The 138,198-nt window shown below is 49.5% G+C and overlaps 4 protein-coding genes and 3 long non-coding RNA genes across 13 annotated transcripts, besides 28 other annotated features; 3 read left to right on the top strand and 4 right to left on the bottom strand.

Annotated features, from left to right (window-relative positions):
- The first annotated feature begins 55,117 nt into the window (after window positions 1-55,117).
- Ccnd1 (cyclin D1) lies at window positions 55,118-65,018 on the top strand. 2 transcript variants are annotated; one of them, NM_007631.3, is made up of 5 exons: window positions 55,118-55,453; window positions 56,847-57,062; window positions 57,496-57,655; window positions 60,785-60,933; window positions 62,178-65,018. In NM_007631.3, the coding sequence occupies exons 1-5, from the start codon at window positions 55,256-55,258 to the stop codon at window positions 62,340-62,342; spliced, it is 888 nt and encodes a 295-aa protein (NP_031657.1). In that variant the 5' UTR covers window positions 55,118-55,255; the 3' UTR covers window positions 62,343-65,018. The 2 variants fall into 2 exon arrangements, with proteins under 2 accessions (NP_031657.1, NP_001366177.1); NM_001379248.1 differs by having other exon boundaries at window positions 62,112-65,018.
- LTO1 (ABCE maturation factor) lies at window positions 64,201-79,849 on the bottom strand. Of its 6 annotated transcripts, none has more exons than NM_001347536.1 (5): window positions 79,620-79,849; window positions 78,416-78,521; window positions 77,269-77,339; window positions 75,608-75,725; window positions 64,201-66,024 (listed from the first exon to the last, which is right to left on the bottom strand). In NM_001347536.1, the coding sequence occupies exons 1-5, from the start codon at window positions 79,709-79,711 to the stop codon at window positions 65,926-65,928; spliced, it is 486 nt and encodes a 161-aa protein (NP_001334465.1). In that variant the 5' UTR covers window positions 79,712-79,849; the 3' UTR covers window positions 64,201-65,925. The 6 variants fall into 6 exon arrangements, with proteins under 6 accessions (NP_001334465.1, NP_001344797.1, NP_001334466.1 ...); NM_001357868.1 differs by having other exon boundaries at window positions 75,608-75,722; NM_028184.4 differs by lacking the exon at window positions 64,201-66,024 and adding an exon at window positions 73,812-75,339.
- Window positions 79,850-80,325: 476 nt separating this feature from the next.
- Window positions 80,326-80,479, bottom strand: Bc1 (brain cytoplasmic RNA 1). Its single transcript, NR_038088.1, has one exon. It is a non-coding gene; the product is annotated as a brain cytoplasmic RNA 1 (long non-coding RNA).
- Window positions 80,480-84,411: 3,932 nt separating this feature from the next.
- On the top strand, window positions 84,412-90,415 carry Gm39119. The gene is made up of 3 exons (XR_870078.2): window positions 84,412-85,307; window positions 87,691-87,835; window positions 90,001-90,415. It is a non-coding gene; the product is annotated as a predicted gene, 39119 (long non-coding RNA).
- Window positions 90,416-93,995: 3,580 nt separating this feature from the next.
- Fgf15 (fibroblast growth factor 15) lies at window positions 93,996-98,417 on the bottom strand. Its single transcript, NM_008003.2, has 3 exons — window positions 98,018-98,417; window positions 97,730-97,833; window positions 93,996-95,300 (listed from the first exon to the last, which is right to left on the bottom strand). Exons 1-3 carry the CDS (start codon window positions 98,268-98,270, stop codon window positions 95,001-95,003), a joined length of 657 nt encoding a protein of 218 aa, NP_032029.1. The 5' UTR covers window positions 98,271-98,417; the 3' UTR covers window positions 93,996-95,000.
- Gm26793 lies at window positions 95,261-100,828 on the top strand. The gene is made up of 2 exons (XR_003946907.1): window positions 95,261-97,873; window positions 98,044-100,828. It is a non-coding gene; the product is annotated as a predicted gene, 26793 (long non-coding RNA).
- Window positions 98,332-101,992: a promoter, noted in NCBI's record as "3.6 kb enhancer/promoter fragment". NCBI's record gives its function as "drives expression in diencephalon, midbrain, ventral midline" and the evidence as "EXISTENCE:transgenic organism evidence [ECO:0001131][PMID:15614767]".
- Window positions 98,495-98,517: a protein binding site, noted in NCBI's record as "PRS". NCBI's record gives the evidence for it as "EXISTENCE:protein binding evidence [ECO:0000024][PMID:9310317]".
- Window positions 98,551-98,565: a transcriptional cis regulatory region, noted in NCBI's record as "DR3". NCBI's record gives its function as "mediates induction by vitamin D" and the evidence as "EXISTENCE:site-directed mutagenesis evidence [ECO:0005528][PMID:20233723]".
- Window positions 99,268-99,810: an enhancer, noted in NCBI's record as "SphI/EcoR1 fragment". NCBI's record gives its function as "enhancer in optic vesicle, hindbrain, spinal cord" and the evidence as "EXISTENCE:transgenic organism evidence [ECO:0001131][PMID:16930954]".
- Window positions 99,406-99,438: a protein binding site, noted in NCBI's record as "GliBS". NCBI's record gives its function as "positive regulation of transcription" and the evidence as "EXISTENCE:protein binding evidence [ECO:0000024][PMID:15614767]".
- Window positions 99,406-99,438: an enhancer, noted in NCBI's record as "GliBS". NCBI's record gives its function as "functions as an enhancer when multimerized" and the evidence as "EXISTENCE:reporter gene assay evidence [ECO:0000049][PMID:18279667]".
- Window positions 99,459-99,810: an enhancer, noted in NCBI's record as "SphI/BglII fragment". NCBI's record gives its function as "enhancer in hindbrain, spinal cord" and the evidence as "EXISTENCE:transgenic organism evidence [ECO:0001131][PMID:16930954]".
- Window positions 99,785-99,831: an enhancer, noted in NCBI's record as "GliRE". NCBI's record gives its function as "functions as an enhancer when multimerized" and the evidence as "EXISTENCE:reporter gene assay evidence [ECO:0000049][PMID:18279667]".
- Window positions 104,920-106,342: an enhancer, noted in NCBI's record as "HindIII/EcoR1 fragment". NCBI's record gives its function as "enhancer in posterior midbrain/rhombomere 1, pharyngeal epithelia" and the evidence as "EXISTENCE:transgenic organism evidence [ECO:0001131][PMID:16930954]".
- Window positions 105,570-106,268: an enhancer, noted in NCBI's record as "RC14". NCBI's record gives its function as "enhancer in posterior midbrain/rhombomere 1, pharyngeal epithelia" and the evidence as "EXISTENCE:transgenic organism evidence [ECO:0001131][PMID:16930954]".
- Fgf4 (fibroblast growth factor 4) lies at window positions 129,704-133,563 on the bottom strand. Its single transcript, NM_010202.6, has 3 exons — window positions 133,117-133,563; window positions 132,614-132,717; window positions 129,704-132,184 (listed from the first exon to the last, which is right to left on the bottom strand). The coding sequence occupies exons 1-3, from the start codon at window positions 133,442-133,444 to the stop codon at window positions 132,008-132,010; spliced, it is 609 nt and encodes a 202-aa protein (NP_034332.2). The 5' UTR covers window positions 133,445-133,563; the 3' UTR covers window positions 129,704-132,007.
- Window positions 130,262-131,090: an enhancer, noted in NCBI's record as "DpnI/EcoRI fragment; 0.8ED". NCBI's record gives the evidence for it as "EXISTENCE:reporter gene assay evidence [ECO:0000049][PMID:2188089]".
- Window positions 130,403-130,677: an enhancer, noted in NCBI's record as "HinfI/DraI fragment". NCBI's record gives the evidence for it as "EXISTENCE:reporter gene assay evidence [ECO:0000049][PMID:7969117]".
- Window positions 130,480-130,496: a protein binding site, noted in NCBI's record as "Sp1ENH". NCBI's record gives its function as "promotes enhancer activity" and the evidence as "EXISTENCE:protein binding evidence [ECO:0000024][PMID:8844688]".
- Window positions 130,526-130,562: a protein binding site, noted in NCBI's record as "octsox element". NCBI's record gives the evidence for it as "EXISTENCE:protein binding evidence [ECO:0000024][PMID:7969117]".
- Window positions 130,526-130,562: a protein binding site, noted in NCBI's record as "octsox element". NCBI's record gives its function as "synergizes with Pou5f1 to promote enhancer activity" and the evidence as "EXISTENCE:protein binding evidence [ECO:0000024][PMID:7590241]".
- Window positions 130,526-130,562: a protein binding site, noted in NCBI's record as "octsox element". NCBI's record gives its function as "promotes enhancer activity" and the evidence as "EXISTENCE:protein binding evidence [ECO:0000024][PMID:7969117]".
- Window positions 130,527-130,562: a protein binding site, noted in NCBI's record as "octsox element". NCBI's record gives its function as "interacts with Sox2 to promote enhancer activity" and the evidence as "EXISTENCE:protein binding evidence [ECO:0000024][PMID:19531481]".
- Window positions 130,536-130,557: an enhancer, noted in NCBI's record as "octsox element". NCBI's record gives the evidence for it as "EXISTENCE:reporter gene assay evidence [ECO:0000049][PMID:7590241]".
- Window positions 130,665-131,014: an enhancer, noted in NCBI's record as "3a fragment; 6251 to 6600". NCBI's record gives its function as "enhancer in myotomes, limb bud, and apical ectodermal ridge (AER)" and the evidence as "EXISTENCE:knockout evidence [ECO:0001091][PMID:15183731]".
- Window positions 130,722-131,014: a conserved region, noted in NCBI's record as "conserved_region; Hom3a". NCBI's record gives the evidence for it as "COORDINATES:sequence alignment evidence [ECO:0000200][PMID:15183731]".
- Window positions 130,894-130,919: a protein binding site, noted in NCBI's record as "E-box 2". NCBI's record gives the evidence for it as "EXISTENCE:protein binding evidence [ECO:0000024][PMID:10985858]".
- Window positions 130,894-130,919: a protein binding site, noted in NCBI's record as "E-box 2". NCBI's record gives the evidence for it as "EXISTENCE:protein binding evidence [ECO:0000024][PMID:10985858]".
- Window positions 130,904-130,909: an enhancer, noted in NCBI's record as "E-box 2". NCBI's record gives its function as "functions as an enhancer when multimerized in a reporter construct" and the evidence as "EXISTENCE:reporter gene assay evidence [ECO:0000049][PMID:10985858]".
- Window positions 130,954-130,979: a protein binding site, noted in NCBI's record as "GATA-b probe". NCBI's record gives its function as "synergizes with Myf5/Myod to promote enhancer activity" and the evidence as "EXISTENCE:protein binding evidence [ECO:0000024][PMID:15183731]".
- Window positions 133,560-133,997: a promoter, noted in NCBI's record as "BstXI/BssHIIl fragment for -427 promoter". NCBI's record gives the evidence for it as "EXISTENCE:reporter gene assay evidence [ECO:0000049][PMID:7952517]".
- Window positions 133,560-135,682: a promoter, noted in NCBI's record as "XbaI/BssHII fragment; -2112 to +3". NCBI's record gives the evidence for it as "EXISTENCE:reporter gene assay evidence [ECO:0000049][PMID:1426633]".
- Window positions 133,658-133,686: a protein binding site, noted in NCBI's record as "CCAAT box". NCBI's record gives its function as "may positively or negatively regulate promoter activity depending on presence of Fgf4 3' enhancer" and the evidence as "EXISTENCE:protein binding evidence [ECO:0000024][PMID:8606002, PMID:9322240]".
- Window positions 133,737-133,759: a protein binding site, noted in NCBI's record as "Sp1 PRO site; Dn-Sp1". NCBI's record gives the evidence for it as "EXISTENCE:protein binding evidence [ECO:0000024][PMID:8606002, PMID:8844688]".

Below are 138,198 nucleotides of genomic sequence, written 5' to 3'. Positions count from 1 at the left end.
TAAGAGTTCTACATACCCCTAACGCTAGGAGGGGGCACTCGGTTCTGGCTCTATCTGTGCCAGATGGCTTGGGCCCATCTGAGTGGCAGCCACCTGGGCTTGCATTCTCTCTGATGGAGTCCTATGTGTGACAAACTTCCTGAGCTCCACAGGACATTACACTCTGCAGTCAGAGTCCCTTGGTCTTGGGAAGATGGCAGAGAACAGCAGGTGACTTGCATTTGTCTGGTGTTTCTGTCTGTCCCTCATGTGTGGCCTCGGCTGGACACCAGGATCTGCCATCATCAGTCCCCTCTGTGTCAGGATCCAGCACAAAGCCCTGGACCAGGGTTTTATAGAGAGAGGCCTATGAGACTCAGCCTGAGGTCGCCCCTGTATGGCTCTCTGCACAGTGCTCAGGAGTTCTTACTGAGCCTGGGGCAATTCAGCATCCCAGAACCGGCACAGGAAGAGCCACCCAGCCGAGCATGAGTCACTGTGGTCCTTGCTCATTGACACTAATCCAACCAACAGGATATAATATGTGGGCCTTGCATTATACCTGTGGCAGGGCATTGTGCAACCTCTCTGGGCTCCCAGGACACAGCACTTCATACTGGGTGACTATCATTCCCTGGGGTACATGACAGGACTATTGATAGCTCTGGATGGCAAAAGCTGAAACATGCCCACACACTGTCCGGAGCCCAGGACAGTCCTATAGCTCTAAATGCTCAAGCTTTGACTTTACCATAGCAGCATGTACATGCAAAGGTTGGGAAGCAGAGGGACCTTCCTGTGCAGCTCAGTGGCCCTGGCCAAGCTGAGGCCAAGATCTTTGAAAAAAAATAAAATGTGCTGTACAGGAGCCCTCCTGACTCTGCTTCCATAGTGAGGCTTAGGGAGACGATCTACTTGGCCTGGTAGGGTAGCATCTCTGTCCAACCAATCATGATGTCAGGCAGCCATCAGGGAGCTAATGGCCTGAGTTTTCTTCACATCCCCTTGACTCTTGCCACCACCATCATCAAGCCCAGTCCAGATTCCTATGAATGTGACAGCCCAGTGACCAGCGGTGGCACTCTCTGCCTTCCAAGACCCCACTCTAGGCAGTTGCCCAACAGTCTCAGGATGCACATTCACACATGGGACCATTTTTTGAATTCTTTGGGAGTGAGAGCAGCCAGGCATCAACAGAGCCCTGTTCACAGGCCAGGCTGGCAACGAGAGAGGGAAGCTATTGTGCAGGCCCCACTACACACTGTAGAACAGTGCCAGCCAACCAGACTGCGGGGCAGAGCTTCAGAGGAGGGCCATCCCATAGATGACGAGGATCCCAACTCCAGAGGCTAGACCCTGCCTCTAGATAGCAACTGTCCCAGAAGGGAGACCATGGGGCAGCCATCTTTCCCCACAGAACAATGAGGTTGGAACAGCTTCATAACAGGCAGGCTGCTTTGACTGGGCAGAGGCAATTGAGGCCCCAGGCCAAATGAAACTCCCCATGCAGGCTTGGAGTCTCAGTCCCAAGATGCCATCTAGGTGGTACTAATGCAGACATAGCTAGAGGAGGCCCAGGCCCACTCTGTTCCATCTGGGCAGCAGCCTATGGTTCCCCTCGCCTCTGAGTCACACCTTCATCAAAACCTAGAAATCCCACACGCCCTAGCCAGAAGAGCAGCATGCACACTGTGAGCCCTTGAGTAGTGAGTGAAAGGGTGACTGAAAGAATAAAGATAAGCAAGAGGAAATGGATGGAGAAGGAGGGCATTGAGCTGGGGAGGGGCTTAGTTGGTAATTGATTCCTACACAAGCATGAGGTCCCGAATTTGGATGCCCAACACCCACATGAAAGGCAGGCAGAGCAATGTGCACCTGCTATCCCATTGCTGGGGAGTCGGAGGTAAGTGGGTTCCTGGGGCTCACTGTGCAGAGAGTCAAACTGAATAGGTGAGACCTAGGATCCGAGAGAGACCTGGTCTCAGAAAATGAGGAAGACACCCGAGACTGACCTCTGACTATGCATGCACAGGTATAAACATACATACAAAGATACACACAGGCAAGGAGGAGTGTATAGTTATAAGCATTAGGTGCATGCATTAGATTTGAGGGGTGTGGAAGACCCTAGGCCCTACTTGAGTCATGTCCTCAACCAAATAAATAAGGGGATTCCTGATCACCCAGCAAAGCCAGGGCTCCAGGATCTTCCTCTATGTGCAAGAGAGGTACAGATTGGTACACATATCCATTGACCCAAAGAACACTCAACCCTGGCTGCTGGACATGGTATTGAGCCAAGATGGGCCTGATTCCCGTGCATTCCAAAATCCCCTACGAATTTGGAAAGCACCGGAACCCGGGGACTTTTCCAGAGTGTAGTTCATTCTGCCAATGAGAAAGACTACCATTACATCTGAGTGGTCCGAGAACTGCCAAAGCATGATGACCCACCCAGCAGAGAGGCTCTCCCGCTGTCCATGTAGCCACTGCCTCCTAGGCCTGGCCCAGCATCCCCAAGTGCAGCAGCACACACAAACAGGGTTCCACTTTATAACCTGAAATATCACTTGCCATCCAAGTAGCCCTTACAGGTGCCCCCCCCCCGCATGTTGGCAGCTGCAGCTGCTGGAGAGGGGATACCCACTTGTACCTACTGGGGGAAGGAGCCAGGGTCACATACATGGCCATGAAAACCTCTGCACTTGTCACTAATTAGAAAACTTAGCTGACAGAATTAGTTGCTTTTCTATTGCTATACAAAAACCACTACTAAAGCAACTCATGGAAAGAAGAGTTTACTTGGGCTTATGGTTTCAGGGTTTGGGGCCCATAATAATGACACAGCATGGCAGCAGGTGGCAGTCATGACAGATGGAACAGCTGAGCTCACTTGTCAAACTGTGAGAAGAAAGTAGAAAGAGAGAGTGAAAGTAGAGAGAGAGTGTGAACTGGGAATGGTGACTGACTGAAACCTCAAAGTCTGCCCCTAGTGACACACTTCCCCCAGTGACACACTTCCCTCAGTGACACACTGCCCCTAGTGACACACTACCCCCAGTGACACACTTCTTCCTGTAAGTCCACACCTCTCAAGCCTCTCCAAAAAGCTGCCAACCAGGGACCAGGTATTCAAATGTCAGAGCCTTTGGTGGGCATTGATCATTCTAAACACCATACGACATCATTCACAGGTAAACTCCCTGGGGCCGTCTAAAAGACTGGAGTTTAGAGATCAAACCCAGGAGACTTAAGCAATATCTACATCTGAGTAGCTTCTGCCATCTGCCCTCACCTCCTAATAAAGCAGTCAGATTAGAACTCAGCACGGGTGAAGATAAACCCTCAGACACAGTAAGAGATGTACCCACTTGTCCATGCCCACTGTATCCTAAGCTATCTCAGTCCTATCAAGCCGTCCATCAAGATTACTAACATCCTGTGTGATCACAACCCTGCATTTTCAACTCTGCCGTGGTCTTCCTCCCCTGTGCCTGCATTCTGTTTGTTCATCTAACCTTCTTGCACACTCTGTAGGAGGCACTAAAACAAGTGACCATGTCTTCTGCTCCTTTGCTTCTGGATTCTGGGGAAATCCTTCAACTGTAAACTGTGGCTTGGAGCCCTAGGTTTCATCTCTGTCTGTTAGAATTAACCCAGACAATGCCTCTGGGATGTCATGAGAATAGATCTGTGTGCACATATGAATGCATGTGCATGTGTGTGTGGGCTTGCAGGCATGTGTATGCATGTGTGTTTGTATACACACCGTGGTTAGTTTTAAAAGCCTATTTGCCACAACCTAAAATAATCTGGGAAGAAAATCTCAATGAGGGATTATCTAGATCAAGTTGGCCTATAGGCATTTCTATGAGAAACTATTTTGACTGTTGGTTGATATGAGAAAAATTAGCCCACTTGCGGTGGCTCCATTCCTTAGGCAGAGTTCCAAACTGTACAGAGCATGAGGAAGGTAGAGGGAAGTAGGTAACATGGAGGTGTTCCTTCAGCTCTTGGCTATAGGTATCATGTGACCAGATGTCTCAAGCTCCTGCCTCAGTGACTTCACTTCCATAATGGGACTGTAACCTAGAATTGTGTGAGCAACAGCCCCTTCATGCCTTGAGTTGCTTTTTCCAGGGTATTTTGTCACAGTAACAGAAATGAAACTAGGAGATGGTATATGGTTTGCTTGTTTCAAATCCTCTTTCTTTTGCTAACTTCATTTCCATAGGAGTTCACTTCTTCTGTACCTGCTGTCTTCACTGTCTGGGATCCTTGGTGCCCAGTCAGCATGGGGCTGAGATAGACTGTCCCTCATGCTTCAGGTCACCAAGTCCCCTGTTGTGGGGCTGGGCAGGGAGCTGGGCCAGTCGTTCTCCCTGCTGTGCCTCTCCTCCCAGGCCCCACTCTCTGACTTGATGGACAAAATGTTCTGTTGGTTGATCCTGGGGACATCCTTCAGCTATGTCCCTCCAGTGGGAAGGTCTGAGAGGCACAGTGGTCTCTCTATTCACAAGGACTTCCAAGCTATAGTCACCCCTCTTTAAATTGGGTTCCAAAAGTCATAGTAGAGTCTACTCCACTCTACTCTATTATGGGGGATCAACAACCCCAGATAGAGGCCTGTTGATCTCCCATGAGAAGATGCCTATGATCTATAAGGACTCCATGGTTGGCATAACTCACAGTCCTGATTCTAGAACATTCTAGTCTACCCTCCATGCCTCACTGCCTCCTTGGAATCAAAGGTCTACTTATACCCAGACCAGCTGGAGTCCTGGCAACTGGTCTGACTCACCTGGCTTCATTGTGCCTCAGCTTCCTGAGCCTCAAAGGAGTCCTGGTCCACCCTAGGAGCCTGCTATGAGAACAGAGGACCTGTCATTCAGCCCTTGTTCCAGAGATGAGCTATGATTTGGTGGAAGCCAGTTATGATAAAATCTCTCATGGTGGTCAACCAGCAATGAGGTTCAAGTCTTCAGTTAAGAGCTCCTTTCTCTGGCTGGTGAGCTGTGTGGAGTGTGATGCAATGCCTGGAACTCCTGCAGTCGCTTTGTTTCCACGAGGCCATTCATCCCAGTGACAGTGCCAACACAAAGGGGCCAGAAGTATAAGAAAGCTGGTAGATTTCAAGCCAGAGCCTTGTAGACCATCTACCTCAGGCTGTCCAGCTGAGAGCCACTCAGAGTCAGTGTTTCTGTCTCTGGTAACTGATGAGCAGTCACTCCCACACCACAAGATCTGCTTTCCAGTCCTCTTCTTGGCCCCAGAGTTGGCTTGGTGCCATACAGTGAGACCTTCACCCACTGCCTCCAGCTCTGACCTTCTCAGCATCCCCATCACTGGCTCCCAGGTGTCTTTCTGAGACTGCTGCTGAGCTTAGCGAGGGCCAGGACTTGTTTGAACTTACCCTGTGTGATAGTTAATGTGTACTGTGAACCTGACAGAGTCTAGAAACTACTGGGCATGTCTGTGAGGATGAATCTAGGTTAACTGAAGTAGAAACACCTCACCCCATGTGGCCGGCACCATGCCATGAGGCAGAATCCCAGCTGGAATAAAAAAGAGAGAGCAAGCCGAGCACCCATGCTCATCTCTCTCAGCTTCCTGACTGTGGATGGGAAGGGACCAACCGCCTCAGCCTCCTGCCTTTCTGCCTTCCCACTGTGATGGATTACCCTTAGACTGAACCAAGATAAATCCTTCCTTTCTCGAGTTGCCTTTGCCCAGTGTTTTGTTAAAGCAGCAAGAAAAGCAATTAACATATACAGCTTGCTAGCACCAAGGCCGGGACTCGAACCTAGAACATCATGATTGTAGGTCCAGGAAACATTCCTGAGCAGCCCACTCAGCAGCCACCAGTCAGCCAGGCAAACCCAACAAGCTGTTAAATTGATACTTTGCAAACTGCACATGTTTCCAATTTCAGAGTGGGGCTGGAACTTTGAAGCCCAGGCAGTCTTCTCCTGATGTGGTGAGGATGAGGTGGCTGTGCTGGGAAGGGATAGGATCTTTGAAAATGCTCTGCACAGACCCAGAGGCACCCACAGGCTGGAAGCAGATCAGAAAGCAGCCTCTCCTGAGGCCACAGCAACCAGGAGCCCACTTGAAAGAACCTCATATCAGATTCACTTGTTTTTCTGTTTTCCTCTGGGTGCCTCCCTAATGGGATGATGTTGGAGTTGAAAATAAATAAACAAGAGACAAGGTAAGCAAAGACAGCTGGCTGTCATGGCACACAGTCTGGCATCTCAGATGTGGAGAAGTGGAGGCAGGAGGTTCAGAAACTAAGGCCAGCCTGGGCTACATGAGATCCTGACTCCAAAACAAACAAGCAAATAAACCAACAAGCAAAAGGAGGTCTTTCTCTCACTAGCAGGGCTGGAGCCGGAGAGCTGCTCCCTGCAGGCCAGAAGGCTGATGAGAAGCCTCCATCTGCCTCCATTGCTTTCCAGATAACTAGCAGTTACCATCGTGGACTCTGCTCACACATCCCCTGCCCTCTTTCTCTCCCATAGGTGGATATCACTCCTGGCATCATTATGGCAACAGAAATAAAAAGCAAAAACACAGCAAAGTCACATCTGGCCAGAGACAGAACCCAGCCCATAAGTCAAGTCTGATTGAGCGCAAAGGTGGACAGGGCAAGGGTCCCTGACCCCAAGGAGCTTATAATCCCTCGAGGCCAGTGGTCTGAAATGGCACCAGAAATTCCAGATGGCGAATTTTCGTTCTGAGGAGGTGTGAACAGGGTCCCAGGGTCATGGGAGAAGGAATGTCTCTGGAACCATCGACCAGCCAGACAAAATGCAGGCAAGGACCAGCTTTTACCTAAGCCATGGGAAGGTCACAGGGAGGGCTGGGATGGGGACAGAAGCTGTTCATCTTGGGCTGGAGAATGCAGGCAGGACAGAGAGACAGCGAGAGAGCTGGGGCTGGGCAAACAGGAAAACCAAAAGAAGTTTCAGAAGTGAAGTGTGTTTGAGCAGCTGGGCACAAAAGGATGCTGCAAGGCATCATGGGAGAACTAGGATCCTGCCTGGAGGGCCCCTGAGTCAAGAGAAGGATCCACCATTTGGGGCTTAGGGACAGGCTTGGGGAGCTGAGGGCAGAGCAAAGTCCTGGTGGTCAATGGTCAGTCCCATTCTTCTCCAGGCAAGTCCAAACTCAAATTCCAGAAAAGGTGTCCCCAAGGGCACTGATGGGACTCAAGGTCACAGGAAGGGGTCACATGGTCACATGGTCACATAGAGGGCTGAGGTGTTAGGATAAGGGAGTGAAGAAGTCGGAGCTCTGGAACCAAGGCCACCCCTTGAGATGTGAGAGCAGGACAAGAGTCACAGTGAGGCAGGGACAGAGATTCCCAGCTTGGGGCTCCTCAAAAGGGGTGTCCTAAGAGCAGGAGAGAACCCCAGGACAGAATCCAAGGGGTTATAGAAAGTTCAAAGCCAGGGGTTCTGGTAGGAAAGAAGTAGAATGTTTTGGAAGAAGGAAGTTCAAGGAGGGCCCTTTCTGCCTGCAGTCCTCAACCATGGGCTCCTGGAGCTGTGTGGGTGACTGACCTACCCCTCACTGTCAGGGATCATGACTGCAGTGTGTCCACATATACGCCCAGGAGTTCCTCAGGTCACCCATCCCCAACGCTTATGATATGGGCTTCTTTCTCCTGTTGTGTGGAGGGATGCTAGGGACCAGTTCTCCTACATTACTTACCCCCACCCACCCAGTCCCGATCTTAGTCTGGAAAGAGCTCAAACCAAGCCTGTGGGTGAGGCTGGCACTTGCACTTCCATGATGGGAAGGACACATGTGGGTAGAGAGGTCAGAAAGGGAAGGCTGGAGCTTAGGGGAATCTGAACTCCCTCAGAACAGGAGTGACCTGCCAGGGAAACGAGGCCCAGTGTTTCAAACTGTGGTCCTTTTCCAATACTTTCTTTCATAGCTAAACACAATCTGGCTCTGTCACTCAGCCCAGCAATGCCACTCCATGGTATCAGCCATAGGGGCTGAAAGCTCACATGGGAACTGAGGCCTGCACAGCATCCGCATTTGAGTGGAAGCCATACAGTGTTCTTCAAAAGGACAAAAGTGTGGAGAATGTCATCCCAGCAGACAATGCAAGTATGAAGAATGATCTTGCACTTCTGACTCTCCTGCCTTCACCTCCCCAGTGCTACAATCACACCAGCCTAGTTATGCAAAGCTGGGGGTTGAACCCAGAACCTCATGATGCTAATTCAAGCACCCTTCCAACAGAGCCACATGCCCAGCCTTCTATTTAATTTTTTTTTTTAGTTAAAATCATTTGCAAAGCCAGGCATAGTGGTGCACACCTTTAATCCTAACGCTTAGGAGGCAGAGGCAGGCAGCTGTCTGTGAGTTTGAGACCAGCCTGGTCTACATAGTGAGTTCTTGGACAGATCCTGTCTCAAAAACAAAACTATTTATTGAAAGGAGGAGGCTAGGCTGGCAGAAACAAGAGAGGAAGAGAGGAGCTGAGGGAAGGATCCAGTTGTAACACACTTTACTTGAAAACACCACTAAAATGCATAATATTTTGCATAGTGATTTTAAAAATAAAATGAATGTTTTTCCAGAAGTAAAGTCTATTCATTTTATTTTATTTTTAAACATTTATTTGGTTTTTGTTGTTACTGTTTGTTTTGTTTTTGTTTTGAGACAGTCTGTCCATGTAGCCCTGTTTGGTCTGGAACTTGCTATGTAGAACAGGCTGGCCCCAAACTTACAGATATCCACCTGACTCTGCCTCTCAAGTACTGAAATTAAAGGTGTGCATTATCATGCCTAGCTAAGTCTATTAATTAAAAAAAAAAGAGCCAAAGAACAGCCAACATAAAATTAGGTTCATAGAGTCCACACTAATAGCAACCAGGCCTCCCAGATCCTTGGATCCTTGGATCCTCTGTGTTCCCCTTTGCCCTTTCCCCAGAGCCTTTGTGGCTCAGAGACCAAGGCTGAGAATGTGGGACAGCCAGGCCTGCTTGCACCTTGCCAGGCACCCCATGGCAGGGCAGGGGGATTGGTGACAGATGTTATCCTGGTTTTGGCCACCCTCCGACATGTGGCTACTGCCCCATTTCAGATTCCCAGATGGAATCTGCCAGAAGGGAGCCCAGCTCATCAATGCACAGAGACACTGAAGCCATGGTGTGATATGAACCTCCACTCTAGCAGGTACACGGATACCATGGAACAGCCCCGTGGCACATGGCCTGCACAGGCTCTCTGTGGGCTGCACTGGAAAGGGTATAAAATCTCCCTTTCATGAGCGCCTGGGATGGAATCATTCCCCTGCGGCCTGAGGCCACTGCCTTGGTTCTGATGTTCAAAGGCAAGTTGTCAGAGACCTGACCCAAGGGACATGCAGATCATTTATGGGCCAGTGGCCTGGCTTTGTGCATGCTTATCAGAGAATTGGGTTACCTGTGGGGAGCAAGGCACCGTCGGGCTAACAACAGGCTCTATTCTGCCCATTTCCCCTACTGTTGACCTATTGGCCTGCCTCTCTGTTTCCTGTGGAGCTGGGTTTCAATGATGGAGGCCTGGAGACCACCAGGAGGCAGGTGTGAGTGGGAGAAGGTTCCCACCCCAGTTCCCTTCGTAACTGTTGTATGTGGAAACCCTATAGGGCTCTTTGAAAATGACCCCTGTTACATGGAAAGGGGAAGTAAGGAAGGATTGAGGACTCCAGGCTGAGTGACATAAACCAGGCATAAGGAGACACAGGCTGAGGGCTTCCACACAGGAGGCCCTGAGGGTCATCAGACCCACAGAGACAGACATCAGGATTCAGGGACAGGGTCTGTCAGGAACTGGAAGTCAATGCTTCATAGGGACAGAATTTCAGTCTTGGAAGATGAGAGATTTTGGAGGGAGGATGGTGGGCATAGCTACTAGTGGTTCACACCACCCAGCTGGGTAGAAATGGGCAAGATGGGAAGGTTTTGGTATAACAAAGAACATAAGACAGTGGACTAGGGAAATGGCTCAGTCAGATAAAGAGCTTGCCACACCAGCATGAGGATGAGAGTTCTGGCCCCAGCACCCACACAAAAAGCTGGAGACACACAGGTGGGGCAGAGACAGAAGGATCCTAGATAATCAATGGGCATCCAGCCTGACCAATCACTGAGCTCTAGGTTCAATGAGATGGCCATCCTTCTCACTTAGGTAAGAATTTATCCAATCACTTGAAAATATACAATGAAAATGAACCCATCTCAGAACAACTCCAGAATGGAAGTTGCTTCGTTGGGTCGTCCTCCACAGCAGATATCAAAAGTCCCATTTAGTGACAGATCTGCCCCTGGCTGTTCCTCAGTCCTATGACACCCGAAACACAAGTCTGCCCTCTTCTGTGGCATTTGGGGCCACTGTCTGAGCCTTAACCCCATGCTCTGCAGTGTCCCCCAACTCTGGAGTCCAAAGTACTCATCTCATGGCCAGTGTGATCTCTTCAGTGAAGGTTCAGGCTCTCATGGGCCCCCTTCCAGCCAGTCTCTGCCAGGTGAGTCCAGTCTCCACCTGTAGCTGCCAGCCACACCCAAGTCTACCAACTGCTTCCAGGAACTTGGAGAAGCTAATTCAAGCCCTGCCCTGGCTCACTTCAGACCCCCTGACATAGGCTATGTTACCCACCCAACCATTCATTTGTCATCCTAAGCCCTAATGTGACAGATTTTTAAAGACAGGAAATTGGGGTTAGGGGAGGTCCTGGGGTTACAGCCAACAGATGAAATGTGGAGGAATATCTCCATGTCTCTTTCTTTCCCATAAAGACACAGAGCAAAGGTACCATTTGCAAGATGGAACTCCAGGCAGCTGACTCTCCACACAGGACTCACAGCCACTAGAGCTGCATTTAAATATCTAGGTTTGATTTTTAAAATAATAAAAATAAAAAATATAATAAAAAATAATAAAGTGTTACATCACACTTTTCCTGGGAAGACACAATACAAATGTCTGTTCACCCCAGACAAGTACAGATACTACCAAAGTCTACTTTTGGCTTACTTAGGAATATGGGTGAGGGGTTACCTATAAGAGCAGAAATGACTCAAAGACAGTTTCATCACTGAATCCCATCCCAGCATGGGTGACAGTTTACAAAAGCTGGAAACCTGGAGCTCACTGAACAGCCTACAGGCAGCTCAACAGACTGAAGAATATCTTTTCCATGTGGCTCAATTGATTGAAGCATTTTCGAGGCAGCAAGGGTGGTCTTTACTTCTTCCAGGTAGTTCAGCTAATCTGAGAGTGTCTCTCACAGTCCTTACTGCTTATGTATACTTGAGGAGGGATGGACCTAGTGAATCTGGTCAATATCAGGGACTTCCTGAAGCTTTTGAATTGTTTACTTCCTTAGCTTAAGAAGTTTCTCTGTAGGATGGAATGCCCCATTCCCCCTTAGAACATCCTGTCTCTTACTGAGTTTCCCTCCAAGATAGATGGTTTATCTCTGAGGAATTGCCATAGAACATCTATGCAGGGCAAGGAAGAGGAAGGGGAGAAGAAAAGGGGTGGATATTGAAGAGAAATGAAGGGAGGATTATTGAATCAATGTTTCAGTTCTTTGTATAATTCTTAAACGTTTTATTTTAACATGTATTTATTGTGTGCATGCACACATGTGCAAATGCCATGGCCTGTAGCACACACCAAGGTCAGAGGACTACTTGGGTAAATGAGTTCTCTCCTTCTATCATGTGGGCCCCTGGGTTGAACCCCAATGGTCAGGCTTGATTACATGTACCTATAACCTGGGGTGTTTCTGTTCTCAAGTGTACCTGAGTTGTCTTTTCCTCTTGTGATCCAGAACCAGCAGAAGGGCTGGAGCAGACAGGGAAGGATTGTCCTGCAGGACACAGGGCCTCTCAACTCTTTCTCTGAGGGACAAGAAGAGCCTGGCAGGGAAGGTAGGCGGAGTGGACAGGAGGGTTTGGGAGTCAGCCTCAAGCAGGAAATTCCAACAGATCAAATGCCAGCCCCTGGGTGAGGCTTTGGGTGGGGACCCATTGGCTTCTAGTCAGAAGGGGGCCTGGAACTGGGGCTGGACTTTCACTTTTACCAGCAAACTAAAGAAAGCCAAGTCTCACCGCCCTTGACTCACAGGCCACCTGCTGAGACTGACTGAGGTGGGGACCAAAGCCAGGCCCAGGAAAACAAGGGTGCCTCTGGCTCCATCTGTCTCAAGATACACTAGTCCAGCAGAAACCAGGTCAGACCACCTATGTCCCCAGAAGCTACAAACTCAAGGGTCCTTGGGCAATGTTATAGCCGAGGCACCATGTCTATGGGTAAAACAGCCCGGCTGACAAAGGAGTAAAGGATGTTTGGGGTGGGAGGGCTATGTCCACAGCCTCAGTGGGAGGAGGAACTAGTGTAGTCACATGGGTGGGAAGGTCTTCATGGGCTGTGACTTAATTTCTATTGAGATGACAGCACTTGGGAGATGGAAGCAGGGGGATCAGATTTTCAAGACCAGCCTCATCTATATAGTGAATGTGAGGCCAACCTGGGCTACATGAGAACCTGACTAAATGAACGAACAAACGAAAGAAAGAAAGACAGAAAGAGAGAGAGAGAGAGAGAGAGAGAGAGAGAGAGAGGGAGGAAGGAAGGAAGGAAAGAAGGAGGGAAGGAAGGAAGGAAGGAAGGAAGGAAGGAAGGAAGGAAGCAAGAGAAAGAGATCTTGCTATATAAACTGTCCAAGTTGATCCCAAAGCAATCCTCCTGCCTCAGATTACTAAGTGACCAAGATGACAGGTGTGCAACCAATAAACCCTTTATCTACTCAATACATTCAAACTTACTCATCTGCAAAACTTAATCCTGAAGTCCTGAAGTCTTGTCTGACCAGGCAGCTGCAACTGAGCATGTGCGCTGTGTCTCCAGGAGCCACCTCCCAGCTAGCTTCCTATTGAAAATGGACTCCCCCAGGGTAGCACCCTCTGATGATCTCCTACAGTGGGCAAACCTCTCACTGCAGAGGAAAGACGCCCCAGAGGGCATCTACAGAGAAGCCAAGAGCAGCCCCGTGTAAAACAGGAAATGGGCTAGGAAGAGGGAACTGAGAGATATTCAGTAGCCAGTCTCCCATTCACTTTCTTGCCCTTCACAGCAGCTCACCCATGCTGCCAGCCCAGGGAAGCATAGGAAGGCAGGCGCTGGGACTCTCTGCTGGCCTTGGCCAAGCAGAAAAGCCTGATGCCCACTGGCCAGCTCTCCTGGGCAACAACATGGGAATTCCCTAGGGGCTGAGCTCTGTCAGGAAGTGTTGCTGGGTCCCGGGTAGGCGCCGCTTATTCCCATAGACTTTCCCTACAGATGACCCAGGCAGGCTCCTGGTCAAGTCCACTTGGCCTGTGTGAAGGAAAAAATACCACTCCTATGAGGCAATGCTTTGCAGAGACCCAAGAGAGGGGGGCCGGCCACACCCTGACTTTTCATCCTCTCCCTCTCTTCCTTAGACCCATTCAACACCACACACACACACACACACACACACACACACACACACACACACACACACATACACACACTGTGCAACTTCTCTATTGTGTTCTCTGTGCTACTGCACACTCTGCTATGGGCCCGAGAGGCTTAGCAAAGGGCACTGGCCTTGGAAACTTTTATGCCACCAAAGGCTGTAGACACAGTCCCAAAGCCTCTACAGGGGGAATAGCTGCAGGGGACTCACAGACTGGACCTGAGGTGGCTTGACTGGAAAGAGACCCGCCACAGCAACCCCTGCTTCAGCTCTTGCCCTGCTGACATTCTGAGACAAGGAAATCTGAGGAGATGATTCAGATGCTAAATGCTCTCTGGGCAAGCATGAAGACCTGAATTTAATACCAAGAATGCATGTGGAAAAGCCAGATTTGGTCAGTGTTCTTGTAACCTTAGCTTTGGAGGGGGACTAAGGCATAGATCCCAGGGACTCTCTGGTCAGCCAGCATGGCCTAATTAATAGCCAAGTTCCAGGCCAGTGAGAGAGGTCTCAAAAAACAAACAAACAAAAAAACCTACCAATGATGGTAGCGCATGCCTTTAATCCCAACACCCAGAGTCAGAGACAGGCAAACTCGAAGAGTTGGAGGCTAGCCTGGTCTACATAGCAAATTCCAGGCCAGCCAGGACTACATAGTGAGACCTCCTAGTTTCAAATCAAAAACAAGGTGGACAACACCTGAGGGAGTAACTCCCAAGGTTGACCTCTGGCTTCGATATGGATAGTCATGGATGTGTCCCTGCACAGGAACATATGTGCACATGCATGCATGAGTGTGGGTGCACACACACACACACACACACACACACACACACACATTCTCTCCCTCTCCCTCTCCCTCTCCCTCTCTCTGTCTCCCTCCCTCTCTATCACCAGGGTGAAGAATAGATCCTAGAACTTCATAATTCATCAAAGACAGAAAGACAGTGGCCAGGACCCGTGGTCTGACCACCCTCTTTGTCTCATGCATGGAACAGTCACTTTCACCCCAGAGACCATAGGAGCAGATGCTTCATGCTTCAGGCAAGGACACAGAGACCCATGGGGGTGACATAATCCGCAGTAGGCTACCACAATCCAACTCTGTGCACAGAGTCCAAAAAAAGAGACAACGTCCAGACACACAGAGAGGTGGAAGCAACCCAGATACCTGCTCATCTCTTTGACCAGACACTGGGAGAAGTCAAATTTTGCACACAATTCTATGTCAGCTCATGACCCCCAAGAGCACAAACACTCCAGATGACACTGAACTACCAAGTAGGGCACACACCTGCCTGGGAGCTCCCTGCCAGGTCTGCTGCTGTCTCCGGCTTTCCCTTCCAATTGTCACCAATCACGAAAGCAGGAAAGAGGATGTTTGGACCCCCTAAGAGGACTCTTGAAACTCTCCGTGGCCAAGTTCACTCAGTGCTGGCAGAAGTCAGCTTCCTGTTTATAATGGGGCAGAGCGGGGGTTGAGGAGAGGCCTGGGCCACCTAGACACCAGCTGAGCACCCCAAAGCTAGTGTGGGCGCTGTAGGAAACACCCAAGTTTAATAGTGAAAAGAAAAAGAACTTGGCAGACAGAGACTGAGTTTAGTTGCAACTCAAACATATTAAAGATTTTGGATTCATCTATGCTTGGGTGGGGTGCTTAGAAGCCGGTGCACAGGACTGAACAACTGGCTACCATGTGCTTGCAGCCTACAAACCCTGTTCCTTCCCTGCCCCCAAAACACAGGCTCTCTCTGTGAAGGCCACACTAGCATAGAATTGCCTATGTAGGTGGTCCTGGCCAGCCTTGAACCTCCAACCCCCCTCTCTGCTTCCTGGGTGCTTGGACTACCGACTTATATACATACCTACTTCATCAAATAGAGTTTTCCTCAGTTTCAAAGAAGTTGAAGGATCACCAGAGATTGTTTCAACCTACCAACTTTTGCATTTTAGTTTTCAAAATAAGAACCTAGGGCTAGAGTGAGGCTCAACAGTTAAGAGCGAGCACTGGCTGCTCTTGCAGACCCAGGTTCTTATTCACCTGATGTAATTGTCATGTCAGAGGCTTACCACTGAATAAGCTCATCCTTTCTAGTTCTTTCTGAACTCAGGCTGGTTCAACTCAGCTGTTCTGGCTCAAACGCCTCTCCAAGCTGACTGATTCAACCTTGCTTCTCTCAGCTTCTCACTGAATTTCTCTGCTTGGCCTCCAACTAACTCTGGCAATTTGTTTCAATCTTCTGGTTCCTTCTTAGTATCTTTCTTCAACGCGACCTGCACTGAACTGCAGAAACTCACAAATGAACTCAGCTCCACAGCACTGCACTGCCCCCCAGCTGACTGAGCTCAGCTCCACTGCACTGCACTGCACTGCCCCCCAGCTGACTGAGTGAGCTCAGCTCCACTGCACTGCACTGTACTGACCCCCAGCTGACTGAGTGAGCTCAGCTCCACTGCACTGCACTGTACTGACCCCCAGCTGACTGAGTGAGCTCAGCTCCACTGCACTGCACTGTACTGCCCCCCAGCTGACTGAGTGTGCTCAGCTCCACTGCACTGCACTGCACTGCACTGACCCCCAGCTGACTGAGTGAGCTCAGCTCCACTGCACTCACTGCACTGACCCCCAGCTGACTGAGTGAGCTCAGTTCCACTGCACTGCACTGCACTGACCCCCAGCTGACTGAGTGAGCTCAGCTCCACTGTACTGAACTGACAGAACTGAGTTTTTTCTTCCTGAACTGCTCATAAATAGCTTTCCTTTCCTGTGCTGTTCTCAGAGTTGGGCATATCCTATCTCTGACTCCTGTCAAATCTTTCTCTGATTCATCACTTTGCCCCCCAACTAGATATCATTTTCAAACATGGCTGCTTTCTTCTACCAACTAATTTTACCTTCAAGATGTGTACTAAGGGCATATCTGTATTCCAGCCAGAGCAGCCATGTTGCTGGATTAAAATTCTTTCACATGGAACTTAATCCATGGGGTTGGGGGATGACTCCTGTGGAGTGTGTGTGTGTGTGTGTGTGTGTGTGTGTGTGTGTGTGTGTGTGTGTGTCTGGTTCATTCCTCAGTGTCCTGTTTTTTTTAGAGACAGAGTCTTTTACAGGCTTGAAAGAGTAAGTTAGATTGTCTGGTCAGAGAGCTGTAGGGATCTGTCTGTCTCTGCCTTCCTGGTGCTAGGATTACATGTAGAGAGAATATCTTATACATTGTATGGGTGCATCACCTGTCAATTAAAAAAAAAAAAAACCTTTGGTCTGGGCTGGTGAGATGGCTCAGTGAGTAAGAGCACCGACTGCTCTTCCGAAGGTCCTGAGTTCAAATCCCAGCAACCACATGGTGGCTCACAAGCATCCGTAATGAGATCTGACGCCCTCTTCTGGTGTGTCTGAAGACAGTTACAGCAGTGTACTTACATATAATAAATGAGTAAAGCTTAAAAAAAAAAAACTATGGCCTATAGGAAAGGATAGAATAGAAGGTAGGACATCCAAGAGGCAAAAAGGATTCTGGGATAGAGCGAGATATGGAAGATTCACCCAGGAAGATGTGACAAGATGGACACACGGTAACTGAACATAGGTAACCAGCCACATGGCAGTATGTAGGTTAAATTAAGCAGGGTATTTTAAGATATTATCTAGCTAAAGAACAGCCTAGCTGTACGGCCAAGGTATTTGTAAATAGATTTTGAGTCTGAGTCTCATTTCTGGGGCCATGTGGCTAAGAGGAAGGACCAGCCCTAACTTCTACAACTACAAGCAAATGCCATTATGTTTGAGAATCAAACCCGAGCCCTCAGGCTTGTACATCACTTTGTTGCCTGAGCTATCTCCACAGCCCTCCTGAGAGACTTTTGAGGAAATATTCCGGGCAGCTCTGCCACTCCCAAGACTATATGGCCTTTTGATTTTGAGTAACAACACCTCCACCCAACCCCTCCTAGGGCTACCATCCCATGACAACCTGCTTCCCATTGTCCCAAGTTCCAAGAAGGCCTGAGAACTATCACAGTAACTTCCAGGAAACTCCTGCAGAGGGACCAAAGCTGGCCCATCCACTTTTTCTGGGGCAAAGGCGACTCCACACTGGAAGCTGTACAGCAACTTGCTGTGTACCAGGCTGGAAGCTCTCTCCCCAGCCTCGCCCTTGTCCTTCCCACTGCAGCTGCCCAGGAAGCCTGGGATGGTCTGACCCAATTCCCAGGCTCTCTTCTGAGCTCTAGGCCAGACTTACACAATGCTTTTGTGAAGCAGGTCTTAATTTCCAGCCCTGCACACCCAGATTCCAGTAGGCAGATGTGTGTCACAGGACTACTGTATGTACCAGATATCCCAATAACCTGGGTAACTCATGGGCTGGGGATGGGGGTAGCCTGTACAGCCCCATGAACCTCTGCAGGAAGTCAAAGGGCTGTGTGGTGTCCCACACCTGGTTGTATCCTAACCAATGTGTTTGTACGGAGGGGCATGTGAAATGGCTGGGGCCATGATCAATGTAGATTTCTCACTGACCTAGAACTTGCCAGGGAGGCTAGACTATCTGTCCAGAGAACTACCAAAAGCTGTCCGCAGTCATCTTTGGGGGTGAAGATGAGAGCTGCAGGGGACACAGAGACCCATCTTGGGTTGCATGACTTCTCATGCCAAGCCCTGCTCTGTATACCACCTTATAATATCTGGAGGCTGAGTAGAGCTGACAAAATGCTCGCTGGGCTGGCTTGAGGACCTGATTCAGGTACTCCTAGCCACAGTCTGGGTGGCTTAAACAGCAGGCATGCATCCCTTCCTTGCCCTCACTTCTGGAGTGAGGGAATCCAGGCTCTGGGTACAGCAAAGCCCTGCTTGCTCCTGGGACCTAGGAACGTTTTCTTCCTGTCTCATCCAGCTCTTGGTCTTGCCAAGAACCGTTGCCTGTGGCCACATCAATCTGGTGTCTATATCCATTGTCACCAGGGCTTCCTCCTGTGTATCTGTGATCAATGTCTTCTTGTAAGGACATCATTCTGAACTAGGGACCCATCCCCAGTTACAGTCACATTCCGAGGCTCAGGATTGAATTTTTTGAGGAGATTTTTGTGAGATCACTCCCTAACCCACTGCTGTAATTAGGGTTTCATTGCTGTGAAGAAACAACCATGACCATGGTGACTCTTAAAAAAGGAAAATATTTAACTGGGGATGGCTTACAGTTTAAAGGTTTAGTCTACTATTATCATGACAGGAGGTATGGCAGTATGCAGGCAGACATGGTGCTAGAGGAGCTGAGAGTTCTACATCTGATCCACAGACAGCAGGAAAAGAACTTAGATATTCTTCCTCCAACAAGGTCACATCTCCTAATAGTGTCACTGCCTATCACCTTATGGGGGCTATTTTCTTTCAAAGGACCACTCTCCTTTAAGAATATTCTAGACCAGGCAGTGTTGGAGCATACCTTTAATCCCAGCACTTGGGGGGCAGAGGCAGGCAGATCTCTGTAAGTTCAAGGCCAGCCTAGTCTACAGGGCAACTTCCAGGACAGCCAAAGCTATACAGAGAAACCCTGTCTCAAAAACAAACAAAAGTTCTATAAGCCAACATGAGCTGTCCTCACCCTGTTTCTGTGTCTTCTCTTTGTAATCAAGGTCCCGTCTTTGCATATCTGGAAAGGCAGATTACTTTTAAAATAAATAAATAAACACACACTGAGATGGTCCAGATGAGACCAGTGGTAAGCATTCACTGGCTGCTGGGAGGAGGTGAGGGGACTATGAGCCAAATACATATTTTAGTTTAAATTTTGTTTTTGTTTTCTGAGATGGGGTCTGTGGTGGCTCCCATAGACTCATATATTTGACTCATATATTTAGTTGTCAAGGAACGGCACTACTTGAGAAGAATTAGGAGGCGTGCCCTTGTTAGAGTGGCATGGCCTTGTTGGAGGAAGTGTGTCACTGGAGGTGGGCTTTGGGGTTTCAAAAACCCAAGCCAGGGCCAATAGCATTCTCTTCCTGCTGCCTGTGGATCTAGTTGTAAAACTCTCAGCTACTTTGCCAGCACCATGTCTGCCTGTGTGCTGCCATGCTTCCCACCATGACAATGGGCTAACCTTCTCAAACTGGAAGCCAGCCCCAATTAATGCTAAGAGGTGGCTCTCTGAAGCAATAGAACAATGACTAAGATAGGGTCTCACAAATAGGCTGGTCTTGAACTCACTATGTAGCTAAGGCTAGCCTTGAACTCCTGATCCTTCTGCCTCTACCTCCTGGGTGCTGGGGTGACAGTATGCACTTAACACACCTGACTTTTATTAAATTATGTTAGGCATTTATTCCCAGTGATAAACAGACAACAAGCACAAATAGAAATAACCGGCCTTTGCCTGGGTGGATGGACAAGTGTCAGTAAGTCCTGGCCAGGGGCCAGTCAGTGGCAAACAGGAAGGGCTCACAGAGTATTTAATAACTCAAAGTTATTTATGTTGGGAAAGGTAAGGAGTCTGGAAAGTTCCATGCTCTATATCACAGCCTGGTGGGGGGGGGGTACACAGTTAAGCCCAGTATCTGGAAGACAGAGGCCAACAGGGTCTATATATCAGGTTCTAGGATAGCCAGGGATACAGAGAAACCCTGTCTCAAAAACAAAACAAAACAACGACGATGACAACAACAACAAACCTTCTGTATCACTAAGAACTCTCAGGTTAGGAAGGGATGCTGAAACCTGACAGTACATACCAACTCTAAATCCCCCAGTAAACTCTTTATTTGAAGAAATAAAGAATTCCTGTTGTGACAAAAAACAAACATTTCAGTATAACATCAAACAAGTGTTTTGGCCTTTGCAATAAGATATGACAAAGAAATGGAAAAGAAGAAAGATGCTCTCTAAAGAGAAGGGAACTGTGGATACATAAAACCCAAGTCTTTGGAAAACCCAGTGCTGAGTTGGAGCTGAGCTGGCACAGAACTAAAGAACTCTAGAAGGCTGTGACAGTTAGAAAACATGTGCCTGAAAGATGCTGCTCGCAGCCCAGACACTGGGGAAGCAGTTGTCATGCAAGCATGAGGGTCCCCATCTCCTATGCAAAATCACCATGTGGCCTGGAAGCTGGTCATAGGAATCCCCAGAGCAGGATGACTGATGAAACTGGCCATATCAGTGAGCTCTGGGTTTGATTGAGCATCACTGCCTCGGTGAACAAGATGAAAGAGTGAAGCACCAACCTTGGGTCTACAGGGTTATTTACATACTGGGTACACACACATGTTCACAGACGTGTGACCAAGTAAACTTACACACATGAAAATGGGAGAAAAGGATAGTGTTTACAATAAAAACAGAGGGTATGTATATGTGTGCATGTGTGGTGTGTATGTATGTAGTGTGTGTGTGTGTGTGTGTGTGTGTGTGTGTGTATGTATAAGACTACCCTAAGAATCTAGATAAAAGTTTCAATAATATAAGTTCTCCTCAAAATTTGTAGAGTCAGCATAGCTCCAACACACACACACACACACACACACACACACACACACACAAGTACACATACATGCATACTCGTGCATCTACATGTACACATGCATGTAAATATGACACATATACATACTTCACTTCTATCAGTTCGCCCTCATTGGGTAACCCTTCCCTGGCACAGCCATCTTAGATGACACAAGTTTCCTTAGCTGAGACTGAGATGGGAAGCTGGCTCGCTGATGGACTCCCAGCACTGGCGTCCTGAGCTCTCTGGGGCCCTGGAGGCTGAGGCACACTTGTTATTTCTGGGCTGCTTGTCCTGGAGGCACTGAAAACAATGAGCCAGGCCGGGTGTATCTGAGACTCCACCCAACAAGCTTGGCATATACCAGAGAGGAAGATGAAAGGCAAATCCGACACGTCCCAAGTGTTATGTAACTGCTGTAAATAGCTTCTAGCCGGTTGAACAAACATGGAAAATATTCAGTACACGGTAAGTGGGAAAATGGCATCTATTCTCTAATTACAGATGGCACATGTGGGATCCAGGGTGTGTCACCTGGATTTTCAATTTCACCCCCAAGAGATTTTTTTTGTGGCCTGAGTTTTAATTGTTGGCTAACACTTAAAAATCTGGAGAATCCGTGTAAGCACTCAGGTTCTTGAGTTTTGCAGATATGAAGGTGAGCCTCAATTTACCCAAGGTCCCCTGCAGGAGCTGCACTGGATGGAGCAGCCCCTTAGCGAGGGCCTGAGGCTCTCCTGATGACCTGTCCCCATGTCTCACTCCCCTCCTCCCGAGAACAAGCAATGTAAGGTTTACAACAGGCCTCATTGCCTCTGAGTCTTTCTCATGCTGTTCCTCTGTGACATCCCTTGCCTGTCTCATCACCTGCCAATTTCAACAGTTCTTGCAGTCTCTGTGTAAGACTCATTTCTCCCAAGAAGCTCAGGTGGCTCCATGGGGTGTGTTCCCCACAGCCTAGCCAACACCAGAAACCTGGAACCCATGTTCTTTCAACCATTTATCCTCTGCCGTGGACCAAACTACCACTTTCCCTTGGAACTGCACTATACATACATACATACATACATACATACATACATACATACATACATACATACATACATACACACATAAGACTCTGTGATGTCAGGCCAGGCTCCCACCTGAAAAGGCCTGAACTAGGATCACAGGTGACAGAGATACCAACTGTGGGGGCTAAGGGCCCCACACACTACACAACCTCAGAGGGTCAGTGTAGAAGCCACCCCTTTTTTAGGATCTGGGCCTCAGACAGCCCAGGTTAAAAAGGCCATCAGCCCGTGCCTGCCTCCTCTTATTCCCTAAAGGAAGGCCCTGGAGTTTCCTGGATTGAGGACCGATAGCGCTGGCAGTACCCAGGCCAGGGGCAGAACTCAGTAAGACAAGTGAGTCCAGGAACCTTGGGGCCCAACACCCTGCAGGGTCCTGGGAGTGTCACTGGATTCTGGTCTGTCTCACTGTGGCAGGGTTCCTTCCCCCCAACCATCTCCTAGCCTGAGGCCAGGCCAGTCCTCCCAGCACTCTTCTCTGATGGCCTCCTTTCTAGAGCTGAGGCTTCCGGCATACACAGTTTCTCCCCACAGAGGAGAAGAGTCCAAAACTGGACCGCATTCATCTTGTTTACTACTGTGTTCCCAGCATTCATGTCCACCGGTGTTTGCTGAATGAATGAATGAATGAATGAATGAATGAATGAATGAATGAATGAATGAGAGTACAGCAACCAGGAGTGCTGGCAATACAGAAAGTCAGGCCATAGAACCCACCCTAGAGCAAGGCAAGGTGCTGGCTCTAGGGTGTTCCCAGGCTGCATCATAACCAGAACCATCAGGAAGCTGGCCAATTCCAGCTGCCCAAGGCTGGACCCTCCAGGGCCATTCAGCACCCAGGTTGTCTTACCTCTGATTCTGACCTTGTGCCAAGTCCCTCAATGCCAGGCCAAAGCCCTGGCTGTGAAGCCACACAGCCCCAAACCACTCCCTTACCTTTAAGCTCCACCCCCTGACAGCTCAGCTCCTCCAGATAGCCCCGCCCTCACAAAGCCATGCCCCTGTAGCTCCGCCCACCCCTATCCCCACCCCCACCCCCACCCCCACCCCCAACTTGCAGAAGCTCTCCTTGCTACCTGGGCTCAGGGCCCAATCCTTTGAAGGTGCCAGGTCTTTGATGGCACCTACCAGTGTCTCATAGACAAGAGACAGTAGCCCAGGAGGTCAGCTTCAGGGCCAACTCAGAGTATCAGGAAATTTCCAGTCCTACACTGCAAGGGCACCTCGAGCAGTGAGGTTCTGTTATTGACAGAACTGGGGGCAAAGCCAATAGTGACTCACCCATACGGCACCCAGATTCACGGGTGGGTCTCACCCTGACCATGATTTGACGTGGGCATGAGAGGGGCATGCCCTGGCAGAGTGAAGCATGTCCTTTCCAGGCAGATAGCAGTGGCTGACGTAGGCACATGCCGGTTGCATGCTCTGCCTATGCCTTTCAATGAACAGGAGTGGGTGAGCTGCCATTCAGTGTGGAGCAGGCAGGGCATGCTGGGGTGCTGGTGGAGGAGTGGCACCCAGAACGTAGCTCCTCCTCCATCACCTTAGGGCACTGTGTTCTGGCTATCTATCACCTCTACTGCAGACAGAAGCAGAGAAGCAAGACAACTGCCTGGCCTGGCAGGGAGGGGGTGGCCAGGCTGAGCAGGTGCCAGGAACCACACCAGTCTCTATCTACATACCCTGTCCTTGGCTTCCTCTTTCCCAGTGCCTCAACCTCTTCTGCTTCTGCCTGCCCTCCCTAGGAACCCTGCCATAGATCACAGCCACCCTGGAGGGTGTGGAGTAGAACTGCACATACTTTTGCTCTGTGTGTACCAGGCACATAGAGGTGCCATCCTGGCCCTTCAAAGGCAAGCAGGGGCCACGTGTCTCTTGACAAACAAGCTCTGCTGAAGTGCTGGAGAGAGCGGTAGCATGGCAGGCAGAGAGAGCAGGGGAGGGGAAGTGCTGAAGCTTTTTCTGTAAGCATCATTTAGAACTGTCTGCCTCCCACAAGACAGAGTTGATATGAACCTAATGTGGTGTCTCTCCAAATCCACGTGTGGATCTCAAGTCCCTGAGGGTGGCATTTGGGAGACAGGGCCATTGGGAAGTGATTGATGAGTCAGGGGACTGGTCACACTGCAAGTTCTCCCTTCCTTCCTAATGTGCGAGGGCATAGTGAGAAGACCATCCCTGTAACCAGGCCCCTGAGCTCAGCTTCCTGGACTGAGAAAGGAGTCTGGATGGAACACCATCTTCTGGGGGGCCATTCCCTCAGGATTATTCAGTGTCTGTGTGCATGTGTGTGAGAGGGGTTGCCTATAGAAGCCATAGGACACCCTCATCATTTCTCAGATGTCCTGTTTTGGTTTGGTTTTGAGACCCAGTCTTGCACTGGCCTGGGACTCGCTTATTAGGTTTGACTGTTATCTGGCCAACAAAGACCAGGAGATGGGGTGACAGGTGGTTGTGAGCCCTCTGAAATGGGCATTGGGACCTGAACCTGGGTCCTCTGTAAGAGACATGTATAACCCCCTAATCACAGACCCATCTCTCCAATGAAGCTCTTGTTTAATGGTGTCTGTGGAGGTCAGAGGGGGAACTTGCAGGGGTCAATGTCTCCTTCCCCCATGTGGGTACCAGAGATCATACTTGAGGCATCAGGCTTATCAGCGATACTCACCAAGTCATCTTGCCAGTCCCGTGCCCAGCTTTTAACGTGGGTTCTGGGCATCAGACTCAGATTCTCAGGCTTGTGCAAAGAGCACTTTATCCATTCAGCCACCTCTCCAGCTCCAGTGGCTCTGTGGATGGCTCCTCTCATCCTATAAGACCATTCCTGTTTCTCAGGCTTCTCAGAAGAGCCTCACTCCTAGAGCACAAGGACCACCATGATTCTGAGCTTCACAGCCTCCTGCAGCCGAGCGAGCTGCCCCCTGCTCTCTGATCTCATCCTCCTTCCTTCAGAACAAGAACATTAGACTCAGACAGAAAGCAGCGTCACCATACCCAGAAATTTAGAAGCTATGATTTCAGTCTTTTCTTCTGCTTTGACCTAATTTAGAAAAGGGCTGTTAGACACCCCTGCTCAGGTTATAAATTTTTGCTTTTATTGCATTATAATCACAGAGTGTGATTTATGGAAACATAAAAGTGCAATATAAGAGCCAGAAAGATGTCAGTTCTCAGTGTGTGCATAGAGATACACCACACACACCACATACATACATATCACATACACATATACACACATAGACCACACACATTCTCACACTCTCACACACTCACACACATCCATGCCCACTCAGATGTTAGTTATGTCATAAGTCAAAGCCTTAAAAATGTTAAATATTTTTTTGTGACAGGATCTCACTGTAGCCCTGGCTGGCCTGAAACTCTCTTCTGTGGCTGCCCTCATCCTCAGAGCCATCCTGCTGCCTCTCCTCCAGGGTTATGGATCTCACACATGCACCACCATACCAAGCAAAGGTTTCTTTATGACAGGCTCATAAACACTTATCCAAATGCACTGGGCAAACTCAATTTCAACACTTAGGAGTGTCTAGTATTCTAAGAAGGTACTACAGTGTGTTTTACATACAAGGTTAGAGTTGGGACCCCATCTCAGACCCTGGGATGTTTCTTATTGACACATACGAAGCCCACACTGACACGAGATGGCAAGGAGCTCCAGAGGCAGATAGGGACAATGCTCCCACCTTTCAGATCATGAAAAAAAGTCTCTGCCTTCTTACATTTAGGGGAAACCAAGAGGCATCAGGACAAGGTGAGTTTCTGTCTATTTCTCCTTGTGTTCCCAACATCTTTGAGTGACAAATGGAGAGGCTTCATCATCTCCTACATCAGCCCTGCTCAGCCTGACCTCACTGTGGAACCCAGAATGACTTTCTTCATTCTATGCATGTACTTGCTGGTGAGTTTTGCTTGGACCAGAATCTGTACTGCTCCCTCACCTTCTTTTGACTACATTTAGTTAGTGTGCATTGGCTACATGTTTTTTCCCATTGATCAGATGGGCTTTAGGGGTTCTGATTGAAAATAGTGTACTAGTGTCCAGCTTAAATCCAACTTTGAGTCCCCTTAATAAGAGAATCTGTACCACTTACATTTATTATTATTGTGTTGCCTTTAAGGATTTACTAATAATTTTTAGTAGAGGTTGTGTATAGACACACAGAGGTCTAAAGAAAGCATCAGACCTCCTGCAGCTGAATTTTCAAGCAGTTGTGAGCTGCTGATAGGGGTAATGGGAACTAAACCCAGGTCCTCTGCAAGAGCAACCAGTGCTCTTAACCACTGAGCCTTTTCTCTGGCAAGATCAGACTCTGTAGCCCAGGACATCCTGAAATGCAATATGAAACCCACACCCACCTGGAACTTACAGCAATCCTCCTGCCTCAGCCACTGAGTGTTATGATTTCAGTCATGCAAGACTAAATCTGGCTATACTTATTTCATAATCAAGATCCACACTCCAGTTTTTGTCTCCTTTGTGTGTGTGTGTGTGTGTGTGTGTGTGTGTGTGTGTGTGTGTGGTTTGTTTTCTGTTGAATATATATTAAGTTGAACTTTGTGAAATTTCTAATTTATTGATTTGGGGTTTGATCTAAGACTGAACCTTGCTCTATAGGCCTGGCTGGCCTTGAACTCACTTCACTCAGTAGTTTCAGACTTACAGAAGTGGTCCTTCCCTGAGGCTCCACTACTTCCTCCATCTCACCATGCCACACCTAGGTTCTGCATTGGATTTTTCTCTCTCTGGGCTTCTCTCTCTCTCTCTCTCTCTCTCTAAGATTTTTCTTCTGTTTTACCACATATCCATGGATTTTTCCTTTCTGTACAGTTTCAGTTTGTTTTTGCTTTTTTATCTCTTACCATAATGAGTGGTGTGGGATCTTGGTATAAATCACCTTTTAAACAAACATTTCTTCTGCTCTGGCCCCTTCTCAGACCCTGAACAAGATGAGGGGAGAGACTGTCTCATCCCATCCATTCAGCACATTGTCACCATCTTTACCTCACACAGTCTGCTCTGAGTAGTTTAGGGGAGTCTTTCCTCGCTGTGGACATGAAGCTGTCTTGGTGCTGTGTGGTTCCCCACATTCTCTTTCGGGTGACCCTGTGAGCACCTGATGAAAGCTGAAGAGGGGTGACCTCGGTGTGTTATCAGCAGAGCCCCCAACACCCCTGCTGCCCACCGCACCCCTGCTGCCCACGACACCCTGGACCACTTACAGCGGAGTTCTTCCTACTGTGCTTTTGAAGTTTCAGCACAAATATGGACTGATGAATGTGAAGAAGGGAGGAAGAACCATTAACGTGAGGCAGATGACCTCACACAAATGTTAGGATCTGCTGCCTGCACCCCAGCACCTGCTGTTCCCTCTAAGACTGAAGGAACTCATATCAAAAGTATCCAGACACAGCTTTGGGGCTGGGTCTTGGGCAGAGTGTTTGTCTGGCATGTCTGAAGTCCTGGGTTGCATCTCTGTGCCCCATAAACCAAGTGTGGTGGTGCAGCAGGGGGAACAGGAACCCAAGGTCATCCACTGCAACATAGAGAAGTCAAGGCCAGCTACAGAAGACCTTGACTTTAAAAAAATATATTCAGATTTAAAACCAGCAACTGTACAGGTTACAGAAATCTCCTTCTCTTTTATTCTGCGATGACTCAGTGGAGTCACATCAGTTGCTTGGTATGGTGGAGTTCAGGATAGCCAGGGTCACATAGCGAGACCAAAAAGAAAAAAAAAATGTTATTCAGAAATGACTTATAATAAGCTTGCACACTAGGTATTTGGTTTTCTGGTGGTGGTGGTATGGTGGTGTCTAAGAACTCACCTCCTATGGACACCATGGGAGGAGCAGCCCCTAAGAGAGAAAAGATGTTGGGTTTTTTTGTTTGTTTGTTTTTTGCTTTTTTTTTTTAAATTTTCAACATATCAGAGTGAGATAGCCAGCAAACACTCCATCAGCAAGGCATTGTTTCCAGTCTTAAGAATAATATTCTTGCCTGGGATAGCTCACTTGCTCAAAAAGGCCCTAGGGTCCATCACCAGCACTCCAGTGATGATGATGATGAAGATGACTGTATTAGCCAGGATTCTCTAAAGTAACAGAACTTATAGAATGAACATAGATAGGTAGATAGGCAGATAGATAAATAGATAGATGATAGATAGATAGATAGATAGATAGATAGATAGATAGATAGATAGATAGATAATCTATTCAAATGACTTACAGGCAATGGTCCAGCTAATCCAGCAATGGCTGTCTACGAACAGGAAGTCCAGGAATCTAACAGTTGCTGAGTCCATGATGCTGGATGCCTCTATTGGTCTGCAGTATAAGCTGGAATCCCAAAGAAGTGTCTGTAATGAACTGAAGGAATGGACTTGCAAGCAAGGGACGGGCAAGCAAGCAAACAAAGAGCAAAAGCTTCCTTCTTTCATCTCCTTATATAGGCTCTCAGCAGAAGCTGTGGCCCAGATTAGAAGTGCATTAAAGATCTGAATTAAAGATGTGCCTTCCCACCTCAAAGATCCAGATCAGAAGTGAATCTTCCTACTTCAAATTAAGCAGAAATCCCTTGCAGTGTGCCCTCCATTTTGGAGTTTAAGTTAATTCCAGATGTAGTCAAGTTGACAACCAAGAATAGCCATGATGATGACGACAAAGCTGGGAATGTAGTTCAATTAGTAGAGTTCTTTCCAGGCATTCACGAAGACCTCAGCATTGTCACACCCCAGTGCCCCAGTCCATGTGTGTGTGCTGGAAATGTCCACTCCAGCTTCCTCCCCACCCCACGTTTACAGCCTGAAGACTGTTCCTCCCAAGATAAGCTAAAGCAGCCTTCTTGTTCACCTGTATAGAATAACCTTGCCTTCTCGTTCTTCTGTATGTGATAACCCCACCTTCTCCTTCAACCGTACAAAATAAATGCACTGAGCTTCCAGGTGCCCCAGCCTCCTCATCTGAGAGCCCTGACCAAGGGCTCCCAGGTCCCTGTGTTTGTTCTCTCTTCATACCCCTTGGTGCCTAGTGTCAGTCCCCGGGGCTATGCAAGACATGGCAGTGCCTCCCAGCACTAGGAGAGTAGAGCAAGGAGAGTTGGAAGTTCAAAGTCATCCTTGGATACATAAAAAGTTTGAAGCCAGCCTGGGGTATATGAGATCCTGTGCCATAATACTCATATAATAAGATAATGTACACAGAGTCAAAGTTCAACATCATTGAGCAGACAGGCATGTGCCAGTTCCTGGATTCAATTCCCCCAATAGAACACACATGAACTCTAGAATGGAGCGGAGACAGGGTCCTGTGCTTCTATGAGAGGAAGTCAAATACTGTAACTGATGGTGGCCATTTGTCATCTCTGGGTGGACACTCAATCACACACTCACATGACACACACCTCCACCACTCCATTCCCTGATGTCAACCCCCAGCACATGCTACACAAGGTAGATCATGATACAGCCCTGGCTTGCATGGGAGAAGCCTGGCCTGCGGCCTGGATGGGGGTTGGGGCACTGTCTGGAGAGTTCCCAACCCCTGCTGCCCATCACTAGGGGTTCCCAAACCTCACTCTCTGCTTAGGAGTCAAAGCGTTTTCTCGCTGCAGTGTGAGTCCTTTCCCCGGCCTGAAGAGTCTCACCGCCACCACAGAGAGCCCCTGGCTTCCATCCTGGACATCGGCCCTGTGCCCTGTCCCTGGATGTCATAGACCCTGTTCGACGTCCAGTCCTCTCAGCGCACCTTCTCCTTCCCACTGGGATCCTGTGCTATTTCCCTGACCCCCCAGCAGGCTGGTTCACATGCCCTCTGTGTCCCTCAGTGCCTGACCCCCAGGGAGCCCTCTGAATCATTATCTTATATCCTTGGTGGCTTCCTCACAGCTCATACTGGTCACCATGGGGGTGGCAGTGGCTGTCTGGATATTACCAGGGCTTTGGGCTGAGATTTCCCAGACTCCCTTCTTTCTGTGACCTCCTGACACAGCTATCTCTACTGCTGTGGTTCCCCCCTAGCCTCCTCCTCAGCCCCACAAGAGCATTTCCTAGCAGGCTTCAGGCCATGACACAAGGAAGGTCCATTTTAATGGCACCTACACAGGCCTGCCATCTTTGTCTTCTCGGAATAGACTTTCAGTGATGGGAGGCAGGGCCTGCCAACCCCTCTCATCCTCCGAGACACCACCAGGCTCTATTTTATGGGTCTGAAACCTTTGGCCTGATAGTTTGCTTTGTTTCAAAAAACTGCTTGCCAAACTATGTATGGGTGATTCCACATGAGAGGACCCGCCTTGCCCCTCCCTGTGGCTATCAGGCTGGGTTGGCACAAGGCCCTCCGAGACCTGGCCTCACCCAGGGTTGGGAGCTAACAGAAGTCTTACAAAAAGGCTTGATCTCCAGATGACAAGTTCACAGTTTCCTCCCAGGGCCCCTCAAAGTGGCAAAACCACAGCTGGATAGGAAAGGGATCCTGAGACTCAAAACAGTGCAGACATCTCCCTCCCTTCGTGGAGGGACCAACCAACCCTTCATGGAGGAACCCAACCAACAATGGTGCAAGGCCCAAACAACCTGAGAAAGACTCTGGCTTCCCCAGCAGCTGCTCAGGAAATGAATTTTAACCTGCAGGGTTCCTTGTGTCTCTAGTAAGTTTTCAGCTGATAGGAGTTCTCACAGTCCCAGCCTCTTTTCCCCCTCATTTCCTATGAAGAGCTTGTTGAAACTGGAACACTGAAGAGCTGAGTCAAATTCTCAAGTTAGCTCTGGATATTCAAAGGGCATGTTCAAGTTCTTCGCATGACCCAAGACTGAATCATCCTCACTTTGGCCTCTGCCCAGTACAGTAAACTTGCATACTGTGAAATTTAAAAAAAAAAATTCTGTAACAAGTTCTACATGCTAGAGAGATTTTAGCTGACCAGTGAGATATTTAAGGATCTGTAATATATAAAGAGCTCTTGAAAAGCATGACAAAAGGTTATGTTATAACAATATATTATGTAATAATATATTGAAAAATAATATATTAACTTATACACACACTCACACATACACACACACACACACACACATATATGGAGAGAGAGAGCAACTTCAGCACTAATTAAAGAACACAAATTGAAATGTCCCAAGGACTTTTGCTTTTGGTTTTGATTTATCTATCAGATTGGCAAAGACATAAAAAGTTGGCATCATTGGTATCACTGATGGCTAGCAAGAACTTATATGGGCTCAGCAGGAGGGGTGGAGACCAGGTGGATAGGCTGATCAGAGTCTAAATCTCAGACCCTCTGTGATAACAGTTACTTACAAAGAGATAAGCTCATAAAAAAACAAAATGAACAAGGGCGTAAAGGAAGAAAGGATGGGTATTTATCCCCACACTCTTCCTAACAGTAAAGTTTAAAGCTGGGTGTGGTGGCACACACCTGCAGTCCCAGCCATTGGTAGATTGAGGAAGGGGAATCAGGGGTTCAAAGCCAGCCTCTGCTACAGAGTTCAAAGAAGATTTGGAGTGTGTCTGTGTGTGTGTTTGTGTGTGTGTCTGTGTGTGTGTGTGTGTATGTGTGTGTGTGTGTGTGTGTGAGAGAGAGAGAGAGAGAGAGAGAGAGAGAGAGAGAAAGAGAGAGAATGTGAGGGGATTAAAAACACCTTCGTTGCCCTCCAAGCCCAGAGGGATCCACAGACACTGCTTTAAATAGTTCTCATTTCCCGTTCAAAGCTCTTTCAGGCATAGATGAGACAAAAGAATATTTTTTTATTTTATTTATGGGGAGGGGGTTGGACCATGTGCTGTGATGTGTGGCGGTCAGAGGGCAAGTTGTGTGGGCTGATTCTCTCCTTCCACCATGTGGATTCCAGGGATAGAATGTGGGGTCTTAGGTTAGGTGGCAAACACCTTTACCAGTTGAGCCATCTCCCCTATCCTGGCAAAAAAGTAAGATAATTTTATAAACAAAGTGCAACATTGATCTCCAAACTTGACAAAAACTTTAGATAAATTGTTCAATGATTTATCTTATTTGTGATTGTGTATACGAGTGTATGGGTGTGTGCACATGAGCAGAGGTGCCCTCAGAGACCAGAGTGTGGGATCCCCTGGAGCTGGTGTTTCAGGCAATTGTGAGTGGCCAGAATTGTACGTCAGAACCCAACTCCCGTCCTTTGGAAGAACAGCAAGCACTCTTAAATACTGCTGACTTATCTGCAGCCCAAGACATATCTCTTTTTTCTGAATCTCAAAAGAGAAATTCAAATAAAATATAAGCAGGTTGAATTAAGATGCCCAGGAAAACTGAGCAGGCTTCAAAGCACCAAGGAGCTTGTGACTCGAGTGCACCAAAGGTTTGCTCCAGGATGGTCAAAGTTTCGATAATGGGGATAGCATTTCGCAGAATCCCTGGGAGACCAATGAAGAGACAGAGATGACTCTGAGGTAACCACCCAGCCTCATGCATACTATGTTAAAGGTTGAAATGTTGGCCGGGCGTGGTGGCGCATGCCTTTAATCCCAGCACTCGGGAGGCAGAGGCAGGCGGATTTCTGAGTTCGAGGCCGGCCTGGTCTACAAAGTGAGGTCCAGGACAGCCAGGGCTATACAGAGAAACCCTATCTTGAAAAACCAAAAAAAAAAAAAAAGGTTGAAATGTCAAAGGTGCCACCCCTGAAGTAGCAACAAGCCTTGACACCACTGTCATCCACCTCCATTAGAGGTGGTAGCAAATGCAATCAGACAAGACCAAGAAAGAAGATAAGACCTGGTGTGTGGGGCCATGTAGTGATGGCTCTGTAAGAGTTCTGGCTGCTCTTACAGAGGATCCAGGTTCGTTCAGTTCCCAGCACCCACATGGTAGCTCACATCTGCCTGTAGCTCCAGCCCTCAGGGAACTGACGCCCTCTTCTGACCTTTGAGGCACTGTGTTCAAGTGCACAAGGCCTCACACACAGACTCACCATTTTAAAAATTTAAAAGATTAGTACCATGGGACTGTCTCTGACCTGCCAGCTCCTGAATAATGAATGGCACAGAGACTTATATTTATTCAGGTAGCTCCAGCCTTAGCTCCAGCCATTTCCTTGACTTGCTCATATAATCTAATTAACCCGTTTATTGTAATCTAAACTCTGCCATGTGCGTCGCTTGCCATGTGTGTTGCTTTCCTCTGTCTCTGGCTGGGGAATCTCCCGTCTCTGACTCTTTCCCCAGAGTTTCTCTCTCTGTCTGGATGTCTCACCTTTCCTCTCCTACCCTGCCATAGGCCATTCTGTTCTTTATTAAAGCAATCAGAAGGTGATGAGAAGAATGTTTACAAAACACTGAGACAGGAGGTCTTCATAAAAATAACAATACCAAAGTCTGTAGTCATCTTTCTTCAGGTACAGAAATCAGCACTTTATACAGGGCACAGGAGATTATATCAACCAACTGGGGCTGGTGAGATGGTTTACAGGGTAAAGACATCTGCCACTAAGCCTGATGAAATCTCTAGGATCTCATGGTAAAGGGAAAAAATCAATTCCAGCAAGTTGTCTGCAGACCTCTACAAGTGTGGCTCACCACACCAGGGCAGGCAGTAGCAGTAGACCCCTCTAACCCCAGCACTGGGAAGGCAGAGGAGGCAGACCCCTGTGAGTCTGAGGTCATCCTGGGCTACAGAGTGAGCTTCAGGCCAGCCAGAGTGACATAGTGAGCCTTTATCTGAAAGTAAGTCAATGGAATGGAAGTCTGGGAGGAGGACAGGGGATGGGGATGAAATAATTGTCTACAAGTGACAGGACACCCCAGCAGCCTGTGGGAAATCTAGGAGAAGCCTGCATTACAAAATCAATAGTGTTCATACCCTCGCACAGGTCCGCATGAATATGCACCATCAGAAGCGAGATTGGAAAATCGCACCCTGATACTTAATTTGTTTCAAAACTAGATAAAATACTAAGAATAAGGATAAAGGGAGTATAAAGGTTCTTTTTTCATTTTGTGCACACACACACACATGCCTATGTGCATGTGGAGGCCAGAGGTTGACATCAGGTACTTCCTCAATAATCTGCCACCTTATTTCTCAACAGCTTCTCTAGTGGCCCCTGGAGCTCACTGGTTTGGCTAGATGACCTGACCAGTGAGCTCTTGACATCCTCCTGTCTCCACCTCCCTAGAGATCTCGAATCGCCTATCTCCACCACCGGCAGAAAGAGCAGCCGCCGGCCGGTCAGAGAGTCCTCACCGGCCACCAACCCCACTAGGGTTTTAATCAGGACTTCCTGCCGCCAGAATGTGCCACAATACATTTCTGTTATTTAAGCTGCCTAACCTAAGGTGCTTCGAACAGTAGCCTGAGCTGACTGCTACATGGCACCACTGTGCCGGTCTCACAGAACAGTGAGTGGATGAGCAGGAAGACCCCGCCCTGTCTTCATCCTCCTAGCGCCTCACTCCTTACTCAGGCTTCACCTCCTCAGCTAGAAAAATCCAGATTTTCTTCTGCCAGCAGCTGCTTTGGGTTAACTGATAGACTTGTTATATGCTTGTGAGAGGCTGTTGAGATTTTAGAGCTACTGCGCACAGGGTGTCCTAAGGGGGCCCATCCACTGACACCCATAGGGTTGTGTCCGCCACACATCTAGCCTGCAACTGACTCTGGAGATGAGAGGTGAGCTCACTAGGAAGACCAAGATGCAGTCTGACCATGGGTCAGGACATAGCCCCACAGAGCTTACTAATGTGAGGCCAGGGAGAAGATGCAATCTGTAAGCCAAGAACTGAACTATTTGGAGGAGCCTGCTAGGCAGCACCTTGATTTGGAATTCTTAGCCTCCAGGGCATGATACACTAAGATCTGAACTTGAGCTGACTGGCTGGACTGTTAGCCACGCATGTCTCAAATGGCCTGTCTCACAGGGGATGAACAACTATTGTGGCCAACTGTAGCCTCTTGTTTTGGTATGGATATGGTGTGAGTATCCCTAAGGTAGTCTCCTTGTTGAAAATTATAACCACAAAAATTTCAGATAAGTGCTGTTTATATGCACCACAAATAGGATGATTAGGGCAGAAAAGGCTGTCATGAATACACATGGATACACACGATGCAATCTTGTTGGATTCCCAAGTTCAAAAAGAGGTGCAAAGTGATAGTGCACACCTGTAATCCCAGCACTTTTGAAGCTAGAGACAGGAGGGTCAGAAGTTCAAGGTCATCCTCAGCTGCCTACAAGTTGGAAGAGGGCAGCCTGGGCTCCAAGAAACCCTGCCTCAAAAGTCATCATCTATGTTCAGGAGGAAGGCATCTGCCACCAAGCCTTGAAGACGACCTGAATTCAATGCCGAAGACCCACACGGTGGAAGGAGATAACCCACTCTTACAAGCTGTTCCTGACTTCCATCAATGCTATGGCATGCCTATGTCCTCTACCAAGAATAAATAATGTAATAATGTAAAATAAAATGAAATGTAAAACAAACAAACAAACAAACACCACCACCCAGGCTTAGTAGCTCAAACATTTAATTCCAGCACTTGGAAGTCAAGGAAAGAGTTGGGCGGCACCTTCCATGCCTTGCCTCACTCCCTGGGTGATGTCCTGACTATTATCTGCTATCAAATGACAGCTGGGGGAGAGTAGACCACAGGGGTTCGGAGGTGGAGGATGGAGACAGCACATCCCACACTGTGCCTGGCAAGAGGGGACAGGGAGCAGGTGAAGGCGTAGTGGTACCATAATGGAGAAGCAGAGAACTGCCACGTGCATGGTGAAGTCTGCCTTTGCGGTGGTGATCTGGGTAGTGTGAGCCCTGTGCCCTTGGCTGCAATGGATACCTCCCTCTGAGTTCCCAGTAGTCCCCTCTCTAGGCCTCAGGGAAACCAGATCCCATAAGACGGCTAAGCCCTCGAATGCCTGCGATTCCTAGGCTGCTGTTTGGCTTAATTAAGACTTGAACTTTAATGGAGTTCTCACGATTACCTTAAGGCACTGCAGGTCTGTAAGTTGATATTTCCTGGTTGCAGGATCTCAGGATGGAATCTCAAGTCACCTCTTGGGCACAGGAAGTCGAGGCTACCTGGGGCAGCTAGGGGCCCTGCTGCACAATCAGCCTGCTGTTCCCGGAGTTATTTAAGAGTCCAGGGCCTCCACGTTTCCCAGGGGTTGGTTGTGGGTGGGGAAGGATCAGTTCTGCAGAGAGACATTCTCACTATTTGCTTGGCTTTGATGCAAAGGAGAAGTGAGCTGTGCTTCTGAACTTGCCTTATCTCTCCCAGACTTCTGACAAGCAGCTGCTGGAGTTAAATAGCAGTCTCCCTCCTCAGCCTGCCTTCCTGCCCTTCAGCTAAAATAGCAAACATGGTGCTTTTATAAAATGAGAGAATCCTAGTGTTTGCTGTTCAACAAGTCACATGTTTCTCCTTTTGGGTCTCTGTTTTGAGTCTTTTTTTTTAATCAGAATTTTATTATATGTATTTAGAGTGTGTGTGTTTGTGTGTACATCACTGCAAGCCTATGGAAAGGAAAGGATAACCCACAAAAGTTGGTTCTCTCCCTCCACCATGTGGATACTAGTCCAGGTTCTTTAGAGGAACATAACATATAGAATGAATGTCAGATCTCATAGTTCCAGGCCAGCCTTGTTTACAGAGTTCCAGGGCAGCCTGGTCTACAGAGTGAGTTCCAGGACAGCCAGGGCTGCACAGAGAAACTCTGTTGTGGGGGTGGGTGGGCGCGGGGGGAGGGTGGAGATTCCCACTTTAGTAAGTTCCAGATGTCAAACTGACAGTCGAGAACAGCACAATGTGCACCCCAAGAACTGAACTCGGGCAGTCAGTCTTGGCACAAGTACCTCTACTGCTGAGCCACTTCACCAAACTGTTTTGGGTTTTGTTGTCTGCTTTGTTTTAAGGTTTTTCTTCTTATCCACATGCATGTGTGTCTTGTGTGGGTATGTGCACCTGAAGGCAGGAACCTGCAGAGGCCAGAGGCATCAGACACCCTGGAGCTGGAGTTACAGGCAGTTGGGGGCCACCTCATGTGGATGTTGGGAACCTGATTCAGGTGCTCTGCAAGAGTAACATATGCTCTTAACTGAGAAGCCATTCTCCAGGGCTGTTTTGGCTTTTTAAGTCAAGGTTTTACTCAGCAAGTCACCCTGGCTATAAAATGGAAGCAATCTTATGTCGGGTTTCAATTGGGCTTGCAAGCATGAGCTGCCACACCCAGGTCCACTATCCCATTTCTAAGAACAGTTCTTTCTTGCTAGCATGAGGTGGGCTAAGCTCCCCCCTGGAAAAGATCTCACCCTCTTTCTGTCCTTAAAATAAAATTCGAGAACAAGACAGGTTTAAACCATCCCAGACTGCCCTGGGAACCCAGGTGAGGAGGCTTTGCTGGGATCTTCCAGTCTATTCAGGGTCTGAGCAATGTTCCCACCCTCACCCACTCCTCCACCTCCAAGCCTGGGTTGGGTTCAGTGGGACCCATGGGCTAAGTGGTCATCAGCCAACAAGCCATTCAGTATCCTGAGCCAAGGTCGGTACCTGAGGCACAAGAACTGTAGCAACTCCAAAGCCTGCATGCCGCCTACATGGAGTACAATGACTTGAATTGAAGGCTCCCCTCTTTCTTCTCCAGACCCAGCAACACATTCAGAAGCCCTGTAATCTGGTGTATGTGGTGGTGTGATAGTTAATGTTGATATAAACTTGACAGAATTCAGAATCACAAGAGATACACCTCTGATTGTGTCTATAGGAGTTTCTAGATTGGGTTATCTGGAGAAGGAAGACCCACACTGAATATGGACGGCACCATCCCATGGGCTGGGGACCTGGGCCAAATAAAAAGGAGAAAGTGAGCTGAGCACCAGTGTTCTCTCCGATTCCTCGCTGTGGATGCAATGTGAGCAGCTGCCTCATGTTCCGGCCACCATGCCTTCCCACCATGATGGACTGTGTCCTCAAACTGGGAGCCAGAATAAAACCCACTTCCTTTAGTGGTTCCTTGTGTGGTATTTGTCCCAACAAAGAGACAAGGACCAAGCACACTTGAGGAACGGTGAGCTGCGATGCTGAGGTGACTCTAGGGACGGTATCTTCAGTACCATGTATGTAGCCAGAGTAATTCACCTTCCAGGCCCTGGTGAAGAAGGCATGCAGTCCCGACTCCCTGCTCCAAAGGCCTTTAGCTCTGCATCACAAGTATTCCCATCTCTGCCCTTCTCACAGACAGCAACCATGCATCTTCCATAGGAATAGCCCATGTTTGATACTTACTATCTACCATAGGGCTATGGGTGTCCACTTGGTGAGTTGTGGTCTCCACCCAGCCTGCCTGATGCTATCAACATCCCTTTTACTGACTAACTGTGAGACCCCTGGAGGCAAGAACTCAGGGGAAAGACTATAGACAGTTCTGTCTCCTGCTCAGCTCAAAGATGGCAGAGGAAGCCCTGAAGGTAGGGATCTGTTTTCCCCATGCAGCCCAGAGTTGGTCTAGAAGCAAGAGAGTCCAGTATGGGTTAGAGCAAGCTGACTTTCGGTGCAGACTCCTGACTTGGTGTTTGAGGCTCTGGAGACAGCTCTTTCCCCAGCACCACTGCCCTTACCCAGCCATCGCAAGGCCCAAGGTTCACCAAGTACTTTTTCCAAGTTCTCAGTGAGCATCCAGCCTCTTGTGTTGGCAGCCACCCCCTTGAATTGCCACCAACTCCACAGAAGCCAACTGACCCAGAACACCACATGAGACTTCAGGATGGGAGAGCCACAGAGTGACAGCCTGTCCTAAAGTAAGAAAGACCTCACAGTGGGACCAGTTATGTGGTACAAGCCACACTCCATAACTCTCCCATGAGGTCAGTTAAGCCCAGTCTCTGGTACTTACTGAACCCAGGCCCTGGCACAGGTGGTCAAGCACAGAGCTGTGTTTCCAAGCCCTCAATAAATGACATGGAAGACCTAAACCTTCATCTCAGGTTCTTCATCCTGAAACACCTAAGGGTCCCATGACACCCCCAGGACAGACTGTTAAAGTCTCTGAGACAGGAGTTGATGGCACCTGTTGTTATAGCCCCCCTCATGACATCCCAAACGAGTTGGTACACCCCTCTACCATGAAGAATGTGTGCACCCTCCATGGTCCAGATGGACTGGCACCTACCATGTAGTGTTTTCTGGCCACTCCAAAGCAGGATCAATCACATTTCTAAAACACTCCTTATAGATTTTTCTGGAACAGTCTTCTACTGTTCCCATAGATTCACACCATCCCTACTTGCTTCCTGTTTGGGGCAGTACTGAGCTGCCATCAGGGCCTCGTGGTCTAATTTATCCACCACTGCATTCCACATCAGAGAGGTCAACTGTCAGTCCAGGCACAGTAGAATTCTTTGACTCTCAGGCAAGCTACCTTCTTCTCCCGGGTATTTGTTGGCAGCTCAGATGGAACCCTGAACGGACCTAGTTCAGATAAGAGTCACCCTGGTGTCTCCAACACCGACCACACTTAAATGGCTTTAAGGACAGAGCACAAGAATTTGAATTTTTTTCTCCCCTCACATCCTCAGAAACATTGATGGAACCCTCCTCAAAAAGGATTACCGATGAAACCAAGTTGTGAGATTCCCCCTTTACCTCATCTGGCTCCTGAATGCCTTAAACAGCCTCCCTAAGGACCCCTCAGAGACACAGCTGCCTGCCTGAGCTATCAGCCCTTTATCCAGGACTCCTATGACCAAGCTGAACCTGAGTCTGTTTAACAGTGTGTGAGTATCTGAACTGGCCAGTATCACCCAAGATGCTGGGTTTGTTTGTTGTTGCTGTTTTTTGTTGTTTTTTTTTTTCTTTTTCAATGAAATAGACCTTTTGTGAATTAGTCAAGAAGAAAGAATGTGAGGGGTGGGACACTCGGTGGGCCATTAGAACAGGGGTGTGGGCTTATCAAGGGCTTCCTATGGCTTCTGTAACCACTCAGGCAAACAAAGCACAGGTGCTGTTTGAGGAAGACAGAAAGTTTTGTGTTGGTATCTGCAGGATATAGCTAATGTGCCGAGCTCGGTCTCCACCCTCCTCTGCAGACCAGGACAGCTTTGCATAAGCTGTGGGGACAGTCTCTATGGACTGTCACAAGATGTATGGTGAGCGCAGGGCCCATCCTGAGATTCCCTGAAGCCAGGTTGCAAGGACAAAGGCAGTTTTGTGTAGGCTTCTCTCTCCTAGGACTTAGAAGTCTCTCCGAAGACATCAAAAAGTATTCTGTGCACACACAATAGAAGCTCCCTCCTCCCGGGATGACTGCCTCAGAATATGTCTCCTGATTAAAGTTTCCTGTTTAGCGTGAGATGAAAGACAAGTTATGGACCTCTGGGAAAGTTGCAGCTCACCTGCGGCTCTTTTGCTCCCTGGATGGTGTGAATGGCTGACCATGAGGAAGGAGCATTTTGTACTTTATGAGAACAACCCCCTACTTTTCAGAATTTCCATACAATGGCTTTTCATAAAGCCATGTTAATATATGTATATACACACACACACATATGTATACACACACACACACACACACACACACACACATATATATATATACACACACACACATATATCCTGAGGCTGAAGAGCTGGCTCAGTGGATAAGAGTGCTCAATGCACAAGTATGAAGTCCCAAGTTCAAATCCCCAACACCCACACAAAAAGCCAGATGTAACCTTCTGAGTAAAATCCCAGAGGTATTGAGGGCAGAGGAAGGAGGATGGCAGGGACTTGCTGGCTGCCAGGCTAGCTCTAAGTTCAATGAGACATGCTTTCTCTAAGTGTAAGGTGGACAGTGATATCGCAGGACAATTGGTGGCTTCTTCTGGCTTCTACATTTACTGCAGAGGAAGACAGGCACATAATGTGCACACATCTCACACACACACACACACACACACACACACACACACACACACACACACACACACACGCTAGTTGGTGCTGATAAAAGACCATGATCCAACAGTGGTCTCGGATTGCCCAAGACTTCTCTATGTCACAGGGTTTCCAAGTAAGTTCCTTGAAATGTTTGGGTCTCTCTCTGGCCCAAAGATGCTAAAACAGACTGGATCAGGACCAGTGTGATGGCTCAGTGGGTAAAAAGTGCTTTCTGCCAGGCCTGATGAACTGAATTCAAACCCAGGAACCCAGATGGTAGAAAAAGAATCATTCTACAAGTTGTCTTCCAGCCTCCACATGGACAATGCACACACAAATAAATGAAAAAAAAATAAAAATAAATGAAAAGAGACTGAGCCAGTTGGAGCTGTTCACAGCAAAGCTAGAATCTAAGGACCTGGGTAGTTGTTGGTTTTAATGGACCTCAAACAAACTCGACCTGGATCCGATTAGACTCACTGCAGGGGGCCTCTACAAAGTATAATTATGTGATGTTTTCAGATCCTCAGATGAAAGGAGACCATAAACACAGAATGTTCCAGAATTTCATCAGTCGTCTGCCTCTCTATAATAAATGCTGCGGGCCATATCAGAACTGTCCTCTCCACAGCAGACGACTCTGAGGCCAGGGTCCTCTCTACTTGCTCTCACGCCTCTAGGGTCCCTTGCATGCCTGTGCATTTTACCTTGTTCAAAAGCAATTTATAATCCAGGTTAAGTCTATCATTGTGGGGAAGTCAAGGCAGGAACTTCAAACAGCTAGTCACTTCACATCCACAGTGGAGAGCTTAGAGAAGTGAATGCAGACATAGTCCCTTGCTTGCTTGTACTCAGGTCTATTTCTCCATTCTTATGTAGTCCAGGAGCTTCTGCCTAGGGAATGGTGCTGCCCATAGTGGGCTTTGCCTTCCCATATCTGCTAATGTAATCAGGACAATCCCCCAACTGGGTGGTAGTGGCTCATTCCTTTAATCCCAGTACTTAGTAGGCAGCGACAGAGGAGTATATTTTGAGTTTGAGGCCTGCCTGGTCAAGCTCCAGAACAGACAAGGCTACACAGTAAGATGTTGTCTCAAAAGTTAAAAAAAAAAAAAAAACCAACATATATATACATATATATATATATATATATATATATATATATATATATATATCACCTACACATGCATGTTATGGTGCATTTGTAGTGCTCAGAAGAAAACCCTTGGGATCTGTCCTCTCCTTCCACCGCATGAGTTCCTGGGATCCATTCAGGTCATGAAGCTTGAGTGATAGATACTCTTTTATCTACTGAGCCACTTCACCAACCTTCAGTAAAGCCTTTCTTTCTTTTAATTTTTTTTTTAGTTGTTTTGTTTTGGTTTTGTTGTTTTTTTGAGTCAGTTTCTCTGTGTAGCTTTAGCTGTCCTGAAACTCGATTTGTAGACCAGGCTGGCCTGGACCTCACAGGATCTGCCCGTCTCTGCATCCCAAGTACTAGGATTAAGGTGTGTATCGCCAAGCTAGTAATGTCTTTCTTAATGAAAAGCCAGGAAGGGGCTCAGCTTTCTGCCTTTGACAATAAGTTTGGTCTCTTATAAAGGGTCCTGGGACTCATGAAAATTTGCCCCTTCTTCCTTTCCTGTTCGTTTGTGACAGAGTCTCATAGAGCCCAAACTAACCTCAGGAAAATAGAATTGCACTTTTCTGTTCTTGTAGAGGAAGTGGATACCAACTACACAAACAGAATTGTGGGGACAAATGGACTTGAACATGTAAAAAATGATTTAAAATTCTTACATACTCCAATGCTTCATAAAAAGCCCAGGGAGAGACCGACGGGGGTGGTGGGTGGGAGACGACAAGATTCATGTGTATAAAGAAACAGCAGGTGAAGTACACACATGAAGGTTCACCATCTCCTCCGGAAGCTTTGGCACTGGAGAGATGGCTCAGTGGCTTAAAACGCTGGCTGCTCTTGCAGAGGATACAGGTTCAAGTCTCAGCACCTAGCCTGGCAGTTCACAGCCATCCATAAACCCAGTTCCAGCTGGGCGTGGTGGTACACGCCTTTAATCCCAGCACTCGGGAGGCAGAGGCAGGCGTATTTCTGAGTTTGAGGCCAGCCTGGTCTACTAAGTGAGTTCCAGGACACCAGGGCTATACAGAGAAACCGTGTCTCAAAAAACCAAACCAAAACAACAACAATAACAAAAACAGTTCCAGGGGATCCAGTGACCTTTTCTGGCCTTTGAGGGCACTACACACGTGGCACACACACACAGACAAGCAGGCAAACACTCATACACATGAAATAAAAATAAGTACATCTTTTCTTTAAAAAAAAAAAACAATTTACAGGTCAGAAAACTCAGATAACAAACTATTCATAGGAAAACACAAACTACCTGAAAATTAGAGAAACTGAACTCAGAACAGTACAAACACTCTTAGGGGCTGGATATATGTATGGCTTGGTGGGGAGTCCTGATTGAACACAATGGAACAAAACCCTGGATTGGATTCCCCACACTACAGAGCCCAGGCTTTGGTGATATGCACCCACAAATCCATTGAGCCCAAAAGGTGGAGGCAGCATAGTCAGGAGTTCAAGCACCTTTGGCCACATAGCAAGTTCAAGAACAGCCTGGGCTACGTGAGACCCTGTCTCAAAAGCAAACAATACAAACATCCTTAGACACCTGTTAAGCAGCTCCAGGGAGTAAATGAGGACACTCTGGGTTGTGGGACCATGAGGAGAGGATGTATTTCTCTCGATGGTGCCAGACAGAGTCTGGTTTTGTTTCTGTGGCATATCCCAGAAGTCTTTGTCTTTACTGTGGTCCTTGTTGAGGGCAAAGGGCAGGCTAGTTGACATACTCTTCTGCCTACATCCTTTTGTTTTAAGATTTGTCCCCAGGACACTTAGGTCTAAACACTTAGTGTTTCTGCAGCACATTTGTTGGGTGTCAAAGGGAACACAAAGAGGAACCTAATGGCAAGCAGGTACACTTCTCTACTGTGTGTGTGGGGGGGGGGGCTTCTCGAAGCTTTGTAACTGCACTGTGAATACCCAATGCAGCAGTGCCCCTCCCCCACTCACTTGTCCTCAGAATCCATTTTGAGAGTCCTTTAGCCTCCTGGCCATTCGGTTGTAAATAAGAAAAGTATCTTGGGGGCTGGCAACATGGTTTAGTGGGTAAAGGTGCCTGCAGCCAAGGCTGAAGTTCTGAGTTCCATCCCTGGAACCTACCTGGTAGATGAAAGAACTGTCTCCTGTAAGTGTCCTCTGACTCCTGGGAGCATCCACCCCCTACATATTGACCTTAGATGTGGTGATGCATAAGGTACTCCCAAATAGTCAAGAAGCTGAGGCAGGAGGATCCCCACTTCCAGGTCAGCCTTGAACACTTAGTGAGACCCCATCTTAAAACAACAGTGAAAAACATTGTCTTAAGCCCCTCTAGCGTTGGTGCCTTCTCTGTTCCAGTTAGATGGGCTAGGGTTGTTTTGTTTTGGTTTGGTTTTTGTAGGCTTCCTGACATGGTGCAGTAACTAACAGTTGAAAGGAAGAGTAGCCCTGTGGCTGGTCAGGAGAGACCTGCTTCCTTGGCAGCATTGACCTGGATCTCTATTTTGTTAGCAAAACCCACTGGGCTCTGTTCTCATGTAGTACTGAGATGTGATCAGAAATCACACACAAAAAGGAAACAATTAAGGCTTGAGGAAGCCAGGCCAGAAAAGGGGGGACCCTCAGGTCTGCTTCTCTGTCCCTGAAGCCATCTCAGCCTGCTGACCTTGATTAAATCTTAGGGTGGGGACCAGACACCTACACTGGAAGGACATTCACATGCAATGTGTTTTGATAGCTATTGGCCTCAGGGTCCTAGGACATAGCCTTGTTGAAGACTTCACTAGGCTCTGCAAGATTGTGTTGACACCAATGTGTTACCGAGAATCACAGGACAAGGGACAGCCCCAGGCCCTCAGGACTGTGCAGTACTGAAAGAGTGGGGACTCTCAGCTTTGACAGTAACCGTGCCCTAGCCCATCTCCTTCTGTCCCCATCCCTCAGTCTCTCTCCCAAGAGGAGAAGGAAGAAGAGAAGGAGAGAGGCCTCAGATAAGATGTAGTCCCCATGACCACATTCCAGTGATGACCTCCTCCACTTCTAGGTGTTTCCACCCCCTCTTAGGAAAGCCATCAGATTATGAGCCTAGTGATGACACCAGCAACTCACAATCATCGACAGGCAACTGCATCACCAGGTGGGGACCAAGCCTCCGAGGCATGGCACTACCAATCCAAACAATAAGTCCTACAGGTCACATATGCTCCTGTTTTATTTTATACCAAGACATTCCTGGCCATGGGACAAACACACTATCTAGGATAACCTTAATCTTTAAATTCAAGAATTTAAGTTTGCAAGGTCTCAGGACAGGACATCGAAACTTTGGTGTTGTAGGACTCAGACAACAGCAAATAATGAGGCCAGGCAAAATGAAACCTAAGAGCCAGCAAGATGGCTCAGCAGGCAAATGGACTTGCTGCCAAGGCTGAAGACCTGAGTTCAATCCCTGGAACCCACACGGCATAAGGAGAGAACTGATTCCATGAGTTTTCCTCTGACCGCCACGCACATGCCATGGCGTGTATGAGACCACACAGAGACACAAAATACATAAATAAAAATATAATTTTAAAATGAGATTCTGGGCTGGAAAGATGGCTGTTATGAGTGCTTGCTGCTCTTACAGAGGACCCAAGTTCTGTTCCCAGCTGACACACAGGAAGGCTCACACCTGTTCGTATCTCCAGCTCCTAGAGAATCCTGTGCTGCCTTCTAGCCTCTATGGGCAGCTATAGTCACATGCACATAGCCACAAACAGCCACATAATTAAAACTAAGATTTCACACACACACATTCTCTTAGGGGAGAGAGAGAGAGACTCAAGGGGGGTATACATTTGCAACTCAAAGCAAAGTAAATAGGCCCCATGGATGTTCTTGTAAAATTCCAAGTTTGGCCAAGAAGGGCCACTGAGGTCTCAGAAAGAGAGTTCACTGGTTGCTTTGATGGCAGCTGGCAGAGATAAGGTTTACAAGATTATTGCATTAACTGTGCCTGCTCCCTTGAGTCTAAATTGTAGACCAAAGCCACAAAATTACCCCCACCCCATGAGAGGCCTTCTGCTGAACAACCCACAAACCCTCATGGGCCTTGATCAGAGCTGTGTCCTCCTCACAGAGCTGCAAGGGCTCTGCCAGCCCTGCAGAGTCCCCTGGCCTCTCTCTAATTTTCTTTTAAATGCACCTCTGAGGAGGTCTGTGGACAGCAGGTCAGGATTCCATGGTAAAGGGATCGGGGCAACAAAACGGCAAAAAACAGTACTACACAGTGTGACTCTGTCTCAAAAGACTTAGACAAAAGTGGCAGGGGCAGGGGGCATGGTAGTATTCACCTTTTATATCCGAACTGGGGAAGCAGAGGAGGTGGATCTCTGTGAGTTTGAAGCCAGTCTGGTCTACACACAGAGTTCCAGGACAGCTAAATCTACAAAGAAAAACCCTGTCTCAGAAAACAATAACATATAGCAAGCTAGATGTGGGTGGTGGTAGCTGCCAGTAATCACTGTGGAGACAGGAGGAACCCTTGGGGCATGCTGGTCAGCCAGCCTAGGCAAACTCATGAGCTCCAGCCAATAAGAACCCCGATCTCAAAAAACCAAAGTGGACAGGTTGCTCTTGCAGAGGACCTAGGCTTGTTTCTAAGCACTCAAATAGCTGCTGACAACCATCTATAACCTCAGTTCCACGGGATCCAAAACCCTCTCCTGACTTCTGCAAGCGCTGCACACACATGGTACATAGACATGCACACGCACGTGCGTAAACATGCTGGCTTTCTGATCCTACGGCTTCTAATTTAGCACTAACACTTAGACTTTTTATTCCCTGTTGCTGCCATGACTGACCCCAGACCCTGCCTTTCAGGCTTCTCCTTGCTTTTCAGACATGGGACAGTTCTGGGGTCTCTTTTGCAAATTGAGACCAGTGCTCACCTAGCACACATGTGGCCTTGGGTTCCATCCCCAGAACTGAGTGAATGAGGCATGGTGGCTCACCCTGTGATTCCAATATTCAGAATGTGGAGACAGTAGAATGAAGAGTTCCAGTTTCAGGTACACCAAACCTTGTACCAGAAAGAAGAGGGGGAAGAGAAGGAAGAGGAGGGAGAAATCTAGCAAAAGATGGAGGAAGCATACAGTGACTTTGAAGATGTGTTAACTTTCCCTTGCTGTAAGGAAATACCTGCGGTAATTAACTTATAAAGAACAGAGGTTATGTGAACTCACAGTTTGGGGATTTTAGTCCAGAACAGGACTCTATTCTACTTCGAGTCTCTAATGCAGATGATGAGAGCGAAATGCTGAGTAAACAGAACTGAACTGCCCTGTACTACATGGCAAATCAGAGGAAGAGTAGTCCCATCGTCCTCTCTGAGGCCACCTTCAGTAACCTAAGGACTGCCAGGCTGTGCTGTTTGTTTGTTCTCTGTCTCTAGGGTGTTTGTTTTCGGGTTTGTTTTGGTTTTGTTGGTGGTAGGTTTTGTTCATTTGCTTGTTTGTTTTTGATATAGAATCATGCTATGCAGCCCAGGCTGTTCTCAAACTTGTAATCCTCCTGTCTTCGCCCCCTGACTACTAGGATCACAGTATGCGCCACCACACCTGGCTCTAGAATCCATCTCTTGGAAGTTCTACCACCTCCCAATAAAGCCACCCTGAGAATGAAGCCTTGGACAACCAGAGAATATTGCTGAGCCAAACTACAGCAAGAAGGCTGACCAGAAGGCTCTGCCAAATTCACAAGCCACTGGCCCATCTGCAATAGATGCCATCTGTAAAGGAGTCACTTCTCCCCAGGGTGACAGATTCAATGCAACCTCAATCAAAACCCTAGCTGTAGTGGGTTTGTGTGTGTGTGTGTCTGTGTGTGTTTATGTGTGTGTCTCTCTATGCATATCTGTGTGTGTGTTGGGGGTGCTAACCTGTGTCTGTGCATGCATGCACAGTGTCTGAGAAAGAGGGTCCAAGATGCCGGCCACTGTAGGCCATGTTACTGTTCGCATGGGACAGGCCTTAAAGAAGAGCTGCAAAAGAGCCTTGTACCCACCTCCTCCAATGAGACCCACCCCAGTCTGCTTTCTCAGTTAATCTCTTCCTCTCTCACCTTGAAGCCTGTCTGGGAATTTGCTGTTGAGTAGATTATAGGCTTGGCCTCAGCTGGTCCACTAAAAGCAGGAGGTGAGGGCCCAGGCCTGAGGAAGCATTGGGGAGGCAGATCCCAGGCCTAAGTTTGTTGGAGACACATTCTCCAGGACCACAAATAGCTGACATGCTGTTACCAGATTGTCATCCCAGTACCTGCAAAGTGGGAGAACCAGAATCAGGTGTTCAAGGCCAGCCTCTCAAAAAACAAAACTGAAGTAAGTACATCAACTCTACTCTGCCTTTTAAGAGTTAAAAAGGGGCCTGGAGAGATGACTCAGCAGTTAAGAGCACTGGCTGTTCATCCAGAAGAACCTAGGCTCAATTCCCAGCACCCATACGGCAGCTCACAACTGTCCATGACTTCAGTTCCATAATTCCAGGGGATTTGTCATGTTCACACAAACATACATGCAGGCAAAACAGCAATGCACATAAAAAATAAATAAATCATAAAACAAACAACAAAGAGTTAAAAGGACAGGAGAAGAGGAACAAGAGAAGGTTCATGTGGCCAGGTTTTCTTTTCCCCAATTTAAAAGTTTCTTCTGAGGTTTACATCTCACACCCATAAAGAGCTCAGAAGTCAACAAAGCGAGGAGGCTTGATTCATCATGAAGTCATTTCAAAATTTCTCTTTCTGAATATAAACCAAAATATTTAATTAATTCCACATACCACAGGAAGTACATTACAGCCTTCAAATTCACTCTGCTTAACAGCAAACTCGTGAACGAATGCACAGAACAGACCCCAGTCACCCACCAGCACTATGCTAAATGTCCTATGCACATTACCTGAATTACTTCTGGCCATGGCCTGGCAGAGGAAATCATCCCACTGCCCAGCAGAGATGGGGGCATCTTTGCCCACAGCCTCTCCAATGCCAGAGAGCACAGCTCTGTACGTTGCCTCCTGTAGTTACAGAAATGTTTTCCAACTTCCTGGCATCCTGAAAAGAAGTGGCTTGCCTTAAAGTGACTTTTCTTTTTCCTTTTCACAAACAGTGCAGGATGGCCTCCTGTGCCAATGACAGGTATGTGCTACCTCATCTAGTTCTGGTAGTACGTGGATTTTCTCTCTCTCTCTCTCTCTCTCTCTCTCTCTCTCTCTCTCTCTCTCTCTCTCTCTCTCTGTGTGTGTGTGTGTGTGTGTGTGTGTGTGAGAGAGAGAGAGAGAGAGAGAGAGAGAGAGAGAGAGAGAGAGTGAGAGAGAGAGTGTTTGTGTACCTGTTCTTTCTTGTGTGCACATATGTGTACCTGTTCTTTCCTCTGTGTGTATGTATCAGCTCTTTCTTGGGGGGGGGGGTGTATGTCCCCCTGCTTCTGCCTTACAAGGGCTAGTATCTCAAGCAATGAGTTGGTGGAGTTACAGATGCCTGTGTCCAGCTCTCTATGGATTGTTAAGCTGCTAACCTCAGCACACTGGTTTTCTGCCCTGTCAAATGCCTGCGATGACAGCATCCACCTGGTAAGCTGGAAGGTGGGGGCCTGCTCCTCCATCCCACCTGAGAGGGAATGATTTCCTTAGATAGGCTGCGGCTGGAACTCACCTGATCTAGAAGTACACTGGGGGCACACAGGAGCCATGGAGCCCCTAAGGCCCACCAGCAGCTTCTGTCCTATCCCTTCTGGCAAAGGGGCCATCTGTCAAAGGAGGGGTTGAAAGATGGCCCAGAAGAGGTCTCCTCAAATCTCTGACCCTTACAGGACTCTGATGATAAATGATACAGTCTCAGTAGGCCTGTCCTGGCTTCATTTCTTCTGCTGTGATAAAATGTCATTGGGGGAAAAAAAAAAAAAAGCAGCTTAGGGAGAAAGGGCTTATTCTGGCTCGGAACTCCAGGTTTCCAGTCCATTACTACATGAAAGGCAGTGTGGCAGGAACTTGAAGCACATGGTCACATCATATCCTCCCAGAGCAGTGAGATATGAATCCAGGGGTGGGGACTGGAATGATGGCTCAGGGGTTAAGAGCATCGGCTACTCTTCCAGAGGATGCCGATTAAAACTGTCTGTAACTCCAGTTCCAGGGGATCTGACACCCTCACGCAGACATACTTCAAATAGACATACACGTGGGCAAACACCAATGTACTTAAAATAAAAATAAATAAATTATAATAAATAAATAGGTGCTTAGTTACTTTTCCCACCTTTAATCAGTCCAAGACCCAAGCCTAGGGAATGTGTCACCCACTCCCACACTGGGTCCTCTCACATCAGCTAAGATAGCCAAGACACTACCCACAGCCGTACCCATAGGGCTTCTTGAGACTCTCTAGCAACATGAATCGAGGTTGTGTCAAGTTGACAATTGAAACTATTATGGTGCTTAACTGCTCCCTGATGAACAGGATGTGGCAGAGACAGGCATCCCATTGGTTAATGTCAGAAGTGTCATCCCTCCGTGGACTGAATTTTTGCCTTTAACTTATATTTATTTGCTTGTTTGTTTATTAGTGTTTGTATCTATGTGCATGTGTGAGTGCGGCTTCCCTCAGAGTCCAGAAGAATGTGTAGAATCCCTCTAGAGCCGGAGTAGGGGGCTGCCGGGTATGGGTGCTGGAAATCAAACCCGGTCCTCTGGAAAAATCAGCAAGCACTCTGACCTGTTAAATCATCTACCTAACCTCATCCTTGCTCATGTTTTAAAAATAGTTATAGTGGCCAGGTGGTGGTGGCGCTCGCCTTTAATCCCAGCACTTGGGAGGCATTGGCAGGAGGATTTCTGAGTTCGAGGTCAGCCAAAGTGAGTTCCAAGACAGCCAGCAGGGCTATACAGAGAAACCCTGTCTCAAAGAACCAAAAATAAATGAAATAATTATAGTGGGTTTTTGGACATTCTCTGTATGCTAAGCACCTTCCAGATGGGCTTCCTGACAAGAGATCCGTGGCCTGACCCACACTGATTTGAAATAATGATGAAAATTCAACTTTCAGAAGCAAAGGCTGTAGTTCCTCTCTGGCTTCTACCACAGTCAGTAACCAGTCCAGTTCCTTAGAGAGTCAGTCACCTTAGTACACATTCCAGCGGAGCCAAGACAGTATAGTGCTCCTTATAAACATGGAAGGGCAGTTCCTACCCAGCGAGTCACTGCGGGCTTGGTGCCTCTACTGAAGCGCAGGCTCAACCACCGTTCACCGCGGGGAGCGTCCTCAGGCTCTCGCGAGCCACTGCTGCGCGTCGCGTCCAAGGTTTACGGTAAGCGCGGCGCTCAGGACGACCACGTGGCGGCGAAACACCGGCCGGCGGGAATGCGCGGAATGCGCGGTGCGGCCTCGCGCGCTCCCCAAGCCGTGACCCCGGAGTTCCGGGCGCGCGTTTGTGGGACCGCGGAGGCTAGTGCCATGGGTCCGCCCGCGCGTCCAAGCCACCAAGCACCACAGGGAGCAGGGGCCCCATGGAGGGCTCAGCACGTGAGGCTAGACAACCTTTTCCAAAACCTGGGGCTAGGTTTGCCCTCCCTGTTTGGGCTCCATCACAGATCTGGAACCCGCTTAGTCCCCATTCTAAAGCCCCCACTGATCTGGATTAAGAATGGAGATGCCTGGTTTTGCAGGGAAGCAGGTCAAAGGGCTCTGCGCCCTGACCGCCCTTCGGAGTGCTGAGGGACCAGTGCCAGGGGCTGAAAGACCCCAGTTCCAGCAGCTGCGCCCTGGGATCGCATGAGGGTTCGCTCACCACGATTGAGCCACGTGGTCCTGCCTGGCCACGGGTGGCTCACCTTGGCCCGAGTGCCCGCTCCCCACCATTTAGTCTGGGAAGGGCCGAGGGCCAAAGCCCAAAAGGACCCTAGGGTTCTTCAGAGCACCTGTGATTCGTTCAGAGAGCTGGAGACCGAGCAGACATCCCTCCTTCAAATTGCATCTCTACCCTTGGGGGTCCCTGGAGCCAGGCTTGCCGCTCCAGAGCTCATTGCACGGCGCGCGTCTATTCGCTCTGGGTGGTGGGAATTAGGGACTGAAACTTATTTGGTAAGGCACGCTTGGGAAGATAGGATGCGACGGTCCCAGGTGTGCACAGGGGATGAGCTGAGCATACACACCTTAGCCGAAGGGTGCCTGAAATCCGCTCAGGGTAACCTAGGCGGAGCAGCCGTGTAGCACGTGGGCTGCCACGCGCGCCCCAAAACGCCTTCTGGGTGAGGAGAGGGAAGCCGTAATGCCTCCGGAACCTTGGGGTCCATATTCGGAAGTGTTTTCTCTGGGCGACTTGAAGGCTAAATTAACAATGGCTAGCTGGAGCAGAAACAGCCAAGTCCTTTCAAGTTGCCGCCAGGTATGCGGCTGCAGGTGACCCCACCTAGGTGCGTCCGCTCTTCTCCAGGAGGGGCTAGAGCCAGAGGCTCAGTATTGCCGCCCAGCCCCGCACCCCTAACCCGAGCCCCGCGCTTAGTCGCGAGGGTTCCTCAATGAACGCGCTCCCTCCCACCTCTCAATGAAGTTCCCACAGCCAGGGATAGTGGCAAACGCAAGACTAAATCTCCGCTCTCTTTGGAACCTTGGCTCCAGTCAGGTGGGGGTAGGGGTAGGGTTCGAGGAGGCAGGAAATCCGAAAGGGGATTAAAGTTACTTTGAGATTTTCTTTCCAAATAACGTGGTTCCCTCTCGGCTGGGCAAGTGGCCTTTTGTCTCCAAAAGGTCACTGACAAATAAGCGCAGAACACTTTAAGCCCAGAGCGGACAGTTCCTGCCACGAGATTTTTTTAAAGCCAATGTAAAGTTAAAATTGCAAAAGAAAGTGGGTGTTTGTGTTTAAGTTACTATTTCTCTGGAAAATAAAAATCCAAGTTCTTTCTCTGAGATTCCTAAAGCAGTTGTCCCGGAAAGAACTCTGAATTGCAGCCCACCTCCTGGGCTCGGGATTCGGACAAGCAGGGTTTCCAGGATGGAGGAAGGGCGCTCCCCGCCGGGTCCCAAATTCCTGCGCCTCCCCCACGGGTTCCTGGACGGCTCTACACGCCCGCCAACCGGACTTGCACTTTTGCTCCTCTCCCTGAGCGCAGAGCTCAACGAAGTTCCTCGTGGAGATCTGCCCGGTCCGCCTAGTAACAGCACTGAGTCCGGATTGGCTCATGCAAATTTCAGTTTCCTGGTCTTTCCCGCGGTGGCGGTGGTGGGGGGTGGCTGCGGGTCGCTAGCCCGTGCTGCAGGGTGGGCGAGCCCCTTTATGCCCCGCTGCCCTTGGTGGCGCACCCTGGCTAGGCTAGCCTGCTCAGTTCGCAGGCACTCAGCCGCGGGTGATAGCGCGCAGCCCCATAAATCATGCTTACTGCCGCCCGGTAGGGATTTTATGAATGAAAAGGCAGCCTGGCCGCCCTCGTGCTTAGGCTAAGGCTCCCAGGCTTGGCGGGGCCTGTGGCCAGAGCAAGCGTGGGCACTCTGCCCGGGCCACCCACCACCTTCGGAGCTACAGTGGAATCACTGTCCCGAAGGGTCCGGACTTTAGGGACCCCAATGTCGGGGGAGGGGGAGCGGAAGGCATGAGCTCGGAAGGTGAGGGGTTTGCGTCTTGTGTGCCGCCTGGACGCTGTGCGCTCCTTTACCAGTTTCTTCTGGGACACGAAAGTATTCCGTGGGAAATGTGTGTGAATAGTTCGCCTAGCTTGAAGTCGGGTATTGTGAAAACGTTTCCAAAACTAGGGAACTAAATAATGGACGAAGGTGGTGGAACCGCTTTATTCTAAAAATATTTTATTTGAATCTATAAATTATAAACTTAGGAGTCCATTCAGTTAACCACGACCATCTATAGATTCTCTTTAAATATCACCTTATCGGCTCACAAGTTTATCTTGATTCTCACCAGCCGCCCCCCCCCTCCCCCAACTCAAGACTGCAATTCTAAAGGTGGAGAAACACCACCACCCTCAACGAAGCCAATCAAGAAGCTTCCGGTGGTCTGGTTCCTGGAAGGGCGACTAATAACTTGCAGCGATTTACTTTTCTTAATTAAAAAATAAATTAGGAAGGAGCCTATCGTGTCTCAACCTTTTCTTCAACGGTTTATTTTTCTTGGGCAAACCGCCTGCAGTGGAGGAGGGGGATACTGGGGGACCCTGGCCAGGATAAACCGGTCACTGTATGAAGACAAATCTCAGATCCCACCCCACCCCCCCAGCGAGGAGGAATAGATGAAATAATGGCCACCATCTTGAGCTGTTGCTGGAATTTTCGGGGTTTTATTTTATTTTTGAGCGAGCGCATGCTAGGCTGGGGATCCTTTAAAGTTCAGATACCCCTCTGGCCCTTTGCAACCACCCCAGTGCGCCAGGATGGAGCCTGCACGAGAGCTTAGGGCTCGTCTGGCATCTTCGGGTGTTACACAGTTCCTGAATTTTACACGTGTTGATGAAATTGAAAGAAGACAGGGACGCTGGGATTTCTAAGCAATGGGTCCGCCTGTGGGTGCCTCGTGGCGTACTCGGAAACGCACCCATTCTCCCGGTTTAAGAACAGGGTGTCCTTGCACCCCCAGGCTCCCCTTCCATACATTCTTCCTTGGCTTGCGTGTGGCCTGGCCTCCCTCCTAGCTGTCCTCCTGTCCAGAGCCGCCACTACCCCACCTCCACAGGTCTCGGAGGACCCTCTTAGGGAAAGAAGCCCCCCTCCCCCTTGCCCCGCTCTTTCCCAGTTTGGAGAGAAGCAGTCCGAGCGATTTGCATATCTACGAAGGCTGAGGGGGAAGGGTTTGGGCTTGCCCCCCCCCCGCCGCCCCCCCCCCTCACTGCTCCCGAGCCCCCTCCCCCTGCACCCGCCTCGGCCCTCCCCCTCCCCCTTTTCTCTGCCCGGCTTTGATCTCTGCTTAACAACAGTAACGTCACACGGACTACAGGGGAGTTTTGTTGAAGTTGCAAAGTCCTGCAGCCTCCAGAGGGCTGTCGGCGCAGTAGCAGAGAGCTACAGACTCCGCGCGCTCCGGAGACCGGCAGTACAGCGCGAGGCAGCGCGCGTCAGCAGCCGCCACCGGAGCCCAACCGAGACCACAGCCCTCCCCAGACGGCCGCGCCATGGAACACCAGCTCCTGTGCTGCGAAGTGGAGACCATCCGCCGCGCGTACCCTGACACCAATCTCCTCAACGACCGGGTGCTGCGAGCCATGCTCAAGACGGAGGAGACCTGTGCGCCCTCCGTATCTTACTTCAAGTGCGTGCAGAAGGAGATTGTGCCATCCATGCGGAAAATCGTGGCCACCTGGATGCTGGAGGTAAGAGACTTTACAGGCTGCTAGCTTGGGACCCCCTGGCAACTTGTTGCTATCACCAACATCTTCCTCCCTTCTCTTCCCTTCCGTCACGGAGTTTTCCGGGTGCGTTGCTAGGACTCGGTATTCACAAAATAAATAGATTGGGTCCTTTTGAACGAGGAAGGTTTGGGAGTTGGGAAGATGGGAATTCCTTTTCCTGGTGGAGGGCAGTCGGGGAGGGGTGCCTTCGAGGGAGGACGGTGTCAGCGACACCACAGAGGGTGCAGGCTGAGCTTCTGTGGCCCCCGCTTGTGCCCCATTCCTGCAGCGCCTCGGCGGGGGCCGCCCCTGCGCGTTTCGCCAGCTCAAGGGGGGAGGGGGCATAAATTTGATTTTTAAATTAATATCCATGGACACGTATGCAAGGGCCGCTCGTGCCAATATTATGCGCCATCTTTGCTCCTTTATTGCAAAGCAAAAAGTGTTTATTAATAATTGGGGGCAGGGCAGGGAGCGGCAGTAGGGGCGCTGGGACAGGCACGAGGGGCCTCGTGGCGGCCGGGAATCACTAAATAAGACAGTGTGAGGAATATTTGGGGTGGGGGATTCTTTGTTCAAACAGCGGACCTGGGTACCCCGCACACGCTGCCTGGCCCAGAGAAAACGCCAGGCTGCAAGGTCGCGTGGCCCCCTAGTCAATGAGACTGACTGTTGTGCGTGCGGTTCTGGATTTGGAGGAACCTGTCTAGGTCAAACTGGGGGCGGAGGGGGACAAAAGCACATTTTCAGATGTTCAGCAGGAGACTCAGGGGTCCCAAAATATTTTAAAATAATTTTTAAAGTGAGGCATAATGCCCTTGTAGAGGCAAACAGCGCCCGCACCCTGCAAAAGGGGGGCCCCCGGAGTTTGAGTTGCTGGAGCTCACCCCCCGATGTCCACTGAGCTCCTGACCCTCGGCTTGGATCAAGGGTCGTCCGATGGTTATTTTCAGGTCGTTTTTAGGCACCTAGTTATTTTTTAAATATTTTTAAATATTTTTTGAAAAGATGACGTCTGGGAAATGCAGCGCGGCGGCCTGGGACGCCACCATTGTGTCTCGCGTGCGCTCGAGCGGCGCCCAGCCCCCGGCGCCCCGCCAGCCCCGCGGTGGGGTTCTCTGGCTTGTGGCTTCCTAATTTCAACAGGGGACCGGGGTCTCCGTGGCCACCATTGCTTCGACCGGCCCCGCCAGCTGCCCAAAGACTTTCCCTTTCAGTTTCAGGGTGGGTGGGCACTGGGAACCCTCGGAGCAGGAGCGCATCCCAGGGAGTTGGCCACCGGAATCCCTCTCTGTGCAATCTAGGAGAAGGGAATGGGGTCGTATCGAGCGACGCCCCCCTCCCACGTTGACGGTCAGGGTCCGGATCCCCGCAGGTCTGTGAGGAGCAGAAGTGCGAAGAGGAGGTCTTCCCGCTGGCCATGAACTACCTGGACCGCTTCCTGTCCCTGGAGCCCTTGAAGAAGAGCCGCCTGCAGCTGCTGGGGGCCACCTGCATGTTCGTGGCCTCTAAGATGAAGGAGACCATTCCCTTGACTGCCGAGAAGTTGTGCATCTACACTGACAACTCTATCCGGCCCGAGGAGCTGCTGGTAACCACGTAACCCACCACCGACAATCCCTCTTTATGCTGGGTGGTGGGAGCTGCAAATGGCAGGAGATCCAGCCATCCATGGACAGATCTCCTGCCCCACGAAAGGCACCCGCACCGCACCGCACGACACCGAAATGGCAGTGAGCAGAATGCCAACCCATTCTACCTCTGTGCCCGCCCTCTTTCCGTACTGGACTCCCCACCATGTCTGTGGTGAAACCACTCTGAAATGTGGGCGGTGTGCGCCCCCTAGCGACGTGCAGGCCACGGCGCTGGCGGTGGGAGATTCTTTTTGTCCGCAGTCTGTCCCCTTAGTATTTCTACAGGCACATTTTGTTGTTTACCTGTATGGGGTCCCGGGTTGACCCAACTCTTTAGACCTTCTCGAATCAGCCTGCCTTCCTTTTGACCGTGTTCCTCATTCTCTGCAGCAAATGGAACTGCTTCTGGTGAACAAGCTCAAGTGGAACCTGGCCGCCATGACTCCCCACGATTTCATCGAACACTTCCTCTCCAAAATGCCAGAGGCGGATGAGAACAAGCAGACCATCCGCAAGCATGCACAGACCTTTGTGGCCCTCTGTGCCACAGGTAAGGCTCCACCCCCATTCTTCCCAGGAAGAGCGGGCTCCTTGCCACTCCCCCTGGGGTTAAGGCCTCTTTCCTTGCTATCTATTCTGAGCCCAGGGTGCAGATAGTTTGTTGGAGAGATAGATGATACTGGGTGGCACATTCTCTTGGCTAGTATCTTGGAGACCTAACAGAATGACACAGCTTCCCTGTGCCAACCTTTCCACTGCCAGGAAGTGGTACGGCCACAGCATGCTTTCTGAAGAGGTTTTTGCCTCTTTTCCTAGGCTTCCTGCCTTGCCTCTGTTCTTAAGGAGCTCGAGCTATAGAGCACACACACACACACACACCAGCTTCTCCCAGGCTGAGCCACCTGCTAGGGGTTCCTACATGGATGGGACAAATGGTCCAGCCTCAGCCCCACGAGCTACATACAGTACAGTCCCAGAGCAGGAACTTAGAGGCCCCACCAGGGGTACTGCAGGCCAGTACTTTTTGGCTGAGTCCTGGGAGGGTTGGCTGGAAACAGAGAAACTAGAACCTCCCTATGACTCCTCCAAGGGACCCTCCCTGGCCCCAGACCCCAGGTAGATTAGGCTGACATAAGTCATGGTAGACAGCCATGCAGGAACCCACACACATAGACAACCCTGCTACTTCTGAGTGGTTTCAGTACTACTTCTGACAGCTGCTCCTCACCTCTAACTGAGAACCCTACCCAGGAGGCTTAGCAATATTGAGGGGGTGTGGTGTTCTCCCACCTGTTGAGGACCCCCTTCCTCTGTGGCCCTGATCAGACCTCAGTTGCTATAGCTGTTTGGCCTGTGATGTCAGAAGGGCCGGTAGAGTATCTCCCCCCACCCCCAACCTCCACCTCACCCCCGCTGTCTCAGTGACATCTTCTTATGTCTGACAGCCCCATAGCCAGTGTTTCTAAGCTGCTGGTGTGAGAATTTGGAAATTCTAGCTTGCCAACTACCTGCCGAGAGTGCTGAGCCCGCCCCAAGGGTACCAAACAAGGGGGTGGCAGATGGGAGTAGCAAGGCCATCAGTAGGCTGGAAGGATCTAAGGGGTGGGGGTGGCCCTGCTGGCAGTCAGGGAGGCAGCTGGCTGGGGTTTCTCTGAGGAGAGCGGAGCCTTTGGAAGCTCCAGGCAGCCTTTTATGGAGCTGAAAGTGCCTTCAGAGAGGCAGCAGAGTTTCCCAGAGATAACTTGGGGATGGAGAGGCACAACCTCCCCCAGGATAGTTCTGGCAGTAGTGTGCCCCTCCCGGGACCCCTAGATGCCAGCAGAGTAACCAGTAAGCGCTATATCTGGGTACAGCTGGACTCAGCTCTTCCAGCTCTCCTTACTGCCTTTGTCTGTGCCCCTGGAATACAGGTGGGGGTAAAGGACAGCTTGGTGACCTGCGGTAGGCCAGTGTTCTGTGGTCTGGAGCATTTGTTTCTCTGTAGGAGCAACCAGCTCCTTTGTCACACAGGAACCACTTTGGGAAAAGGCCAGTGTGACATCACCGTGAATGGAAAGATGCTGACATCAAGGCCAGGAGATCTGTCGTCTGTGTGACAGGGGTTCCCCCTATAGGAGATGGGAAGGCATAACTTCCCTTCTGCAAACCGCCCCCCCAACCTGGATTCCTGACTGCAGTTGAACAATGTGCTAGCTAGGGTTGGGGTTGTTAACACAGGTGGCCAGAGCGCTATGTGGATGGATACAGACAGTGGGAAACTGAACTTAATGAAGTATGTAGGTGTCAGACATGCCACTGAGCCAGGGTACACCTATGTCATCAGCAACCAGTGTGAAGACACAGATGTTAGTAGCTAGGGATCCTTATAGGACATAACAGATCTTGCTACTGCCCGTGGGAGGGAGAAAAACAGGCTCTGGAAGGGGCTGGGGACTCCTGGTCCTGCTGGCTGGAGTCTCACTCCCTGTAAAAGGGCTGTTTGTGATTTGAACTTGACTCCATAGCCAGGTTTTGGTTCACTGGACTCACTAGCATGAACTGTCCTTGGTGCCACCTGGAGGTATTGCTTGTCTGCTGGATCCCTTTAACAGCCAAAGCTGTATGTTCTCTCAGGGTGGTCCCCAGAGGGCCACCTCGCTACAGCAACTCTCTGCCTTCCTGATCCCATTCCTTCCAGCCTCCTTGATCCCAGGCTCTGGGTGACACACAAGATGATTGATGGGAGCTGACATCTGTTCATTCTTGTGTCCTCCTCTGGCCTGGAAGCCCTGATTCGCAGGCCAAGTGACCAGCTGTCCCTGTCACTATTTCTTTGTTGGACGTGACAGGGAAGCAGTTTTCAGACTCATCTTTGGTGGGTTTATGCGGAGAGGCATTCCATCGGTGTGACATACAACTGCAGGATGCTGAGTCCAGTGGACCTGAGAGGTGTGGAGTTGGTGACCCCAGATGAAGTCCTAAAATGACACCCCACTACTTCCCAGTTGGGACATGTACATATGAGAGTCCCTAAGACTCCAGGGCCCCTCATGAGGGACCTTGGCCTGGAGATCTGAGGTGGCTATTCCCAGCTCCCTCTGAGTCTATTCCTACTGGGTTTTCCTGGACTGGGGTCACATGTCTTCCCCAACCTGGGTCAGTAAGCCGGGAAGGCTAACTCCCTTCTGTGGAGTCTAGCCTGGCCTCTGAGGAACCTGGGCCTGTCATCTCTACAGCTTTCTCCTGTGTCTGAGATGTGTCTCTAGTCCTTGGGGTGCTGCCAGGCTGACTCTGGAAGAGACAGAGATCCCTGCCTCCCACCTCAGCCGCGCAAATACTGGGATGCAGATGTGAAAGCACCACACCTTCATAGATTCCATCCTCTTAGGGCGACATAGCCAACCCCTCCTTGATGTTTGCTGGAAGTGCTGGGGATTGAACCCGGTGTGTATGCCAGGCAGCATTTTAAAGTTTGAGCCAAGGCCTTATTGACAGGTAGCATCAAGGCTCTGGCCTGGACACCGTAATCCTCCGATGTGCTGGGGTCTAGAGATGCAGCACTGTGTGCACCTAGTGCCACTTAGGTGTCTCCAAGGGAGCTAGAGTTGATGTGGGCATCCATTGGAAGGGCTTGAAGACCGGCCCCGAGGCTGTGGGTGAGAGCTGAATCATAGGCATGTCTCTGTCCCTCTCGCTGTAGATGTGAAGTTCATTTCCAACCCACCCTCCATGGTAGCTGCTGGGAGCGTGGTGGCTGCGATGCAAGGCCTGAACCTGGGCAGCCCCAACAACTTCCTCTCCTGCTACCGCACAACGCACTTTCTTTCCAGAGTCATCAAGTGTGACCCGGTGAGTAAGTCTCATCAAAGGAGGCTACAGCTGGCAAGGGCCTGGGAACCTTGGTGGGCAGTGCCAAGGCACTGTGTGACTGGGCTGGAGCTGAGAGGTGCCAAATCTGGGTCCCCACGAGCTTCTTCCCAGAGTCATGGGTCCCAAAGGCATAGAGGGCTGTGGTGTGGTGACAGTGCCCCTGCAATGTGTATGGGTAGTGGCATGTGAAGCCCGGTCTGGCCCAGCCAGCATAGGACCATATCTCCCTCAGTGCAGACGTTGGGGATTGAATCCATAAAGGACTCTGGTATAGACCTACACATTCTAGAACTTTCTTTGTGTGAGAGAGGGGTTTGCATCAGGCAGACTGTGCTACGTCTAACTGTACCTTTCTGCCAAGGAGTACAGCTGATCATGCTTGGGGCTCTGGCCGTGAATGTTTCCTCAAGGGCATCACAAGTTGGCATAGGCAGGCAAAAGTCCAGTTCTGGCTTGAACTTCAGTTGGGGGTTCAATGGAGGTCAGAGCCACTGGCATGTGGAAGGCTTCCAGGTGTGACAGCTGTTCTGCCCTGCCTGGCATCAGCCACAGGGACACCCCGTGCCCCATTCCTACATATCTCAATTGTAGAGCATGCAGCCCCCTTCCCCTAAGTGTCTGGGGCTCCTGAGAACTGAGAATAGGGTATGTGGGCAGGTTGGAGCCCACAGGCTTCAGAGAGGGAAGGGTGTCTGTGGGTCCATACTAGGCTACTTGGGCCTCACTTTCTCCATCTGTGAAATGGGGCCATTGCCCTTCCATCCTCTAGCCATGGTGTTCATCAAACAAAGGGGGAACAATACACAAGTTTTGAATGTGGGGGCTTCCCAGGTGTTCCCCAGGAATCCTCCTGGCTTCAGGAATATAGACAGTGCCCTAGCTTCAGCCTGCCTAGGCAGGGCTTCAGTTCATGAGTCTTATTCCTGGGCAAATGCTTTCCAGACCCTACCTGTGCTGGAGCTGTCCTCTCTCAGAGGCCACCCAAGGCAAAAAGTTATGAGAGATAGACGCTCCTTGTGGGGAAGTTCAGGGTACAGCCTGGGAGGAGGAACCTAGAGAGTAGCAGTACCTTTCTAGTCTCTGGCAGCTCTCACTGGATTTAGGGGTGGCTTGGGGAGTTTCCTCAAGCCTTGCTCTTAGCAAAGCCTGCCTCGCAGGTCAAGGCCCTGGCCACCGGCCTCTGGCTAAACAAGGACCCCCTCCATCTCCGCCCGCCTCTCCAGGACTGCCTCCGTGCCTGCCAGGAACAGATTGAAGCCCTTCTGGAGTCAAGCCTGCGCCAGGCCCAGCAGAACGTCGACCCCAAGGCCACTGAGGAGGAGGGGGAAGTGGAGGAAGAGGCTGGTCTGGCCTGCACGCCCACCGACGTGCGAGATGTGGACATCTGAGGGCCACCGGGCAGGCGGGAGCCACCAAGTAGTGGCACCCGCAAAGAGGAAGGAGCCAGCCCGGGTGCTCCTGACGACGTCCCCCTTGGGGACATGTTGTTACCAGAAGAGGAAGTTTTGTTCTCTTTGTTGGTTGTTTTTCCTTAATCTTTCTCCTTTCTATCTGATTTAAGCAAAAGAGAAAAAAATATCTGAAAGCTGTCTTAAAGAGAGAGAGAGAGAGATAGAATCTGCATCACCCTGAGAGTAGGGAGCCAGGGGGTGCTACAAAAATAGAATTCTGTACCCCAGTAATCAACTAGTTTTCTATTAATGTGCTTGTCTGTTCTAAGAGTAGGATTAACACAGGGGAAGTCTTGAGAAGGAGTTTTGATTCTTTTATATGTTTTTAAAAAAAAGCTTAAGAAACATTGCTTTAAAAAGGAAGGAAAAAAAATACAGCAAACCATTGTTAAAGTAGAAGAGTTTTTAGGTTGAGAAATGTACTCTGCTTTGCTGAAAAGCCACAGCTTAGGCCCTCAGCCTCACTCCCTGGCTTGCTCAGTGCCTACAGCCCTGTTACCTGATACCTGTGCTTTATCCCAGGGGTGGGCAGACCTCTTAACCTTATAGATGGTCAGTGCGACCTCTAGTGGTCTCATGGCGTGTGGCACAACCCCCCTCCCCAGGGCTCAGCTTAATGTGCCCTCTCCCCCCAACAACCTGCAGGTTCACAGCACCAGCCACACAGCGGTAGGGATGAAATAGTGACATAATATATTCTATTTTTGTAACCTTCCTATTTTGTAGCTCTGTTTAGAGAGATGCTGGTTTTTGCCTGAAGGCCCTGCAGCCTGCCCACATCAGGTTAAACCCACAGCTTTTGTGTGTGGTTTGTTTTGTTGTGTTTTCTTTCTCTATGTTCCAAAACCATTCCATTTCAAAGCACTTTTGGTCAGCTAGCTGGAGGCAGTGTTGCTGGTGTGTGTTGGGGGGAGGGGTTCTAATGGAATGGATGGGGATGTCCACACACGCATTCAGATGGCTGTACAACAGGTTGTAGGGCTGGTAGTATGAGGTGCTTGGGAAGTTTTGTTGGGTCAAGAAGAGAGAACTCTGTTCTCGCACCACCGGGATCTGTCCTGCAAAGTTGAAGGGATCCTTTGGTGCCAGCTGGTGTTTGGAAGTAGGAACCATGATGGCATTACCTGGACAAGGAGATTGGGGACAACTCTTAAGTCTCACACAGGAGGCTTTTAAACACTAAAATGTCTAATTTATACTTAAGGCTACAGAAGAGTATTTATGGGAAAGGCTGCCCATGACCAGTGTGACTCAAAGCAATGTGATCTCCCTTGATTCAAACGCACACCTCTGCCCTGCTGGAGAAGGTTTAGGGCCATGTCTGAGAGATTGGTCTTTCATTGGGCAACGGGGGGGGGGGGGGGGTCCTTAAAAAAAAAAAACCACAAAGACAGAGATTTGGTCTGCTTGACTTTCCCAACCCAATTGGCCCCATTGGAGAGCCATCCAAACTGAGGAAAATTAGGGGACTCCAAAAGAGTTTGATTCTGGCACATTCTTGCCGCTGCCCCCAAGTTAACAACAGTAGGTAATTTGCACACCTCTGGCTCTGTGCCTTTCTATTAGGACTTTTTGGCAGAAGGTGGAGAGCGGGAGGCTTAAGAGGGGATGTGAGGGAAGAGGTGAAGGTGGGACCACATGGGACAGGCCACGGCTCCTCTCATGGCGCTGCTACCGATGACTCCCAGGATCCCAGACGTTCAGAACCAGATTCTCATTGCTTTGTATCTTTCACGTTGTTTTCGCTGCTATTGGAGGGTCAGTTTTGTTTTGTTTTGTTTTACAATGTCAGACTGCCATGTTCAAGTTTTAATTTCCTCATAGAGTGTATTTACAGATGCCCTTTTTTGTACTTTTTTTTTTAATTGTGATCTATTTTGGCTTAATGTGATTACCGCTGTATTCCAAAAAAAAAAAAAAAACAGGTTCCTGTTCACAATACCTCATGTATCATCTAGCCATGCACGAGCCTGGCAGGCAGGTGGGCGGTCTGCCTCCAGGGATCCTGGGACCCTGATGGCGATCGTCCTGTCATGCTGGGCCCTTCATTTGATCTGGGACATAGCATCACAGCAGTCAGGGCACCTGGATTGTTCTGTTATCGATATTGTTTCTTGTAGCGGCCTGTTGTGCATGCCACCATGCTGCTGGCCCGGGGGGATTTGCTCTGAGTCTCCGGTGCATCATTTAATCTGTTAGGTTCTAGTGTTCCGTCTTGTTTTGTGTTAATTACAGCATTGTGCTAATGTAAAGACTCTGCCTTTGCGAAGCCAGCTGCAGTGCTGTAGGCCCCCAAGTTCCCTAGCAAGCTGCCAAACCAAAACGGGCACCACCAGCTCAGCTGAGGCATCCCAGCCAGGCAGGACCCTTGAGGGCCGCTGTATCCATGGTGATGGGGTGAGGTTTTGGCCAAAAGGCCAAAGACTGGTGGTGGGTCCACGGAATCTGCCCTGTGACATGAAAGGCTTTGAGGGGCTCTGGCTGGTGGCCAGGTTGGCTTTTTGTATTTCTGGTTGACACACCATGGCGCTTCCCAGCACAGACATGTGACCAGCATGGTCCAGGAAAAAAAAAAAGACAAAAAATCTAGAAAATAAAATTGGTAAAATCTCAGCTCACTGTTGTCTGTGTTTTCTGGGAACAGGAGTGGGGTGATGCCACAGCCATGTGGGGTGGCATCTCTGGCCCTGGCACCAACCTGGGATTCCCAAGGGGAAGGGTGTATGCAAGTGACAGCCAAGAGCAAAGTGGGAGCCTCTGGCGTCAGGGAGGCCAGCGACAGCCACTGATCAGAAGCGGCTCTGGGTCCATCACTGCCAGCTCACCCTCCTGCTTATTTGCAGATGGAAGATCAACAGAACCCGCGTTCACTGCCCCTTGTCTGGCGCAAATGGGTGTTTGCTCTGGGTGAATCACCGTTTCTTAGGTGCTGCCAAGCGCCCAGAGAGCCATGCTTAGTGTTAGGGCCAAGACCCAAGGTGGCCTTTCACATAGTTCTGCAGACCTGAGTGGCCTGGCAAGACTCCTGTGATGTCTTCGGGGTGGCAGTTACTCATGACTAGTATTGTTTCCAAACCCTGTGGGGACAGGTGGCTTTTAGACATCATCTTCTACAAGGTAGCTTTTGGGTCTCAGCTTGGCTGTTTTGGTGCCTGGTGGGCCCCTGCCCTTCTGGAAAGTGGAGGGTGTAGATGACACCTGGTCTGAGTGGTGCCACCCAATGATGAAAGCAGAAAGAGATGGACGGAGAGAAGCCCACAGTGACCTTGCCAGGCGACCTACTCAATGAGAGTATATGGGAACACCAGAGCCAGAGGTGGCTTATGAAGACACAGTACTCATCTTGTACCAAATTGTCTGATGGCAGGATCCAGAAGGTATTTTGTCAGCCCAGCTCCATATAAGCATCCGAGCCGGGTCCACAGTCACATGGCATCCAGGAGAATGGGCATGGGGCCGTCAGCATTCCAGGAAATGGCCAAAGGGCATTGAGGTGGAAGAGTGCTTTCCCCCTTGGTTCTTAGAAGCACTGGGGAGCGAGCTTATCGTGTCCAGGTAGGCTGACATGAGGAAATCCGCTGGGGTGCAGCAGCCAGGCAGCCAGTGCAGCAGAGTGGTACTAGGAATGCAGACACAAATAGCAAGGGGCTGAGCATCCACTCAAAGGCTGCTGCTGCTGCTGCAGCTGCTGCTTTCCACCACTGCCTATCAAAGGTGCTCATGGAAGGGCGCCCAACTGGAATGGGCAAGCATCACCATCAACTGCACAGGGCTCACACATGGTGCAGTCTCTTAACGGTGCAATTGGCTTGTCTCGTCATCCAGTGGTCTGTGATTCCCAGCTGTGGCTGATAGCCAAGCCTCTTTTCTTGGTTTTAGCAGTGAAACCCCAGATACCACTGGCCACTCCAGGCTCCAACCCTCAAGTTTAACTGGTAACACTGGAGGCTAGATCCTCTGCTGGGTGTAGAGATACTCCTGTTCTAAGGGTGATGGTAAAATAGCTTTTTGAGGGCCCTCAGAGATAAGGACTCAGGGAGCCAGCACACCCAACTGTCTCCTCTCAAAAGCTCAATGGCTGGTTCTCTCTCTGCCTCTACCAGCTCCATGGTCCCCTGCCCTGTGTCCTGGCCAGGCTCTCCTTTTGCAGGCGGCCTCCATCCTGCTGAGCCATCCTACCTCTCTCAGCCAAGCCAAGCTCTTGAACCTGCCTGGCCTCTCTGAGCCTCAGCTCCCTGAACTGGAAAGATTGCCCCTGGCTCCCCATTCTGTGTTGCCCCACTGCCTGGACCTGCTCCAGCCTTCCTGTTTGTCCTACAGGACTCACAGTGAATGTGGCCCCTGTGGAGCATGTGGAGCATGACATTGCACAGGTGACTCTGTGTAGCCTCTCCCCTCCTGACTCCACATCCTAGAACCAAGTGTGAGGAAGTTAGCCTGTTGCCCATGGGTCAGCTCAACTGCTGCACTTTGTCCCAGAAAGCAGGCCAACTTCACCAACCCTACAGAGGATCTGGGCTGCTGGGGCCCACAAAATGCCAGCAGTGGGAGCTGAGGACTCCAAGGGGTGGGACACAGGCAGAAGAGTAGGACTGTGTGTTCTCCCTGCAGTGCCCCAAAGCCCTGGCCACAACATCCCAGGAGACAGTCAATGCGGGTTGGGCTGTGTGTTTGGTGGCAAGGCTATGCAGGCCACATAAGGCCAGTGCTGGGAGCTGGCACTGCCAAGTGTGCTTGCCAAGCAAACCTGTACTTGAGCTGATAAAGCAGTCTGTTGAGTGTGTGGGGTGGGGTGTATAGGTAACATGAGGCGGGCATGTTGTATACAGGGCCCCATGTGGGCACAGCACAGTGCTGGTGGGATGCAGTACCCCTAGTTCTGAGCTGATCTGGCCTCTCTTACTCAGGGATGTCATCCCAGGAATGTCTTTGATCAAACAGTTGTGCAAGAGGACAAAGCAAGCACAGGACCTCCAATCCTTTTCCAGCCCCTTGGCCTGCAGGGCCCTACAGCCTAGACCCACACCACAGGGCCAACAGACAATAGCTGGGGTGGTGGGGGTGGTAGGCAGGCAGCTCAGGGATGCAAGCCTTGAGGCCCACATCTAGGGACACTGTTACTCAGGGGACACAAGGAGGGTAGAGAGAGAATACAGACTGCTCTACTGAAGAGGCTTCACCGGACCTAGAGTGTGGCATCCATTTAGCCTTTGAATTGTCCCCAAGAGACAACTGAAGCAGCCTATATCAGCTGGGAGCCACTTTAAAACTGTGATGCCCCTCTCTTGGAGCCATTTGTGTGTGGCCAGTTCAAGGCTCGGGGCATCCTTACTATACTTGTTCTGTTCTAAGTGGCTAGGCCAAGTTCCTAAGACCCAGGCCTTTTTGGACGCCTGCCTTAGTGCCTTTCCCTCTCACTGGATAAATTCTAGACAAATGTAACTTAAGCAGGGAAAGGAGTATCTGGTTCCCAGGTGAAGGTCCATCATAGGGGGAGGCATGGCAACACGAACCTGAGGCGGCAGCTCACACTGCATCCACATGGGAGAGAGACAAGCACCAGTGCTCAGCTCGCTCTCTCCTTTTTATATAGCCTGGGACCCCAGACCATGGGATGATGCCGCACACACTTAGATATTCCCATCTCAATTAACCTAGGCAAGGTAATCCTTTAGAGGGCTGAAGGCTAGCTCCGTAGTTAAGAGCATTGTGTGCCCTTCCAGAAGACCCAGGTTTGGTTCCCAGCAGCCACCTGGCAGCTCACAACCATCTTTAACACCAGTCCAGGGAATCTGACACCTTCTTCAAAACTTTATAGGTATATGCACAGTACACAGACATATCTGTAGGTAAAACATGTGTAGTGGCTATTCCTGGTTGTCAACTTGACTATATCTGGAATGAACTACAATCCAGAATTGGAAGGCTCACCAGTGATCCTAATCTGGAGGCTGGGAGATACAAGTTTCTGAACTGGTTCTTGGCATGGAGATCTTGAGGCATACTAGCTATGGATTCCAGAAGATTAAGACAGGGAGATCTCAGAGTTCAAGGTCATCTGGGATTAAAGATGTGTGGCACACACCTTTAATCTGGGATAAACCTTCTGTTGGAGACCTACATAAGGACATTGGAAGAAGGAAGGATCTCTCCTCTCCCTCTCCCTCCCTCCCTCCCTCCCTCTCTCTCTCTCTCTCTCTCTCTCTCTCTCACTCCCCTCCCCTCCCCTCCCCTCCCCCCCTCTCCCCCCCCTCTCTCTCCTTTGCCTGTCTGCCTTGTGGGACTAAGTAACTGCTAGATCCTTGGACTTCCATTCACAGCTGCTACTGAACCATTGTTGGGAATTGGACTGTAGACTGTAAGTCATCAATAAATTCCTTTACTATATAGAGCCTACCCATAAGTTCTGTGACTCTAGAGAACCCTGACTAATACAACATGCATACACATAAAATTAAAATGTGCCAGGCAGTGGTAGCACATGCCTTTAATCCCAACACTTGGGAGGAAGAGGCAGGTGGATTTCTGAGTTTGAGGCCAGCCTGGTCTACAGAGTGAGTTCCAGGACAGCCAGGGCTACACAGAGAAACCCTGTCTCGAAAAACAAAAAAAAAAAAAATTAAAAAAATAAGTAGGTAAATTAAATTAAATTAAAATGTTTAAAAAGAAGAAATCTTGGCTGAATATTCTACAGTTTTTTAAGAGTTTGTCAAACATTTTGATGTTACAATGGCCAATGATGACAGTAGCCCCTCACATAAATAGTACAGAGGGCAAAAGTGTGCACAGGGCCAGTTCAGAAATTGCTGGAAAATTCTGTCCTGACCCTAAGACAAGTTTCACTGAACAATTTTTTTATGAAAATGGTCGGGCTGGAGAGATGGTTAAGAGCACTGACTACTCTTCCGAAGGTCCTGAGTTCAGGTCCCAGCAACCACATGGTGGCTCACAACTATCCATATTGAGACCTGACGCCCCCTCCTGGTGTGTCTGAAGATAGCTACGGTGTACTTACATATAATAAATAAATAAATCATCAAAAAAAAAGAAAATGGTCAATTTTTAAAAGCAGACATTCTAATATAATACAAACCATAGCTATACTAATTTGACACCTGTTGAGGCCTGAGAGCACAACACATTAAAGACTTGGCTTGCCATAAGGAACCCATCATGCCTCTGTGAGAGCAGAGAGCTGTGTACAAGATGGATGGACGTTGTACTTCTTACAATGCTGGTCTGGGTTGAGGGGGTTTCATTCGGGTGCTGTGTGTTGGTGCAGATGGAATGACCTCGTGCAGTACAGAGCACAGAACCGAGACTGCATTGAAGTCTTGGGATGCAATATAGGTGAGCGTCTAGAAGCACCCTTAGATCTGATTATGCATTTGATGTACTTTATTTTTAGACAGGACCTCACTATGTAGCTTTGGGTGGCCTGGCTGAGTAGACCAAGCTGGCCTCAAATTCCAGAGGATGCATCTGCCTCTGCCTTCTGGGTGCTTGGAATCAAGGTATGCGTGCCACCAGGCCCAGTAAATTTAATTTTTTCAAATTAATTCTTTTCTCATGTTTAGAAATCTTTTCCTGGTTTTGTTGTTGTTTGTTTGTTTGTTTGTGACTCCTACATTGGGTTTTTGTGACTCCCATACAGAATTGGGATCCACAGTTTTTAAGAAACTGGGCACTAAATTACCCCTGCCTTATGCAAAGCCCACAAGGACAATCTGGAGAGACCGCTTATGTGAACAGCAGGAGCTGACTCTGTTCAGGGAGCTAAAGGGTAAAACTGTGTATGCTGGACCACTCCATTTCTGGGGGTTCCTGGCAAGCCTTAATGTTACTCATCTGGACCTCCCTCTATTTTCAGGCTGTCTTGGGTCTTTACGTTGTAGCTTCTCATGGCCTCCTCCTCAGGGTCCACTACCACCCACCTTAAACAATGCCAGTTCCAGCCTTTCAAGCTGAAATCAAGTGTAAAAGGCCCAGCCATGCTTGAGCAGGCCTTCCCTGCACAAGTTCAACCACAAGCAAACTTCTGAGTGAACTGGGTGGCTAGGACCCTTCCAGAGCAGACTTGGCAGCAGGCCTCTGAGCTTGAGAGCAGGTTCCAAAACTCTTGGTTTCAAGGGTCCGCACCCACTGGCAACAGTAAGGAACCTTCTGGGAGAATGGGCAAGCACTTCAAGTCTTCAATCCTGCAGACACTTGGTCTTTAGGCACTGATGCAACCTCTCCAATAGAGGACTAAAGGACCCACCATCCATGAAGCATGGGGACAGGCACTCCAGCCCTGCAACCCAGGAATGGCCAGGGTCTTGTGGAAAGTGCCTCTGGGAAGCTGACCACAGAAAGGCAAGGAGTGACTTCCCTTCTTAGAATATTAACCTGAGGTCACCCTAACTTCTAGGAAATGTGAGCAAAGCCCTATTCACCCCAGATGGGGCTCCAGTGACAGACCAAAGTATACTTCTGCCACAGCCCAATTTGGTGAACCAATGAGTTTCTAAGTGGTTAGTTGGTTATAGGAGTGTGGGAGACACCCCAGCTACAGATAATGATCTTGTGGGAGTTAAAAAAAAAGGGTCCCCACTTCTAGTATACTCCTGAATCCCCTAAGAGCTCTGCTGCTGGGGACAACCAGGTGAAGTAGTGGCTGGAATCCCAGGGTCCTCCCTGCCTTCTCCCTGTCTGTCACCCCCTTACCATGTGGTTATCTCTGTAACTAGTTGCCACAGCAACCTACCCTACATCATCATTAAGATGGTGGTAGAGTGAACTGAACTACAACACAGAGCCACAGGCTGCTGACCTTTGAGACAGGTTCCTGGTTGTCAGGGCTCTGGAGTCCCATGCCTCATTTTCTCTGTCAGCCCTGTGACTTCAGTTTCCTGAGATACACAGCAATTTCTAGCTCTGCTCATAAAGCTGGGAGCCACTAAGGTCAGTGGGGCAATCTTTCTAGTCAGCACACTTTGGTCATCTCCAGGTGGAACCTCAAAGCGAACATGGGAGTCTCCCTCCCAGGAAGTCTCCCTGCCACCTCCTCAGGTAACTGAGTGCTCCCCTACCTCTGGGCTCCCAGAAGGTGGCAGCCATTATCAGAGAGCCCACACGGGGTCTGAAGCATCTGACAGCCCTTCAACACTGCTCCTTCTCTATAAATCCATGCTTTCCTAGACCTGCTAGATTCAAGACATGCCATAGGCTCAAATGAGCAAGAAACTGGGCTGGAGCAGCAGGCACAACTCTCACCCCACTATGCTTTGTCCCGCCTGGAATTGGCCCTTTACTGTGACCTCCTGCAGTCTCTCCACCAGCCCACGTTGCTGACTACAGTCTGGTACATGTAGACTTAGTGGTATGGGGAAGTCAGGGCTTAGCAAACAGAACTGTGGCCCCTTCTTCCAGTTTCCTCATCTCACTACCAGGCAGAGGAAGAAAAGGTTTGGGGTAAATAGAAAATAAGGAGGGAGTGAGCCAGAGTTTCTGGGTGTTTGGTCTCAACACAACTATCCTACAAACATCACCATCAGCAGGGCTGGGGGATGGAGAGGTGGTTAAGGGTGCTTGATGATGCTCTTGAAGAGGACCTTGCTTCAGTCCTGACCACAATATGACAGCTCACAAGCACATGGAACTCCAGTTCTAAGGGATCTGATGCCCTCTTCAGACCTCTGAAGCCCCGTGAGGTAGAAGTGAAAAACCTCATATGCATAAAATACAATTTTATATATATATAATTTTTGAGACAGGTTTCTCTACTTAACAGGCTCAACTATGCTGGAACTCAAGACCAGGCAGGCCTTGAACTCAAGAGATCCACCTGCCTCTGCCTCCCGAGTGCTGGGATTAAAGGTGTGTACCACCACTTGGCAATTATCTTTATATTTTAAAAACTCCTTACTAAGAGGTGGTGACGCACGCCTTTAATCCCAGCACTTGAGAGGCGGAGGCAGGCGAATTTCTGAGTTCAAGGCCAGCCTGGTCTACAGATTGAGTTCCAGGACAGCCAGGGCTACACAGAGAAACCCTGTCTCGAAAAAACAAAAAACAAAACAAAACAAAACAAAACTCCTCACTAACACTAGCTTTATACAGAACTTCAATCTGTATTTAGCTCCAGGCTACAATTGGTCCTGCAGTCACAGTTAGGGATTACATAGTGTCTCTGTAGGCCCAAAAGGCCTTCTGGATCACAGTTTAGACAGACTGCAGGACCATTCTGCCAGGCCCTCTCTCTGTTTAGTTACTTTTCTGTGTTGACAAAAAAAAAAAAAAAAAAAAAAAGGCAATTTGCGGGATAAAGGAGTTTATTCTGTCCAGTTTATAGGTGGCAATCATTATGGTGGGAGGCATGACAGAAGGAGCCTGAGGCAGATGCTCATATCGCATCCACGGCCGGTGAACACTGTTGCTCAGCTCACTTTCTCCTTTCTTATCAGTCCAGGACCCCACTTCATGGGACACAGCGCATTCAAGGTGGGTCTTCCCTTCTCAGTTAAACCTCCCTGAGAAGACCCTCCCAGGCACACCCAGAGGTATCTACGAGGTGATTCTAAATTGTCTCAAGGTGACTATCAAGCAGGCAGCAAGCTGAGCAGAAAGACTTGGGGAAAGCCAGCCCAGAAACCTCTGCCTCAGACCTCCAGCATGTGACAAGTGATTGCTCATAAGGGATGACATCTAAGCTAGAGTCACAGGAAGCCAGAACAGGGTGGGATGAGTGATAGAAAACAGACCGGTAGTGGGGACACATAGCTCACAGGACATGGTCTGAGAAGGCAGGGGATTGACCAGCAGCTCAGTGATTATCAAGGACACAGGTTCCACTGGTACCTGACTGCCACCTTCAGCGACAGCTTGGCCACAGCTCCCACAGTTGTCTATGGCAGTCCAAGTAACACCTTCATGGGACAGCATCCAAAAGCAGAGCATTCTTCTGACAACCTATGCCCTCCCCTTTCACAGCAGGTGTGACTCAGTGGTGGGAGGAGGCGGCATGCCCACGTGGCAGAATGGTCCTGTAGTCTGTCTAAACTGTGATCCAGAAGGCCTTTTGGGGTAACCAAAGCATTCTGGGGACTTGATGGGGACTTTGAGAAAGGGTCAAGTGGGCAGAGGTCAAGGCTTGTACAGGAACATGGAAAGTTATCAGGCAAGCGGCTGTGGTGATGCTGATGGGTGGGAGATCTGACACCTGATGTACACAAGGTGAGGGGATAGGAGGTAGAGATGAAGGGAGAAGAGAGGGGAAGAGACAAGAGAGGAACTAGCAACTGATTGATACCTGTAGTGAATGTGACAGGCACAGTAGGCCCATATCTGTGAACCTACATCTTGACATGCACCATCTTGGCACTGAAGGACTGCTGCAGCTGTCAGTAGAAATGATCCCAGACAGACTACTGCTTTAAAATACACCATTTATTCTTTTTTCTGAATATAATAGGAAAGTAAAATATGGTGATAACAGCAGCTCAGTTCTCACACCGAAGAGTCCCTGATCCTGGGCACCTGAGAGAGTGGTGCTGAATACCTGAGAGGTAGCCGCCAGGCCCAGGAGGCCAGGTGCATGGTGCCCCAAGCCTCAGACTCAAAACATATTTACAAATCCTTCGGACATACAGCTAGGCTCTATTCTGACTAGATTATAACTGAAGATAACCCATTTATTTTAACCTGCATTCTGCCAGCTGGCTGGTTACCTGTGCTCAGGTACCATGTGTCCATCTCCTCACATCCTCCCTGGTAGATCTCCCACCTGGCTCTATCCCAGAATGCTTTCTCTCTCCCAGATGTTCCGCCTATTTCCTGCCTAAGCCATAGGCCATAGGCTTTTTGCCACAGGTGAGGCATCCATACAACACAAAGATATTCTCTCTATGAAATGCCTGAGAGCACTGTGCCACTCCTGCCAGCTCGTCTTATATCTGCCTGTAAATACCATGCCAGACACACAAGCTGTTGCTAAAGGAAGTACAGTGTCACCAGGCAAGCCCTACACATTCACAGTGGCGGCCACCAATTAGTCCTGCTTTGGTTTCCAATAGTTCCCCTAATGCCACTTTTTGTTTGTTTGGTTTTGAATTCACTTTGTAGACTAGGCTGACCTCAAACTGAGAGATCTGCCTACTATCTCTTGAGCACTGGGATTAAAGGCGTGCACCACCAGCACCCAGCTCCATTGCCACTCCTTAATGTATAGAGCTCACCCCACACCTGTTAGGAGCAGCATGAAGGCCCTGCTTCAGCTTCCTCCCTTGTCTCGTCACCCTTGTTTTCTCAGCTGGGCATCCAGAGGCAAACCAAGTCCAGTGGAGCCTGAGTCCTGTGCAGATAGCAGGAATCAGGTCCTCCAGTGGTGTTGGCAATGACAGCGCATGTTGGAGGCAGAGGCACTATGTGGTACTTCAGGGCATGGACCTGGGGTGGGGGCCAGCTCTGCCACCAGGCCCTTAGACTAGATGGGTCTATTTTATCACTTCTAAGCCATAAGGTATCCTCCACCTCTGGGGCTGCCAGAGGGATGGAGTGAAACAAGGAGGCCCAAGCATGGCCAGCAGAGGCTCAGCAGGCAGCAAAGATCTTATCACGGCTTCCCATGACCCATTTCACATCGGCCTGCCTCTGTGAGTCCCACCCTCAGGGTAACCCTACCCAGGGCCACTCACTCTGGCCAGTGACAAGCGGTCTTTTGAGTGTGTTGCCCCTGTGCAGAAGGCAGGGTGGTCAGGTAAGCCACCTAGGCAGAGACTCAGGGAAGAGGCCAAGCTGGTCCTCCCACAGAACAATGGATTCCTCTCAGGCTTGCCTTTAATCACTGTGACACTTAATGTGCAGACATCTGCTCTTCTGTGGGTCCTCAAAACGCAAGTCCAGAGCCTCCTGGAGTCACCTTGAAGTCTGGCTGCACGTTGAGCAGTGAGCACAGCTGAAAGTACCCAAGAGCCCATGCCTTACACCTCCTGCACTTCTGCTCAGCTTTCCCTATCCCAGCACAAGCCCAAAGGCTATGTCGCCTTAATGTCCCCAACCCACTTTCAGTCATTCTACAAGGGCCAAGGAAACAAGTTCCTCTGGGTCTATATCTGGACACACATTGCCCAACACAACCATCACATGAACCCTAGGGCCCACGCCAACCTGGCCTTCAAAGCCCCCTCAGGCACACCCCATAGACAGAGGCTAAAGACACAAACCTGCCTGAACTTCCCTCTGATTCTGTCCAGGTCTTCATGGAGCTTCTCATAAGTGGGATCATCGTAAGGAAAGTCCTGCAGCAGCGCAATCAGAGCCTCCACCACCTTCATCTTCCTGCTGAGATGCATGGGGGCAGGGCTGTCACCCAGGAGACTCCAGGCCCCACACCACTGCATCTTCAGGGCAGCGGGCAGACCAAGCACATCCCCCTGTTCTAGGCAGGGCTAGCCACCACCTGCTGCAGAGCAACCCTCACTAATGGCTCTTCCTCCACCTAAGGGGAGCTCTACAGAAAGGATGGCAGCCAGGCCCAGCTGTGACTGCCACCCAGTGGTGGCATGAACAGCTAACATGAATCTTGGGGTCCAGGCTGCCCAATCACTCTTAAGGTACCCAAGTTAAGTTCCCTTGCCTGTTAGCTACTCACACTTAAGAAACCAGAGAGCCAGGCATGAAGGTACATGCCTTTAATCCCAGTGCTTGAGAGACAGGGACAGGAGGATCTCTTTGAATCTGAGGCCAGTCTGGTCTACAGAATGAGTTCGAGGACATCCAGGATTGATGTGACATCCATGGTGTGAGGGTCATGCAGGGAGGAAACCCCAGAACCCACAGCTGATCACAAACACCTTGCTTTTACTTTTGAATATGGGATGGGTCCCAGACACTGTAAGAGTGTCAAATAAGAGGGTGAGTCCCAGGGCAGGAGCTGCCATCCTCCCAGCCTGGTGTGCTAGCACCCTCCTCCATGCCCTCCTGTGCCAGGCCAGCCCAGCAAGTGTAGGAAAACTGCACCATGCCAGCCTAACCCTAAGCCTGTGCATACAAGAACAATACACCTTTCACCTCAGGGGCTCTCCCAGCCTCAGGAAGCAGGCACATGGGGCAGCTCACAGGGCCAGGGTAGGCAGAGCACAGTAAGGCAAGGTACCAAAGGCAACACCGCTCAAAGAGTAGTAATACTCCCTAGGGGCTGAGTGTGCCAAAAAGGAATGTTTCTGGTTGAAGTCTGCCTGCCTGTGGTAGCGTATGTCTGTAAGCCCAGAACACAGGAGTGTCTCTGAGTTAGAGGCCAGTCTGAGCCACAGTGTGAGCCCATCTCAAAAAAAAAAAAAAAAAAAAAAAAAAGACTACATTCTAGTTGATATACCACAAACAAAGCCAGCATTTCTTTGTTTTTCTTTTTCTTTTTTTTTTTTTTTCCTGCTGTTCTGGAACTGGCCATGTAGACCAAGCTATCCTTGAACTCACAGAGATCTACCTCTCTCTGCTATGATTAAAGACATACAGCACCAACCACCCTTGGCAGAGCCAGCATTTCTGAGGCCTCATTCCACTGACACTATTGCAGTCTGTGTGTCAGAAGCCCAGGTGAGAAAAACAGCAAGGTAGGATCACTCTGACACTACCTGAGGTGTGACATCATCCAGTGCTCATCGAGTACCTATGAGGTGCCTGGCATATTTTGTTTATTATTCTTTGAATAACAACAGTCCAGGTGGCCATTATAACTTTCTGTGTGTCACAGCTGAGATATAGAACTGATAATGCACGATAACTGTGCACACATGAGGACACTCAGAGTTCCTCCTGGCCATTGCACAGACAGTTTGCTGATGAGAGGCTGAGAGGGAAAGGAGATAGCGAGCCCCAGCCTTACCTGTCTTTTTCACCAGCGCCACTGTGTAGGAGACACTTCCATGCAAGAGCAAAACCCCGGTAGCATCCAATCTGTGAATTGAAAAGCAGCCCAGAGTGAAGGCGGTAAGCACTCAGCCACACCACACCAACTGCCAAGATCTCAAAGCACAGGCCTTGGCAGAGGGCTACCACACTGCTCCTTCAGCCATTCTGGAAGCTGTAAGTTTGGGGCAATGGAAACTGTATGCAGAAAGCCCCAGTGGGGCAGCCAGGCACCATGCTAACATTGGGAATGCCTCCTCTATATACATACTGTAGCTGGCACCCGGTCCTCGTCCAGGGTCTGTGTATAAACTACAGAGGAAAGCAGAGTGCTCAGCTTCTCGGTCTAGTTTCTCAGACTGGCTAGAAAAAGCAATGCCACTGTGCCTTGCTCTCACAGGCTACTTGCTTTGGAGTGTCATGAGGACACCTGAGCAGAGGATATCAATTAGATGGTGTGCTATCTTAGGGATAGATCCCTGGCCCAGCCAGACCTTCGGATTAGACTGGAGCCCTTCTGACACATGGCTTCTTCTGACCCTAGGTACTGTGTGACATAACCAAAGATTGTTACTTCAGAGACCCATAGATCTGTAGGGACCTGCTTTGTGGCATCAGGTATCTGACACTATCATGACCTCTTCTGCCAGTCAGGATCAGGGATCTGGAAGAGGGAGCTAAGCAAGGACAAAGACAAGGGAAGAAAAACTGTGGAGCCTATGGGATGTCACAGTGAACATGGCACACATCTGGGTGAGGCCGGAACTGGCTAAAGATATGAGACAGCGCTGTGCTACTCCATAACCAACTTTGGTGACTCTGTGCTAAGGATTTTCTGTCTGGGCGATGAATCCACACCAAAGGCCTTGTAGTGGGGAAAAGGCAAGATGCTGTGAGGAAAAGTTCAATGCCTTTGTTCTTCTCCTCAAGGCACTGTTTCAAAGCCATGGCCTTATGCATGCTGGTGCATGCTCTGCTGTTGAGCCACTTCCCCAGCCTGGTTTTTGGAGACAGGATCTCACTATCTAGCTGAGGCTTGCCTAGAGTTCCCTGACTGTTGGGATGACAGGTAAGGACCACCACACTCATCTATGAAGTCACTTCTAGGCAGCCCTCTCACTTACCTCAGACCCAATCTTGGCTCCATGTACCATGCCATACCGCTTTCCTTCAACGATCCCCAAGCTACTGCCTTCTTCATAGCCTTCCTGATATCCCTCCCCATGGAATCTGTGATAAAGAAACACACATCATCAGGCAAGATACCTCTTCCTGCCTTGTATTATCCAGATCCCACTGGACCCAGCAGTCTGGGTAGTAGGAAAAGCTTAAAACTCAAGTCACAGAATACAGCTTCTAGGTCTAGCTCTTCTACACCCTGGCCCATTACTGTGCCCATTAGTCCCATTTTTGAGGCAGTATCTCACTGTGCAGCCAAGGCTGGCCTCCAATTCAAGCAGCCCTGCCTCTAGCTCTTGAATGCTGAGATTACAGGTGTGTGCCACCATCTCCAAGAGGAGCCCTGATACATATGGGCTACATTCTGTGGCAAACACTCTACTAACTGAACTACAGCCCCAACCCCTAGAAAGCCAGGTTATCATCTGTAACTGTAGGTAGGCTACACAGATGACTACCAAACCCAGCCGAGCACCAGAACCCACAAGGAAAATGTAAAGATACAAACTCAAGCAAGCTCGGAACACACTAGGAATCTACTTTTGAAAATGTAGGTGTGAGGGTAGGTGCATCTGAGCCTACATGCCATCATAACTCAACCTGTTTGTTTCTAAAACACTCCAAGCACCCAGGACTCCTCACACCTCTGTAGAGGTACAGAAAATGTCCCCAAGATCAAGACAGTATGCCACCACTGGGATGCTCTGGGTAGGTGGGTATTATTGTGTCTAAGAGTTCAACCCTCAAACTGGCAATAAATTGCTGCCGGCGCTGTTGAAGGAATGTTCTGGAAGCCCCCATGTGAGGCAGTGAACAGCTCCCCATTTGGGGGCGTGGGCATCTGCCAGGACCCGACTCCCTAAACCGAGCCTGAGCAGTCACCCGGGGAGGTACCCAACCCACAATGAGCAGCCAGCCTGGAGAGGCCAAGATGACCTGGGCCACCGTCCCGCCCAGGCGTTCCCTGGGGACTTTTCAGGATCCAAAGGGGCCTGCCCGACATATCCATCAGCAGACCCATGAATACCGCCGTATGTGCGGCAATTAAAGGACAAGAAAAAGTGGCAGCTCGCAGATGGCGAAGGCGGGTATCCCCGAGGACTGCCCAGCAGCTGCCGGGGCGGGGCGGAGCCGGGTCTCTCTGCCCACCTCTCATCCGCCATCACGACGGCGTCAAATATGTCCTGCTCCACGGCCATGGCGGTGTCTCGGCTCTCCCCCGGCCCTCGCATTCCTTTCATTCTGTGTAGTAATCGCCAACTGGCGAGACGCGATCACAAACGCCCGGATTGTCAGAATGAAGAAGACACTTCCGTGTATGCCGCGCGGAGCAGGGCGGGTAAGGACGGCAAGCTAAAGAAGCCAAAAAAAAAAAAAAAGCCCATCCCACTGCGCATGGGTAGATGCTACATGGGCGGGGCTAGCCCGAGGGAAGCCTTGCTCCTCCTCCTTGGTACCGCTCGCTCCGTGGTGGGTGGGGCGGGTCAGGTCGCTTGGGGCACGTCGTCTGGGTCGCTCGCGGTGTCCAGACGAACCCTGCTTTTATTTTCAAAATCCAAACAGATGGGACCGAATTCACAAACGTGGGTCTTAAAGAAATGAGAAAAGTTACCAAAGATCTGGCACAGGGGCGTTCCCAGGAAATGGAGGAAGGGCCCAAGGGGCAGGCTTCAAGGAGGGAGGAGTATCCGGCATCCTCTGCTGTCACCGGACTGTCAATCACCGCATCTGTACACTGCACCGGACCCTCCCTGAGGGCTGGAAACGATTTGATACTGCGATATCCTAAAGGGCAGATAATAAATATTGCCCCCAGACATGAAAATGCCCTTGGGGGGGGGTCTTTGAAAATGAAAAAGGTTGTGTGTGCCAGTTACCTTGTTTTTTTTTGGTCTTTTTGTTATTTTGTCTTTTTTTTTTTTTTTTTTTTTTTCCAGAGCTGAGGACCGAACCCAGGGCCTTGCGCTTGCTAGGCAAGCGCTCTACCACTGAGCTAAATCCCCAACCCCGAACGCTAGCACTTGCTGCCAGTATTTAAAGCAAAACTGAAGTATTTCATACACAGTCAAGTATCAGGTGGTTCCGAAGGGCTGGCCGGCAGGAGGAGCCACTTTGTCCAAGCGCTCCAATCTCACAGGCACCCACTCTTCAAACAGCAGAAATTGAAGTTAGTTTTCTCATCATTTCCATCAGAGATACCTTCCAAAGTATAGTTTTAAAGAGTATTCCACAGTACAGTAAGTTCCTTAGGCAACAATTGCTAACAAGTTAATCAGCTCCTGTATAAAAGAGACCAGAGATACAACACTGTAATTGATGGAGGGCTGAATAAGTAAACACGCCACTTGAACTGAATTTCATCTGTGCAAATGAATCCTTAACTATAACAAAATGCTTTTTGAAAATGAGAACTACTGTGTCAGACAGAAGAGAGAAGTTTGAGTCTGGTGATGAACATGATGGCATGTTGACTGAAGAAGAGATAAGCCTGGAGAACAGCCTAGAATGTCTCCTAGGAGTAAAACTTCCGTGATAAAAATAAAATCACAAACTTCAGGAAGGATAGAGCAGTGAGCACTCGCCATGACAGGCAAGTATGGTTTCTCAGGAAAATAAAGTGAGTCCCTCACACTCTGCTCACGCTGCTCACACTGCTCATCAGAAGAGTCTACACCAAGTAAAAAGTTAACCACAAAAAGAAAAAGGAGGCCAGGTGCGGTGGCAAAGGTCTTCTTTTAATCCCAGCACTTCGGAGGCAGAGGCAGGCAGATTTCTGAGTTCGAGGCCAGCCTGGTCTACAGAGTAAGTTCCAGGACAGCCAGGGCTACACAGAGAAAACCTGTCTCAAAAAATGAAAAGAAAAAAAAAGATGTGGGTACAAAACAGATTCATCCTGGAAGCAGGGACAGTGGCCCCCACTTGTAAGCCCCATGTGGGAAGCTGAGGGAAAAGAACTGCCATGAATCTGAGGCCAACCTGGGCTACAGAGTGCATTCCAGACTGGTCTGGGCTGAAGAGTGAGACCATATCTCAAAACATAAAATATAATTGTTTAGAAATAGATGAATGAGCCGGGCGTTGTGGCGTACGCCTTTAATCCCAGCACTTGGGAGGCAGAGGCAGGCGGATTTCTGAGTTCGAGGCCAGCCTGGTCTACAAAGTGAGTTCCAGGACAGCCAGGGCTACACAGAGAAACCCTGTCTCGAAAAAAAACAAAAAAACAAAAAAACAAAAAAAAAAAGAAATAGATGAATGAATGAATGAATTCATCCTAACAGGAGAAAATAGCAAGCTAATGGGCCTTTTGTATGGCACAGAACTGAGCAGCAGGTGTCTGGCCTTTAAATTGGGTAGAGTCCCAGGAGGAACAGACGGAGTCCACGGAAAGAGCAGCCAGAAGTAGCATCTGCCTTCTGAGATGGTTAAAGGCCCTGAGCCCTCTGTTTGGTGGAATTAAAGGGAACTTTCATTGTTCACCAATGTATGAATTTGAGCTGACTTTTGGTCAGATGGTTCAAAAGGATAAGAAGGTCATTTGAAAGTCTGTCCGCTTTGACCTGGTAGTTTAATTTTGTTTGATTTTTGTCTGTGGGAAGTAGTCAGAGAACTGTGGAGATTTGACACCCTATAATGAGCACTGTGGTGAGACTTGTAAAACCTAGCTGGATCTGGTGACAGCCACGGAGAGCAAAGCTGTCAGGCACTAGGAGACTCACTTAAGTTCACACTAGAAAGATGACAAATGCTGACCGTGGCCACCTCAGGATTCAGCAATCCCATGACCTTTGGACTTCTTCCCATGTTTATACAATGCACATCAGTTACTTCTGGATGTTAACCCCCCCCCCAAAGACATGTATATTTTAAAGGTGAAATGAGGTCTGTCCTGTGCTATTCCTAAATGTCTTTTACATTTTTACTTTTTTTTCCTGACTAAATAAAGTCACAAAACACTTGTAATACAGAGAATGGGGGAAAAAAGCATGCAGAATAATGTATTTCTTCAGCCCTCTGATCACTTCTTTCTTTTTGTTAATACTGTTATGTTTCCACCCTGGTTTTTCCCCATCAATTTATATCCCCCTTGAAAAATATACCCAGCCTTATGCTTTCAACATGCTCCCAGGACAATTCACTTATTATGTGTTTAAAATACAATCCTGAGGATAAAAGTTATTAGCTGAAATAAAATAAAATGTAGCTTTTGCAATAAAAAAATAGTTATTGTTGAGGAGAAAGAAGGGAGGACCACTTACAGATAAAGCCTGTGTCTACAATGTAAAATTTGGAGGGTGGGTTCAAGACAGGGTTTCTCTGTGTAGTCCTGGCTGTCCTGGAACTTGATCTGTAGACCAGGCTGGCCTTGAACTCACAGAGATCTGCCTGCCTCTACCTCCTGAATGTAGGAATCAAAGGCATGTCTCATCACCATTGCTGGGTAGAATAATGTGTGTGTATGTGTGCACGAGTGAGTTTGTAAGCACAAAGTATGGGGAAAAAATATATATCACAAAAATTCAAACTATTGATTCTGACTCTTGGTTCAGGACATGGCTTTGGTGAAACTCACCCTGCCCAGCTTGGTTTCCGTCCTAAATATGTTCAGAATCCAGCTTGTCTCAACAACAGGAGCAAAGAGACCCTTTAGACAGACTTGAATCTTCAATGTCATGCTTGCAGATTGCTTTATTCTCAACAAGGTCCAGACTTTAAAAATGGGACCTTAAAAGCAGGAGGGGGGGCCTGGGGGCATGGCTCAGTGGCAGAGCACTTGCCTAGCATTCAAGAGGCCCTGGGTTCAATGCCCAGCCCACTCAAAGGAGCTTCCAAAGAGCCAAATTAATACGTTTTAAGGTACAAATATTATTGATCTCTAAATTCTTACATAATTTTCAAACTCGATGCTCATTTTAGCAACTGAACACATTAGAACTGGGTGAGAAATATCTGAAACACTCCAGCTGATGTCAGGTTTTGGAGGAACCCTTGTGAGAGCCACTTCTGTAACACCTTAGAATCACAGCCCAAATGTTAGATAACACTGGACAGGACAGGTGACATGAGAATGACTGGGGAGGGCCAATGACAGCCCTCCTAAGCATGTCCTCAGGTGTCTGAGAGCTCAGTGTGTTCTATTTAGGCCAGTGGTTTCAAGATATTTTCATTGGACTGAGGCTATGGCTCAGTGGTAGAGAACTTGCCCAGCACATGGGAGGTTCCTGGTTCAATCCCCAGTATTACAGCATGGAATTATTAATTTTCTATTCTTGACCAAATCAGCTTCCAGAAATCCACCATCCCTCATATTTTCTTTCAGATGCAGAGAAAAGTGAAGACAACCCGAGTCCAAAGCAAATCCCTACAAATTCAACATTGAAATGTGCTCACTACAGTAATTGATTTTTATTATTGTTTTGTTTATTTGTTTGCTTGCTTTGTTGGAGGCAGGGTCTTTGCACCCTAGGCTGGTCTCAAACTCAGGGCAATTCTCCTGCCTCAGCTTCTGGAATTCTGAGGTTATAGGTGTGAGAAATCACCACCTGATTTAGCAGTTAATTTCTTTCTTTCTTTTTTTTTTTTTTTGTTTGTTTGTTTGTTTGTTTCGAGACAGGGTTTCTCTGTATAGCCCTGGCTGTCCTGGAGCTCACTTTGTAGACCAGGCTGGCCTCGAACTCAGAAATCTGCCTGCCTCTGCCTCCCGAGTGCTGGGATTAAAGGTGTGCGCCTCCATGCCCGGCTTCTTTTTTATTTATTTATTTAATTTTTTTTTGTTTGTTTTTTGTTTTTTTGTTTTGCGAGGCAGGGTTTCTCTGTATAGTCCCAGCTGTCCTGGAACTCACTTTGTAGACCAGGCTGGCCTCAAACTCAGAAATATGCCTGCCTCTGCCTCCCGAGATTAAAGGTGTGCGCCACCACACCCGGCTTGATTTCTTTTTTTAATGTTATATCTGCATCAAAAAAAAATAGTAGGCTAGTAGCAATCCAAACCTGGCCATGAGGACCGCTCGCTCTACAGTGATTAGCCTGGATCCACACATTGTGTTAGAAGGAAGAACAGCAAGCTAAAACGAAGGCGGGTCATTTGCTCTGATTTTGGTTCAAGAAGAGACCCTAGAAGTATAAATAGGTTTCAGACCGGCATTAAGCGGTCGGGCTCCTGGGATCACACGACAGCCCCGGGTGATGTAATGTTTTTCCTTGTGTGCCCTGGATCTTGTCACTGGAAAATGTGCTCTTTACCTTTGTGAGCCTTGGGTAAGCCTTCCATACTCAGTGGAGGAAAAAAACAAAAACAAATTCTTAACAGGAAGCCATTAAATAACCGTTCACTTTAAATGAATGCTTCACAGAGAAGTGACGACATAATTGGGAAGAAGAGGTAACTGGGAGAGGAACCAAGGGTCCCTGAGCCATTTGGGCTTTCTCCATAAGCCCTCTTCCTGAAAATTGCCAAAGGAAGTCCCAGGAAGCCTGTCAGGAAATCCCATTTTCTCCATGCCTGCTAGGGAACCCCTTACAAGCCACAGCACACCGACAAAGGGTGTAAACGGGTGCATTGCTGAACCGCTTCCAGGTTGAAGAAGAGTCCTGGCGAGAAAGGGCTGCAAATAGCTTGGGCAGAGTGGCGTTGACTAGGGTTGAGAGTGTCAACTGTGCTCTGCCTAACTGGGGCTGGGCTCTGGACACTCCAAAAGGGGAAAAAGAAGTTGAGCCGTCTCCAGGAGTAACCTCTGTGAGCCTAGACTGTTCTTGGAGAGGTCCTGCTCTGCTTACATAGCAGCAGAGAGACTTGGGGAGCCGGGACCTGCTGTGCACCCATGAGACATCATGACTACGGTAGGAAGGGTTAATTTGGCTCCGGCTATAGGAGAGTGCAGTCTACTTTGGCGGGTAACCCTTGAGGGTTGGGCCGGGCTGTGGTGGCACATAGCCCTTTAATCCCAGCACTTGAGTTCGAGGCTAGCCTGGTCTACAGAGTGAGTTCCAGGACAGCCAGGGCTACACAGAGAAACCCTGTCTCAAAAAAAAAAAAAAAAAAGGGGGGGGCGTGGTGGCGCACGCCTTTAATCACAGCACTAGCAAGGCAGACGGATTTCTGAGTTCGAGGCCAGCCTGGTCTACAAAGTGAGTTCCAGGACAGCCAAGACTACACAGAGAAACCCTGTCTCGAAAAACAACAACAACAAAGACCTGAGGGTTGGAAGAGCCGAGTCAGTCACTGGAAGCAGGAGCTTGCAGTAGTTTCTCACATCTTGGGGATCAGGAAACAGAAAGCCGGACCCAGAACCCATACCGTTCAAGGCCCACATCCCTAAGGTCAAACTTTGTAAGACAGCCCTACCAAATGGGGAAGTATTCCAACCTGAGAGCTTGTGGAGTACACTTCACCATCAAGCTGGGATGAAGGTTCTGAAGTAGTACACCCAGTGGGATGTCAGTGTGGACCCTGAGATTCTACTTCTCCAGCAGGGACAAAGGTGCCACCGTGAGGCAAGCGGCAAAATAGACCTGAGACATGAGGATGGGGGGTAAAGTGGGGGGAAAACAGAGAGCATCTGCTCACAGCCTACTGGCCAGAGTTGATCACATGCTTCACCTCAAACAGCAAGGAAGCTTGGGAAATGGAGTTCGGGATAGTGGATCAGCGTGTTATTATTGTAGTTCTTCCCTTAAACCTTGGCAGTGCGTGGCTTCTCAAGTTTAAGAAGGCGAGAGCCGTCTGTTGTGTCAAAGCCTGTGATCCCAGCACTTGGCAGGTGCAAACAGGAGTGTAAGGAGCTAGCGGTCATGGTTAAGGATTGCCTGGACTATGTGAGACCCTGTCTCAGAAGAACAAAAACCGGGAGGGAGGAAGGAGGAAAGTGAGGGACTGCTTAGCTGTTGTGATAAGAGCAGTGTCTTAGCCCAATTAAACAAAACACCACAGGGATCTGTCTATTAGATTTCTCCAAAGTTGCCAGTTTAGCCGGGCATGTTGGCGTACACCTTTAATCCCAGCACTCGGGAGGCAGAGGAAGGCATATTTCTGAATTCGAGGCCAGCCTGGTCTACAAAGTGAGTTCCAGGACAGCCAGGGCTATACAGAGAAACCCTGTCTCGAAAAACAAAAACAAAGTTGCCACTTTGATACAGTAAAGAAAGCATAACTGAACATTGACACGGCACCACGGAGCTAACCCTCTAGACTGAGAACCACCACTCTCAACCTTCCTAATGCTGCTGCCCTTTAAAACAGTTCCTATGTTGTGGTGACCCAAACCATAACAATATTTTCATTGTTACTTCATAAGTGTGATTTTGCTAATGTTATGAATCTTAATGAAAATATCTGGGCTTTCAGATGATCCTGTAAAAGAGTAGTTCGACCCCACAAAGGGGTTGCAGCCCACATGTTGAGAACAACTAAATTCCCAAGTACCCTTGGTGCTTCTCTTTTCCGCCTCTAGAGGGAAGGCTAGCCAAGGTGACTGCCTTTGAACTTTTTTGTATTGCTGACTGGGCGCCTGGTGTGCGCGAAATGACGTCAGCATCTGTATTTATCCCTGCCTTATCTCTGGTTGTACGAATAAGTACTCTAAATAGTAAATAAATTTTACTTTGGGTTTTTGTTTTTCGTTTTCTTTGGGGGGGGGAATATTTTGTCAGTTTGGGTTTTTTCCTTGTTTGCTTATTTTAATTCTTTTTAAGTTTATTAGGGGGGGGGGGTCAGTCCATGGCATGTATGTAGAAGTCAGAGCACAATTTGCAGGATTGTGCTAACACAATCCACCATGTGAAGATCATGAATCCAACTCACGACATCCGGGTTAGTGGCTAGTGTCTTAACGTTGCTGTGCTGTCTCCTCCAAGACCCTTTTTTGCTTGCCCTTTAAGACAGGGTTTTATGTAGCACAGGCTAGCCTCAAACTCACGATGTAGTCAAGGCTGGCCTTAAACTCTTAATGATCTCAAGTCAATCTCCTGAGTGCCGTGGTGACAGGTGAGCCACCACCACAGCAAATTCTCGATGCATAGCACCTTGGGGTTGTGGGAAGGAACTAAACACTCTTTAGCTGCCTGTGGGCTCCCTTCACATAGTAGTTCCTTCGGAGAACCTTTGTTTGCCTGGGCATTGTCTGAAGCTATAGGCGAGTAGAAGCAGTCGCCACCCTCAGATCAAACTGCACTAAGGGTCCAGCATGTCTTGCATCTATTGGATCCGCATCCTGTCACCTCTCAGCTTGCAGGTTCTGAGCCCACGGGACACTTTTGGAAGCGCAGGCATCCTCGCGCGGCGAGTTCGGTGAGGGACCACCAGGAGGCGCGCTTGCGTTTCGGACGCTCTGAGGCGCCGCCGATCGCGGTTTCCCTGCAAAAATATTCAGGTCTCATTTCTTTCTTTCTGCCCCTAGCCACGACTATAAGGGTCGTGGAAGAGTCGAGCTTTACTTTTACAACTAGGGAGGGATTTGGCTGATATCACTCAAGACACACCCTGAGATTCCTTGCCCGCCACAGCTGGACACTCAGCCAGCAGACACACTGGGATCCCCTCAGCTCAGGGCATGTCAGTATACCCAAGATGTCCAGACTGGCCCATGCTGGTCACTGCAGGCTGCGCTGCCCACCTCCTCACCCAGCCTCCAGATGTGACACCATACCACAGGAGGCACACAAACCCCTTGGCCACTCTAGGCCTCCACCTTCCTGAACCGGGTAAATGAGAGGACGGATGAGTATACATGCTTATTAATGTCTGCTAGGACTGCCAGAACAAAATCTTATGAAGGGGTAGGTCAGGTGGCAGTGTCAGCCCTTGAGGTCAAGGTGGGCAGGCCTGGCCACTGAAGCCTGTGTCCTCACAGACCTATGCAGAAACCCTGGGTCATCTTAGTTATCTCTTTAATTTTTGGTTTGTTTGTTTTTGTTTTCTGAGTCAGGGTTTCACTATGTAGTCCTAGCTATCCTGAAACTCACTGAGTTGACCAGACAAGCCTCGAAGTCACAGACATCCTCCTGCCTCTCTATCTGCATCCCTGGTACTGGAATTGAAGCCATATGCCACCACACCAGGATTTTTTTTTTTTTGACAGTCTCTATATAGATCAGAACAGGCTAACTTCAAACTTATCTCCGCCCACCTCTGCCTCCTGAGTGCTGGAATTGAAGGAATTTTTATATTTAAGTGTGTGTGTGTGTGTGTGTGCATGTGGATATGAAGACCTGAGGCTGGTGTCAGGAACCTCCAACAGTCTTCCACTTAATTCTTTGAGGCAGTGTCTCACTTACACCCAGAGCTCACCAATATGCACAGCCTCTCTAGCCAGCTTGTTCTGGGGAGCCTCTGTCTATGCCTTCAGAGGCTGGAGATACAGGCAGGCGCCACACTTACCCAGTGACAGTGGTACTGAGATCCAGTCTTCATGACCTGGACAAATGCTTTAACCCCTCTCCTTTTTCTCCAGGTCACGTGAATTCTATTTCCGCTTTCCTCCTGCTCCTTTAAGATCCCTTCCTCTCCTCTCATGACCTCCTGTCTATGACACACTGACATAAAATGTAGCCAGGTGGTGGTGTCGCACGCCTTTAATCCCAGCACTTGGGAGGCAGAGGCAGGCAGATTTCTGAGTTTGAGGCCAGCCTGGTCTACAAAGTGAGTTCCAGGACAGCCAGGGCTACACAGAGAAACCCTGTCTCAAAAAAAAAAAAATGTAATTATGCATGTGCCTGTTTTGCCTGCATGTTTGTATGTGCACCACATGCATGCAGTACCCGAGGAGGCCAGTAGAGGCTCTAATTCCCCTAGAACTGGAGTTACAGTTATAAGTTGTCAGGTGGGTTCTGGGAACCGAACCTGGGTCCTCTTCCAGAGCAGCCAGTGATCTTTCGTGCTGAGCATTCTCTCCCTACTCCACATACACAGGTTTAAATCTGGGTTTTGTGTATGAGAGAGAACACACACTGTTTGCCATTCTGAGTCTGGTTTCGTTTTTCATAATTTTATTTATTTTGTGTATGTACACATATATGGAAGTCAGAGGACAACTTTCAGGAGTCAGTTCTCTTTTTACCCTGAGGATCCAGGGATAGAACTCAGGCATCTGGCTTGGTGGCAAGCCACTTTATTCAATGAGCCCTCTTGTTGGCCAGAGTCTGTCTTATTTCATTAACATGATGATTTCCAGTTTACTCCTTTCCCTGCAACATCCCCCTCCCCAGCTCCTTTTAAAAGGTTTTTGGAAGAAAAGAAAAAAAGGCGGTTATAGAAAGAGTTCTTCCACCTCTCTTATCCCAAGGCAACTACTTCCTCTCTCTCTCTCTCTCTCTCTCTCTCTCTCTCTCTCTCTCTCTCTCTCCCTCTCTCCCTCCCCCCTTCCTTTTTTCTTTTAAGATGCTCTGATGGAACCCAGAGCCTTTTGCTTGCTCCACTGTGGTCCACCTCTGAGCCCCATCCCTGACAACTCTGCATCTTATGCCTTCTTTTGGCAATGGTCTTTGCACTGCAAGGCATATATGACACACGTGTTTGTACCCATTCTTTCTTGTACAGCTGATCTGATCTGATCTTCCTGCTTGTGACACTGTGGTACTGTAACCACAAGGCTTGGCAGTCATCATGAGAGGCCAGCCTCGAACCTCTGTGAGTTCACGAAGGAGGTGAGGTTTTCCCCCCAGCCATCTACACTTCCTGGATCAACAACAAGTCTCCAGGGTCTGCTCTACATGATGCCATACAAGAAACCAGGAGTGGGCAGCAGACACAGGGCGGGCAGCCACTGCAATATCCTCCGGGAGGCAGGCATAGAGAGGGCAAGCCTGGGACAGGAGCTGTAACTCACAGCTCAGTGATGAGCATGTATAGGCTTGGGAAGCTCTAAGTCCTATCTCCAGCCCAAACAATAGCATTAAAACCCTACACATTGCCAGACGTGGTGGCACATGTCGATAATCCTAGCATTCCGGAGGCAGAGACAAGAGGATCTCTGTGAGTTCAAGGCCAGCCTGGTCTACACAAGTAAGTTCCAGGACAGTCAGAGCTGCACGGTGAAACCCTGTCTCCAAACAAAAATAGCCCACACCTCTGTGTCTGTGTTGGTTTTTGTTTTGTTTTTCAGTTATTTGAAGACAGACTTGTACATGTGGATACTGAGTATTACCCTTCAGGCCTTTGACAGAGATGAGAATACTCTCTGCTCCTGCTTACAGCCTAAATACTTACTTATCTGTGTATTGCCGGTGGATATGGATTTGCTCTGTTGGGCAGACACTGTAGCTATTGCCTATTATTGAGTGTGAGGTCCTGGTGTGAGGGTTGATTCTACAATACTACCACAAAATTATTTACTTATTAGATCCAGGCTGTTTGACCTGCTATGTGGGTAGTGGGAATGGAACCTGGGTCCTCTGCAAGAGCAACCAGTGCTCTTAACTGATGAGCCATCTCTGCAGCCCTGAGATTTTGTTTTTTCTTTGTAAACATAGAACATTACCTCCTCACCAAACTACCATCATCATATAGTATCCAGCACACGTCCATAGAACTCATTCTCTCTACACAGCACATTTCCTGAAGCTGGGCAGAGACACTTCTCGCTATCATTCCAGTGCTTGGGTTGAAGCAGAAGGTCAGAGAGTTGGAGGCCAGCCTGAGGCAGACCCTGTCTGAAAAGAATCCCAGCCATTTCCCAATACCCTGGGTCTCATCACTAGCATCAACTTTAAAAGTCCACAAACTGAAGACATGATTTGATAGTTAAGAACACTTGCTGCTCTTGCAGGGGACCCAAGTTCAAATCCCAGTGTCCCCAGGATGGCTCTCAACCATCTGAAACTCTGGGGGACCTGATGCCCTCTTCTGGCTTCCAAGAGCATGATGTGCATGCAGTCTGTTGCAGGCAAAACACCCATATACATAAAATAAAAGTAAAGGAATCGTCTTTTTTTTTGGGGGGGGTACTCTAAATCCAGACATGATGTCTCAGATAATCCCAGTTTGGAAGAATGAGACAGGAGAATTGCAGCCAGTTCTCAGCTTCACAGCAAGTTCCAGATCGGCTTGGGTTACAGAGTGAGACCATATGTTAATTTCCATCCCACTCCCTCAAACAAACAAACAAACAAACAAACAAACTTTAAAACTATTTTTTAACTGCTGTTTTATCAAGATGGACAGCAAACACAACCCATGTATCCACTATCTGCAGACCCTGTCCTAAGGTCCATACTGTCTTCAGTGGGAGCATTGTGGGAAGGCTGGGGCCGAAAGCAAGCATGAAGTGTAGAGGTCGCTGGGAGGGAGAGAGGAAATGATACAAAATTACCCCTTGGCACACAATGGTCATCCCAGGAGACTGAGGCAGAAGACCATGTCTCAGAAAAACAGTAAACACAAAATCACAAGGCAAGAAGTATGAACATTTGCAGCAGGAATCCTTGACCAGCAGTGATGAAATCCCTTAAAACAAATGGGCATGAGGAAAACCTCTGTGAAGAACCGGCCATAAAAAAAGCTCATCAAACTGCAGGGGGAGTGGCGGGGCACATCTTTAACCCTAGCACTTGGGAGACAGAGGCAGGCAGATCTCTGTGATTTTGAAGCCAGCCTTGTCTACAGAGCAAGTTCCAGCAGAAATCCTGTCTCAAAAAACAAGACATGAAACAAAATAGTATCAAGACACTGCATGTGATGCGATTACTAACACCAATGGCAGAGCACCGCCCCCAGTCACATCCCTATCAACGTGGTCTTCACTGTGGGGAAGGGGAGTCCTAGAAAGAGAAAAAGTGTATCCTCAGTTTTCCCTACTGTCTGTTTACAGTGCAGATCCCTTCCATGGTCTCTCACCTCTACCAGGTAACTGCAACAGGGGCGCCCTCCTCAACAACTCCCCTCCCCCAACTCAGTATTCCTCCTATGCTTTGGTCCCGCTGACTACAAGTTCCGGTGCCCACCTAAAACCCCTCTTCCTGGGTTTCCACTATATTATATATTATATATTATGTTAATATATAATATATTAACCACAGACTGGTGTTTTGTTTTTGAAACAGGGTCTCATTTCATTTCTCTGGATGTTCTGGAACTCACTACCTGCCTCCCAAGGGCTGGGATTAGACTCGTGCTCAGACTGTAAAGGGCCCAGAAGGGCAGATGCAGGAAATCAGGGTGTAGAGAAGGCTCTGTGTTTCCCAGATCTCCTGAGTGCTACCTGAGCTGTAAGTTCAGAGGCTTCCAGAAACTTTTCTGAGGCAGGAGCTAATGGAAACTTCGTAGAACAGGTATGGTGGGTCAGACCCGCAGCTGTGGCGTTTTAGACCAGGCCAACATCAGTTCTTCAGGCTGGGTGGGTGTCGCTCACCTGGAGTGAGGGATTCCAGCTCAGTGAGACAATTAGCATACCAAAAAGATACATCTTCTCTGAGACTCCCAGGATGTCCGAAGCTGTCTGGCAGGAAATGGGGACCAGGACAAAATATATACCTCAGCGGTGTCACAGGCCAGGCCCATTTCCATCTCTGGCACCAATTCCCCAGAGCCACTCAGCTCTTTCTCCTTTCTGGTCTTTGGAAGCTTTTTCCAGAGTCAGTTCCTAATCCAACAGAGGTAAAAGGCTAAACGTCTGAGCTTTGTTTCCCGTGGGGAAGACACACACCTCTGATCCTCTCATAGTGACTAAGAGCCACGGATGGCAAAGGCCCTCAGTTGCCCTCTCAGAGCCACCCTGCTCCTGCCCCTCCTCTAGCAATCAGAAGACTAGGACAGCCATTGTTCTTGAACCCACCAGCTGAGACACATGGACCTGTCACCATTACCCAGCACTACTTCCAGTGTCAGTCACACTTGCTTTCCCAGCCTGCCTTGCAGCTAGGGCTTGGGTGGGGGCAGTGGATAACTAGCCCCGTGGTAAATTCCTGGTTGCTAGATGGCAGAGGAATTTGCCAAAAAGTTTAAGCAAGCTTTGACTTTCCCAATGAGACAGCCTGGACAGGCAGACATCAGGACACATGCCTGAAGCCAGATTCCCCTCTGCACTTGATGCTGGACAAAGAGACTGTCTTTAGGTGACACCCAGGTCTGGTGGTGCATGCTGTTAATCCCAGCACTAAGGAGTCAAAGGCAGACAGATCTCTGAGTTCAAGGCCAGTTTGGTCTACTTAAAGTTCCAGGATAGCCAGAGCTGTATAATAGAGAAGCTTTGTCCTAGTAAGACCCAGAGAAGGGTGAGTGAGTGAGTGTGTGTGTGTGTGTGTGTGTGTGTGTGTGTGTGTGTGTGTGTGTGTGTGTGAATTTCCAATAAGCTCTTCTGCACTCACACTCCCATCAGCTAGCATGTCCCAAACTGGCAAAAGCCAGTGGGGCTTTCTGACTTAAGCTATGGTATCCTCCTAGCCTCATTTGGAGGTTGGGTATGAGGGGTCCTAGCAGTCAGAAAGGGAGCCACCCATTGTCAACAAAGGCACCAGGCCCCCCTGTAAGCCCCTAACAGTCATGTGACCCTCCCACCTGTGCCTCCTCTGAACCCCACTTGGAATAGAACAAATAACTTTTGATACAAACCAACTCCTTTTTAATGTAGAAAACAAGTCATGTACATAAATATGATCTGGGGCATAAATAAAGTAAGAAAATAGAAGACACACACACAATAAATTACTTATAAATATCATGCTGCCACGTAAGTGCCGGGGAAAGGACTCCACAGTTCCCCAGCTGCCACTGGAGAATTTGGGGCTTCCTAATCTTGTTTGTAAATGAGGGGTCCAGGTTGACACAGGCAGCAGACACGTTGATTCACAATGTTTGGTGACCAGAACTGAGAGCCAGGAGCTGGGGACACAACTGGATGGCTCATAAGCTACCTGCTCTGGGGTTGGAGAGCCCAGGTGAACTCTGGGAAAGGTCAGAGGAGAAGATCCAGGTCCTGGAAATCTGGGGTCATGGGACAGAGACAAGCTCCTGGGGCCTAAGTGGCAGCTTGGCTATGCACTCAGCTAAGGGTCACTTCCATCTGACATTTATAAGTGGAAAAGGGGGAAGCTACGTAGTCAGCTGGAATTCGTAATCCTAAGACCATCCTTCAAGGCTCCCAAAGTTTTCTAGGCTGTCCTTTGTTCCAAGTTTGTAACCCCAGTTAGTTCTGGCCAGGAGACATTTGGGGGGCAAGCTAAGATCCCATGAGATCCATATAGGGAATATATATTTTAGAGCCCACTTTCTATACATGAATTTTATCATTTGACTTCATACCTTCTGGCTTCCTCGCTAAAACCATCCAAGTCACAGATTTGGCTCAAAACTAAGAATGTTTCACAGGAGTAAGTTCCCTATTAGTGGAGGTATTCAAACAGAACTGGAGTAACTTAGGCACATATCAGCAGCCTCCAAAGTCAGTGGGGCTCCGATGGCAGCCAGGCAGGTTGTCAACTTAAGTTCATGATCAAGTCTAGCCACTAACACAACAGGGTCCATGTGAGACTTAGAATATGTACAGCTTCCTAAGGGGGAAGTTCACGGGACCTTGGGGTTTTCTCCATCCTGTCGGAATCCTGTCATTTCTGGAAGCTGGGACTCTTCACTAGGTGGTCTACATCCTCCACCATCCTGAACGGATCCATGCTGTCACTCTCCAGGGGCAGGGAGAACATTTTAGACCTCAGCTGGTCCCCGGTTTCAAAGAAGGAGCGGTGAAACACGGGGATAAAGTTTGAGGGTTTCTGGTCCTGGAGCTGTTCTCTGGGCTTGGCCTGGATGAAGATGATATGGAGATGGTGCTTCATGGATCTGTACTGGTTGTAGCCTAAACAGTCCATTTCCTCCCTGAAGGTACAGTCTTCCTCCGAGTAGCGAATCTTTGGAGAAAGAGACAAGAGGCTGTGTGCATGAGCAAGCACCACCGTGGACCGTCCCAGTGGTAACCAGCAGAGTGCTTCTTCTATCAACCGCCTTTAAGCACACAGAAATCAAGGCATGGCTGAGCTCGACTACCATCCCACTCCTTGAGAGGTGGAGGCAAGAAATCCAGAGTTGAAGAGCAGCTGGGGCTACATGAGATTGTTGGCTCATCCCAGAAGTATCCAGCAACTTTCTCTTGAGACAGATTCTTACCATATGTAGCCCTGCCTGGCCTAGAACTCAAAGATCCACCTGCTTCTGTCACCAAATGCAGGGATTAAAGGCATCTATAACCATGTTAGGCCTGGATTTTCATTTTGAAACAAATACCTCCGGGACCATGTTGACTTTGAACTCCTGATCCTTCTGCCTCCACTTCCCAAGAGCTGGGATGACAAGGAGCCCCACTGAGCTGGGTTTATGCAGTGCTCAGTTGAACCCAGGGCTTTGAGTGTGCTAGGCAAACCACTCCACTAGCTCAATTTCCCAGCCATGTCATGTTTTTTGAGACAGGCTCTAACTCTGAGGCCTTTACCTCTCAGCACTCCTCCTGCCTTCGCTTCCAGAAGATTGGAATTTTCCAATTATCCACCCCAACTGGATATCCACGCAGAAGCTGGCAGTGTGCAAATCTTCCTGGTTTTTAACTAGTGACATTGAAATCTGATCATTATCAACTTTCCAAAACCCTGCTCCTGGTTAGATTACATTTTCTGGGTAGTAACTGCAGCCTCGCCTGGGACCAGGGATAAAGGGATCCTTTCTGTCTAGACCTGCAGCTCAGGAAGCTTTTCTAATGCTTAGGTGGTTGAGTCTCCTACCATTGTGAGAAGAGAAGCCCCCTGGATCTGCCGGCAGCTGTCCTGGATCTGCCGGATAATCCGCAACTCCTCCCGCCCACCATGCCAGGGACCAAGCCCACACTCTGTGGGTGGCCGGAAATGAATGCAGTGGGAAGCTGTCCCTAATCCTAAGTACCAGAATATTCCTAGTCCCCAGGCTTGAGGTACCAGTGGTAGTCTCCCAGACTGGTGCCATATTCCCTTGGGGAGCCTACATGGCTCAATAAGCACAGGCTGTGTCTGCCTAAGCATGCAGAGGTCATTGAACTGCAGGTAGAAGACAGTTGGCAGATAAGGCTCTGATAACAGGCTAATTCCAGGAACCAATTGCTCCTGCCCTGGCTGATGGCACTGAGACAGAGCCACCAGGCAGGAGGGGCCATGTTCCCTGAAAAAAAATGTGAACTGTAGATAAACACAGGATGTATTTCTCCTGGAGAATTCATATGGACAACTGGTCACTCTTTTTTTTTTCCATATAGAAACAATGGATTATGGGGCTTCTATTTTTAAAAAGGAGAGTCTGAAATGAATTATGCCCACCAGATCCAGGGTGGCACTAGAATTGGGGGGCAAAGCTCCCATGGGGCCTTCCTACACTATTTACATTAGTGCAGAATGGAGGTCGGACTCCTTGCCCAGCACAAATAAAGACTTCAGGAAGATACAGGCAGGAGATTTGCTTGGGCCTGGGTGTCAGCTTTCAGCCAGGCAGGGGACCCCCTCCTCTGAAGCCCCTTCCTTTCTCTGCAGACCCCTTTCTTTCTTTCCTTCTTTCTTTCTTTCTTTCTTTCTTTCTTTCTTTCTTTCTTTCCTTTCTCTGTGGTCTTTTCATGTAGATAAATCAACTTCAGAGCCACAGACAATTTGGGGACTCTTAAAGAAACAAAACAACAAAAACGTTAAGTCCGGTAGCCATCCTTCCCCACTGGGGGACCTCGCACTGGTACTGCCAGAGGTAGGGCTGAAGGCTTCTTTGAACCCAGCCTCTATTCCTACAGAGCACTAGCCTACATACTTCATGACTACCGATTTTTAGGGGTTATGTGAACCTAGCCATCTCGCCTCACTCCAGTTCCCCCAGGTCACAAGCAGATGAGCATCTTGGGTACTTTCTAAAGTATCTAATTTTTGCATCACACCATGGACCTAAGAAAAATTGATTGAAAAGACCCTTCTTTCCTTTTTCTTTTCTTTTTTATTTGAGGGAGGGGGAGGAAATCGAGGACCACGAACACGCAAAGCCAGGAGAGGAGGCTTTCCTGTTCAGTATCAAAGGGGCCGAAAGCTGAATGGGACTCAGCAGTTAGCCCAGTCTTTGGGAAGATTAGACAGCTTCTCTGGTCTCCCTGCTCCCCCGCTACAGCCTGGGGCCATCACTTTACGCAGGGCGGGCAAGAGCAATATTAGCCCCACTATCATTGGTACCTTGCCCTCGAAGTTCCTTTTGGACCTGAGCAGGAGGCGAAAGAACAAACAAACAAACAAAAACAATACGGACCCAACGCGGCCGCGAGCATCCCGCCGCGTGGAGGAACACTCACCAGCCCGTATATCTTGCCGTCCGCGCTCATGCAGAGGTACCGCACGCTGCTGACGTCCTTGATGGCAATCGTCTTCAGAGCGACCGCGCGGAATTCCAACAAATCTGCGAGCAAGAGAAAGATGTTGCCGGGCCCCAGCAACACGTGAGTACAGCGGGGCCACACTGCATCGCCCTTCCCCAGCTCCAGTCTGGAAGTCAGGGGTGGGAGGATGTTAAGGCCACGGCGACACACCCACGTGCTTCTGGGTCCTAAGGGACCGGAGGGGACGGGCTGAATGATACTCACTTCGTTCGTTTTGGTCCTCCTCGCAGTCCACAGAGCCGTCGCTCCGGATTCGGAGGAAGCAGTTGGAGACATAGGGACCAGCGGAGTACAGGTACTGCAGGCGGGTAATCTTGCCCCAGCCGTAGAGAAAGAGTGGATCTTCATCTGACACAGACTGGGATTGCTGAGCCAGGGGACGCCCAGACACAGCCAGCCACAGAGTGGCCAGGACCAGGGCTCGGGCCACCGCACGCCCGTTCCACTTTCTCGCCATGACACCTCGGGGTCCTGAAGGCCGTTACAAAGGTGGCGCGGAGACTGCGATGCGGCGGGGACTCAAGTTGCAGGCGCAGGGCAGGCACAACCCACAAAGCAACTGGGCGCTTGTGGCGTGGGGCGCACAGAGTTACTGCTCCGACAGTGGGGTGGCTCCGGGCACGCGGCCTTATATACGTTTCGTCCCGCGGGCCCCGCGGGTAGGTGACCCGGGCATCAGAGCATTTCTCCTCCTAATTGCATCAAGTCTCCGCCCCCCGCACACACCCATTCAAGCCCCAACCCAGTGACCCCGCCCAGGCCGGCCAGATCTGGCAGAGGAGGAGCCCCCCCTTTGCGACCCTGGCCTGGGGAGCAAGTGTTCAATGCACAGTATCTTGGTGGTTATTGAATAGGCTATTTTAATTTTACTATTAATTATTGAGGTCTTCAGGCCCTGGGCTTTCAGAGGGATGCGCGTGGGACAGTCACAGAGACTAGAAGGCACGCAGAGCTCTGCCTCCGTAGCCCCCTGTTTGAGTCTTGAATCTCTCCTTTAGCACGCTATCGCAGATCCTACCCTCCCTCATTCTCCCGGCCCCAGACCTAGGCTCCCTTTTCATGGATATTTGCCCTACAAGGTGGAGACCTCGTGAGAACGTGTCGCACGCACTAGGTGGCGCTTCAGCCCTAGTTTCGGTCTCCAATGTGCTGCCAGTCGCTGTCTGCACGTCCTCTGCCTGCCTCGCGCGTGGACTCCACAAGTGGAATGTCACTGGGGCTGCGACTTTTGAGAAGGGTGGACTGACCAGCGTGCAGAAGCACGGCAGGCCGCGGGATCCCCTCTTGGGTCGATGATCAGGCCCTTGAGTCTGTGCGCGGGGGACAGCTGCGTACCGGAGAGGAGGGGGCCAGCTAGGAGCAACGGTGGACGCTGCTGGCGGCCGGTCAGGTGGGAGGAGAATGGGGGCTTCTCCTAGAGCCGCTCTTGCAAAGAAAAGGAGGCAGCCTGCAGAGAATTCCCCTGCCTGAAAGAAAGGGTCCTCGCAGGGGGCTTTGGCTCAGCGCTTATCCTTTCTCATTATGCCTCCAACCCCCCAACTCCTGTATGTGGGGCCCCAGGAGGCTGGTTTGGGTAAAAAGGTACTGGCCTAGCTCCGTGGTGATGGGAGGTCTGTCTGCAGGGGCGGGACAGCAGAGAAATGGCAGATCTGATGAATCTCAATGAGGAACACGCCACTTTCAGACGCCATCAGTGACTGGCATTAATGACGGAGCTCTGGGAGAATGTCATCAGGAAAGCCTTTACAAAAAGACATCACCGAAGGCTCTCAGGACCGGGGACTCCCATGCTGTGAGGCTTGTTTTAGAGAGCGATGTCTCCTGTAAAATCTAATTACTTCTCCCTTGTGATTCTCAATCGACAGCGCGGGCTATTAATCTTAATTGCCTTCTCCTGACGCTTTTGTTTTAATGTCCGTGATAAATGTGGGGTACCAGGGAGGTTGGCAGAGGCTTTACTGAAGAGTCCCCCCAAATTGGGCTGGAGGGTGGCATGCGGGTGGCAGCACCCCATCCCCACTCTGCGCCCTTCTCAGGGACTCCCAGAAGAGTTAGAGATGTTGGTAATGGAGTGATCAGAGGAAAGTCTGTTGGGTCACTGGGGGCCGCCATAAGAACATTCTTCTCCAGGGCGGGTTTTACTTCCACCTCTGAACAAGGTAGAAAATGGGACTCTGGAAAGTGACAGAGCGCCCCCAAGGATGCACATCGTAAGAGGTGAAGATGGAGCCTTGTTTGTGACAAAGGCAGGATGGCCTGTCTCAGAGCACAGGAGTGACAGTGGATCCACAGATGGCTACTCCCTGGGCACATGGTGAACTCTTGCCAGTTACATCAGCCTGCTTTTGGGCTTAACTTGTGTTGTTTGGAAGAGTAGACATAGGAGTCCTAAGATCTCTCTGTGTATAGAAGAGCCTGTGCTTTTCACACGGAGAGCGAGAGTCTATTAAGTGGCTTTTTATAATTACAGCAATGTGGGAACGAATCGCAGGGTGTGAGGTGGGCGTGCCCAGGAAATTCTGATCACCACTCCTAGGTTTTGGGGATATCCCCCCTCCCCGGGAGAAAATTGAAGGAAAAGAAAGAAAGAAAGAAAGAAAGAAAGAAAGAAAGAAAGAAAGAAAGAAAGAAAGAAAGAAAGAAAGAAAGAAAGAAAGAAAGAAAGAAAGAAAGAAAGAAAAGGGAAAGCGATTTTTTGCAAGCAGGGGGCGCTGTTGTTACTTTATAGACTCTCTTGATGAAAGAGAAGGTGCCTGCTGCTTTCTGCGGCCTCTGGATGCAGATCTAGTCCCCAGGAATCTCCAGAGCCTGTGTGGTGCTGAGACTGGGTTTCTAATCTGTCATCTCAGGGACTGTGTGGTATGGGGGGGAGCAGTGGCAGAACTCCTGTGGCCTCTGCTGTTTTCTCGGGGCCCATGCTGGACAGATGGCCAGAAGGGCTTGGTTTAGGGGCTTTTTTGTTTGATTGAAAACAAACAAAAACAAAACAAAAGGCCACAAAACTTTTTATTCTTTGAAAGTTCCATATATGGGGGCGGGGGGGGTATATGTGGGTCTATCTGTGTGTGTGGGATATGCTGATGAATGAAGACAGAGATGCCAGAGGTGTGATGAACCCCTGGAGCTGGGTGTGAGCTGCCCCGATGTGGGTGCTGGGAAATGAATTAAGGCCCTCTGGGAGAACGGTAAACTTCTTAACTGGGGCTAGAGAGATGGCTCGGTAGTTAAGAACACTGGCTGCTCTTCCAGAGGTCCTGAGTTCAATTCCCAGCAACCACATGATGGCTCACAACCATCTGTAATGGGATCTGAAGTCCTCTTCTGGTGTGTCTGAAGACAGCTACAGTGTACTCGTCATATATACTTACATACATGAAATAAATCTCTTTAAAAATTAAAAACAGGCAAATAAACTTCTTGGGTTTTTTTGTTTGTTTGTTTGTTTGTTTGTTTTGTTTTTGTTTTTTGTTTTTTGAGACAGGGTTTCTCTGTGTAGCCTTGGCTGTCCTGGAACTCACTCTGTAGACCAGGCTGGCCTCGAACTCAGAAATCTTCCTGCCTCTGCCTCCCAAGTGCTGGGGTTAAAGGAGAGTACCACCATTGCCCGGTGCAAACAAACTTCTTAACTGCTGAGAACTGCCCCGACCCCCCTTCTCACGTCCTGATTTTGGTTTTTGGTTTCTATTTTGCTTGGTGGTTGTTATTGTTCTGGAAGTCACCATGAGACCCAGCCAGGCTGGCTGTGATCTCAAGGCAATCCTCCTTCCTGCCTCCGCTTATCATGTGCTGGGATGACAGGTCTGAGCCATCAGTGTCAAACTTAGGAAAAGAGTCAGAAGGCCAGGCCACAGCCAAAGGGGAAAGATGGGAAGAGTGTGGCTATAGGTACCAAAATGTCCCATATCATGAGTGTGGGAGTAACATTTGTTAACGCTCTGAGAGGGTTGGCAAGATGACTTAAAAGATACAGGTGCTTGATGAAGACGGAGCTCACTCCCCAAGGAATGGGAGGAGAGAACTGACCCCCACAGGTTCTCTTCTGACCTCTGAATATGCACTATGGCATGGGCATAACAGGCACATAAGTAACTGTGCCCTTCAAATCAGGTTGGGGGGGTGGAATTTGTGTAATTTCTAAATTTTTACAGAGCGAGCCGTGTTCGAATTTTAAAGATGCATTAATTTTGAACCTGCTATATATGTATATTTTTTCTTTTTCTTTTTTTTTCCCCATTGTCGAGACACACTACATAGAATGTGCCCAGCAAACTGTTTTCCGGGTGTTTCAGGGCCACCATACTCATGTCATGGTGGAAGTATGTGTCACCAAGTGTCTCCAGGACTCTTCTCAGCTTGGAAAATGGAAACTTGTGAGAGGGTATATTTTATTTTAAATCATACCTACAAAAATCGGTTGGGAAGATCCCTTGGGTGTAGTGGAAATAACCTTTGACCCAGTGTCTCCATCTAGAAAATGCAAGAGGACATTGCTGCAGAGCTTCTTTGAGAATGTGGTGTCTTGCCCTCAACTGGAGGAGGCTGGGCCCACAGAGAATGAAGGCAAGCCAACCACAGGCAACCCCGGGTCTGTGAAAACTCACAGTCAGTTATCCCTGAGTTCACCACTAAGGGCTCCCATCCCCATGGCGATGTGCTCTGCTGATGGGCTCGTTTCATGCTGGCTTCCCAAGGGCACCAAGGGCAGGCCAGGGTATGAGAGCCAATGCCCAGTCGAGGTTGTGCAGGGTGCCATCCCACGGCCATGAGAAAGGTCAGGAGGAGAAATAAGGATCCACTAGCCGGATGGACAAAGGGCTTTGCCTCCTCTGCTCCTTATCCTGTGTCCCTTTAGGCTGCTTTCCTCTGAGCTGTGCTGGCTGTCAGTCATTTAGATGGAGACTCTGGAGTGCAGTGCTAGCCAGAGCTCAGAGGTTACCTTCCTGAAGGCCAGTGTTTAGGATGCCAGTGAGCTAGGGCCTGTGAGGCCCCTAACTTACATGACTCAGTCTCCTGCTGTCTGCCTGCAGAACTGGTGCTGGTGATGTTGCTAGGAGCCCAGCAAGGTGGGTGGAGTCACTAGGGTAGAAATGCATCCCTGTGGGCAGAGCAATCTCCCCATTTCCAGTGCCTGATTCCCACGCCTTCTGTTTGTTTTAAGAGATCCTTCTGGAAGTTTCCTCACAAGCCACTTAGAGTCACAGTCTCTGTTCCTCTTGAACTAGGGCCTGGTGGCTCTACGTGTGTTTATATGACATCCCTAGGGATACAGTGCTGAAGTTTGAGTCATGTTCTTGCCCTGATGATATAAGTAACTATGGCCAGAGACACACTTGGCACCATCTGAAGACTCTCCTGAAGGGCAGCATGGTGTTTTTCCTATTCCAGACCAGCACCACCATCCCCCCATACCTCCCAAGCAATGTTCAGCCTCTATGAGAATGGCTACAGCCATTTATGGACACTGTCTATCTTCTATTGATGCTTATGCCAAGCAGAAGGGGACAATTTTCTCCACACTGGCCACTGGCAAGCAGCAGGGCTAGAATCTCAACACAGGGCCACTGGCCTCTGTATGGATACCTCCAAGAGTGGAGAACAGATGACCATTGACCAACAATGACTTCCATGGATACTGACTCCTCAGAGCACCCAAGGCAGGAAGCCAAGGCTCAAGACATGAACAAGAGTGAGATGTGATGGTGCACACCTGTCATTCCAGCACTCCAGAGGTAGGGCAGGAGGACCGGGAGTTCAATGCCTTTCTCGGCTAGATAGACAGTTCAAAGCTGGGCAGTGCTGGTGCACACCTTTAATCCCATCCCTTTGGAGACAGAGGCAGGCAGATCTCTGTGAGTTCAAGGGCCAGCCTGGCCTACAGAGTGAGTTCTAGGACAGCCAGGGCTATGCAAAGAAATACTGGCTTGAAAAAACAAAACAAGCTGGGCAGTGGTGGCACACACCTTTAATCCCAGCACTTGGGAGGCATAGGCAGGTGGATTTCTGAGTTCGAGGCCTGCCTGATCTACAGAGTGAGTTCCAGGACAGCTACACAAAGAAACCCTGTGTGTGTGTGTGTGTGTGTGTGTGTGTGTGTGTAAGAGAGAGAGAGAGAGAGAGAGAGAGAGAGAGAGAGAGAGAGAGAGAGAGAGAGAGAGAGAGAGGCTGGAGAGATGGCTCAGCGGTTAAGAGCACCAACTGCTCTTCCAAAGGTCCTGAGTTTAATTCCCAGCAATCATATGGTGGCTTACAACCATCTGTAATGGGGTCTGGTGCCCTCTTCTGGTGAGTTTGAAGAGAGCAATGGTGATGTACTCATATGTATAAAATAAATGAATAAATCCCTTTAAAAAAAGAAAAACAAAACAAAGAAACAAACAAAAACAACAGAAATATTAATAATAACAAGTGGGATGGGGACTAGAGAGATGGCTCAGCAGTTAAAAGCACTCTTCTAGAGGAACTGGGTTTAAAATAAAATAAAGAATAGATCCAGGCAGGATTACTTGTTTCCAGGTTCTGGAGCCTGTTCCTCAGCCTCTCTGGCTCCTGATGGTCCAAGTCCCCTTCACCTCAGGAAAGGATCACTTGGCCTTGGCCTTTATCTCCAAGTGTTCGCTGCCTATTTGCTTCCTTCCAGGCTCTCCCTGTGGTGCTCTTGGCTGTGCGTCTTTGAGCTTAGCCTCACCCTCCACAAGGATGCTGCCAGTGTGTGTGTGTGTGTGTGTGTGTGTGTGTGTGTGTGTGTGTGTGTGTGTGTTTCTCCTCCTCCTCTTCCTCATTTTCCTCTTCCTCCTTCTTCTGAGACAAGATCTCCCTTCGTACTTCTGGCTGGCCTCAAACTCACAGAGATCCACCTGCCTCTGTTTCCCAAGTGCATTAAAGGTACATGCCACCTCACCCAGCCTATCCTGATGTTTGTTGTTTCATTCCCTGCAGAAAGCTCTTTTGAATGTGGACATTCACTTATGGGGCTGGAAGACTGCATCTTGGGGACCACCATTCAGCCCGGCATAAGTGTTTCTCCCTACCTGCCAGGTGACTCCCTCATTGCCCTGAGGGAGACGTGGTGGGCAGTGGTCTCCAGAGTGTGGACATACATCATCAGGGAATTCCCTGTGTGCAGTATGAAGGTCCTATAGTCAGGAGCAATTTGGAGGGCACTGACAGAGCCCAGGAGGCTGGACCCCTTCGTGTAGTTCCTATCTTCTGCAAAGCCATTGGCCCCTCCCCAAGGACACCTAGAAAGCCTCTTGCACCTGAGAATCAAGGAGGTCCCCTCATGATTGACATAGCTAGAGCAGAAGGGCAAGGCTCCCTCATACCCCTCAGTTGGCCTGGCAGGTGAGAGTGAAGACCACAGCAGCAGGGCTGTCCTGTCCCACCATTCCCATCCCAACCTCCTGTGCTGAGGGTCCATCTCCAGTTCCCACCAGGACCAGGATGAAACCAACAAAAGCCTGAGAGCCTTACCCATCTGGAAAGAGAAGAGCCCAGAACTGAAGGCTCTGGGCGGTGGGTGAGGCAGGTAAGCTGAAGGCTGTGCCCAAGGTTTTCAGGTGCTCACACCCAAAGACAGAAATCGCCATAACGTCTCAAAATAATTTTTTAAATGTGCAACCATATTCATTGGAACTCAGTTCAGAGCAGGTGGCAAACTTCCTCTGTAAAGGGATGAGTATTTGGGCTCTAAGTGGGTGAAGGTCTACACTATGCTGGGGGAAGAGGGAGGCTGGTTCGTTCTTGTCTTGCCTCCCATCTTTCCCTCACATTCCCCATCGTGAACAGACTGTTCTCCTGTCACAGCTCAGAAGCTGTGAAACCTACAAATGATATTCTCAAAGTGACCCAGGGCCACAGACAAAGGAGTCCGTAACGTGGTTGAGTGACTCCATCAGTCAGCACTGAGCAGCCACATTTGGGGACGTCAGTAAAGCTCCAGTGGTCAAAGGCACACAGACAGCTTCGTCTCACACGTCCCTGAATGTCACCTTCCTCCTAAACAAAGCCCTAGGTCTCTGCACAATGGCCTTCCAGTCAGGCTTCTCCGGCCGGAACCTTCCTGGTATTTTCCTTCGAGGGTCAGAGGCGCTGCCCTGGGGTGGAACCTGAGCCTTAGCTAGCTCCACCGCTGCCTCGGCAGCCCGGGCTGTGACCTCCTGAGCCATTTTCGGGCTACTTTGTGCCTGCTGAGGAGGAGCCTTTTAACTTTTCGCAGCTCCAGCCAGCCGTCTCCAAAGGGCTCATGAGATTCTCAAGGACCCGGCAAACCTGGCAAGTCCCCAAGGCTTTGATTCACAGAACAGATGTTTGCCAGGTGACACTTGCAGGGCTAAGGGAGGCGGAATTGCATAAGAATGGGGGTGTCAGCTCCCAAAGCTGTGGGGGCTAGGCTCCCAGGTCGGGCTGTTAATGGGTAGGGAACAAATTGGGGCTACCACCTGTGGTCCAGCTGCTGAGAGAGTGACAGGGGATTGACAGGACACACAGCAGCAGGTCAGCTGGCCAGGTCCTCCTTAGACCCAAAAGCTTCCTGGGTCTCCTCTGGGCCTCAGTTTCCCCAGGCTGCTCTCCACTCTGGAGAACATTTCTAGGGATGATGCAGATTTTTTTTTTTTGAGACAGGGTTTCTCTGTGTAGTCCTGGAACTCACTCTGTAGACAAGGCTGGCCTCGAACTCAGAAATCCGCCTGCCTCTGTCTCCTGAGTACTGGGATTAAAGGTGTGCGCCACCACGCCTGGCGATGCAGATGTTTTTACCTCACCCCAGACCCCTCTTTTTACTTAGTGTCACACTGTGTAGCCCTGGCTGGCTTGAAACTCAGTGACTAGACCAAGTTGGCCTCAAACTCCCCGAGATCCACCTGCCTCTGGTTCCTCAGAGCTGGGACTAAAGGTGTTCATGCTGGGCTGTTGCGCCTTAGATGCACGCCCTAGCCAGCAAGGAGAGGGCCCAGAAAAGGCCAAGTACTACCTTTCCCTGCTACAGCGAGGGCAGTGGCTTTCTTTCTTTATTATTTGTTTGTTTATTTCTCGAGACAGAGTTCCAGGCTATCCTGGAACTCTCTCTGTAGACCAGGCTGGCCTCAAATGCACAGAGTTTCACCTGCTTCTGTCTTCTGAGTGCCGAGGTTAAAGGCATATGCCACCACTACCCAACTGGCTTCTTTTATTATTAATTCTAAAAAAAATTATAATTTTTAAATTACATTTCTGTGGAGAGGGTGTGAGCACATTGGTGCAGTATCTACAGAGGCCAGTAGAGGGTGTCAGAGCCCCTGGAGCTGGAGTTGCAAGAACTCAGACCATTAGAACTAGGAACAGAGATTGGGTCCTCTGTAAGCAGCAAGTACTTTTTAACCACCGAGCTTTCTCCACTCTGCTGACTGATTTTACCAAGGAGGTTACAAGGAAGCCTAGACTGCAAAGATAAACTGGCCCAGGGTTGCACAGAAGCTCTTCCTTAAGACCAGGTTTGTAGGAAAGGCACAGTGAGCCATGGAACTCCACTGTTGATTGACAGATGGTGGGTGGGGAAGCATGATGGTCATGCCTGGATAGCTGGAGGCTCCTCGGAGGCTTGAGTGTGGTGAGACCAGAGTGCCAGCTTGCAACCCCACCACGGGGCAGCATGACCTTTAGTTTGTGTGTTTATTTTCTCCTTATAGTTGCCTCTTGTACCTGTCCCCTCACAGGGCAGGCAGTGACCTCTTCCCCACACCATCAAATTCATCGGCTCTCCAGTCCCTAGCCAGGTGTTCAGGCATTGCAGGTGTTCAGTAAGCATTCATGGCACGAAGGAAGTCAGGCTGTGGTGGACAGCCAAGGGGAAGAAAGCTCGGTCAGCAGTGTGGAGAGAGAGTGAGCCAACCGGCCCAGAATGGGAGGCCTGCGGATAAGTGTGCTGGCTACTCCAAAGCAGGATTGCTGGTACCTTGAGGCCAGCCTGAATTACACAGCAAGAAAACAGACAGCAGGTTGGTGTTATCCAGACACCCTGAGCCAGGTTACAGCAGCAGGGGAGACCACAGGCCCCGCACAGAGGCTGAAGCACGTTCGTGGCATATTTGCAAAGTGGGGCAAGGTGCACACACACCCGTGACACTGGAGCAGGCACTAGCTATTGGTTCACAAGAAACATGTTCCTCTCGCCACAGCTTTTTGTAGCCCACTGCCACCAGGGTTTGGTGATAGCTGTGTCTCTCGGTGGCTATCCTCTGGGGAGGGCTCACAGAGGAATCCCCTGTTTTAATCTGTGCATACACAAATTTGTCCTTTCTTTTTCTTTATTATTTATGTTTGCTTCTGTGAGAGCAGTTTTCTCTCCATAGTCCTGCTTGTCCTAGAACTCACTCTGTAAACCATGCTGGCTTTGAACTCAGAGATCCACTTGCGGGTATATAGGTAGGTAGAAGTCAGAGAAAGACCCTGGGTGGTGTTCTCAGGAATGCTGCCAACTTCCTTTGAGATGGGGTCTTTCACTGACCCAATGCCAGGCTACCCAACAGAGAGCCCTAGGCATCCCCTGACTGTGTGTATGTGCCACCACACCTGGCCTTTCCGGGTGGGCTCTGATGTTGAGCTTAGGTTCTCATACTTGCCTTATAATTTCTTTACCTGCTGAGCCACGTCCTAGACCTAATTTTACTTTCAAAGATTTTCATGCAATTATGAGGGATGGGAAAGTCTGCTTAAAATCAACATTTGGTCTATTGGTTCAGACTAACACCATAGACATTTTCCTCACAACTGAGGAATCCCAAGTTCTGACATCACTGTGACCCCAAATGGGTTTTTCAAGAAGGCAAAGAGGAATAAACAACAGTGTGGAATATTACACAACAAAGAACATGAATAGTTCTTATACCCATAGGAGTGACTCTGAGAGAAGTGATGAAGGAGGAAAGGCCAAAATATGCACACATAGACACACAGACAGACATATGCACAGACACACAGATATACAAACATGCAAACACACATAGAGAAACACAGACACACATAGACAAACACAGTCACACAGAAATACATACACAGAGACACACAGAAATAGAGACATACTCACACACACATCACACACATAGACATAGACACATAGAAACACATAAACACACATACACACCACATAGACACACACACAGAAACACACAAACACAGATATACACCACACGCACACAGATACACACACAGAGACACAGATGCACACATATACCACACACACAGACACATACACATACAGAGACACAGACACACACATATACTACACACATACAGACACCCAGACACACACACACACACATACCACACACAGAGACACAGACACCACATACGCACACACACACACACACACACACACACACACACACACACACACACATACACACGAAGGAGAGGGTGAGCATAAAGATGAAAGGCTCTCTAGAGAGGTGTGTTTGGGCTGTTAAACTACAAAGCAAGCAGTAGTGAAAGGGGCAGAGGAAGGCTCCCTGGGGAAAGCTGGGGTCAGGAAGGGCACAGGGTGGGGGTTCTGGGGTGACCAGGCCCTTCCTGGTGTTGGCTGCTGTTGTCCTGTGGGCATCTGCTTTAAGATGACTCCCAGAGTCCCCCTCTGTGCTGTCACTCTATGCCCTGTCCCTCCTTCTCAGTGTTCTGAATGCTGGGTGAGTATGGAGGGGCGGGGCCAGTACTTTCCACTTGGATGTTAATAGATTGGAGACCATCACCAAGCTTTGCAGGGCTATGGCTTGACAGCTGGCCTCTAATTCCCACCTCCAAATAACTCTGAAGAGTGTCATTTATGGTCCTTGGTCACACCTGGAGGTCTGAATCCAGGGAGGGGGGCCTCTTTCTTGGGCACTTTGCTCTGAGCAGTGCAGGACAGTAGCCATGCTTGCTCTGGCCTTTGGTGCCAAATGGCTGGGCCACTGGGGCTCTGAGGTTGTCCTGGGTGAGGGACTGCTCTGTTCTTCTGGGGTGCTACAGCCAACTCTAAAGCACTTGAGGCCACCCACCTGCCACCAGGAATAGAGTCACAATCTCAAGAGGGTTCAGAGGCCCAGAAGCTGCCCAGCAGTGATAGCAGCTATGAACACTCAGGGCCAATTCATAGGGGCCTGCTACTTTTCTGAGGTGTGGCATTCCTCAAGGTGATGGCCTCAGGGCCCCTGAGTTGGGGACCTGGACTAGTCTTGGGCTTTGAATGGGTTAGAGTTTGGGAGAGGGCTTAGATTTCAGAAGCAACCATCAGAGGGGCCATCCAGGCTCTTTCCAGGGGCTGAGTGGCCTCTGCAGAGTCAGTGATGGGTGTGACCCTGTACACTATCACAGTAGGTGTTGGCTGACACCTGCCTACCCAGCAGCACTGGGAGTCAACACCAGGTGAGACTGTCACCTTCTGTTCCACAGGGATCACAGCCTCAAGTTTCTTCTGCCACTTACCTCCTATATCAGGGCTGCCTGGAGTTTATACTACATAGGGAGCCTATCTGTCATCAGGAGGAAGGGTCCTGCACTCCCCATGGGGAAGGAACTGAGGCTGAAGCAAGGCCAACCCACCAAAGGCCAGGCAGGGCTGGGAACCAAGTGCTTTAGTCTTCTCTGAGCTTGTCCACAAAAAGAGCCTTTGGGGATGCTCTAGGGGACACAATCCATGACAACATGACAATGGCTTCGGTGTCTCTTGCTTATTTATTTTATGTGATGTTTATTTCTTTTCACTACTGGGAGTCCCATCAAAGGTACAATGCCACTGACATAATCCATAGCCCTCTTTCTATCTTATTTGAGGCAGTCTTACTAAGTAGCCCAAGCTAACCCTAAACTCATCCCATAGCCCATACAAATGTTCCATCCTCCTGCCTCAGCTTCTCCAATAGCTGGGATAACACAGCCTGCTGATTGTAATTGTTAAAGTTGAGTGTTCAATCCCTAGCCAGCTCAGTGGTTACATGACTCCTTCCTTAGTTACCTAATAGGCCACCTGCTATAGTGATCAACTCAGAGGCTGGTGCCAGATGGATCCATGCAAAAGAACGTCTTGTTCCACCGGGCAGTGGTGTCGCATGCCTTTACCCCCAGCATGCTGGGAAGCAGAGGCAGGCCGATCTCTGAGTTAGAGGCCAGCCTGGTCTACAGAGTGAGTTCTAGGACAGCCAGGGCTACACAGAGAAACTCTGTCTCAAAAAAACCAAAAGCAAAACAAACAAACAAACAAACAAAAAAGCACAAAAAAAACAAAAACAAAACAAACAAACAAACAAAAGAACTTCTTGTTTCTGTGGGCAGCCTGGCCTGGTCCTGTAGGTCATGCCCAGGGGAATGGAGGCACCATGAATTCTTTCTGTGTGACACATCACTGTCTGCTCCTGCCTGCTTCCTGTGGGAGCATGTTGTAAGATCTGACAACCCCCAAATCACCATAGTTGATAAGAGAGCTGCAGAGAAGGATTGGAGAGATGGCTCAGTCATTTAAGAGCACTGACTGCTCTTTCAGAAGACACAGGTTCAATTCCCCACAACTACATGGCAGCTCCTAACTGTAACTCCATGATCTGACACCCTCACACTGACATACATTCAGGCAAAGCACCAATGCACAGAAAATAAAAACAAAATATTAGAGAATAAGGGAGGTTAGTGAGACAAGTACAGGGAGTGGAGGAGGAGAGCCAGCACAGGTCTTTCACCATGGTGGGCCCTAGCTCAAAGGGGGGAGTTGACAGCTCTGAAGTCTTGCTCACTGCCACAGCATCTGTCCTGCAGGGAAGAAAGCTGCTTGCACCGGCCTCAAGGCATGTGGAACAGTGGGAATGCTGGACAGAAGCCAGGAGCCCTTGTGCAGGCCACAACCTGCACAGCTGTACAAGGCCTGCCTGACTGCCTGAACAGATGTGTGGGATCTTGCCCCCCTTGTGCAGGCGTACAGATGCAGACTGCTCAGAGACACACATGCACATACATGTACACACACACTCACACAAGCTTGTGCTCAGGTCCAGGATGGGGGCAGATAGACAATGGAAGCCCTGGAAGTTTCCTGGGCCAGTTAAATCTGATAAATCTCCCTAGAGCAGGGGTTCTTAACCTTCTTAAGCATTAAGGGTCTTAATGCTGCAACCCCCTTGAATACAGTTCCACATGTTGTGGTGATCCCCAGCCAGAAACTTATTTCTTTTTTTTTAAAGGTTTATTTATTTATTATATATAAGTACACTGTCTTCAGACACAGCAGAAGAGGGCATCAGATCTCATTAGAGAGGGGTGTGAGCTACCATGTGGTTGCTGGGATTTGAACTCAGGACCTCTGAAAGAGCAGTCAGTGCTCTTAACCACTGAGCCATCTCTCCAGACCCAGAAATTTATTTCATTGCTCCTTCATAACTGTAATTTTACTACTGTTATGAATCATAAATATCTGATATGCAAGGTAGCTAGATGCCACCCCCAAAAGGGGTTACAATTCACAGGCTGAGAAATGTTGTCTTAAGAGACTGGCCTGGGGCCTGGGAGAGCCAGATGCCCACCTAGGAGCTGGGTGTACCTAGGACTGTGGAGGCTATAGCTGACCCTATTGTCAAAGCATTGATAGGCTTGCCCAGGTCCCAGCTGCAGGCAGGGAAAGTGTTCTGGGCCCAGTGTCTCTATGTTGCCTCTGGCTGGGCTGCACCCTGCAGAACCTAGGACATGGAGGCACAGGAGGACCTGACATAGAAGTCTGCCTACCACTGCACACCCTGGCACTGTCCAGTGAGCCACTGCCCTGAGTCCCTCCAGTCTCAATCTCCACAGTCAGGTTTATGAGCTGAGGTCAGAGGTCATCCAGACATCTATGCCAGGTCAGAGGGCTGACCTTTCTGTGACCAAGTCAGAGGAGCCCTGGGACCCCAGTGAGGAACGTCAGACCCCATCTGAAACATTGCTTGAGGGTTGATCCTAATCGCCCCTAATTTAGGGGACAAATGGCCAATTAAGGAACCATTTGAGAGTCAGAACAGCAAAAGGCTAGTAAGGAGACAGACAGACTTGGACACAGCCATCCCAGCCATCACATGGTCAGAAAGTCTGCCCACCAGTAGGATGGAGGGCACAGCCTCCTCTCCTGACATTAAGGAATGATGAGGAGGGGGTACCCTTAGGGCCACCAAAGTCCCAATGACAACAACCACAAGGGGTAGGGGGGCTGAAGCTCATATAGCTTCTTGATTCTGCCTCTGACACACAGAGATGTCCACACTGAGCACTTGGCAGGGAACAGCTGAGGTCCATGTGTAACTTTAGTATGTGCAGGGCTGGGGCTGGAAGGTGGCAAAGAAGAAACACACAAGCAGGTGTACAGATTCAGGGCTGGGGCAATGGCTAAGGCAGAAGTGTGAGGACCTAGGCCCAGTGCACAGTTTTCACATAAAGGCAGATATGGTGGCTTGTGTCTGTAATCCCAGGTCTTGCATGGCAAGATGGAGGCGGAGACAGGAGACTCCCCAGAAGTTGGTGAGTCTGCTGAATAAGACCAGGAGATCTGCCAGGCGTGGTGGCACATGCTTTTAATCCCAGCACTCAGGAGGCAGAGGCAGACAGATTTCTGAGTTCAAGGCCAGCCGGGTGTACAAAGTGAGTTCCAGGACAGCTGGGGCTATAACAGAGAAACCCTGTCTCAAAAAAAAAAAAAAAAAAAAAAAGACCAGGAGATCTGAGAAAGGACTGACCACCCCCAAAACAGGCCCCTTTAAGGAAGACTCCATAAGTCCCTCAGGCCCTTCCGAGGCTTTATTTTTTTTTTGAAGATTTTATTATATCTAAGTACACTGTAGCTGTCTTCAGATGCACCAGAAGAGGGTGCCTCATTACAGATGGTTGTGAGCCACCATGTGGTTGCTGAGATTTGAACTAAGGACCTTCAGAAGAGCAGTCAGTGCTCTTAACCGCTGAGCCATCTCTCCAACCCCCCGAGGCTTTATCTTAAGTGCACCTCTGTTCTTGGGTCAGGTGTCCACTGTGGACAGGTGGCCTTTAGAGATATTCCTGCCTCCTCACTGATCTGTGAGGTCCTCCGTGGTAGGATAACCCTTCTCCATCTAATGTCTCTGGCTGGGCCCAGGGCAAATTGGTCCCTGTAGTTCCTGCTGAACCGATATGTAGGAGCCTGCTGTCAGCTGAGGTCTGTCTAGGATAGATAGAAAGCGGTGAGGCAGGAGGCTAGTTGGAGTAAAGTCTCTCTTCTCCTTGCAGGCCCCTAGCTTCTTCAGCACCCAGGCAGGGATTCGGGAAAGGACCCTCACAGGAATCCCCACTCCAGTTCACAACTGTCTGTAATTCCAGTCCCAAGGGATCCAACACCTTCTGGAAGCACAGACCTACGTGCAAGCAAAACACACACATATAAAATAAAATAAACAGTTAAAAGGAAAAAAGATGAGAAGAGAGGAGAGGAGAGGAGAGGAGAGGAGAGAGAGAGAGAGAGAGAGAGAGAGAGAGAGAGAGAGAGAGAGAGAGAGAGAGAGAGAGAGAGAGAGAGCTGCTTTAAGCACTGCCTGGAGAGAAAGAATGGGGACTTTTCATGGCCTTTGGTGGCAGAGCCTCAACAGAGGAATTCCAAACCAGTGACCTTTTCGGGAGCATGCCACTCCTCAGCTGCCCAGGACTCTGCAGACCTCCCCTATGGCCCATTCCTAGACCACGTGTTTCTCCAGCCCTGGTATCTGAGGACAGCCCCAGCCAAGGACTAGACTCTCTCTCCTTCTTGAAGGATGAGATGAAGTGATGACCAATATTACCTCTTTGCCCTGACTCTGCTACTCACTCCTACCCACCCCAAAGAAGGCTTGGGAAGGCCTGTGACTGAGTCTGCAGGCAGGCAGGTAGGGCACACTGAGTGGCAATAACCAGACCTTGCTAACAGGCTTTGCTTTGATGTCATGGCCAGTCTTTTGGGGTGTTTGCAGGAAGGTCAGTGTTTTTCTGATCTCTTGCTACATGGCCTGCCTCCCCTCAAACTTGGCTCTAGATGCCCACCTTGGGACTAGGGAGCTGGTTTATTCAGTAATGTGCTTGCCACACACCTTGGGATCCCTTGAACCCATGTAAGAAGCTGGAAGTGATGGCACACACCTGAACTTGCACCGGGGAGGTGGAGGCAGGGGGATTCCTGGAGCTGGCTGGCCAGTCAGCAAAGCTGAATCAGTGAAGTCTGAGTTCAATGAGACACAAGGTCTCTCTCTGAGACTGACAGGGTCTCTCATAACTGATCTATACCTCCAGTTCTAGGGGATCTGATGTCCCCTTCTGGTCTCTGTCAATACTGCTTCATGAACATGGTGTGCAACTTAACATGCAGGCACACACTCATACATATAAAATAAAAGTACATAAACTTCAAAAATAATAAGGTGGGGCTGGAGAGATGGCTCAGTGGTTAAGAACACCGATTGCTCTTGCAGAGAGGCCCTGTGTTCATTCCCAGCAACCACATGGTGGCTCACAACCATCTGTAATGGAGTCCGATGCCCTCTTCTGGTGTGTCTGAAGACAGTGACAGTGTACTCATATACATAAAATAAATAAATATTTAAAAAAATAGTAATAAGGTGAAGAGCAGTAGAAGATGGCTGATAGTGACATCTGGACTTCATATACCAGTGCATGCATTGCACATGCAACACACACATGCATGCACACAGAGCCTGTGTTTGCTTATCTTTCTACAGGGCCAGTCCATCACTCTTTCTGCCCCAGGAGGAAGTTACAATAAACCCTGGGATCATTTGTATCTCAAATGCTGCCCATGGGCTCACGTTTTGAACATGGGATCCCCCAAAGTATTGCTATTTTGGAAGGCTGTGGAACTTTTAGGAGATAGGACCTAGCTGGAAGAAGAAAGTCACTGGAATGGGTCCTTAGCGGACATATTATCCCTGCTCCCCTTCCTGTTCTCTCTCTGCTTTTAGCCACCATAATATGAACCAAATCGATCTGCCTCAGTCTTCCAAGTATTGGAAGTGAGCCACCAAGCCTGTATTCCAAAGATGGCATCCTGAGGCTCCATATAGACATGAATTTGGGGGATCACGATTCAGCTGAGGGTTTACTTGGTGTTTTACCTGTGTGAAGGCCTATGCTTCTGTACAGAGCTGCAAGCGGCTCTGTTATTCCTGCCCACAGTTCAGAAAAGGCCTAGCAGGCTGGAGAGATGGCTCAGCGGATAAGAGCACTGACTGCTCTTTCAAAGATCCTGAGTTCAAATCCCAGCAACCACATGATGGTTCACAACCATCTGTAATGAGATCTGATGCCCTCTTCTAGGCTGTCTGAAGACAGCTACAGTGTACTTACATATAATAAATAAATAAATAAATAAATAAATAAATAAATAAATAAATAAATAAATAAATATTTTAAAAATCCTCACAGAAAAGGCCTAGCTAGGCAAGGCACCTGACAGCTCACACCAAGTAGGTGACCGGCAGAGATGAGTTAGGATTCTCATGCAAAAAGTGACTCATGGGCAGATCACCCTGGCCCTCATAGCCATGGCCTCCACTGCAGGCCAGGGCTACTGCAGGACAGAGTCCTGGCTCCCTGGAGTGTAGTCCCAGGAGGAGGTGGCACTGCAGGTGTCTGCCCTGCAGGCCCCTCCAGGTGGGCTCCATGGCCTTCAGAACACAGTAATGATCAGGAGTGTTCTCTATCATATCCCTCTTAATGGTCCATTAAAAGCAAGTTGAGGCCTAATGATTACAGGGAAAGTTCTACTGGCTGTGCCTTTGAAATACACGGAGGCTTATAGGAGCTGGGCGGGACTGGGTGTTTGAAGTGGTGGTCCATCCAGGAGCATCTGGAAGGCTGCACTGCCCACACTACAGACACACCGAGCACAGCCAGCCCTCAAAGAGGCCCTGGCCTAATGCTGGACTGGGTTCTGCTTTTCTCTCTGGTTTTGACTTGCCCCAACCCCTAGAATCCTCCTTTGGGTCTTTCTTTGGTGTTGAGTGGGGAAAGCCAATGAGTTGGGGGATGGAAGGAGTTGGTAGGGGATAGGGAAAGGATTATTTTATTTTGTTTCTGAGCTGAACAATAGGGAATGTTCATTTCAAAGAGTCAGATCTGACTTTTTTCTCTTCCTTCCTTCCTTCCTCCCTCCCTCCCTCCCTCTCTCCCTCCCTTCCTCCCTCCCTCCCTCCCTTCCTCCCTCCCTTCCTTCCTCCCTCCCTTCCTCCCTTTCTCCCTTCCTTCCTTCCTTCCATTTTTCTTTTTGGTTTTCAAGACGTGGTCTCTCTGTGTATCCTTGGCTGTCCTAAAACTCATTCTGTAAACCAGGCTGGCCTCAAAGTCAGAGATCCGCCTGCTTCTGCCTCCTGAGAGAGAGCTGGGATTAAAGGTGTGTACCACCACTACTTGGTTTATTAATTTAGGTCAAATCAAGAGATTACTACAGATTCTGGTAACAGTTTAAAACAAATGAGGCACCCCACCCTGATTGAAGCCCTGGGGCAAGAGGTTGTATTTTGGGGACCCAAAACTTCCATTTTCCTACTTATCCCATCCATTCCAAAACTACTTATCCAACACCTGTTCTGTGCTCTCTGATGGGGACAGTGCCACAAGACACTCTGGGGCTCAGTGCTTGGGAGAGTCTGTTGGTCACTATGAGGAGAAACCTAGGTGAGAGCTGACAGTGTGCAGACAGGCTTGCTTTGAGGGAAACCAAATAGGCACTGACCCAGGTTGTACTGAAGGTTATCATTTAGGGATGAAGATAAGGGAGGGAGAACCGTCAACAAGTGTGAAGGGCTGAAGTACATGAAGTACTGCATATCAGCCTGAAAGAGCAGTGTGGCTGGGAGGAAGGAAGCATGGCAGGTAGGGTGAAGATCACAGGAGGGGTCTGGCTGAGGCCCTGTTTCCTGGGCACTATGGGAAGTTTGGGTGGACCACAATATGGGTTGGAAGTTTCCTCCTTGACGCATCTACTTTCTCAGTTTGCTGTTTTAGGGAGCACCAGCAGACCAGAGCTTGCAGCCTGGTCTGGTATTTGCATGAAGTTGAACCTAACCCTATCAGATCAGAATCCCTGACTGCCAGGGTAAAGACTACTGAGGCCCTGCTGGGGGTCTCCTGGGCTGACAATGATCAGATGGGAGAAGACACAGTTTCTCCAGAAAAAAAGGACCCCTGCAGCCAGCACCTGCTGTCAGCCACGTGGGAAAGCCAGCACCTGTTGCCTCAAGACCTGGGGTCTGGGGAGGGAGGGTGCTGATTCAAAGAGCCAGACCTCCCCTCCCATCTCAGCCTTTCCCAGGAGCACAGGTGCTTGGCAGGTGTGAGGCCCCACCGAGTCACACGGGAGTGAAGTCAGATTGGCCAACTGGAGCACCTCTGAGCTTCTCCAGTCTGGTTCTCTCTAACCCTTCCTGGAAGAAGCGAGGTGGCTGGGGGTAACCAATGCGGGTGGACAGAACAACCCAGTTCCCCAGAGGACTTCTGCTTCCCTGCTTCAGGAAGTTATTTGCTGTGTGATTTTGGCAAATAAAAGAAAAATTGGGTCAGGATCCATGGGTGTGCCCAGGAAAGCCCTCAGTGAACCAGGTACTGAAAGGATCTGAGCAGTTTCCACTTCTCAAGGACTTCCCTTCCCCATCAGATACATCCACCCCACTTGTTCACTCCTGTCCTGCACCCTACGCTCGCTTCCTTTTTCCTTCTTTCCTGTGTGTGTGTGCGCGAGTGTGTGTGTGTGTGTCTTGTTTTGTTTTGTCGTTCTTGATACAGCTTTTTCCTTCTTTCCTGTGTGTGTGTGTGCGTGCGTGCGTGCGCATGGTGGGTTTCCTTGTGCAGCCCAGGTCTCAATTTTTAAATCCTCCTGCTTCAGAGTCCCACCAGCTGGGATCACAGGTGTGGGCCACCATTCCCAGCTCTTGGTCCAGAGCATTGACTTTGCTGTTGTTTGAGTTTGGGGTGTTTTAAGGCAGGGTCTCATGTAGCTCATGCTGATCTTGAACTTGCTCTGTAGCCAAGAAAAAAAAATTTTTTTTTTTTCGAAACAGAGATTTGCTGAGGAGTTGCCTTCCAGGGGACCATGGTCAGCACACCAGGGACAGTGGTCAGCACTGTGATTTCTTCTGAATTGGGCTAATCCTAGACATGTCCCCCATAAGGGATTCCTGTGTCAGCAGCAAGGTGAGCCCCAGGATTTTAGCATGATATGTGTCCCTTATCCATGTTTCAGAAAAGACTCCCAGATTCCTATACCCCAAAGTCTAGAACTGAAATATTGACAGTCACTGAACATTCATGTCAGTTTCCATACTAGAAAATGGGGCCCATGCCCCCCACAAAGTATTGGCTACTTTTCCAATACTTTATTTTATTTTATTTTTTTCTGTGTAGCCCTGGCTGTCCTGGAACTCACTCTGTAGACCAGGCTGGCCTCGAACTCAGAAATCCACCTGCCTCTGCCTCCCAAGTGCTGGGATTAAAGGTGTGCACCACTACCGCCCAGCTAGCCAAAGACAATCTTAAATTGGCTTCAAAAGACAGCAGGAATTAGGAAGGAGCAGGAGTCAGGCCACCAGAATGGGAGGGCAGAAGAGGGGACAGCAGTTCAGGCTGTAGTCAGCAATGGTGATATACTGTGATTCCAGAGTCTCTGCAGGAGGCCAAGTGAGGGAACAGGAAAGGGGTGGCTTCAGGGAGTGCAGCTCAGAGACACCTCGCAGGGTGTGACACTGTCCCTACCTTGTGTGAATGGCCCCGAGGCCCAGCATTCTCTAAGTAGAGCACTCCTTTCTCTTACAGACTTGCAACTCTGCCTGGGCCACAATGCTTTGTACTTCAATCAGCCTTTCATCTGAAACCCTAGGACCATGCCAGCTGGCTTAATTAGGGGCCCCAAGCCACCTAAGTACTGTTTTGTAGCTGGACAGAGCACAGAAGAGAGGGATTAAGTGATTTGTCCAAGATTATACTGCAGAGATGTGAAGACCTCTCTTTTGGGGTAGAGGGGTACCCCAGCTTCTGCCTGCCACCGCCCCTTTGCTTGTCGAGTCTTGTCCTATCAGGGCCCTGAGCACTCAGCTGATGGCTGGAAGCCTGGGGATCACTGAGAGGGTCCCTGAATACTGGCAGCCACCATCAAGCTGGAGACTAACTGCCCAGTGATTGAGGGATCTGTCCAAGGATCTCTGAAAAGGTGATCATGGATGGCAGAGTCTAGAATCAGCCCTAACGGGACCGACTCTAGGGGCCTCCCTCGGGGCCGCTGGTGACTCTCAGCCTCAGGGTGCTGGGCTGGTAGGGATGAGGGGGCCGGATGGAACTGCCTGGCAGTGAGGCAGGCTGCCTATGGGCCCTTGTCCTGCTGGGAAATTCCTAACGTTCTTTCTTTGGTTTGTGCGCTCATGACAAGGGAGGTGGGTGCCTGTTATAAGCTGGAAAATAAACTACTCATTGCAAAGAAACAAACAGATGCCGTTCTGAGCTGAAGCAGCATGGTCCCTATTGCCAAACTGGGGTGGTGGCAGGAGAGTTGTAAGGGATGCCGGGTGGGGGGAGTATCGATTGTCCTCAGTGGTACTTGTTAAGTGCAGTGTGGCCACTCACTATTTGTTTCCCTGCACTTCTTCCAGGGGACCAGACTGGTCTCAGTGTCCTGCCCACACAGCCTGATCTCATGGCAAACTCTGCCTGCCAAGTAATCAAGGTCCCTGCCCTGCTTCAAACAGCCCAGCAGCTCCAGCTCCACTCCTGGAAGAGTTCAGGGCTAGCCAGGGCCCAGACCCTTGGCCTCTGCCTGTCACCCCAACATCCTTCCCCACTGCTGTCCTGGAGCTGGTCCAGCCCCCAGCTCCCAGCCTTAGCTTGTGATATCCTCCATTCAGTATGCCTCCCCTGCTCTGGAAACGCTTGCTGACGCCCCACTGGCTTCCAGACCCCTCCTGAGCAAGGCCTCTTGGAGCTTTGCCTTAAAGTTCCCTATTCTCCTGGCCATCCAGCACACTAAGCATTTCCCAGAAGCCCCCTCTCTCCTTCCTTGACCTTTATTACCTTCCAAGACAATGTTTCATTTTCTCATTTTCTCTCTCACCACCAGTTCGCTGCCAGGAGCTTGGTCCCCACTCTGGGAGCAGGCGTGGCCATGCCTCAGCTCATCACAGTCATAAACTGGAAGCACAAGGGTAAAGAGTGTGCTCTGTGGGCCATATGTCCAGTGTCAGCTTTGAGACTGTCCATGAGAGTCATTGATCAGGCAGGGCAGGACTCTAAACCCCTGCAGGGACAGGTAGCCAGCCTCACTTGTTGGGGGAGGAGATCACAGAAGGAGGCAAGAGAGATGCCAGGGCCTCAGCCTGGGTACTGTTGGCCACCATGCCCATGTACCCATGCAGGAGGCATCTTCCAATCCCTCCCATGTCCCCGTGAACGGTAGCATGGCCCCTCAACTATGACTAAAGCTCCAGCCAGGTTTCTTGCTACTTCTAGCCCCATTGGGAGGGTCACTGTCCCTCAGCAATAGAATCCCTGAAACAGAAGCGTGGGAGAATCCTTGACTCCAGAAAAAATAGCTGAGAAACAACTTCCTGGAGGCGGGGGTGGGGGTGGGGATCAGGAGTCAGGGCTGCAAGCAAGCCTGCTATAACCCAAGCAACCTGTTAGCATAAGTGTGTTCCATGGTGGATTGGGACATGTCAACAGAGTCTCCTGTAGCCCAGGGCAGCTTCCAACTTGCTAGGTAGCTAAGGATGACCTCAGATTGCTGAACATCCTGAGTCATTGTCCTGAGTGACAGGACCCACAGCAGCAGCTTGTTACAGAGCTGGACCGCCTGCTGGCTGGAGTTAGCTTTGATAGCAGTGGGAGGAACGGGACTGCAGGTTGGGGGCCATTTTTCCAATCTCCATTGTTCATTCAGCCAGACACTGAAGACCAGGCAACTACGGTTCATTTTACAGGTAAGGAGAGTGAGGCTGGGAGCGGATGTGACACTAGCTCATGGACCTGGTTCTTGTTGTCAAAAGCTAACTTGGGGCTGATATCAGGCTACATGAGTGCCATGTGACACCCTGGCTGGAACAACTAAGGCCCAAAAATGAGTGTGAGAGATCAGAGTTCTGACACCCGTGGGCTCCCTGCAGGGCAAGCGCTTGTGGAAGAGAGACCTCAACCCCCTGGCTGGCTTCCTGGCCAACCTCAGGCTCCTCTGGGCTCCTTCTGGTTCCTGTTGTGGCGGCCATTGGGGACTAGATCCTGTGTTAGCACATGAATAGCCAGGGATTTCCTGGGCCGAGTTGCGCGAAAATGCACATTTCTCGCCAAAAGGGCCCTAGTTGGGCACTGCACACATCAGCAAACGGTCAGCCTGGCCCCTGCACCAGGCGTGAAGGCAGCTTGATGTTCCATGGGGGGGGGGCTGCTTGACTCTTACCTAGTTGGAATGAGCCAGCCTTAGCTCTGCAGGAACAAACACCCTGAGTCTCCAAACAGACCCAGACCTTCACCCCCAACAGGAAGGAAGGCAAAGTTTAGAAATGCTTGCCCAGACTGAGAGCTGCCTGGGACCGGATCCTTGACCTCCTGTTCACGCTCACTCATTTTCTTCACAGACATTTGTCCTGTTCTTGCATGCTGGTTCCTTCTCTTGACACTGGGGGAGTCTCAGAGAAGGCAGATAATATGGGATCTCATTCTTACAGGCTCAGAGTCTGTGGCATAAACATACAGAGTAGAGAGATAGCTGTGTGGGCTTGGGAGAGCTTAGGAAAGGGAGTTTTTGAGGCAGTGAAATGCAAAGGCCCTGAGACCAGGCTGGACAGGGAGAACTTGCATGGCCTTCTCTGGCCCTCCTGAGTCCAGTGTTTAGGGATCCGCTTGAGTATGGTGATGTATCTGCTCTAATCCCAGACACTTCCACACAGGGCTAGCTCCTCTGTCCCCTGTGCCTGGCCTACCATACTGGACAGGGCTGAAAGGCCAGTTGCATGCCTGTTCCATGCACAGCCCAGCCAAGCCTGTGGAGCTGGGGGATGGGCAGTGCTTCCCTAACTGTAGGAAGCAGAATGTGCACCTTGCTGCCCCCCCCCCAAAAAAGATGGGTCTACCTTCTAGCTTATGGAACCTTCTTTGGAAATGAACTCTCTACAGAGACAGCATAGCTAACATTCTCAAGAGTATCCTCTTGGGTTCTAAGTAGACCCACATCTAATACCAGGTGCCCTTTCAGAGAAGAAGAGGAGACAGAGCAGAGGACTGAAGGACAGCCACCATCACCCACTGCCTGGAGCCCAGGAACTGCAGGAAGCCAGAAGGAATCGGCTTTGGACCTGGGGAGGGGACACACCCTGCTTAGCCCACTACCAACTGCTGGCTGCCAGAATCACGAGGAAATTGTGTGTTCTTCAGAGCCACCAACCAGTGGCCCTTGCCCTGCTCCATGGGAAACACACATAGGTCCTCAGAGCCCTGTTCAGCATGGATGAGCCCCAAACATCTGGGAGTCTCTTTCACCTCCCATTTCAGACACACACAAGTCCTTTGCCTGCTAGGAATGAGTGTCAGGAGATGTTGGGTGACGTGGCTTAGGTATCCACTGTAGCCCCCACATGCAAGGAGGAAGAGGGGTTGGTGTTGGGTGGAGGAGTAGACAGTGCCTTGGCACCTGCTTTTCCAGGGTCTTTCAGCCAAGCTGAAGCCTTGGCTGGGGCTGAGGCCAGGCTCCTACATCTCTTGGGAGCCCTCAGCACACGTCTGTGTCTGGGGGCAGGGGTGGGTGGGTGGGAGGGAGGCACAACAACCTAGGTTGGCCTCTCATTGCTCCACTGTCCATCTGGAAGGTAATTAGGAGCTATTTAAAGCCATCAGCAAATTCTGGCAAATGTAACTTAAGGGAAGTTAGCTCTGAAGTACAAATAAGCCTGGCCCTGGAGGGGTTCAAAGGGCCTCTGGAGGCCTGGGGTCTTCTCCAGGTCTGCTTGCCCCTCTGTAAACCCGCAGCCTCCTGGGCTGGCGTCAAGAGGCTTGGAAGAGTCAGGGACTCCCTGGGGAATGGGAGGGAAGGTGAGACCACACCAAGGTAGGTTTGGGGGCACTGCCCATTGGCCCCAGGGCCTGAACCTGTTTTCATGGCTGGTCCAGGCTGGCCTGGGTTGGAGTGTTGCTTTGCCTCACCCATCCTCATGTGTGTCCCTCCGCTCCATACGTCTAATTTGGGATGTGGGCAGGCTACCAAGTTCTCATGGCTAGAGGAGAGACCAGAAGGTGACTGTGTATGACAATGTCCCCACACTGCTCACAAGAAGGCTTTGTTATAGGGGACTTGGTCTCCAAATCTGTTGTTGCTGGAGGCCTAACCCTCCAGTTGCTCAGAACGAGGTAAGACAGGGTCACTATTGTGAGGCTTGACCCCACAGGGTTCATGTCCTCATAGGTAAAGATCAAGGCAGAGATACAAAGAAAATGAGCATATTCGGACACAGGGAGAATCCAGTCTGGGACCTGTGGAGTGAAGACACAGCCCCAAAGTAGGTAACTCAGCTGTGAATTTCCAGCCTGAGGTAACGGTACAGTGGATGATGGCTATCAAAAACACTGCCTGTGGAGCACTGCCATAGAAGCCTGAATCTTCCTTTTCTTTTCTTTTTCTATTTTTTTTTTAAAGATTAATTTATTGATTATATGTAAGTACACTGTAGCTGTCTTCATACACTCCAGAAGAGGGAGTCAGATCTCGTTATGGATGGTTGTGAGCCACCATGTGGTTGCTGGGACTTGAAATCTGGACCTTCGGAAGAGCAGTCGGGTGCTCTTACCCACTGAGCCATCTCGCCAGCCCTTCCTTTTCTTTTCTTTTCTTTTCTTTTCTTTTCTTTTCTTTTCTTTTCTTTTCTTTTCTTTTCTTTTCTTTTCTTTTCTCTTCTCTTCTCTTCTCTTCTCTTCTCTTCTCTTCTCTTCTCTTCTTTTCTTTTCTTTTCTTTTCTTTTCCCTATTTTATTTTTCTTTGAGACAGGGTCACACTATATAGCCTGGGCTGGGCCTGCAACCCACCATATAGAACAGAGTTGACTCAAACTCACAGAGATCTTTTTGATTCTGTTTACCATGTTATGGGATTAAAGATGCAAATCACAACCCAGGCAGTGGTGGCGCATGCCTTTAATCCCAGTACTCGGGAGGCAGAGGCAGGCAGATTTCTGAGTTCAAAGCCAGCCTGGTCTACAAAGTGAGTTCCAGGACAGCCAGGTCTATACAGAGAAACCCTGTCTGGGGAAAAAATGCAAATCACTACTCCTGTCTCCTCTCCTTCTTTCGTTTTTTTGAGACAAGATCTCATTTAGCCCAAGCTATTCAATTTCTAGTTAAAGATGACATTGAATTTCTGATCCTACTGCTTCCAATACTTACGCACACATATACATTATTTTTTTTTAAATCTAGGGCTGGAGAGATGGCTCAGCAGATAAGAGCACTGACTGCTCTTCCAAAGGTTCTGAGTTAAATCCCAGCAACCACATGGTGGCTCACAATCACCTGTAATGAGATCTGACACCCTCTTCTGGTGTGTCTGAAGACAGCTACAGTGTACTTGCATATAATAATAAATAAATCTTTGAAAAAAAATCTAGCCTGGTGTGGTAGCTCACACCTTTAATCCCAGCACTCATCTCTGTGATTTGCTAGGCCAGCCTGGTATACACAGTGAGTTACACATCAGCCATGGCTACAGACTGAGGTCCTGTCTCAAAATCAGTTAGTCAGCTAATTAGTTAAGCAATACTCAATTAATGAAGAAAATGTAGTGACTTAAAAGTGTAAGTACAGCCGGGCGGTGGTGGCTCACGCCTTTAATCCCAGCACTTGGGAGGCAGAGGCAGGCGGATTTCTGAGTTCAAGGCCAGCCTGGTCTACAGAGTGGGTTCCAGGACAGCCAGGGCTACACAGAGAAACTCTGTCTTGAAAAACCAAAAAAAAAAAAAAAAAAAGTGAAAGTGTAAGTACAGTAAGTACAACACCTCAGTGCAGGGTGTTGGCCTAGTATGATAGAAGCTCTCTTCTGAGTTGGAGCCTGTCTTAGGTTGTTTTTTGTTTTTTTGAGACAGGGTTTCTCTGTATAGCCCTGGCTGTCCTAGAACTCACTTAGTAGACCAGGCTGGCCTTGAACTCAGAAATCCGCCTGCCTCTACTTCCCAAGTGCTGAGATTAAAGGCGTGCACCACCACCACCCGGCCCTGTCTTAGTTTTAACAGTCATTTTGTCACAGCCTAGGCTCACTTGAGTCTCAATTGAGGAATTGCTAAGTGCATCATGGCATGTAGCCATGTCTGTAGGGGACTGTCTTGATTGTTAATTAATGTGGGGGATCCCAGACCACTGTAGGTGGCCCCATTCCCTGGGCAGGTGATCCTGGGTAATTTTTGTTTGTTGTTTTTGTTTTTTTGTTTGCTTATTTTTGAAACAAGGTCTCATTATATAGTCCTGGGTCTCCTGGAATTCAGTGATCTACCTGCCTCTGCATTCCTAATGCCGGGATTAAAGGAGTGCACCACAGGGCCTGGTGATCCTGGGCTGTGTAAGAAAGCTGCTGCGTGTCCTTGGCTGTGTGTGAGTTGTCTTTTTTGGAGGTAATACTGTGTGGGAAAGCAAGATGGCTTGCCTTCAAGCTTGTGCCTCGAGTTCCTGACTTCTCTCTTCTCTCAGGAATCAGATTTGGATTTGGAAGCAGAATAAACCCTTTCCTTTCCTGAGCTGCCTTTGCTCAGAGTGTTTAATCACAGCAATAGAGTCTGCTTCTGCCAGAAGACCCTGCATGGTCCATCCTCCCCAGAACAACCAGTATTAGCATTGGGCTAACACACAATAGCTAAGCAGGCACCAAAGCCAGAAAGACTCCCATGGTACAGCCTCTAACTCTAAAAGTTCCTTTTTTTTTTTTTTTTTGTAGTTCCAGCTGTAGACCAGGCTGGTCTTGAACTCAGAAATCCACCTGCCTCTGCCTCCCAAGTGCTGGGATTAAAGGTGTGTGCCACCACTGCCCTGCTTTTTTTTTTTTTTTTTTTTTTTTTTTTTTGGTTTTTGATATAAGGTCTCAAGTAGCCCAGGCTGGCCTTAAGCTTACTAGGTAGCTTTGGGTGACCTTGAATCCCCATCTGCCTGCCCCTACCACCTGACGATCCCTGGCTGGCTACCCACTCACTGTATGGGAAGTTGACCTTGAGATCAAGAGCCTCCTGCCTCTACTTCCCCACTGCTGGATTTCTGGTTTGTTTAGTTTTTAAGACCTAGCCTGATTGAAAGCCAGGCTGTCTTCATGTAAAACTCCAGCTCAATAAGGGCTCTTAAGAGAGCACTCACCTCCGGAGCCCGCACCGGATCTGCTTCCTCCTGGGACAACAGACACAGGACCTCCGCCGCCCAACCCTGTAGTAGCTCAGAACACTGAGGGTAGCCTGCCTCAGAAGTCACATAGAGACGTTTCTGCCAATGATGAAGCAGAGGGGCACACATTCCTCTCAGCAAGAGGAAAGTCGAAGGGGACAGCTGACAGAGCTGTGCCTAACATGGAAGGACTCAGCAAGTGTGGGGCACATGCATACAGACTGTCCAGGATGGGATGCTCTGGGCTTGGCCAATGACGCAGGGCCCCTGACTGTTTTACATGCTACAAGTGGTCCTTTAAAGGAGTGAGGCCACCTGCCAGGTGAGTTACACGATTTCCAGACTCCTCCAGGGATGAATGCCACACCACTTAGGGAGGTGAAAGTGGAAATAACCTTGGCTGACCACGCCCTGTGGTGCATCTCTCCCACCCACCACTTAAGCGACCTTTGTGCACTCAGTCTGGCTCAGGTGGCCTTGACTGGGTAGTGGCATGTTATCACTTGGGGCAGCTTCAGGTGGCTTACAGTTTAGTATGCCTTCTGGCTTCTCTTACAGCCATTGTCACCAGGAGAAAGTCTCTATTTGGCTACTGTAACTCTAACACTAGAAAGTTTTCCCTGAAGAAAGGGAGTTGAGGAAGCCCCAGGCTCATCCACTGCACACCAGATGTACTGACCTGAGCAATTTCCCCAAATGTGAGAAACTGGACCTGTGGTAGTGGGGACTGTGTGCAAGCTCTCCCAGTAAATTAAAAACCCCAAATCACCAGATGTGGTGGTGCATGTCTTGAATCCTGACCTTCAGGAGACAGAGGCAGGCAAGATCTCTGGAAGTTTGAGGCTAGCCTGGTCTATATAGTGAGATCCTATCTTGAACAAAACAACAAACTGAAAAGAACCCAAACCCTTAAACCAGGGCCAGAGAAATGGCTTAGTGGACAAAGGCAACTGCCAAACCTGCCATATGACTGGAGAGTGATAGACAGGAAAAACAAAAGATGGGGTCTTATTTGGCTGGCCTGAAATTTCAATATGTGGATTGAGCTAGCCTCAAACTCAGAGACCCACCTGCCTTTGAGTGCTGGTATTTAAAGTGTTCTACCATGCCTGACCAAGAACTGACTTCTAAGTTGTTCTCTCTGTGCATATGTCCTATCCTGAAGCCCATACACAATAAAAAAATGCAAGAAAAACTTCAAAACTAAAACAAAACAAAGACACACTCAACCCTACTCAGTGCCAGCCACAGAGGACCCCCACACACACACACACCCCGGCAACACACACACTCTCTCACAACCTTTCTGTGCTGGAGATGACCAATTCAAAAGCATCAGTAAGCTAACGATGGTTACTTTGGCTAGAACAACTTTGCTGAGGAGCCCAAGAGCCAACAGAACAGGTGGATGCTCAAGATTCTAGTTGCCTCTGACCATCTATGACTAACAGACTCCTGTACCAGTCCCTTGGGGTACTATAATTGAGTGGCTTAAGGCCTGGGTGTGTGGAGTTAACCTGAAGGCTGGAAGTCTAAATGGACCAAGTGGATTGAGTGGAGTCTGACCTATGCCTGGCCTCCTTTGCATGGGGATATGTCATAAGTGGCTTGCCCTAGTTCCTTGCTGGCCCCAAACTCACAATGTATTGGAGGGTCCCCTTGAATTCAGGATCCTCTGCTTTTGCCTCCCAGATGCTGGGATTACAGGTATGCCACAGCCTGTTTATGGGATGCTGGAACCCAAGGCAAGGCTCCTGTTTGCTGGGCAAGTGCTTGGTGCCTCCTGAGCCACATCTCTAACCCCTACTTGCTTCTTGGTTTTTTTCCCCCCCTAAGACAGGATTTCTCTGAATTAGCCCTGGAACTAACTCATTCTATAGACCAGGCTGGTCTCAAACTCAGAGATCCTCCTGCCCGAGTGCTGAAGATAAAGGTGTTTCATCACCAGAAGCCTACTACTTGGGGTAAAAGATAGTGTCTCATACTCTAGTGGGCTAGAATTCCATCTTAAAAGCAAAGGGCAAAACAAACCCAAAAATCTAAACACATTCTCATACAAGCTATAAATATATAAGAACAATTAAGACCAAATTTCAACCAGATGTAGTAGTACAAACCCATAATCTTAAGAGTTTAAGAGGATGAAGCAGGGACAGAAACTTTATAAAATAATCAACCTGTGATCTGGTATCTTTGATGACTTATATGATTTCATATCTTCACTGAGAGCAGTTGGCTGAAGTCAAACATATGTGTTGACTGTGCTCCTCCTGGCCAGCTTCTGCCTCATTGTGCTTCATGGGGTAAGTATTCACCGTGTGGACACAGACCCTTACACCCGGGTTAGTGACTGAGTGGGCAGCCACAGAACCCCACTGAGGGGAGACACAGGATGCGGTAAAACTTTGTGATATACCTTTGCCTCTGGGACTATTTTCCAAGCCACATTTGTGTGTGCACACAGCTGGCTAAAACTAGTTTCCTTGCTCCCACTCTGCTCAGCTGCAAATAGAAAAAAGACAAAGCAGACACAGGTGCTTGCAGACACGTTTGTCATTTTAATATCTCTCCCAATCATTCCCATCAGTCCATGGGGCTGTCTATACATGATTGAATGCTTCTCTTTGGATGGAGCATCCAGTGTGCATAGCACATACTATCTCTGGGTCGACACCTGTAGTAACTACAGACCGACTCGGTAACAGTGGCAGATACAGAGCAGAAACATCAAACCCATTCTGGTAACAAAATTCCAAAGATACAGTCTTGTCCCTGGGCGCAGGAAAGGGAGCTAGCTGGCTGAAGAAACAGGTAATAGGTGTCAGGTAGGACCACAGCCTGCCTGAAGCAACATAGCTGCAGAGAATCCCATCAGAACAGGGCAGGTGCCTTCTACCTGTAGTCTCAACACTTGGGCTCAAGCAGTAGGCCAGCCTTGGCTACAGAGTAAGACCCCACATTTCCTCCCCCACAAAAAAGAGGGAGGCCTATCTCTGTGGAGTGGCCTGGCAGGCACTTGATTTCAATTCCCAGCACCTAAGGAGTGGGCGTGGTGGGCAATGCCTGTAACCTTAGCACTAGGAAATGGGGCAAGAGGATCAGAAATTCAAGGTCATCTTTAGTGACATAGCAAGTTCAGGTACAGCCTGGGCTATGAGACCGTCTTTTAGAAAATAACAAGAAGAAAAGACATTTCAACTGTCTTCTCCCCAACACTCTTGGAGCCTAGGGCCTGGATTTAAAAAACACAAAATCTTATTGTCCTGTGAGCCACCAGACAGAAAGGAAGTTTGGGAGGAGCTCCCACCTCAGCTTTGGGGTGTGGCTTCTTCCATCTTGGGCTGTGGTACAGAATAGTATTTTAAGTATCCCATTAGCATCCAAACAAAGAGTTTTCTAAAGGAATGTGAAAGACAAAAAAAAAAAATGCCAATGAGATTTTCCAGTCTTGCTGTCTGTAGCCTCCCATAAAGTTAATTCGGGAGGTTGCTCAGAAGTCTCCCAGCAGAGTCTTAACATCTTGGGGAGAAGCATTCCCTGAAGCGAGCTAAGGTCATTTTGTATAAACTCCAAAGTCATTCATTAAAATTAATTGTTCTCCCTCACCTCAGCCCTTTTTTTTAAATGCCACCGACCCTGCTCTTCCATTTTGGTCTCAGTGACAGGGGTTACATTCGTAAAATATATAAAGAAAAATATAAGGGTTACTTGACTTGGTGACCATATAGTGCACTCCGACAGCTGGTCGTGCATATTTTCACCATGAATACCCCTTACTAAAAGTAAATCATTGGGTAAAGATAGCTGGAACGTGACAAGGGTCCAGATACTACATGTGGAAGAGAAGCAGGCAGATGCACCCAGCAGAGCCTCCAGCTTAGTCACCAGGGTCTCAGGAACTCTGAGGTAGATGGGGATAGAATTCCTTCACCTTGGGGCAGCACCGGAATTCGGACTCCTGCAGTCTGCCTGCATAAAGGCTGCCTGGGGTGGGAAAGGGCAGCTCACCCTTAAATTATGGAGTTCCAGCACAAAGCTTCCCATATTCAGGGAAGCCTGTTTTTCTCAGTTTGATTCTTGCAAAATACATTGTTATATCCCAACAAATCATCCTCTATCACAAAACAGAATTTCATCCCCAGAGTTTTGAGTTGTGGCGAGCGCACACACCCTCTTGTCCATTCCTAGTTCCTCTCCAGAAAAGCAAAGTTCCAGTGGCTACAAGCAACGTGCCCTGTTGGCCAGTCCAAAAATGGCAAACAGGAGTTTATAAAGTTGTCTAAGGGTCTCCTATCCGGTAGGTCCAAGAAGATGATTGACTGCAAGAGAGTTCAAAGATCAGTCTTGGAGATCTAAAAACAGAGGCGGGAGGACTTCTGTCCCTGGAGTAAACCGATCCGACAGGGTTCATACCAAAGGAAGCAGAGGGAGCGGCGACGGCAGAATGCTCCCGATCGGGAACGCTCAGGGTCCTTCTCACTGCCTCAGAGGTCCCAGGCAGGCCTTTCCAGTTACAGGCCAGGCACCCTTGGAAACTGATGTCACCAAGTTTTAGAGGCACACATGAAACAGCATCACACCCATATCTTTGATAGTGAAGAAAGAAGTCTGTTCCGCTATTCCAAAGAGGTCTGAGCTGCAATTTGTTTGTTCTTTTGGTCATATCCCCCCCCCCGAAAATGAGAATACATAAAATTATAAATAATTGGGCGTCCATATATACATATTTAAATAATTTAAATATCTTAGACCAGTTTTTTTGCAAACAATTCTCCATCGAGAGAAAGTGCTCCTCCTGAGGGGTAGGGTGTGCTTCCGAGGCTGAGGCAGGGCTCCGGAGGGTCACAGTCTAGGAAGGAAGTGGGTTACCTTCATGGTAGGCGACACTCGGTTCCCCTTCTTGGTCCGCCCGTTCTTACTGAGGGCCATGAACATACCGGGGTACGCGTAGGATTCGTAGGCGTTGTAGTTGTTGGGCAGAAGTATTTCTTTGAATTTACACTCGTCGGTAAAGAAAGGCTGGGAAAGAGGGTACTGGGTGAGCCAGGGACCTGCCGCAATCGGGACCCAAGAGATCTTTCTTAGGTAGGCGGAGTGTCAAAACTGTCCCAGATTTCGAAGAGGTGATAAGTCCACGCTAGGCATAGCTAGCTCACCTGCTTTGCCCCTATCAACTTAATATCTCCTGCTGGAGTACCCCTCTCCCCGCCCCACCCGCCCCAATCAGTAAGTACCTCACTCAGGAGGAAATTGGATGGGGTAGTTCCCTTGGTCTAGAAACCCAGCCTGGCTCTGGCTACTTTGACTGAAAACGTGAGACCTGGCAATCCTACTGCCAGTCCTCTGTGACCAACACACAAGTGTATGTGTGGGGTGAAGGGTTTACAATCCCGCTAGTCTTGCACACTGTATCGAGCAGGTGGCCCAGCCAGACCCGCTGGCACTCACCACACCGAAGAGCTTGCCCCTGCTGCTCATGGCCACGAAGAACCGGCTGGCCACTCCGAAGATGCTCACCACGCCTCGCTGCACCGGAGAGAGCTCCAGAAGACCTGGGGAGGCGGGGGTTGGGGGGGAGGGATCGCAGGTCAGAAAAGCCTAGGTGACCCTGGACCCACACAGACCCTCCGACTCTAAGCCTCTTGGGATCTCGATGCTGGGGTGAAAAGCCCAGGGTCCCCAAAGCAAGCTTTAAGAGCTCATCTCCTGTCTACCGGTGGCCCTCAAGTCCAGCCTCAGTCTGGGCGCTTGTCCCGGGCTCCCGTGGGTGCGGGCGGGTGAAGGCGATGGAATTCCGCACCGAGAGACCAGGCTTCCGAAGGCGGGAGGCGGGGCTCGGCCGCCGGGTGCGCTCTCAGTCCTGGAGCCCAAGGGGTGGGAGCTCGACTCTACTCAGCCCCCGAGACTACTACTGCCCGGGACCCTATCCCCTCGGCGCGCCCAGAACTCACTGTCCCTCGTGTCTGCGTGCACACCACCGATGCGGCCGTCGGGCAGCACCTGCAGGTGGAATCCGATGCCCACGTTGCAGTAGAGCCGCCGAAGCCTTTTGAGGCCCAGCAGGTAGTCCCCTGCGCCGCTGCGGACCGCCGCCTGCGGGGGCTGCGCGGCCACCGGCAGGCGTGCCAGCGAGCGGGCCACCAAGCCGTCCCAGCCGTGCCCCAATTCTGCGTGCCGCGTGCCGTTGGGTGCGGCGGTCCCTCGGTCCGCCAGGGCCACCACCAGGGCCAGCAGGACCCTGGGCAGCAGCGTCCCTGTGGTCGGCCCGCGTTTCGCCATCCCGGCCCGCGGGCCGTGCGTGAGTTCGAGCTGCGGGCCGTGAGTTCGGTGAGTGCTGCGCACAGACCTAAGTAGCGAGAGCAAATAGGGACGCAACGGTGGCGGGATAGTCCCCGCGCGCCCAGCCCTCCGGAGCAGTGGTATATATAGCCGGCGCCCCCTCCTACTCGCCTGCCCCGCGGGGCGTCGGTCGCCTGGGAGCCGGGGCGCAGGCCGCCTGCCAATCACCGCCGGGGGAGGAGGCGCGGGCCTGGCGGTGGCTACTGTCACCTGGAGAGACCCCAACCCCTTACTCTTGGCTCCGCCCCGCACTCGAACCTGTTGATCCCGCCCCTTGGCTCTCTGCTCCCCAGGGCATCTCCTGTGCTCCTTCCTTGCGGGACACTTGGTGAACCGCCAGAACCTTTCTGCTGCGCCAAGGACTGGCTTGAGCTGACGGTGGGAGGCAAGTCACACTGTGGCTTGGCTATCAGGGTGTAACTCTAAGGGAGCCGGGAGGTAGGGCACGATCGGAGGGAGGGAGGCAAGGCTTGGTCTGGCCCCAGAGGCTTGGAAATTTAAGGGTCTTCCAGGTGATGGGAAGTCTAAACTACGGAGTGGGTGCTTCTAAGAGAACTCAGGTTGAGGACATTCAGGGACAGCAGAGACCCGCACTTTCCTCCTAGGTAACCCAAGGCAAGGACAGAAAGCTGGCAAGACATTGGGCATCAGTTCCCCAGAGATTTTCAAGTGTGGAGGCCAGAACTTCCCAACCCAGGAGCATGTCAAACTCTAAGGATCTGGAAGGGTCCCTTCCCCCACCAGCACCCCCACACCCAACTGTGGCCATTCTGGCCTGATGGGGGTGAACTGGGCAGAACCCTGGTACTGTTCTCCTAGGTGTGAATGTCCCTGTTCTGTGGTATCTGAGGAACCTGGAGCCAGCAGGTGACCTGGCCACTGATGGAGGAGCCGAAGAGCCTGCTGCACCCCCTCACCGAGGAATCAGTAATTTGGACCAGAGCTTCTGGGAGCTGTGGCTTCCTTCTGCCAAACCTCTGTCATTGGGCTTGCACCAATCATTCCTGGTCCTACTCAGAACACCAACGGAAATGCAGCCAGGTCCTGAGACCTAGAGGAGACACTTGAGCATCTATCTATCCCTTAGTGGGGATTACACCATGTCTCCAAATCCCTTAATGAGGCATTCTGATGCACCTGGCAGCCTGGGATAACCGCATCCTCCAGTGGCAGGTAGAGCTGCTGCTGGCCTTGCTTGCTAGGGAGCAAAGTCAGCTGTGCACAGGCTCCCACGAACACGTGTGCGCACGCACACACGCGCGCGCGCGCGCACACACACACACACACACACACACTCATGGATGTACACACATAAGCATGCATACACACACCCTGCTGAGAAACATCCCTTCCTGTAACAGGGTTCCCTAGATCCCCTGCTGTGTCACTGGAGGAGGGCTGCAGGCCTTAGTCTGGGCACTCCTGGGTGTTCCTTTCTGGGGCTGGGCCCAGGCTGGATCAGATCTAGATCATTGCCCTGGTGGTAGGCAGGTCCCCCCACCCCAACTCAATTTGGGAGTGCATCCCTGACTCTGTGACTGCAGAAGGAGCTGCTGGCCACCACACCCTGTGGGTGCTCTTGACAGTGGTTAGTAGTCAGGAGGACCAAGGTTGGGCACTATCATCAAACTGCTTTGGGGCCTGCTTTTTGCTCCAGGCTGTGGCTCCAGAACCTCCAGCTTCCGGCTCCTCCAAGTTCAGAAGTGTTGGGGAGAATATGAGAGCACGGGTGAGGATAGGGCTCTCCGGGACTAACCCCAGTCTGCCACCAGACCCCGACCTCATGCCTGTCCAGTTTCCAGCCCTTTCCCTGCAGGGAAGATCCAGAGATCTTTTGGCTCAGGACTCCTCCACCTTAGGCTGCCCTAGGACCTCAGTCTCCCCAAGCCTGTGAGCCTTCACTCACTCCACTTGCAGCCAATTCACACCTTTAAAGGATCTTATTGTGGCTGGGCAGTGGTGGCACACGCCTTTAATCCCATCACTAAGGAGGCAGAGGCAGGTGTATCTCTGAATTTGAGGCTGGCCTGAGTTCCAAGTCAGCCTGGGCTACAAAATAAGATCCTGTCTCAAAATGAAAAACAACAACGCCGGGCAGTGGTGGCGCACACCTTTAATCCCAGCACTTGGGAGGCAGAGGGAGGCGGATTTCTGAGTTCAAGGCCAGCCTGGTCTAGAAACTCTTGTCTCAAAAACACCAAAAAAAAAAAAAAAAAAAAAAAAAAAAAGAAAGAAAGAAAGAAAGAAAGAAAGAAAGAAAGAAAGAAAGAAAGAAAGAAAGAAAGAAAAACAACCCAAACAAAAGTCTTCATTTGCCAGGCCATGGTGGCATACTAATCCCAATACTCTGGAAGCAAGGATAGGAGGATCTCTGAGTTCAAGTCCAGCCTGGTCTACAGATTCAGTTCCAGGATAGCCAGGGCTACACAGACCAAAACAATAAAACAAGGCTCCATTTATTATCTGCCCCTCCCCCTGCTGAAATTGTCACCATCACAGTGCGATCACAGATCTGGGTCTTTCTCAGTTCTTGCCTCCAGGGCTTGGAACACAGTAAGTGTTAAATGATGCTTGTGGACCAGTGGCTACTGGCTAAGACTGGCTTGCCTGGAGCAAGTTTGCTGATGACTTCAGGCTAGGGGCTGAAGCTTTAAGTGCCTGGGAGAGATAGGATGGGATATTGTGACTTTGGCTTATCTGAGTTGGGGTCCTGGGCAACCTCCTGCCCTGCCACACACCCCTGAATGTCTAGTCTATTATGAACTTGGGAAGTCCTGCAACCACCAGCTCTGGGTTCAAGTCCAGCCACCAGCCTGTTGTTGCATGTGACCTTTCACTTGTGGATGGTTCTCCATGTCCCAGTCTACAAAATGAGCACAAGAAACGGTGGCCATTGTGGGTTGTGGATGCGACTCATTTGGTAGTGTGCTTGTCTGCCACACGTGATGTCCCAGGTTTTATCCCCAGCCCTGAATAACCCAGGCATGGTAGTGCACACCTACAATCCCGGCGGGAGGGATGCAGAAGCAAGAGAAGGATCAAAAATTCAAGGTTACCCTTAGCAACAAAGAGAGTTGAGAACCAAATGGTGCCAGCAAAGGCAGAAGGGGGCCTTTGAGAAGAGACTGAGAAAAGTCTGATGGTAGGTTCCTCAGATTGGGCCTGGCTGAGAGCAAGGGTTGGTCTCTGAGGAATAGCCAAGGTCTGTGGAGAGCATTCACAAAAATCATCCTCCAATGGGCTGTGAGTGGAGACTGGCAGGTGAGCCCATGGCGGGACACCTTTCAGCCTGCAGTCCAGCCCAGGCTAGCCCTCAGAGTGTGACCTTGCATGACCTATTCCTTACAAAGTCCCAGAGCCATTCCCTTGAATAACTACTTCTCCCTAGGAACAGGACTTCTCCTGGTAGCCAGCTTAGCTGTTAAGTAAGTTCAGTAGCTTCATCGTCATAAGAATAGGAGTGCATAAAAATTGGGTTCTGGGCGGGAGGGGGGGGGGAGGAGGCTCTCCTCTGGGCAGGGCCCAGGGTAAACTTTACAAATTCCCAGTTTAAATCCTTCTTCTAGCCTCAGCAAAGTCATTATGCAGTCAGGTGGGGGTGGGGGAGGGGGAAGGCCTGGCAGGTGGGTCTGCAGAGAGCTTCAGAGCTGACACGTCTCTTCAGGCCTCCAAACTGAGAGGGAGATCAGCTAATATTTTAACATTAAAACAAAACAAAAAACAAATTTGGCCTCAATTGGTGGTATTCGCCTTTAATCCTAGAATTCAGGAGGCTGAGGCAGGTAGATCTCTGGTGAGGCTAGCCTAGAGTTTCAGGCTACCCAAGGCTACATAGGGAGACCCTGTCTCAACCCTGTCAAAAATAACAAATAAAAAGGATTGCCCTCTGGATAAGACACACTGAGGACCTCAATCCTGACTTCAAGCCCAGGAACGCACATGGTGGAAGGAGAGAACTGACTCCGACCCAAACACGCCCAGTACTGGGGTGCGGGCACCTCCATCTAGTCTCAGAATGTGCTCATCTCCCCAGACTGAAACTGTGTTCCCCTCAAATGCTGACTCATTCTCCCCCCCCCAACCCCCACCCCTTTGAGCCACATCCGGTAGAGCTTAGGGCTCTAGGGACTCGAGGGATCAGCCTAGCAGTGTGTGGCCCTTTGTGCCAGGGCTGGCTCACGGCTTGGAATTCAATTTATTCAACAGGCACAGGTGAGGTGTGTGTCTGAATTCCCTTCTTTTTGAAGACTGAATAATATTCTACCACTCAGCCTGGCACATTTTTGGTGGCCCCTTGGTTTGTCTGTGAACCCTCAGGCTCCTCTCTTGGAGCTGCTGTGACACACTACCCTCCCATCCCCCCACCGTGCTCCCCCCAACCCCACCACCTATGTGTCCTTGCTTATCTGAGCTCTTTCAGCCCTTCCTGGGAATGCTGGGGTACGTGGTAATTCTACAATGAAGTTTTAGGGGACACTGCTGTCCTTCCACTTGGAGGTACTGGGGATTGGACCATGATGTCATACTGTGAGGCCAATCCCCACTGATCAACAGCTCCAGGCCATTTCAGATTAAAAAAAAAGATTTATTTTTATTTAATGTGAATGAATTTTTGCTCGTATGTTTGCGTGTCTGTGTGCTACATGCAGGTAATATCCATGGAGGGCTGAAGGGGGTGTCAGATCCTCCCCCTG

Source organism: Mus musculus, chromosome 7 (assembly GCF_000001635.26).
Source record: "Mus musculus strain C57BL/6J chromosome 7, GRCm38.p6 C57BL/6J".
NCBI lineage: Eukaryota > Metazoa > Chordata > Mammalia > Rodentia > Muridae > Mus > Mus musculus.
Note: the sequence above shows the minus strand (reverse complement) of the source record. Positions and strands in the feature narration are given on the sequence as shown.

Coding starts and splice junctions, on each gene's coding strand:
- Ccnd1 (NM_001379248.1), top strand. CDS start 55,256: ATGGAACACCAGCTCCTGTGCTGCGAAGTGGAGACCATCCGCCGCGCG. Junction 55,454..56,846: donor TGGCCACCTGGATGCTGGAG/GTAAGAGACTTT, acceptor GGATCCCCGCAG/GTCTGTGAGGAGCAGAAGTG. Junction 57,063..57,495: donor TCCGGCCCGAGGAGCTGCTG/GTAACCACGTAA, acceptor CATTCTCTGCAG/CAAATGGAACTGCTTCTGGT.
- LTO1 (NM_001347536.1), bottom strand. CDS start 79,711: ATGAAAGGAATGCGAGGGCCGGGGGAGAGCCGAGACACCGCCATGGCC. Junction 78,522..79,619: donor GTCGTGATGGCGGATGAGAG/GTGGGCAGAGAG, acceptor TCTTTATCACAG/ATTCCATGGGGAGGGATATC. Junction 66,025..75,607: donor TCAGAGGGAAGTTCAGGCAG/GTTTGTGTCTTT, acceptor CTGCATTCCTAG/TACCACTCTGCTGCACTGGC.
- Fgf15 (NM_008003.2), bottom strand. CDS start 98,270: ATGGCGAGAAAGTGGAACGGGCGTGCGGTGGCCCGAGCCCTGGTCCTG. Junction 97,834..98,017: donor GGAGGACCAAAACGAACGAA/GTGAGTATCATT, acceptor TCTTGCTCGCAG/ATTTGTTGGAATTCCGCGCG. Junction 95,301..97,729: donor ACGGCAAGATATACGGGCTG/GTGAGTGTTCCT, acceptor CTTTCTCCAAAG/ATTCGCTACTCGGAGGAAGA.
- Fgf4 (NM_010202.6), bottom strand. CDS start 133,444: ATGGCGAAACGCGGGCCGACCACAGGGACGCTGCTGCCCAGGGTCCTG. Junction 132,718..133,116: donor GCACGCAGACACGAGGGACA/GTGAGTTCTGGG, acceptor CCGCCTCCCCAG/GTCTTCTGGAGCTCTCTCCG. Junction 132,185..132,613: donor GGGGCAAGCTCTTCGGTGTG/GTGAGTGCCAGC, acceptor CCTCTTTCCCAG/CCTTTCTTTACCGACGAGTG.